A 133935-nucleotide genomic window follows, 5' to 3' on the forward strand; every position below is an offset into this window, starting at 1 on the left:
ACATGCAGTTCAGCTCTGGTTTGTTGATCTTTCCTTGTTATGAAACTTTTTTCCCGTGCACGCTCATTGCAGGCTGCAATGAGCGTGCACGTACCTTCCAAGAGTTCATGTGAGCTGTCCTTGCTCCTCCCCGCTGACCTCCTTCACTGGACTTGTCTCCTTGCTGACATTCTTGAAGGATGGTGAGCAAATGTTCTCCTCCCCATTATGTTTTTCACATTTATGTTTTCTTTCTCTTTTCAGGTCTATAAACCTCTTCGTGTCCACCCTAACCCTCGTCCACCCTCACCCTCGTCCACCCTCTTCTATCTCATGTCTCTCTCCACTAAGGCCATGTTCACACAGAGTTTTTTTGCAAGAGGAATATCTGCCTCAAAATTCCGTCTTGAAGTTTGCGGCAGATTTACCTCTCCCTGCACATTGATTTTTGCGTCGTTTTTCCCGGCGTTTTTTGTGCGCTGTTTGCGTATTTGTTTGCCGCTTTGTTCGGGGCGTTTTTCGCTTCGTTTATCTTGGCGTTTTTTGCTTGTTTGTTTGCGGCTTTTTTTGCGATGTTTTTTGCTGTGTTTTCCATTGCGTTTATCGTAGCCTTTTTCACGTCGTTTATCATTTCTTTTTTTGCGTCGTTGTTTGCGCCTATTTTTGCTGCGTTTTTCGTTGCGTCTTTCGTGGCGTTTTCCCAGTTTGTTTTCGCTGCGTTCTTTGCCTCTGTTTGCAATGTTTCTCGCGTCTTTTTCCACGATGTTTTTCGCAGCTTTTTCCGTGGCGTTTATCGTAGCCTTTTTTGCGTCGTTTTTCGCGTCTTTTTTTTGCGTTTTTTTTTTCTGCGTTTTTCATTGCGTCTTTCGTGTCGTTTTCCCTGTCGTTTTTCGTGGCGTTCTTTGCCTCTTTGTTTGGGGCTTTTTTCGCGGCTTTATTTGTGATGTTTTTCGCTGCATTTATCGTAGCCTTTTCGGCGTTTTTTTTTTGCGTCTGTTTTTTGCGGCGTTGTTTGTGGCTTTTTTTGCTGCGTTTTTTGCGTCGTTTTCCGTGGCGTTTTTTGCCCGCGGCAATTGAGCGCCGCAGGCATAAAACAACGCGAAATACGCTTTCTCTGCCTCCCATTGAAGTCAATGGGAGGTCAGAGGCGTAAACGCCCGAAGATGGAGCATGTTGCTTCTTTTTCCCGCAAGGCAGTTTTAATGCTCGATTTTAATGCTTGTTACAACAAATTGCAGCATAAATCACGCACCAAACACGCTTGTTTGGTGCATGGTTTTCACGCATGCATCTACTTGAGTGTAGGTGCATGATAACGCACCAATAGAGGACATGCAGTATGTTTCACGCAGCGGACTCTCGCTGCGTGAAAACGGCCCCATTTAAATAAATGGGTCGCGTGTGCTGTGCGTGGTTTCGACGTGGTGTGAATGGGGCCTTATGCGCGTGTGTCAAGTCTGTGTGCTGTGCTTTGAAAAAACGCACAACACACGCAACCCATTTATTTCAATGGGGCCGTTGACACATGCGTGACTTTTCACGCAGCGAGAGTCCGCTGCGTGAAACATACTGCATGTCCTCTATTGGTGCGTTATCATGCACCTACACTCACATTGAAGTCAATGCATGCGTGAAAACCACAAACAGCACACACGTGTTTGGTGCGTGATTTACACAGCAATTTGTTGTAAAAAAGAAGAAAAAAATGGGCTGGCTTTGTGAGTGCGTGAATAACACATGACAATAGAAAAGCACACTGATGCATAAGGGCGGATTTAAACGAGCGTGTGCGTTTTGCGCACACAAATACGGTGGCGTTTTGCATGCGCAAAATGCACTTGACAGCTCCGTGTCATGTTCATACGGATGCGCGGCTGCGGTTTTCGCGCAGCCGCCATTATTATGACACTCTGGATGTTTGTAGCACGTGGTGCTTTTCTGTTTACATTCATTATTTTACTGCTGTTGCGCGAATCACGCTCGTCCCACGGAAGTGCTTCCATGGGATGCGCCTGATTTTCACGCACCTATTGACTTCAATGGGTGCGTGATGCTCGAAAAACGCAGAAATATAGAACATGTCGCGAGTTTACGCAGCGGACTCACGCTGCGTAAAATTCACGGACTGTCTGCACTGCCCCATAGACTTGCATAGGTCTGTGCGACCCGCGTGAATACGACATGGGTTGCACGGACGTATAGCACGTTCGTGTTAATCCGCCCTAACGCAAACACACGGATGGGATTGACGCAAGTTTTTCACGCGCGGAAAATACACACGCTAGTGTGCATGAAGCCTTACTAATGGACGCTGTTAGACAGTGGCCATTAATAATGAACTAATAATAAATTTTTAAATAAATGAGAAGGACATAGAAAAAATATTGTAATAAAATAAGACACACAACACTGGTTAACGATTTTATTAAAAATAAAAAAGGTGTCATTGAAGTAGTCCTTGAACTTGATGTAGTACCAAGGACCCAAACTGTAGAGGGATGCTTAGATACACTGCTCATGTGTGATACTGTTAGACCATGTATCTAAGCCTACCACAAGGTAGCCTTAGTAACATTACCCAAGCAGACAGTGTCACACATGGGCCATGTATCTAAGAATACCACATGTTAGGCTTAGATACAGGGCCCCAAAACACTAATCTTAGGGTATGTTCACACGGCAGCGTCCGTAACGGCCAAAATTACGGGGCTGTTTTCAGGAGAAAACAGCCCTGTCGTTTCAGCCGTAACGGCATGTGCAGGCGCTTGAACGCCGCGTCCATTACGGACGTAACTGTAGCTGGTTTTCCATGTAGTCCATGGAAAACGGCTCCATTTACGTCTGAAGAAGTGACATGACACTTCTTTGGCGCGGGCGTCTTTTTACGCGCCGTCTTTTGACAGCGACGCGTAAATATACGCCTCGTGTGAACAGACAAACGTCTGCCCATTGCTTTCAATGGGCAGATGTTTGCCAACGATTTCAAGCCGTAATTTCGGACGTAATTCGGGGGTTAATACGCCCGAATTACGTCCGTAAATAGGCCGTGTGAACATACCCTTATACAGGAATAAAAAGAATGTCATCTGGGGTCCTGTATCTAAGCCTACATTGTGTTAGGCTTAGATACAGGCTCCATGTGTGACACTGTTTGTTAGACCCTGTATCTAAGCCTAACAATGTAGGCTTAGATACAGGACCCCAGAAGATCTTATCTAGTTCAGGACGGGGCACCGTTTAGCCATTTTTAGCACGTGTTAGTTAAATGGCTATAACGTTTTTATTTGTTGGGCTAACGACGTTATTTTTGCGACGTTTTTTCCGTAGACAATGCAGGTTTATTTTTTTATCGTTTTTATACACACCTTTTTTGCCATTTTAGAATTTTCATTCATAAAGTTTGAAAATAGTAAAAAAATAAGCTTTTTTAAGTTTCAGCTATTTTTTTTTTTGGTAATAACAGTTTTACCCTAAAATAGACCTCTTATTTGTGATCGTCATTGTCTACCGTAAATTTCTATATATTACATGTCTATATTAGGGTAATTGGGTCAGCGCTAGCGTTACAACAATGATTGACTGGGGGAACGGTATTTTTTTGGGGTGGGTATTTTATGTGTATTTATTATTTAATTTTTTTTTGTACTTTACTATTTTTTTATTATTATTGTCTGTCCCTCAAAGGTCAAAAAAGACCTTTGGGGAACATTATATTTTTTTTTACACCATCTTTTCCACTGTAACTGGAGCTGCACAGCAGCCCCAGTTACAGGGGAAATCAGCCCTCTCATATTGACGATTGTCACTAATAGGGCTGTGCTGGGTCTGGTTAGACCCAGCAGCAGTCTGCCACTAACGGTACCCGGCGATCATGTGACCAGTCACATGATCACCGGGAGGAATAGAGACAGTGCCGCTGCTGCTGTCTCTATTCATATACACAGCGTTCATTGAACGCTGTGTAAGAAGACATCGGAGAAGACAGAAGCAGCGAAAGCTGCTTCTATCTTCTCCTCCGGGTCCCCGGCAGTCACTGACAGCCGGAGACCCGACATTCCCGCAGGTGCCGTCCCTCTTCACTTTTTTCACTGTGAACACGCATAGGCGCGCTCACAGTGAAAAAAAGCTGCATAGGCTGGGCGGGCACCCGCAGAAACGACACGTCTCCAGTGACGTGTCGTGTCCCATCCGAGGTCTCGCTGGGGCGAGACCATGTGATCGGGACACGACACGACAGTGGAGGAGGAAGAAAACGTGACGTCAGAAGACAGGTGATCGGAAGAAAAGAGCTGCCAGAACGGAGAACAGAAGCAAGATTGCACAGGTAAGTATATTAGAGAATATTTAATGTGTGTATTGTGTGTTTAACTTTTAAATAAAAATTTATCTCGGACAACCCCTTTAAGACTCAGCTTGACTATAAAATATTACATTATTATTTCAGTTACTTATATAGCGCCAACATATTACACAGCGCTGCACAGAGGTCCTCTTTTACTGTCCCCATTGGGGCTCACAATCTAAATTCCCTATTGGTATGTTTTTTGGGGTGTGGGAGGAAACCGGAGTACCCGGAGGAAACTCACAGAGAACATACATACATACATACATACATACATACATACATACATAAATACATACATACAAACTCCATGCAGATGTTGTCCTTGGTTGGATTTGAACCCAAAAAAAAAAAGTGAAGACGGCGCTCCTCTAAGGTGATAACTTTCTGGAGTATATGCATGATATGAAAAGTAAATCTGAATGGACTCACCTGGTAGAGTTGTGCGGGATCATCGGCACAACCCAACTTCAGAACGTGTCGGGTTAACATAGACCTGATGTCAAAACAGCCAGCTGGCCTCCGGAGTTGGCCCTGGGCATGTGCTTCAAAAGTTGGAGATTCCCCCGTGGTCTGGTAATCCGTGGGTAGAAAACATAGAAAAGGAAACTCTGTTGTGGGGCGTTCTTCTGCAGGTGTTTTGATAAATCCTCGATCAGTTTTCAAAAATAAGGATTTATTCAAATACATGCATAAAATACAAGTGCAACGCATTTCAACCTCATACTGAGGTCGTCGTCAGTCACAAGAGTGCCCCACAAAGGAGTTTCCTTTTCTACATTTTCTACCCCCATATAAAATATTATATAAAGACCTAGATAAGCTGGCAGCATGGGCAAAAACATGGCAGATTAAATTTAAAGTTGGTAAATGTAAAGTAATGCACCAAGAACGCAATAATAGTATTAATGAATATAAATTAAATGGAATAAAACTGGAGATAACGGAACACCTGGGTATTCTGGTTACAAATAAACTAAGAAGCACTCAATGTCAGGCAGCAACTGCAAAAGCAAATAGGATTTTAGGGTGCATAAAAAGAGAGATAAAAACTCATGATTCAAATGTAATATTACCCCTCTATAAATCCCTTGTAAGGCCACATCTTGAATATGGAATTCAGTTTTGGTCTTCACATTGTAAAAAGGATATAGGAGAACTGGAAAAGGTTCAAAGACGGTGTCATGTCCATGGCCGCGGGCCATCAGGTTCACTCACCTCCTGACGGACGCAGCCATGGGTCTGGGAGCGCTGGCCCCAGTCTCCTCCTCAGGAGACGCCAGCACTCTCTTCCACTCACCTCGGCCGGGTCCCGTAGGGTCCGTGCGTGCGCGCTCGTGCCCGCTCTTATTTAATGTGAAATCAGCCCATGAGTTCCCTGGTCTGCAAGAAGGGCCCAGCCCCTTGCTTCCTTGCCTGAGCGTTGTTTGTCGTATCCTAGTTTGTCTAAGCAAATGGTCTCCTAGTGTCTTCCAGTTCCCAGTGTTCCCCGTACCTGTATCCTGTGCTATCCTGGGTCAAGTGCCATGCTGTGCTGTAGTCGTGCTGTGCTGTATTCCATGCCTGTCCTGCTGCCTAGTCCCAGTCGAGCATGTCTTGCTACTGTCCGAGCTGCCACAGGTACCCTATACAAACTATAGACTGTGACCTGCGCCCTGTAGGCCAGCTGCCATACCACCAAGGCCCACGAACCCTACGTGACAGACAGGCAACTAGATTATTAAATGGGATTGGATGTGTCGCTTACAATGAAAGGCTAGAGAAATTAGGCTTGTTCAGCATGGAAAAGAGAAACGCCTTAGAAGTGATCTTATTAAAATGTATAAATATATGTGTGGTCAATACAAAGAATGAGCACATAATCTGTTCTTTCCAAGGACTCTACAAAGTACCAGGGGACATTCATTGCGTGTGGAAGAAAGATGTTTCAGACATCAATTTACGAAAGGATTATTTTCAGTTAAAGTAGTGAAACTATGGCATGTCCTACCCCAAGAGGAAGTAATGGCAGATATTATGTAAGCATTTAAAAAAAGGCTAGATGATTATTTACTGACACATGGCATTGAGGGTTATAATCAATCAAGCAATGACTGACGTGTAACTTATTAAGAAATGTTGGACCTGATGGACCTGTGTCCATGTAACTATGTAAGTCTTTTAATATCACAATAAACCAGAGGGAAAAAGATAAGAAAATGCTGCTTTACCATTATGGAAAAACTTTATTCTAATTTACCAGTACCGGATATACATATCAGGAGCCTATAGGCACAAAAAAATCCCCTGCACCCTAGGGAAAATTACTGTTACGTTAAATAGACTGCTTTCACTGCAGACATTCTGTTACAGAGCAGAAGAAACTGAGCAGATTGATATATAGTTGTATGGGAACATTTTGGCACAAAAATGGATTTTATACATTTACATCCTTGCTCACTTAAGGCTTAGAAGTCCCGTGGGCGCTCTCACTCAATGATTGTCAGTCTTCCCAATATTCTTGTCACTCATTAGACCAATAATTCTCAACCCCTGAAAAAAACATGTCCTTTCCTTTTGTTGAAATCTACTACATCCTACTGTAATAGTGATAGCTTTTGCTGTTGCTGTTTTCGGGGAGCCGGGAACTCTTTATGGAACACTGCAATAGGCCATATCAGAAATAACATTGTTGGGGTCCCTGTTCACACACTTCTACTAATGGAAAAACAAAAGGACTGTGGCTATAGCTTTATCCAAAGTTCTTTGGTTCTGGACATTTGCATAACTCCAATACAGTACTTTACCAGAAAGACCATTGAATTAGAAGTCATTGGGTCATGTATGTTGGATAAGGGGACATTAAAATAAATGACTTTTCAAATCGAGTACTATGACAAACATTCTAAAATATGGACATTTTCCCGTTTTCAAAGATTGACCTTGCCAATGTTCTCTTCTGACATGTCCCAATATCTTTTTAGGAAGTAAGTGGGATTAAATGTCTGTGCTACAGTAATATCTGAAATTCTGGTACAAGATGTCAGCTACTCCTCAAGCAGAAGCCTCTAATCCCTTTACATGGGGAGTTCTAAAGGATTGTGTGTGTGAACTGTTATTTTTTTTTCTGTCTGGATATATGACATTGGTAATGATGATGTTTTTGTATATAAAATTTTGACCTACAAAAAAACTCAAATCCGCAAATACAACACAGACTACTGTATATAAAACGTATGCAGCAATTTACATAATTAAGAACTATTACATGCATAAAAATAAAATTCTGTCTTTAAATATCTATACATTATTAAAGAATTGTTAAAAGGATTGGCTGCTTTATATAAATAATGTTCAAATGTGTTATACATGCGAATATAGATTTACTAAAATATCTTTATTAGAACTTCTGCGCCATTTCAACACACTGCACCTGCGGTAGTTTCCTGTCCATGACCTGCTTGGTAGTAAGATGCTTGCGCCGGTTTTGGATGCTCAGGAAACGAGTGCAAGCTCAGTACGTTGCAAGGGAGAAGGCTGATGGGCATGTCTCTTCACATGCCTGTCCATCTGCAGTCATTTTAAGAATGGTAGCAACGTGCGGTCAAGACAGAAGACTAAGTTAACAAGAGGGCATGGCTTCAGAGAGTTTTAAATTGACCCAGAACTCTTACTAAAGAGATTAGTAAGTTGCCTATATTCAGGTTTATAACACATTTGAAGAAATTAGATGCAAAGCGCCAACCTCTTAAATAAAATATTCGACAACCCAACATTGCATCACTTAAAAATCCATGTAGACACAACCTCACAACCCCTCATTCTTCTCCTTTAAACTAAATATTCAGTATGGAGGTAAAAAAACAAATCTTGTAAAAGTGAAATCGTTTTTTTGTTTTTTTTAAAGGGGTTGTGATAGAAAACACTTGAATGATATGTTTCGTAGGTACATTGTTGTCATATGTACATGACATAAGTCTCAAATCACTTAGGGTCCAGCAACTGGGAGCAACATTAATCTTGAGTATGACCTGCTCTTTTAATGGAGAGGTGACATATCCAAGATCACTCTCCACTGAAAAAAAATGGTAGTTACTGAATCAATGAGTGAGAGGAGTTGTAGGTTTCTTCCATTCCATTCTTATCCATTAAATACATCGTAAGTCATACAGTAAAAGGGTTTCTTCCTTTAAAGAAAGAGCTTTCTTTTAAAAAGATACAGAAAAACATATAGTACAAATATAAAAAAAAATGCTGCCTAAAGTAGCTGGTGATCATTCCCACAGATGTATAAAAGTTTTTTTAAGAGGTTCTCAGAACTGGAACTATTGAAAGAAAAGTACTGACTGGACTTCCTGCCAGAAATAAACAAGGATCAACACGGGGAAACCTAGAATTTCTATTTTTCCTCGCCACGCCAACCTCCCCTTCCCTGGTTGACCTTGATGGACATATGTCTGTTTTTCAACCATGTGAACTATGTAATTCTGAATAGAACTATGTGATCCCAATGATGCACATAGAGTCAGCTTCCCTCCAGCTGAAATGGTTGCATAGACAATACAAAAATTGCATTCGGCTACATAGGAAATGTAGGTATGAGCCGGATTAGTCAACTAGCACTCTCATAGTTGATAGTAAAACACTAGTAATCATGTACCGAATATTGAATTGTGACAGAAGAAATATGTGAGACCACCCAAAGAATACACAACCGGTTTCCTTGTTGCTTCTATCCGAAAACCACCTTTATGTCATGGAAAGGGGACACGTGCTAACAGATTATCTGGACAACAGGATAGGGGGATACAAAACATTACAATTGAAAATACTAAAAGTAATAAAGTATGGTACAGGAAGAAACAGCCTGTCTTCTGTGAAAGTAAGGCTTCGTTCACATTTGCGTTTGGGTCCCGTTCTGACGTTTCGTCGGGGGCTTCCGTCAGAACGGCACCCTGAACAGACACAAACTGACACCGTTTGCATCACCATTAATTTCAATGGTGACGGACCCAGTGCCCATGGTTTCCGTTTGCGTCTGTTGTGCACCGGACACGTCGTTTTTCCGGAAGCAATACGTAGTTTTGCTGGAAGCAATAGCATAGTCGACTACGCTATTGCTTCCAGCAAAACGACCGGTCCGGTGCACAACAGACACAAATGGAAACCATGGGCACCGGATCCGTCACCATTGAAATCAATGGTAATGGAAACGGTGTCAGTCTGTGTCTGTTCAGGGTGCCGTTCTGTCGGAAACCTCAGACAAAATGTCAGAACGGGATCCCAACGCAGATGTGAACGAAGCCTTACTTATAGTGTACACTTTATTTTTGGCACAGATATATACATGGTAGCTGTCTGTCCTTAAATAATAAAAATGTGTTCCTATATTTAAAGACATCAGAAGGGCAGAATATAAATGATAGAAATTAACAAAATGTATGAGATGAGAAAGTATAAATACCGAGCTGCAAATGCTTACCGTTTAAAAGCAAGAGACAAAAAATTCAAATAAATATTTTATTTAAATAGTCTTATTTATACAGAAAAAAAAGTTCCTTGGTTATTCATATATACTTTTATTATCTACATATTTACATCCATTCTGATTGTCCCACTAATATAACTATAAATCCCCTATAATTAAATCAATCACGTGATCAGGTCAATGACTATACAATAAATGTTAGGTCGGGCCTTTCGTTGTTTCAAAAGCAGCAGTGAAGAGGTTAAGAGAAAGAGCTATTCCTGATGTGGGGTGCAGCTGTGATTTTTACACTAATTTACATAGCAATTTGGGACCACTGGGCTTATACCTTTACCGTACTCTATAATTTTGATCTCCAAAAATAGCATTGTTTGCTATGGGAAGAAAAGAAAATATGATTTGAAATTTTATATATTTTTTTCTCTCTTTTAACCACTTCTCTGCATTGAAAATCTATCTAGTGTCGATACTGCTGTAAACATATTTATTTTTCTGTATAAAATGACATTTTCTCTTGATGTTGGACTTGAGGGATGGCTTTTAAAGCACTTATGCCATTATCCCCTGGGCCAGCGATACTGAAACGTCTTCAGTCCCATAAGTTATTTGTCAACTACTTATTTATAATACGATTGGGACTATAACATATGGGCTTGTATAAAGTGTTATAGGAATACAAGTTATACAATATCGTAGTAAATTCTCAAGGTAGCGATTTTATTATTGTTGCTTTATAGTCAAATTCCCAGTATCCACATGAACGATCTTTCCCACAGTTACAGCTACAGACTCCATAAGTGTCAATTGTTGAGTATAAAGAATATATAAACAAAAATTTTTAACAAAATTGTATAAATATCTGCATGACTAAATTACTAATTGTAATTAATGAACCATCTTTCTGAATGTTATGTATAGGAAGAATGTATCCTAGTCTATGGCTCACAAATGTTTATCAGTCCCAGTCTGGCCAATTGAAAGCTATAGATCCACTACAATTAAATTTTAATCGGGATCCTATTGGTAATTTAAGGGTTTTACTGAAGGAGAAAACCAAGTAGTAGAGAGCAGAGAAGGTGTTAAATAAAAAAAAATACATGGACTCAATATAATGTAACCAGAGTACATGACACAAGTGACAAAAAATACATAAAAATAAAGAATACTATAAAAGACAACATAAATCATATTTACACATCAATGATGCATAACAACAGTTCTCCCGGTCATTATTGTTAATTATTATGATTAAACAATTAAAACCCCCGATTTGCTTTTCATACAGGGCATTCCTACAGAGCCCAGGGCAGGGCACACGGATACGTGGGGAGCTTTTTCCACTAGAGACATGCAGGAAGCAGCTGCCTATGATAGGTTATAACTGTAAGGGTATGTTCACATGTGGCAGTTCCACACACCTGAATTTAGTAAAAAAAAAAAAAAAAAACATGCACAAGCTGCAAAAACAACCCCATTCAGATGTATGGAACTGATGTTTAATTCCATAAATTTGTGCAACAAATCTGCTGCATGTGAACATAACCGAATACAAGCTCGACCCAAGGAAGTCTTGTCCTGGGTAGTAAGTTTAGTACATATTACAGCTGCACCGAATATGGCTGCCTGTCCAGGAAAAAGCAATAGGTTCCCTTTAATATCCATTAATATTTACTAGTATATATTAGTACACACAGGCATTTAATCACTTTACGTCCTATTTCAGAAAACTAGCCATTTTAAATCACAATTTTTTGGGGGCAGCACTCAAGGCTAGAAAAATTTACAATGAATATTTGATATTCAGCATTCTAGAATTATTATTTTTATTATGAAGATAAATAGTTTATACGGGTTATTTGCAGAGTACTGCATATGTGACTGTGAGCAATATTGCTCAATGGAGAATTAATAAAGATAGTATAGTCAAGTCACTGCACAGTACCAGGAGATATCATGGCATGGAAAATTCAAAGAAAATCTTACATAAAATATAAGTCCAAAATGAAAGTTTTAAAATCACAATAGACATGGCCACTATCTATAAAAAAAAAATATTTGAAGTGAGTGGCTAAGTACAGAAGTCCTATACTTCAGATAAAATGACCCTGAACCACCAAATGTACATTCTGTATTTCTATTCAATACTGGTGACAGTCCTAGGAATAGTAAATGGTAATTCTAGAGAAGATTTTTACTGAATCTAATAACTTTAAACACAAAAAAAGTAAAAAAATGATGCAAGATTAACTCTTAGCGTTTTACTAGCAGCCTACTTTGGTGATAATATTTATTATGCCATTGTTCCTACTGTTTTGTAAAGGAGTTAAATCAGCATCTTTTATGAATTTTTACTTACGTATCATAATAGAGCTCTGTGAAAATTATATGTATAGATTTTGTATCATTTATTTTGATACTACATAAAAAAGCTAAATATGTATACATAACTGATGCGATAAGGCAAACATTTCAGTAACAAATAAGTGATGTGCATTATTAGAACCCTATTATTCATCAATCTCACCACAAGATGGCAGCATTTGCAGGTTATCAGTGTTCTTGTAGCGTAAGATTTACTGTGCACACGTCTATATTATCCTGTTGTAGTTTATATAGTAAACTAGCTTTTATACCCGGCGTTGCTCAGGAGGTTGACTTACGGTATGGATAGAGTAAAAGCTCACTATTTAAATACCTCTCAGTATGAATTTAATTGCTACCTCTCGATATAAATGTAATTGCTAGAGAGTGTAAATAATGTTATTGGAAGCATAAAAGAAATGAAATGAAGCAATATATTCTTTACAGATTTAGGCCTCATGCACACGAACGTAAAAATGCCCGTAATCACTGGCCATAATTACAGCCCGTAATTACGGGCCCATAGACTTCTATTGGCCACGGGTACCTTCCCGTTTGCTTACGGGAAGGTGCCCAGGCCGTTGAAAAATATAGAACATGTCCTATTGCAGGCCAAAATTACGGCACAAGAAGGTCCATAAAAGGATTCATGCCCACTTCAGTCTTTTTCTTCAGGGTGCTAGCCGTTTTTCAGACGGCTAGCCCCCTGACCCATTCACTTCAATGGGGCCATGCACAATTCAGTTTTTTTGACGGTCCCGTTGCTCCGTTCCGACAAAAGTAGAGCATGTCCTACTTTGGTCCGAGATTCCGTGACCGTGAGGCCGATGCAAGTTAATGGGGCCGTCAAAAAAACTGAAGGCACACTGAAGGAATCCGTGTGCCGTCCGTGTGTGACGGAGCCGTTGCCTAGAAATGGCCGGGCGGGTAGAGGTACACATACAGACAGATACTGCACTGCACTAATCGGCAGCCCCTTCTCTCTGTCAGCACTGATAGAGAGAAGAGGCTGCTGATCAGTGCTGGAACGCAGCGATATTAAGAAAAATAAGTTCATACGTACCCCGACCGTTGTCTTGGTGACGCGTCCCTCTTCTGACATCCAGTCTGACCTCCCTGGATGACGCGGCAGTCCATGTGACAGCTGCAGCCTGTGATTGGCTGCAGAGGTCACATGGTCTGAAACGTCATCTCAGGACATACCTCCCAACTGTCCCGATTCCGGCGGGACAGTCCCGGTTTCTCACCGCGGTCCCGCTATCCCGGCCGGTCTTCAAAATGTCCCGCTGCATCAGCGATCAGAAGAAGGCAGGAGTCTTGCGGCGGTGTTCTCACTGGGATCCAGTGGCGTAACTACCGCTGTAGCTATGGCTGCTACAGCGCGACGCCACTGAAGGGCAACAAGAGAAACTGTCAGGTGATCGTGCATCACTGACAACTGAGAGCCCTCTCACACTACGAGAGGCTCAGGATCACGTCAGCGGCTTATATCACTCACACAGCCCGGGAACTTCATTCTCCTGCTGCCTGTCGCTCCTCCCGTCTTCGGCAGTGTGGAGGATTTGACATTTGACTCAGTGGCTGCAGCACGGCGACGGCACTGATAACTAAGTCAGTGCGTTCTTCGTGCTCACAGCTACTACAGCTCCTATACAAGGGAGCCGGCTGACATGACCTAAAACTCTATAACTCAATGTCACTTTGTGTCTATAATAACATAGACACAAATAAGGGTCTAAGCATGTTTCAACTAATATAAAAGGGAGACATTCAGACATTGATACTATCTTCCCTTGCAACCTGCACTGATACTCTTGGCAGAAATTTTTTGGGTTGTTTTACACTAATTCACTGCCAGATAGCAACATTGAATAACATACAATTTATGAGGAACATTTGTGTCCTTTAATAGTGTAGGATTGGGGGTCATCTGCACTACAATATAATTGGACCTGCATTGGATAATTTTAAATATTCATAATATTTGTCTATAAATATATTTATTTTTTTTTCAATTGTTCAATTGAACCACAAGTCTTTCCCTTCTTTCCCCTTCCACAATTAATACTTGTTCCTTCAAAAGACATGCATCCCCTATCCACAGGACCGTTTTTTTGGGGGGGGGGGGGGTTGGGGACTGCATGGCGTTACCTACAGGGGGGGATTTAGGGCTGTATGGCGTTATCTACAGGGGAGGGCTGTTTGGCGTTATCTACAGGGGGAGGGCTGTATGGCGTTATCTACAGGGGAGGGCTGTATGGCGTTATCTACAGGGGGAGCGCTGTATGGCGTTATCTACAGGGGAGGGCTGTATGGCGTTATCTACAGGGGGAGGGCTGTATGGCGTTATCTACAGGGGAGGGCTGTATGGCGTTATCTACAGGGGGGCTGTATGGCGTTATCTACAGGGGAGGGCTGTATGGCATTATCTACAGGGGGAAGGCTGTATGGCGTTATCTACAAGGGGGCTGTATGATGTTAACTACAAGGGGCTATATGGCGTTATCTACAAGGGGGCTGTATGATGTTATCTACAAGGGGCTGTATGGTGCTATTTATAGGGGGCGCTGTGTGGCGGAATCTATAGGGAGGCACGATCTACAAGGGGGGGTTGTGTGATACCCAGGGGAGGGGCGGGCCCCAGTCAAAAGTTTGCTATGGGGCCCAGTCTTTCCTAGTTACGCCCCTGCTGGGATCAATGCCGGTCCGGGAGTGGACCAGTCCAGTTACCTGACCTGTTGCCTGACCTCACCGGTCAGGTGACTGGACTGGTCCACTCCCGGGCTGGCATCGACACCAGTGAGAACGCCGCTGCAAGACTCCTGCCTTCTTCTGACGGTGAGTGAAAGCAGAGTGCATGTGAAGAGGAGGGTCTTTTTTTGCTTCCGGTAGGAGTCAGAATCCCCAATCCCCATCCGGGGATTGGGGATTCCGCTACAGGAGAAGTTAGTGACTACACTGTCCATATATGGACACAGCGACGTCACTCACTTCTGAAGTGGAATCCCCGACCCTATGGCCGGGGATTCTGCTACAGGAGAAGTGAGTGACTACACTGTCCATATATGGATACAGTGACGTCACTCACTTCTGAAGCGGAATCCCCGACCCTGTGGCCGGGGATTCCGCTACAGAAGAAGTGAGTGACTACACTGTCCATATATAGACATTGAAGTCAGTGACTTCTCCTGGAAGGGGGGGGGATGGGTGCAACCTACAGAGGGCTGTGTGGCATTACCTACAGGGGGCTGGGTGGCATTACCTGCAGGGGGCTGGGTGGCATTACATACAGGGGGCTTGATGGCATTACCTGCCAGGGGCTGGGTGGCATTACCTGCAGAGGGCTGGGTGGCATTACATACAGGGGGCTGGGTGGCATTACCTGCCGGGGGCTGGGTGGCATTAGCTGCAGAGGGCTGGGTGGCATTACATACAGGGGCTGGGTGGCATTACCTGCCGGGGGCTGGGTGGCATTACCTGCCGGGGGCTTGGTGGCATTACCTGCAGGGGGCTGGGTGGCATTACCTGCAGGGGGCTGGGTGGCATTACATGCAGGGGGCTGGGTGGAATTACATACAGGGGGCTGGGTGGCATTACATACAGGGGGCTGGGTGGCATTACCTGCAGGGGGCTGGGTGGCATTAACTACAGGGGGCTGGGTGGCATTACCTACAGGGGGCTGGGTGGCATTACCTACAGGGGGCTGGGTGGCATTACCTACCAGGGGGGCTGTGGCATTATCTACAGAGGGCTGTGTGTGGCAACAAATTTAAATGAAATTCATCCGATTTTAAAATGGACAGGGAGAAAAATAGATGCAAAACGGGGCAAAATCGGCTGTTAAAAACGGCAACACGGCCTGGAACGGAATCGGAACGGATGCAAAACGGCCGGGAAAAATGGCCCAAAACTGCCGTTTTTATCGGCCGACACTCGGACCCTGTCGTGTGAATAAGGCCTAAGGGGCTGTGTGTTGCGCTACCTACAGGGGGGCTGTGTCTGGAGCTATCTACAGGGGGGCTGTATCTGGCGCTATGTACAGGGGAGCTGTGTGTGGAGCTATCTACAGGGGGGCTGTGTGTTGCGCTACCTACAGGGGGGCTGTGTCTGGAGCTATCTACAGGGGGGCTGTATCTGGCGCTATGTACAGGGGAGCTGTGTGTGGAGCTATCTACAGGGGGGCTGTGTGTGGAGCTATCTACAGGGGGGCTGTATCTGGCGCTATGTACAGGGGGCTGTATCTGGAGCTATCTACAGGGGGCTGTGTGTGGAGCTATCTACAGGGGAGCTGTATCTGGCGCTATGTACAGGGGGGCTGTATCTGGAGCTATCTACAGGGGGCTGTATCTGGAGCTATCTACAGGGGGCTGTGTGTGGAGCAATCTACAGGGGGGCTGTATCTGGCGCTATGTACTGGGGGCTGTATCTGGAGCTATCTACAGGGGGCTGTGTGTGGCACTATCTACAGGGGGGCTATGTGTGGAGCGATCTACAGGGGGGCTGTGTGTGGAGCGATCTACATGGGAGCTGTGTGAGGCACTATGTACAGGGCGGCTGTATCTGGAGCTATCTACAGGAGGGCTGTATCTGGAGCTATCTACAGGGGGGCTGTATCTGGAACTATCTACAGGGGGCTGTGTCTGGCGCTATGTACAGGGGGGCTGTGTGTGGAGCAATCTACAGGGGGCTGTATCTGGCGCTATGTACAGGGGGGCTGTATCTGGAGCTATCTACAGGGGGCTGTGTGGAGCTATCTACAGGGGGGCTGTATTTGGTGCTATGTACAGGGGGGCTGTATCTGGAGCTATCTACAGGGGGGCTGTATCTGGAGCTATCTACAGGGGGCTGTATATGGAACTAACTACATGGGGGCTGTGTGTGGAGATATCTACAGGGGGGCTGTGTGTGGCACTATGTACAGGGGGCTGTATTTGGAGCTATCTACAGGGGGGCTGTATCTGGAGCTATCTACAGGGGGGCTGTATCTGGAACTATCTACAGGGGGGCTGTGTCTTGTGCTATTTACAGGGGGGCTGTGTGTGGAGCAATCTACAGGGGGCTGTATCTGGCGCTATGTACAGGGGGGCTGCATCTTGAGCGATCTACAGGGGGGCTGTATCTGGAGCTATCTACAGGGGGCTGTGTGTGGAGCTATCTACAGGGGGGCTGTGTGGCACTATGTACAGGGGGGCTGTATCTGGAGCTATCTACAGGGGGGCTGTATCTGGAGCTATCTACAGGGGGCTGTGTGGAGCTATCTACAGGGGGCTGTATTTGGCGCTATGTACAGGGGGCTGTATCTGGAGCTATCTACAGGGGGGCTGTATCTGGATCTATCTACAGGGGGCTGTATCTGGAACTATCTACAGGGGGGCTGTGTGTGGAGATATCTACAGGGGGGCTGTGTGTGGCACTATGTACAGGGGGCTGTATCTGGAGCTATCTAGAGGGGGGCTGTATCTGGAGCTATCTACAGGGGGGCTGTATCTGGAACTATCTACAGGGGGGCTGTGTCTTGTGCTATTTACAGGGGGGCTGTGTGTGGAGCAATCTACAGGGGGGCTGTATCTGGCGCTATGTACAGGGGGGCTGTATCTGGAGCTATCTACAGGGGGCTGTATCTGGAGCTATCTACAGGGGGCTGTATCTGGAACTATCTACAGGGGGCTGTGTCTGGCCCCTATGTACAGGGGGGCTGTGTGTGGAGCAATCTACAGGGGGGCTGTATCTGGCGCTATGTACTGGGGGCTGTATCTGGAACTATCTACAGGGGGCTGTGTGTAGCACTATCTACAGGGGGGCTATGTGTGGAGCGATCTACAGGGGGGCTGTGTGTGGAGCGATCTACGGGGGGCTCTGGTGGTTGATTTTTCCATAGACCGGTAGCTACACAACTGGAAAAAAAATCCCCATCATGTAACTCTGCTACCTGTCAATTGAAAAGTCAACCACCACAGGGTTTCCCTCTTGACTTTCATCGTTCTCAGCCTTTTGGTTTGTCCTGCAGCTGCTGCTGCCGTGATGAGCAAATGTTAAACCCAAGATAGGAAAAGTAACATAAAGATGACATAACTGGATCCATAATATCTGTGATATCCAGACAGCCTAGAGATCTGCAGTGAGAATGTGCACGCGTTATTTGCAGAAGGATCTGGCCATGATTTGATGTGTTTATGCCGGATATTGGGCGTAGTTAGGGTGTGGCTTAAAATGTCCCTCTTTTCCGAATTCAAAAGTTGGGAGGTATGTCTCAGGAGGCTGGACTTGAGGAAGAAGCACGCAATCAGGGAGTTCTGGGTAAGTAGTAACTTTTTTTTTGTTGCAGGTTTTTTATAATGAACCATTAATCTATATTGTGAGCGCCGCACATGGTATTCCCTGTCCAGCGGTAGTCTCTGTCCAGGGTGCTGAAAGAGTTAAGGGGCTGCCTGATCAACAGTAACTCTTTCAGCACCCTGGACAGTGAGTACCGCTGGACAGGGAATAGCACGTGCGGCGCTCACAATATCGTGTACAGAGTGTGAACGGGTTTCAGTTTCCTCTCGGAAACAAAAAAAACCGAAGTGTACATGTGTCACGGTCACAGGGTACGTGGACCCACTAGGCCGCTCCGCTGTAGCGGAGAGGCAGCTGACCAGGTCACAGTCTATATGAAAGTCAATAGCAGATAGTAACGCTTGGGTACCTGAACTAGTCCAGACGGTGGCTGTGGCTTCAGCACGGATGGAGGCCTGTTCAGCAGGTAGCGCCAGACATTGCAGGCAGTATCCGATGTGGCAAAAGACACTGGACGTGGCAGAAGACACTGGACGTGGCAGAAGACACTGGACGTGGCAAACCACAGCAGGTGCAGTAGGCACGACTCCAACACTGGTATGCACAGGAACAAGAACAGTATGGGACACAGGAACAGGAAACAGGGCACGGGTAACAACTGGAACGGGAAACACTAAGGGACCATTTGCAAGACAGACTGGGATAAACTAACAAGGCCATAGATGCTACAGTATCCCCCCTCTTACGCCCCCTCTTCTTGGTGCCAGAGCGAGAGAGGAACTTTTTAATAAGAGCAGGAGCACTGAGGTTCTCTTCTGGCTCCCAGGACCTCTCCTCAGGACCAAACCCTCTCCAGTCCACCAAATAGAAAGTCCTTCCTCCTACGCTTTTGAAGTCCAGGATCTCCTTTACCTCGAATACATCAGAAGGACCGCTGGGAGCAACTGTGGAACTAGAAGTCTTCAGGAGGGACACATGGAAGGTGTTGGGGATTCTGAGGGTAGGAGGCATCCGCAGCTTATAAGAGACAGGGTTGATTTGTTGCAAAATCTCGAAAGGACCAAGGAACCTGGGAGCAAACTTGTATGAGGGTACCTTCAAGCTAATGTTTCTAGAGGACAGCCAGACTTTAGTACCTGGAAGATACTGAGGCGGCTTTCTTCTCCTAGTATTTGCCTTTCGCTTCATGCGATCTACTGCGAGCAAAATAGAGGACAGGGTCTGTTGCCAGATTTGCAGGAAGTCCCCATATGCAGAGTCAGCAGCGGGTACTTGAGATGTGGTTGACACTGGAAGAGGGACTCTAGGATGTTAACTGTATACAATGTGAAATCGAGTGGAAATGGTGGACTCACTTGTGTGGTTGTTGTATGAGAACTCGGCCCATGGAAGAAGCTGTGAAGAGATGAAGTGGCGGAGATAATTCTCCATGATTTGGTTGATCCTCTCAACTTGCCCAATGAACTGGGGGTGATAGGCTGAGGAAAAGTCCAAACTCACATCCAGGAGTTTACAGAGGGCTCTCCAGAACTTAGAGGTAAACTGAACCCCCCGGTCGGGCACAATGTGAAGAGGCAAGCCATGCAAGCGAAAGATGTGTTGAATAAAGAGACTCACCAGTCGGGTAGCAGAAGGTAGGCCGGTCAGCGGGATAAAATGTGCCATCTTAGAGAACCGGTCCACCACCACCCAGACGGTGTTGCATCCTGCTGACGGGGGAAGGTCTGTGACAAAGTCCATCGCAATGTGCTGCCAGGGGGCATTGGGTAAAGGCAGAAGTTGAAGCAGGCCGGCTGGCTTGGAGTGAGTAACTTTGTTAGAAGCGCACACCGTGCAAGAAGAGACAAAGTCCAGAACATCTTCAGGTAGCGTGGGCCACCAGAAGTGACGAGCAATCAGGTCTTGGGTTTTACGGACACCAGTGTGCCCAGCTAGTTTAGTACTGTGTCCCCAGCAGAGAATTCTTCTCCTGTCTGCCAACCGAACAAAAGTCCTCCCCAGAGGGATGTCTCTAATCTGCAGAGGATTAGCAGTGACAATGCAGGACGGGTCTATGATAGTCTGAAGGGACTCCACCGTGTCTTCCGTCTCAAACGATCTGGACAGGGCATCGGCCTTCACATTCTTGCTAGCGGGACGGTAGTGGAGCAGAAATTGGAAACAGGTGAAAAACAGCGACCACCTGGCTTGACGAGGATTCAGTCTTTGAGTGGACTGAAGGTAGGTAAGGTTCTTGTAATGAGTGTAGATCAAGATGGAGTGTAGCGTCCATGGCCGCGGGCTGTCGGGTTTAGTCACCTCCTGACGCCCGCAGCCATGGATCTGTGAGCGCTGGTCCCCATCTCCTTCCTAGGAGACGACAGAGCTCACTTACGCTCCGGTCCGCTGTGTCCCGTAGGGTGCGCTCGCACGCTCGTGCCCGCTCTGAAAGGGCCAGCTCGCGCACATGAAGACAATCCTCATCATCAACTCACATAATTTCCTGGACTATAAGAAGGCCCCTGCCCTTCTGATCCTTGCCTGAGCATTGTTAGTTTATCCCAAATGGTCCCTTAGTATTTCCCGTTCCAGTTGTTACTCGTGCCGTTACCTGTTCCTGTATCCCGTGCTGTGTTCTTGTTCCTGTGCCTACTAGTGTTGGAGTCGTGTCTACTGCACCTGCTGTCGTTTGCCATGTCCTATGTCATCCACCACGTCCTGTGTCATCAGCCATGTCCAATGTCATCTTCCACGTCCAGTGTGATTCGCCACGTCCGGAGCAACTTGCGGCACCTGCTGTCATCCGTCATGTCTGGCGTTACCTGCTGCACCCACCACCATCCGTGCCAGAGCTGTCTGGACTACCCACGTACCCTAGTGCGGGACTTTGTATTACTGGGGTACTCTGTTGTTTGGCCAGCTGCTTCCCCGCTACGGCGGTGCGGCCTAGTGGGTCCACATACCCACAAACTGTGACACTTTGGCAGCAATCACCACCAAAGGTTTTCTGTAACTGCCACTACAATTTGCACAACGTTGAGGAGACATTTTGGATCATTACGTCCTGCAAATGTGTTTCATTTCACAAATGTTTCTGGGATGTCTTGTTTGCACAGCCGTCTTCAGGTCATGCATCAACATCTCGACAGGGTTAGGGTATGTTCACACGGCTTATCTTCGGACATTTTTCTGACCGTAAACGGCTGAAAAACAGCCGAAAAATTTGAAGCAAAACACCTCCAAACATCTGCCCATTGATTTCAATGGGAAAAATGGCATTCTGTTCTAACGGGGCGTTTTTTACGCGCCCGTTTTGAAAAAAACGCCCGCGAAAAGGAAGTGCATGTCACTTCTTGAGCCGTTTTTGGAGCAGTTTTTAATTGACTATAGAAAAACAGCTCCAAAAACGGCCATAAAAAACGCTGCAAAATATGTGAGTTGCTTAAAAAACAGCTGAAAATCGTGAGCTGTTTTCTCTTGAAAACTGCTCTGTATTTTCAGACTTTTTTGGTTAAGCGTGTGAACATACCCTTAAGGTTAGGACTCTGACTTGGCCATTCCAAAACACAGTTATTCTTTTTTAACCATTCTTTAGTTGATTTACTTGTGTACTTTGGGTCATCGTCTTGTTGCATCACCCGTTGTCTCTTCATCTTAGGCCTGATTTACACGAGCGTGTGCGTTTAGCGCGTGTAAAACACGCTGCGTATTGCGCGCGTTGCCATTGCGTTTAGCATGCGTATACGCAGCGTTGTTGCGTTTTTAACGCGCGCGCGACCTGCGTTTAAAACGCTCGTAAAAAACGCAGAGGTAGTTAATGCGAGGCCAGCCTGCAAATAGGCCTGCTGGCCCAACCCCTGCTTGCTGTAAAAACTGGTTTTGCGTCTTAATTGCAGCCTCAGCAGAAACCCCAGTGTGTGTTTCAACAGTTGACACGTGTTTTGACTTGCAAGCCACAGTTATGCCTTCTCAGTCGCTGGCACGTGTGCTTCTTGCGTGGATGATTTCGCGTAGTTTTGGCGAACAGCGACCCATGCTGCAGCACCAGGTGCGTGGAAGAAGTCGCATTTGGGTTCATCCACTTGTGGCCCAACGAACCTCCAAAGGGCATTTTCATACTCTCTATGAGGACTTACGTCGTCACCCCGAAAAATTTCGAGCATTCTGCCGCATGTCTGTGTCCACATTTGATCTTCTGCTTGCGCAGATTCGCCCTGGAATCACCTACCAGAATACCAACATGAGACGCTGCATTTCCCCAGAGGAACGCCTGCTTGTGACCTTGAGGTATGTGTGCACTTGCAATTACTTCTTCAAGGACGCTGTATGTTTTACAAGTCCGCCCTAACATGTGTTGTTTATTGGTTTGGTTTTCTCTTGCCTTTAGATTTCTGGCCACAGGCAATAGTTACCATTCGTTACATTTTGAGTTTCTTTTGGGAGTGACCACCATTTCCTTCATTGTCACATCCACCTGTGTTGTGCTGTGGCAGAGCTTAAAGACCACGGTCATGCCTCAGCCCACGACAGAACAGTGGCTACGAATTTCAGAGGGATTTCTTCGAGCAACTCAATTTCCTAATTGTATTGGTGCCCTAGACGGCAAACACATTCGGGTGAAGAAGCCCCCACGCAGTGGCTCGCGATACTATAACTACAAACAGTTTTTTTCTATGGTATTGTTGGCCTTGGCGTACACAAATTATTGTTTCACAATTGTTGACATAGGCTCGTATGGAAGCTCTGCAGATGCCCGCATATTCCGTTCATCAAGAATGGGTACACGACTTTTGAATAATCGACTGGCGGTGCCGGAACCTTCCATCCTCCCTGGCTCCAGCGGCCCACCAATCTCATATGTCATCGTTGCGGATGAGGGGTTTGCCCTGACAAGGCAAGTAATGCGGCCTTTTGCAAGAAGGGGCTTGGATGAGCGTCGCCGCATGTTCAATCTCCACCTATGCCGAGCTCGAAGATGTGTGGAATGTGCCTTTGGCATTATGTCGAACAGGTGGCGGGTCTTTCTGTCTACAATGCAATTGTCCCCGCAGAATGTGACACGTGTCATACAAGCTGCATTCATGATGCTACCTTTGATGCAGACTATATACTAACACATGCAGCCACCAGCGACACTGTCCCGTCTATTCATCTAGGGAGATCTCTCACATCCGGACTTCGAGTGCGGGATAGTTTGGCGGCATATTTTGAGAGCCCATCAGGAGCCGCACCATGGGGGCTTGATGTAATTTAAAGGGTTGCATATTTTTTTGATTTTTCAGTCCACAGGTCCCAAGTGGCCAGTGTTTGTTGTTTTAGGTTAGGGGCGTGTAGTGTTAGGGACTCGCAATACATTAGGGCCCTTGACGTGGGTTGCGAGCTTACATCTGTTGGGGTTTGATCAGGCCATTTGCCATTCCTGAAACTGTTTTCATGAGAATGAATGATGGTTGGCCAAAAGTTAGGCGACTCAAATCGCGACTGTCCTTAGTGTGGCTATTGTCACATGACAGCACGCCAACTTTCACATCTCTTGCAAACAATGGCAAACCCCTAAACATGAACTAATACCTCATAGAACGTGTGCACGAATTTTGGGCCAAGCCCAGCAGTGTGTGAGTGTACAGTAAAATACATTTGCGGAAAACATTGTGTGGAGGGGTGCGAAAAAAAAACACCACGCAATTGCAACTGTCAACAACCTGGTTTTACTGTTTAGAATGCACAGCAAACAAGGGGTGCAAAGGAACACAACAAAAGAAAATAAACTACACACCAACATGGTGTAAAACATAGGTGGGCAGACTATAGAGCCCTTCACTAATGTGCGTTGCCCTGCACAGCACACAGGCACTTTTACAAGTGCTGGTAGTGGTGGCCCGGGGAGGAGTATGCGAGCATTTCAGCACCACTATGCTGGCCATGGAGCTGCTGAGGATGTTCCTCTCCAGCATAGTGGTGCTGATGATGGCCCTGGTAACTTGGGCCAGGGAAAGGGGGAGCCGTGAGTGGGAAATAAGGGTGAGGCCGTGCGCTGGGGGTGGGTGGGTGGTATGGGGCTGGTAAATTGGAAGTGGTGCTAGCCACGGCGAATCCGCGCCACTGCTCGATAGCTGTGAAGCAGTGGTGCGGATTGTGGGGGGGTGTTGCGCAATCTATAAGGGTAATGATGGCCGAGTGTAGGCGTGCCACCCTATCCTCTGGGACCCGCAGCAGCAGGGGAACAATTCCCCGGGCAAAGAAGTCCTGCCCGTCCTCGTCGGCCGCTCGCCGAAGGGAGTCCAGTACCCGAGTATCCACCTGGGCCCCGGCGGATGGCTGCTGACTGCGTCGGCGTATTGGTGGTTGTCGCGGGGGGGCGGTTCTCAGGCGGAGAGAGTACAGCAGGGGCCGACTCTACTGGGGCCGGGTCCTGGGGTGTTGGATCCGGGGTAAGGGGCACCACTCGACTGCCGGGAGGTTGCGGCCCAGACTCGGGCAGGTCAATCTCCTCCTCTGTATCGTTCAAATTGTCTGTGGTTCTGTAATTGGAAAACATAATGAGAACCCAATAGTGATCATTGCCCAAAACAACAGGATGGCAAACATGACCTGTACAAACAAACATTTTACAAATGCAATAGCACATTTACTTACGAACGCATCTCCATGATGTCCTTGAGGAACATCAGGATCTTGGTGTGTATATATAGGGCCGCTTTTGGGAAGCCCCATCCCCACTTCTGCCTCTGTCGCCCATGTCACAGCGGAACTGGTCCCTACAGCTCCGCCAGCGGGTTTTTGTATCCAGGACTGTAGGAGGAAAAACAAATACATGGTCACACATTGCGGTAACGCACAAAGAAATCGGCCCTAAAATACCTGAGGGGCCCTACACAGCAAATTACATGCTACACGGTGATGCGACAGCAACACAAAACTTAAGTTGGGCATTTAGCTAAAGACACAGACAGGGACACACTACTTCAATAGGGATGACATTGCATCATTTATAAACACATGTACTCACCCATCCTAGTGCGGTCGCGGGTCCTGCTGCTCTCCCATTCGGAGCTAAACAGCGCCTGGGCTATCTGCTCCCAGGCGTCCTCCTTGGCCGTGCGGTCGTGATAGGACAACGCGCGGGTGTCCCAGATTTCTCCCTTCTCCTGCACCAGGCTGATAAGCCTCTCCACATCCTGCAGTTGTCTGGGTGGAGTTTTCAGTCTGGCCCACTCGCATAGGAAACGCAAGCACTTCCTGGTTTGTGCTTGTTTGGCCCAGCTTTATAAACTCTTTTTCATGGACATAACAAGTGATGCGTGAAAAACATGCATGCAACGCAGGAGCTTCCGTGTGTCATGTGTGTTTTTCACGCACCCATTGACGCACTCGCGCTGCGCAAAATTCACGCACTGTCTGCACTGCCCCATAGACTAATATAGGTGCATACGACACGCGTGAAAAGCACGCGCGTATATTACGCTCGTGTAAATGATGCCTTAAGGTCATGGACTGCTGTCCTTACATTCTCCTGTAAAATATTTTGATACATCTTTGAAGTCATTGTTCCTTCAATGATCGCAAGGCATCCAGACCCGGAGGTAGCAAAGCAGCCCCAAACCATGATGCTCCCTCTACCGTGCTGCACAGTTGAGATGAGGTTTTGGTGTCGGTGTGCATTTTTGTTTCCTTCAAACATAGCTTTGCATTTGTGCTAAAAAGTTCTACTTTTGTCTCATCTGCCCATTTTTGCCCCCCCTGACCATTCCTTACTTAACCCCTTCCTGACCCGTGATGTGCCGGCACATCATGGAGCAGGGAGGGGATGATGTATGGAGCGGGCTCACGCACTGAGCCCGCTCCATACACCGCAGGTGTCAGCTTCTGACACGCTGCACTAACGGCTAGGAACAGTGATGGCGCTGTTCCTGGCCGTTTAACTAGTTAAATGCCGCGGACAATCGCGACCGTGGCATTTATAGTGGTCTTCCCATGAAGGACATTTATGACATATCCACAGGATATGTCAGAAATGTCAGATAGATGTGGGTCCCACCTCTGGGACCCGCATCTATAGAACAAGGTCCCCTAAGCCCCGTTGTATCGTACACGGCTCCGCTGTCTTCCGGCCACTTCCTTCTTATATGGCCGAGTGACGGAAACAGCGTAACTCGCTGAGCTACGCAGTTTCCGTAACTCCCATAGAGCTGAATTGTAGTTACGGAAACAGCGTAGCATGCTACGCTGCTTCTGTAACTGCCATTCACTACTATGGGAGTTACGGAAACAGAGCAGAGCATGGGAGTTCCGTAACTCATCCATGTATCGCAGTGTATTGTACCAGTGATCTAATGATCACTGGTTCAAGTCCCCTAGGGGAACTAATAAAATGTGTAAAAAAAAAAAACTTGGATACATTTTCAGTAGTGTAAAAAAAAAATTAAAAGTTAAAAAAAAAAACCTTTTCCCAATTTTCCCCAAGCACAATGTAAAAATAAAAAAAATTGGTATCGCTGCATCCGTAAAAGTCCGAAACTATTACAATATAGCATTATTTGACTCACCCAGTGAACGGTGTAAAAAAAAAAAATGTAAAACCCCAGAATTGTTGTATTTGGGTCACCATAGCGCTAAAAAGAATGAAATAAAAAGTGATAAAAAAAAAATCGTATGTACCAAAAAACTACAGCTCATCCCGCAAAAAATAAGTCCTCACACCGCTCAAATGATGGAAAAATATAAGTTATGGCTTTCAGAATGTGGTGAAACTGAACAAATTTTATTTTTTTTAACCAATAGTTTTTTCTAGGACGGAGAAAGCGTCCGCAAAAGATAGGATGTGTCCTATCTTTTGCTTTTTATGGACCGTGCTAATAATTAATGTACACCCAGGTCTTTAGCAATTCTTTTGTAGCTTTTCAGGCATGGTGCAGACTAAGGCCCCATGCACACGTCCGTGCAGTACTTACGGTCAGTAAATACTGCACGGATGGTCCGCGGAGTGTCACGCGGACGGTATATTTACGGATGAGTATCAGGGTCGTAGATATGATCCACAAAATATAGAACATGTCCTATTCTTGTCCGCAGTTGCAGCACGGACTCGCCCATAGAAGTCTTCGGGCTCTTCGACAATTTTGGACGGCTATGGATGTGTATCCATAGCCGTCAGATCCACATTAGTAAAAACCCTAAGGGTATGTGCACACGGTGAGAGGCTTTTACATCTGAAATGACAGACTGTTTTCAGTAGAAAACAGCTGCCTCATTTCAGCCGTAAAAGCTCCTCCTCGTATTATGCGAGGCGTCTGTGACGCTCGTAAATCTTGAGCTGCTCTTCATTTAATTCAATGAAGTACTGCTCAAATTACGTTGCAAAGAAGTGTCCTGCACTTCTTTGCCGAGGCAGTCAATTTACGCGTCGTCGTCTGACAGCTGTCAAACGACGACGCGTAAATTACAGGTCGTCTGCACAATACGTCGGCAAACCCATTCAGATGAATGGGCAGATGTTTTCCGACGTATTGTAGCCCTATTTTCAGACGTAAAACGAGGCATAATACGCCCCGTTTACGTCTGAAAATAGGTCGTGTGAACCCAGCCTTACGGTTGTGTGCATGACGCCTAACCAATCTTTCTTGAGAAGAACAGTAACCAGGCTTTGTATGCCTTTCTTTTAAGAGCAAAGCACCTGTGAAACCCACACTGCCAATCCTTTTAATACCTGTAACGGCCATGGTCCGCCGCCATCACTCACCTTCCAACGGCCGCAACCGCAGACCTCAGGCTTCTTGCCAGCGTCTCCCTCCTTGGAGACGCCAGAGCAAGCGGCCGTCCTGCTCTGTAGTGTCCTCTAGGGTTCCCTTACTTAAAGGGTCAGTGCTTGCACATGCAAAGATTTACCCAATTATCCCCAGATCACCCTGGACTATAAAAAGTCCCCTGCCCTTCCACTCATTGCCTGAGCATTGTTGTCTACCCATGTTCATATTGCAAATGGTCCGTTAGTTGTATCCTGCTCCCAGTGTTCCCGTATCCTGCTTTCCGTATCCTGTATCCTATTGCTGTATTTGTTCCTGAGCCTAAGCCTATTGTTGGAGTCGTGGGTGTGTCATTTGCCACATTTGGTGCCATCTGCCAAGTCTGGTGTCATCTGCCACACCCAGAACCATCTGTGCCGAAGTCACTGCTACACCTCATATCTGTCTGGGCTTTTACAGCTACCCTTGTGCTAAAGACTTTTAGCATAGACTGATGTTTGGTCAGCTGCCTCTGCGGAGCGGCTTAGTGAGTCCACATACCCCAGGATCGTGACAATAGCTTTTGCAAATTATCTCTTGGAGAATTCAGTAACACAGAGATTCAGTTACTTTTTCTTTCTGCGCTATGGATGTTTACTCAATGTGCTTAATAAAAGACATGAACAGTACATCTGTTTGTGTGTTATAGGCAAACACAATCAAACTAAACTAATAATTGTTTAGTTAACAATCAGACCACATTTTATTATTAATTAATGCAGAAACCCAGGTTTTTCCAAAGTGTTCACTTACTTTTTCTTGCAACTGTAAGGCCAGTTCACTAGAACCACGGGAGTTCCAGGTATTGTGGCTGTAATATGGATGCTAAAATATGGCCATACTTACTAATACAAGGGCAGGTTAAAAATAACAGTTCTCAGCAGGATGCAGACAAGACACAATGCTATATGGACAGAGGTTGCACAGGTGGAAAATACTAATTAACAGCCACTCACAAATCTCACATTCATGAGGGGCTCTGCTTAGCAAGGCCGGCCTTAGGCTAGAGGGCGCCCTGTGCAGCAGAATGGTTTTGGCGACCCCTCCCATTTTACATGCTTTCCACAAAAATAATACCACTATATACTGTTCACATAAATATCACCGGTATATCCTGTACGTATAAATAATGCTGCCATTTACTTTATACATAAATAATACGTCAGTAAAATGTATACATATATGATACCGCCATATACAGTACACATTAATGCTGTACATATAAATTATACCCCCATGTACTTTGTGTGTGTGTGTGTATATATATATATATATATATATATATATATATAGCTGCCATATATTGTACATATAAAGTCCAACATATGCTGTAAGTATAATTAATATAATCACTTTATACTCTACACACATATAACACCGCTATGTGTGTGTAACACCGCTAACATTCAATTTGCTACTACTGTAAATGCTGCAGAATTTCCGCACTTACGCTACGTGGGAACCCGGCCTAAAGGTTTTTTTTTGTTTTTTTTCATAATCAGATTTTTATTTACAGATTTTCAAGTACAAAAGAACAGAACAGATACATACAAATCAATATATACTAAGTAATTTCAGTATTGAACTACTACAATTATTCAAAAGAAGAGTATAAACAATGCAGCACACAAATCAGCACATAAGAGTAAATTTTTATCTTGGCAGCATTAGAAAATTCAATATAAATTATCAGAAGTAAGTAGAAAATAATGAGGTAAGAATACCCAAATAATAAAAATAACATAAGTTAGAAAGAAATTAAGAATGAAAGAGAGAAAGAAGGGGTAAAAAAAAAATGGAGAAGGGAACCAAAATGTGGAAGCCATCCTAATATAAGATGTAAGTCCCATCTATAATATCACCGTAAGTGTCGGAGGACCAATAAGTTTAATTTCGATTTAACCAAGTAGCTAAATGTGGGCCCGATTTAATAATATGTGTGTGTAACACCGCTAACATTCACTTTGCTGCTACTGTAAATGCTGCAGAATTTCCGCGCAGAATTCCGTTGCGGAAATTCCACAGCACTTACGCTACGTGGGAACCCGGCCTAAAGGTTAACTTAATAGGATATTATAGGTTTATAACAAATAACGGTTATGCTTCGTATAGTTAAAGTTATATAATTTTCCTATACACTTTCTGTTTAATTCCCTTACGGTTTTCAGGATCCCTACTTTTACTTGTTATTGTATGTTCATTTGATCTTTTGCCACAGCCTGTTAGACCGACGCAGCCTCCCTATCCACGCCCCCATTACTCTAACAACCAAGGATGGTTATCAGCTTTCTTTCCTGCCTCTTTTTTTCCCCCCTCTGTATGAGCTGTCTGTATAATCAGCTTTATGATAACACCATACCTACATTATGAGCTCAGTATACTAACTTTTAGCAATCAAGATACAATGACGCTCCATTTAATATTTTCCATATGGTATCTGATGCACCCAGTGGCGGATTAAGTAGACCATGGGCCCTGGGCTGTTACCCAAACTTGGGCCCCCCTTCCGCACCGCCGCCCTGCCGCGTCGTAACTATTTTTAACACTACCTTTTTGGGCAAGCATTAACAAATGGGTGTTACGATTCCCCTTGTCACAGGGCTGTGTCCCTACATACTGAGAGTATCACACTGTGAATGGACATGTCCTCCTGACAAGGGGAATTGTCTATCAGTGCTGGACTGCAGAAAGACTTTTTGTGAAATACAAGGATTTTCTATAATAAACATGTGAGGAGAGGTGACAGATTCTCTATAAATCTAGTGACGAAGTCTCAGATTCTAGTAGTTTTTTCCCTCTTTTCTGCTCCATCCGGTCCAGAGCTCATAACAACTTCTCCCGGCCATGACTCATTTCTGCAGAATTTGCCACTCAGATGTCTTCGGCTCCTCACTTTTCCAACATTTCCATACCTATAAACGAAAATAAAGTTATCATGGTGCCACATACTGTGCCCCTAAATATAATAGCACCAAACACTGCGCGCCTGAATATAATAATACCACACACTGTAAAACACCACATACACACAGCCCCCTGTACATAGTGCCACACACAGCCCCCTGTACATAGTGCCACACAGAGCCCCTGTAGATATTACACACCCACATAGATAGCGCCACACACAGCCCCCTGTAGATATCACATCTCCCCATAGAGAGCGCTACACACAGCCCCCTATAGATAGTGCCATACAGCCCCCTTGTAGAGAGCGCCACACAGCCCCCCCCCCCTCTTGTAAATAGCGCCAAAAAGTGCCCCTATAAAGAGCGCCACACACATACCGCCACATAGCCCCCCCTTGTATATAATGCAACACAGCCCTCCCTCTTTGTACAGTGTCACACAGTGCCCCCCCTTGTATATAGTGTCACACAGCGCTCCCCCCTTTGTATATAGTGTCACATAGCGCTCTCCCTTTGTACATAGGGCCACACAGTGCTCCCCCTTGCATATAGGGCCACATAGCACCCCCCTTGTATATAGTGACACAGAGCACTCCCCCCCTTTGTATACAGGCCCACACAGCGCTACTCTCCCCCTTGTATATAGGGCCACCCAGCACTCCCTCTTGTATATAGTGTAACGGAGCAATCCCCCCCACTCCTTGAATATATACACAGCGATAGTCCCCACCTAAAAAAATATATACAGTTTACTTACCTTACCCCGTGGCGGCTGCTCCAGCTGGACGCATGAATCCTCCGGACTAGACGCATGCGCAGACCGGCGTGATGCAGTACCTCATCAAGCCGGCCTAAGCTGGAAGTCTTCCCAGCGCCTTATAGGCTGCAAGCCGAACGTGACCGGCTGCAGCCTCTAGTATTCATTTGTATCTAAGTCCTGAGGACTCCGATACAAATGAATGTGGCTGCCACTAGAACTGGGGCCCCGTCCGATGCTAGCGACGCCACCGGGCATGAGGGGATCATGTGCGGTTCGGCTGGCCATGGGCCCCCCGGGAACCTTGGGACCCGGGCGGCCGCCCGAACCGCCCTAATGATAATCCGCCTCTGGATGCACCTATTTATAGCATTCAATAACCCGATCATACAATGTAAAGATGAAAAAAAAATAGGTACAATGTAAGGCTTTGTTGTCGAACACTTATCGCCTACTTTATATATTATTGTAACTCTTAGGGCTTATTTTCACGCGCGTCACACGGACCTATATTAGTCTATGGGGCCATGCAGACAGTTCCGTGATTTTTACACAGCGTGAGTCCGCTGCGTAAAACTCATGACATGTCCGTTCTTTGTGCGTATTTCACGCATCACACACCCATTGAAGTCAATGGGTGCGTGAAAATGACGCGCACCACACAGAAGCACTTCCGTGAGACGCGCGTGATTCGCGCAACAGCAGTGAAAAGTATGAATGAAAACAGAAAAGCAGCACGTGCTTTTCTGTTTACAAACATCCAAACGGAGTGTCATAATGATGGCGGCTGCGTGAAAATCACGCAGCTGCGCATCATACGGGGCTGACACACGGAGCTGTCAAGTGTCTTTTGCGCGCGCAAAATGCAGCGTTTTTTGCGTGCGCAAAACGCACACGCTCGTGTGAATCCGGCCTTAGGAAAATTTAATGCTTTTTGGACACCATGTATTTTATACACATTTTTAAATACATACATGTATGTTTATCATCTTAGGTTGTCCCACTATACTAGTCCTTCTCAATGAATTAGAATATCATCTGTGAAGGATGGTTTATTTGCTTATATTCTCTGTATGAAATTACATTATGAATTATCAAGCAGGATGCCGAATTACTAAGATATGTATTATGTGAAAGTGATTATAATAATGTTTAAATTATTTCATTTCATGCAGCAGCCATCTTGTCTGGAGTTCCTTTTGTAGTGAATAAGAAAGTCATTGTTCCTTTAACGCAAGTAAGGGCGGTTTCACACGAACGTGAATTGTGTGCGTGCAGGCCGCGTGGTTTTCACGCGGCTCGCATGGACCAATAGAAGTCTATGGGGCAGTACAGACAGTCCGTGCTTTTTGCGCAGCGTTTGTCCGCTGTGTAAAAAGTGCGACATGTTCAATATCTCGGCTTATTTCGCGCATCACGCACCCATTGAAGTCAATGGGTGCGTGAAAACCACGCAGGTCGCACAGAAGCTCTTCCGTGCCAACTGCCTGTTTCGCGCAACAGCTGTCAAAAGGATGAATGTAAACAGAAAAGCACCACGTGCTTTTCTTTTTGCAAACATCCAAATGGCGTGTCATAATGATGGCGGCTGCACGAAAAGCACGCAGCCGCGCATCATATGATGCTGCCTCACGGAGCAGGTAAGTGGCTTTACGCATGCAAAACGCCACGTGTTTTGCGTGCGCAAAAACGCCACGTTCGTCTGAATCAGGCCTAATGTTGATTTCGTATGTTTTATCTTTGACCTTGTCTCCCATACGAAGCTTGCAGAGAAGGCACAGGGAGTGAGATGGGAGGGTGGCAAATATGCTAGTGGGAGTGCCTCTCCCATCTTACAGGAACATTCTTTCCAAGAGAGATAGGCCACCTGCAAACCTGATGCGTGAAGAATTATAATGATGTATCTGGAATGTATCGTATGTCTGTTATTGGCTGAATAAGAATTATTGTCACATTGCTTCTGATTGGTTAACCTCAAGTCTACACCCCATTTGAATGATATTATTATAGTGGAGTTTGGTAATAAACCTCCAGAGGAGTATTTTGAGCATATCAGCAGCGTCTGTGTGCTTTTTTCTCCTCTCTCGATATATATATGAAACATCCTGATTAGGATGCTGGATGAAGTGCCTGGCGTGAGTGTCTATTGGAACCATGGCCGGCCTTAGCTATGTGCGACACGTGCGGTCGCACAGGGCGCCGGCCGCCATGCTGCAAGGGGGGCGCCAGTGGGTACCAGCAGAAGAGAGGAGAAATGTTCCTCCCTCTGCACTGCTGCGTGAAGTGAGCGCTGATTGGAGGAGCAGCAGCAGGTGCTTCTGTCTGCTCCTCCAATCGGCACAGCCTGTACTGCAGTGTCACAGACACTCAGCACCTGCAGCTCCTTCCTGCTGTGCTGCTGCCCCAGTGAAGACTCCTCCACGGAGCTCCAGAGTCAGGTAAGTGCAGCAGCTTTAGATTAATCTATGTCTATTTATGTGCTGTGTGAGGGAGGGGGAGAGAGGGGGCTTTATGTGCTGTGTGAGGGAGGGGGAGAGAGGGGGCTTTATGTGCTGTGAGGGAGGGGGAGAGAGGGGGCTTTATGTGATGTGTAACAGGATGTTTTGTTTTTTTTTAAAAGATCGATTTTGTGGGGGAGGGGAGGCTAGGTTAGAGGTACTTTGTGTGTGTGTGTGTGTGTGTGTGTGTGTGTTTTTTTACAGATCGATTTTGTGGGGGAGGGGAGGCTAGGTTAGAGGTACTTTGTGTGTGTATTTTTTACAGATCGATTTTGTGGGGGAGGGGACATTGCCCTAAATGCTATAGGAGTGGGGGGATTCTTTATACATGTATTTTGTGGGGAGGGGGACTTCTGTATAGTTTATTTTGTGGTGTAGGAGCTTATTATGAATCATGGGGGAGGGGAACTTAGCGTTATGTATGGGGAGAAAGGATTCTTTAGGGTACGGCCACACGGAGCGGCCCTCACACTGTCGCAACGAGGCCAACAACCGCGCTTGGCACTATGTAGGAGCGGCTGTCCAATACCTCGTTAAGGGGTATTCCGGTTACACTCGCGTGCGCACTGCCGCTCCATTCATTCTCTATGGGAGCGCCGGAGATAGCCGAGTGCAGTGTTCGGCTTTTTCCGCCGCTCCCATAGAGAATGAATAGGAGGTAAGTTGTTGTAATTTGCAAAATCGTGCGGCCATAAAGGGTGTATTAATTCATGGCCGCACGTTAACGCGGGTAAACCGTCCCTTTATCTGCAAAATCGTGCGGCCATGAATTAATACACCCTTTATGGCCGCACGATTTTGCAAATTACAACAACTTACCTCCTATTCATTCTCTATGGGAGCGGCGGAAAAAGCCGAACACTGCACTCGGCTATCTCCGGCGCTCCCATAGAGAATGAATGGAGCGGCAGTGCGCGTGTAACCGGAATACGTGCGGCCACTAACAGGCTGTTTGACAGCCGCACTGAACATGGTGGCGGCGTGGTTGTTAGCTGCGTTGCGACCGTGTCAGGGCTGCTCCGTGTGGCCTTACCCTTAGGCTGGATTCACACGAGCGCGTGCCTTTTGCGCACGCAAAAAACACGGCGTTTTGCCTGCACAAAATGAATTTGACAGCTCCGTGCGGCAGCAGTATATGATGCGCGGCTGTGTGATTTTCGCGCAGCCGCCATCATTATGACACTCCATTTGGATGTTTGTAAACAAAAAAGCACGTGGTGCTTTTCTGTTTTCATTCATCCTTTTGACAGCTGTTGCGCGAATCACGCTTGTCCCACGGAAGTGCTTCCGTGTGACATGCATGGTTTTCACGCACCCATTGACTTCAATGGGTGCGTGATGCGCAAAAAACGCTCAAAGAACGGACATGTCATGACTTTTATGCAGCGGACTCACGCAGCGTAAAAATCACACACATGTCTGCACAGCCCCATAGACTAATATAGGTCCGTGCCACGCGTGTGAAAATCACGCGCGTTGCTTGGACGTAATTCCCGTTCGTCTGAATAAGCCCTTAGAGATAATATTTGTGGGGAGAGCAACTTGATTATAAGGGTAGGAACACACAGGGCGGATACGTAAAACCACACAGTGTATACGTCCTGAGAACCGCAGGGAATTTCACCTGAAAAACAGCACCAAATTTTGGTGCAGTTTTTTTGGCAGAAAGACTTCAGAAATAAATTTAAAAAAAACTTCTTTCACTTATTAATGTGAGGCCCGAGGTGTGATGCTGAATTTAACCTCCATGTGCCTCACATCAATAGTAATTAACCCCATCATGTACCTCACACATTAACCCATTATGACTGAGAAACATGATGGGGTTAATTACTATTAATTTGAGGCACATGGAGGTTAAATTCATCATCACACCTCGGCCTCACATCAGAAAATGGAAGAACTTTTTTTTATTACTGTTGGCAAAATATCGTTTTGGTATCGAAATTGCAATACTACACGAAGTCCAAATTCAGGTGTCGTGACATCCCTACTACCTACAAAGGGGCTATGTGGCATGACCTACAAGGGGGCTGTGTGGCATGACCTACAAGGGGGCTGTGTGGCACGAAACTACAAGGGGGCTGTGTGGCACGAAACTACAAGGGGGCTGTGTGGCACGAACCACAAGGGGGCTGTGTGGCACTACCTACAAGGGGGCTGTGTGGCACTACCTACAAGGGGGCTGTGTGGCACTACCTACAAGAGGGCTGTGTGGCACTACCTACAAGAGGGCTGTGTGGCACTACCTACAAGAGGGCTGTGTGGCACTACCTACAAGGGGGCTGTGTGGCACTACCTACAAGGGGGCTGTGTGGCACTACCTACAAGGGGGCTGTGTGGCACTACCTACAAGAGGGCTGTGTGGCACTACCTACAAGAGGGCTGTGTGGCACGAACTACAAGAGGGCTGTGTGGCACTACCTACAAGAGGGCTGTGTGGCACTACCTACAAGAGGGCTGTGTGGCACTACCTACAAGGGGGCTGTGTGGCACGACCTACAAGGGGCTGTGTGGTACTATCTACAGGGGGCATCTGTGAGTGGTGGGCTGATGGTCATTTTACTGTGAGTGGGGGGCTGATGGTAGTTTTACTGTGAGTGGGGGGCTGATGGTCGTTTTACTGTGAGTGGGGGGCTGATGGTAATTTTACTGTGAGTGGGGGCTGATGGTAGTTTTACTGTGAGTGGACGGGCTGATGGTAGTTTTACTGTGAGTGGGGGGCTGATGGTCGTTTTACTGTGAGTGGGGGGCTGATGGTCATTTTACTGTGAGTGGGGGGCTGATGGTCATTTTACTGTGAGTGGGGGCTGATGGTAGTTTTACTGTGAGTGGGGGGCTGATGGTCGTTTTACTGTGAGTGGGGGGCTGATGGTCATTTTACTGTGAGTGGGGGGCTGATGGTCATTTTACTGTGAGTGGGGGGCTGATGGTCATTTTACTGTGAGTGGGGGGCTGATGGTAGTTTTACTGTGAGTGGGGGGCTGATGGTCGTTTTACTGTGAGTGGGGGGCTGATGGTAGTTTTACTGTGAGTGGGGGGCTGATGGTCGTTTTACTGTGAGTGGGGGGCTGGTGGTCATTTTACTGTGAGTGGGGGCTGATGGTAGTTTTACTGTGAGTGGGGGGCTGATGGTCATTTTACTGTGAGTGGGGGGCTGATGGTCATTTTACTGTAAGTGGCGGGCTGATGGTAGTTTTACTGTGAGTGGGGGGCTGATGGTCGTTTTACTGTGAGTGGGGGGCTGATGGTCGTTTTACTGTGAGTGGGGGGCTGATGGTCGTTTTACTGTGAGTGGGGGGCTGATGGTCATTTTACTGTAAGTGGCGGGCTGATGGTAGTTTTACTGTGAGTGGGGGGCTGATGGTCATTTTACTGTGAATGGGGGGCTGATGGTCGTTTTACTGTGAGTGGACGGGCTGATGGTAGTTTTACTGTGAGTGGGGGGCTAATGGTCATTTTACTGTGAGTGGACGGGCTGATGGTCATTTTAGGGTATGTTCACACGGCAGCGTCCATTACGGCTGAAATTACGGAGCTGTTTTCAGGAGAAAACGGCTCCGGAATTTCAGACGTAATGGCATGTGCAGGCGCTATTCGCTGCGTCCATTACGGATGTAATTGGAGCTGTTTTTCTATGGAGTCAAGGGAAAATTACGTCTCAAGAAGTGACAGGCTTTTCTTTGACGCGGGCGTCTCTTTTACGCGCCGTCTTTTGACAGCGGCGCGTAAAAAAAATGACCGTCGGCACAGAATATCGTAAGACCCATTCAAATGAATGGGCAGATCTTTGCCGACGCTTTTGAGCCGCATTTTCGGACGTAATTTGGGGCTAAAACACCCGAATTACGTCCGTAAATAGTGTGGGTGAACCCAGCCTTACTGTGAGTGGGGGGCTGATGGTCATTTTACTGTGAGTGGGGGGCTGATGGTCATTTTACTGTGAGTGGGGGGCTGATGGTTATTTTACTGTGAGTGGGGGGCTGATGGTCATTTTACTGTGAGTGGGGGGGGGGGGGCTGATGGTCTTCAAGTGGTTTCCACCTCTGACCTCCAATTGAAATTAATAGTAGGAAGAAAATAGCTGTGGCGCTCTTTTGGAGCTTTTTTTGCTGCGTCTTTTGCATTCGCTTCAACGGCTTAAAAAAAAAACGCTAAAAAAACCCCATCAAATAACGCTGTCAATTCAAAAGCAGATTTTTTCTGCCTTACAAAAAAACGCTGTGTGAACATACCCTAAGAATGTAGTACTTATTTTTAGCTATTTTCTGTCTTTCTCTAAACAATTTTTGGTAGGGGGGCCCTGAGGATTTTTTTTTTTTCCAGGGGTGGCTCAAGTCCGAAAAGGTTGGGAAACTCTGTAACAGGCTACAGAGGCGCCTGCAGCCTATGAGGTGCCGGGACAGGATCCCTGCGCAGTCGGCGTGATGACATCTCTGGATCAAGCCGGCCTACGCAAGGATCCTGTCAGGTGGAGGTGGGGGGCAGTATGGCACTGTCTACAAGGGGGAGGTGGGGGCTGTATGTCACTTTCTACAATGGGGAGGTAGGTGCTGTATGACACTGTTTACAAGGGGGCGGTGGGGGGCACTGTGTACAAGAGGGAGGTGGGGCTGTATGACACTACAAGGGGCAGATGGGGGCTGTATGGCACTACAAGGGGCAGATGGGGGCTGTATGACACTACAAGGGGCAGATGGGGGCTGTATGGCACTGTCTACAAGGAGGAGGTGGGGGATTATGGCACTGTCTACAGGGAGGTTGTACGGCACAATCTACAGGGGGCACTTTCTACTAGGGGGGCTGTGGGGGCATTATACTCTGTGGAGGACATCATACTGTGTATGGGCACTACAGGGGACAATATAATGTGTGTGGCACTTAGGGGGCATAACACGGTGTGGGCACAATTAGAGGACAAAATACTGTGTCCTTGAAGGCGTTATAATATATTACATTATTAAATATTATACTGTGTGTGGGGCACTAAAGGGGCATTACACTGTGTGGGGGCACTATATAGGGCATTATACTGTGGGGAGGAATTATGCTTTTTTATGGGGCATTTTTTATAATGGCGTGGGGCGCCGAAAGATAATTTCGCACGGGGCGCCATCTACCCTAAGGCCGGCCCTGATTGGAACACTCATCTAAATTTCAGTCTAATATATTTTGAGTCATTAACTTCCACGACACATCAAAAAGTTACATTTATTTCAGGAATTCAATTCAAAAAGTGAAACTCATACACTATATAGATTCATTACACACAGAGTGATCTTTTTCCAGTATTTTTTTCTTTTAATGATTATGGCTAACAGTTAATGTTTAGTGTCTTAGAAAAGTAGTTTATACTGTATAAGCCCAATTTCAAAAATTATTTTTAATACCAAAATGTTGGCCTACTGAAAAGTATGTACAGTAAATGCACTCAATACTTGGTCGTGGCTCCCTTTGCATGAATTACTGAATAGACAAAAATCATCAATTCTGCCATTGCTTGGGTTTCGTTTTACATTTTTCCTGTTTGGGGAACATGTACTGTAACTTTTTCATTACTTTTTATTCTGTTTTTAGGAAGACGGGATGAGAGAAAAAAAACAGCAAAAAAACCCAGCAATTCTGGCATTGTTCTTTTATTTTACAGTGTTCACTGTGAGAAATAATGTTTGAGCTTTATAGTACAGATCATTACATTTGCAGTGATGATAATTATGTGCACTTTTTATTTTTTTATTTAGTTTATGAGATAGATAGATGATAGATAGATGATAGATAGATAGATCTTCCTCAGCGCTCTGTCAGTGTGCAGGCTCTGATTAGTAAAGCAGCAAACAGAGCCCTCTGCTTTGTATAGAGGCAAAACCATGTTCTTATCATGAGCATATACGCTTCTTTTGAAGCATCCCATGATTTAATGGGCCTTGGCCGCAGCTGCCTGACATTGGTTGCTAAAGTTAAATTTACTTTCAACCAATATCCCTAAATCTTTTTCAGTGGCCGTTTCACCCAGTGTTTTACCATTTAATGCATAATGGTAGAATTTATTTCCATGGCCAAAGGGCATAATCTTACATTTATCCACAATAAAAAGAAGCTGTGAGCATCGGCCTATTTAGGAGCTGCTGCTCCCACTAATAGTGATGAATAGTCATGAATACGCCAGACTCCTACCTCCAGGTGCTTGCATTGCGCTGCAACATTGAAAACATAAGTTATCCTAAATCACTAAACTATCAGACATCCGACATGAGTAACATACTGTTGAAATCAGTGTGCCGGTCACTAAAGTTGCAGTAGCAGCATTCTGGTTCTCAAACATTCTGTTTTTTTGGGGTGATTTTGCCAATTGCAAGAATTTTGTAGCTTTTTGTTGCATCACAAACGCTCAATGTGAAGACATCGGAGTAGCACCATGTTAAGAACTCCTTAATTGAAGACATTGGCATGCTGGCGCTACATTCTGTAAATATAAGACACTACAGGGCTTCTTAGCTAAATTAAAATAGAATATATAAGAAATAAGTGAAGCACTTTCTAGATGAATTAACAATCCATCACAGTTCTACAAATGTGTGTGCCCATTCACCCAGAAATAACTATTTCCCCAGGATAGGTATTCATTTAGCTGGCCGAGAAAAAATAAATTTAGTAATCCACTCGTATGGAGATATCAAGAACAGTTTTAAAAAAGGTTGATTATTCATACACTCCTCAACATTGAAATTGCAACACCAAGAAGGGCAAGGTTAGGCAAATCGAGGAAGTAGCAGGCGTCGCTAAGATCCGAAAATGATCGAATTTTCAAGCAGCTAGCTCCAATCTGTGACATGTGGGGGGGGGGGGCATAAAAGTCAGATTGAAAGCAAAGTTTTTCAGCCACATGAAACATCAAAAATCGGATCTAGTGGTGTGGAATGATTGTGCGATGCCTCCTGTTCGTCGACGTGCCATTTATTACCACTTTTTGCAAACTGAGAGGGACAGAATCCTTGAAGGGAGAGACCTTGATTTATCACTACGGCAGATCGCTACACGCCTAGAAAGAGATGTCAGCACTGTTCAACTTTGGGTGTCCCGGAGGTTGGGGGAACAACAACAAATGGGAACGACAGAAAGAGACGTGCAGAGGCGAACCTCTGCATGGACAGGTCGTCTGATTGGAAGAATGGCGCGTAGTGATCCATTCTGTACTGCAAGTGAAATTGGACATCACATCCCAAGTCTAGGGCGGCAACCAGTGTCAACATAAAACATCAGAAGGCGTTTGCACGACATTGGGCTAAAAGCCAGACGTCCAGTTACAGGTGTTCCATTGACCACATACTACCGCTCTCAAAGGCTAACATGGTGCACAGCAAGACGGCAATGAAGGCTGGAATGGAGGTTTATCCTCTACATGATGAGTCCACTTTTGTCTCAGACGCAATGATAGCTGGAGATTGGTCTGGAGACCATGTGGGCAACGCCATGAAAAGGCCTTCACAAGGGAACATCACACCGGTCCTACTCCCGGGATTATGGTGTCGGGTGGCATAATGTACGGTAGCCAGACCCATCCAGTATTAATTTCAGGTACACTAACAGCTTGGTGTTACATTGATTTGGTCGTGGAACGAGTAGTACAGCCATTTCTCCAAATTGTCTCAGAAGTTGTTTTTTCAACAGGACAACGCCAGGCCATTGCTCGTGCTACTGTGAGCAGCCTGCGTGGCCTAAACGTGCTACCATGGCCTGCAGCATCTCCGGACTTGTCTCTCATCGAGCACAACTGGGACACCATTGATTGGCAATTGCAAAGGGAACTGCCAGCAGCCAATCTTGGTGATTTGTGTGCCCAAGTGAATTTAGCGTGGCATAAGATTCCTCAGACAACCATTAATAACCTCATTGATAACATGCCAAGGCTTGCAAGTGCGTGTATTTCTGCGCGTGGCGTTCATATTCGATACTGAATAAATCAAGATGTTTGGAATATTTTGTTTCCATTTTTTTTCAAATCATTTGCATATAAGTAACAACTCCAAAGCTTTTCCTTCTTGGTGTGGAGTGTATTATACGGCAGCATAGTAATACGATGCATTAGTACTGCACTACAATGACGCAAATTATAGTGAAGGTTCATTGTCTTTGTATAACTAACTGTTTAATAAGAAAAATAAAAAGGAACAGCTTTTGCGCAGTCAAGGAATCACAGGAGCACAACTGAAAGATATAGTACAAATGTCCAGGGAAGAAAAATATGGAAATGCAGTGTCTTCTAAGAGGCACCATATATAATGCACATTTTATAGCAGCACCTCTCCCGCTATTTAGAGAATCTAAATGGTGCAATTGCTTAAAGAGGCTCTGTCACCAGATTCTCAAATCCCTATCTCCTATTGCATGTGATCGGCGCTGCAATGTAGAGAACAGTAACGTTTGTTTTTTGTTTTTTAAACTTTCATTTTTGGCCAAGTTATGAGCTATTTTATATTTATGCAAATGAGCTTTGAAATGGACAACTGGGCGTTTTTTTTTTTCATTATGTCCAACTGGGCGTGTATTGTGTTTTTAACTGGGCGTGTTTATGTGTATGACGCTGACCAATCCGTGACCAGTCAGCATCATACACTCCTCAACATCTGCATGCTCCTCTCCTGAAATATTCTGTGCTGCTGTGAACTCTGCTCTTACCATTACGTAGCTCTCAGTCTGTTACCTCTCCTCCACTCCTGTCCTCAATAACACCTTCACATGATTTGCAAGTCACCACCCCGCACAAGATCCTACTGCACGGCTGACAGCTGTATAGCTAACAGCACGGTTGTGTTGGAAGCGCGCCCTGCTGTGTCTCACTTAGCAGCTGGGTGTGTTCCCCTCATCTAGCTGCTACGTTCTATCCTGACCGCCGGTGAATTCTCAGTGCGGTCTTCGCAGTGCTGCTACCGCGTTTACCTACGGGAGCAGAACTCCTGAAATAGGCTCCTGAAATACACCGGCTCCTGAAATACTCTGTGCTGCCTTAAACTCTGTGGACAGGTCACATAAACACGCCCAGTTAAAAACACAAGACACGCCCAGTTGGACATAACGGAAAAAAAAACGCCCAGTTGTCCATTTCAAAGCTCATTTGCATAAATATAAAATAGCTCATAACTTGGCCAAAAATGAACGTTTTTTAAAAAAAACAAACGTTGCTGTTATCTACATTACAGCGCCGATCACATGCAATAGGAGATAGGGGTTTGAGAATCTGGTGACAGAGCCTCTTTAAAGGAGTTTGCCTTGGTGACTGATTATCTTTAACCTCCTTGCTGTTGCAGACAGTTTTGACCTTAGGCTGGGTTCACACGAGCTATTTTCAGGCGTAAACGAGGCGTATTATGCCTCGTTTTACGCCTGAAAATAGGGCTACAATACGTCGGCAAACATCTGCCCATTCATTTGAATGGGTTTGCCGACGTACTGTGCAGACAACCTGTCATTTACGCGTCGTCGTTTGACAGCTGTCAAACGACAACGCGTAAATTGACTGCCTCGGCAAAGAAGTGCAGGGCACTTCTTTGCAACGTAATTTGAGCCGTTCTTCATTGAACTCAATGAAGAGCAGCTCAAGTTTTACGAGCGTCTCAGACGCCTCGCATAATACGAGGAGGAGCTTTTACGGCTGAAACGAGGCAGCTGTTTTCTCATGAAAACAGTCTGTCATTTCAGCCGTAAAAGCCAGCTACCGTGTGAACATACCCTTACTGACAGAGCCTCATTTTCTAAAGAAGCGATTCTGAGATTGTCTTGTCGTTACACATTGTACTTTATGTTAGTGGTAAAATTTGGTCGATACATTCAGTCTTTGTGAAAAAAAATCAACATTTTGAGAAGATTTGCAAAAATTAGCATTATTAGAAACTTAAATGTATTTACTTGTAATATATAGTAATACCACACAAAATACTTACTAGTTAACATTTCCTATATGTCTACTTTGTTGGCATTTTTTTTTGAACATCCTTTTATTTTTCAAGGACGTTCCAAGGCTTATAAGCTTAGCAGCAATTTCCCACATTTTCAGGAACATTTCGAAAACTTACATTTTTAGGGTCCAATCCAGTTCTGAAGCGGCTTTGAGGGGTCTATATGTCAGAAACCCCCTATAAAAACCACCCCATTTTAAAGACTGGACCCCTCAAAGTATTCAGAACAGAATTTTTGGCATTTCTCAATCTTTAGGCATTCCTCTTTGTTCCACTCTGGCCTGCACATCAGGATGTTTTTTCATCTGTGCCTTACTAGAGCCATAACTATTTTATTTTTCCGTTGATGGGGCTTTGTGAGGGCTTGTTTTTTTTGTGGGACAAGCTGTAGTTTTTATTGGTACCATTTTGGGACACATGCAACTTTTTGATCACTTTTTATCAAATTTTTTGGAAGAGGAGGTAACCAAAAAACAGCAATTCTGGAATTGTAGTTTATAAACGTGAAAAGAAATAAAAAAAACAATTCCAGAATTGCTGTTTTTTGGTTAACTCCTCTTCCAAAAAATAGAATAAAAAGTCCTCAAAAAACTCGCATTTACCCCAAAATAGTACAAATAAAAACTACAGCCCGTCATGCAAGAAACAAATCCTTACACAGCTTTGTCAATGCAAAAATACAAAAAGGTATGGCTCTTTAGAATATGGCGACCCAGAAAATATTTTTTTTCTTTTAAAAAGTGATATTGTGCAAAACCTGTAATACATAAAAAAAAAGCTATATAGGTTTGTTATCACCATAATCGCATTGACCCACAGAGTTCACATGAACTGCTCTTCATGTGAAAAGAAATAAAAAACAGTTATCCAAAGAGATCAAATTGATGGCCTATCCTTCAATATCTGATGTGTGTATTCGACTCAGTCCCCCTGCAGATCAGCTGTTTTGAGAGGACTGTGTAGCTAAAATGAATGGGAGAAGGCTGTAATACTATGAACCGCTGCTACAAGTGTATCAGCGTTTGACACTAAGGAGCGTCATGAATGAAGAAGGGAAAGCAGTGCTTGCGCGAGAGTGCTACGGCCCCTTCAAAGCAGCCAATTGGTGGGGGTGCCAAGAGTTGGATTCCCACCGATCAGGAATTGGATAGAATAGAGAATAGGCCATGAACTTAATCTCTTCGGATAACCTCTTAAATAGGAGGACCAAGATGGCAGACCTTCATTAGGCCCCTGGGCTGCCATGACAACCATCGACACAGGCCAAAGGGTGGCTGGTGGCCCGACCCCTTTCTAACAGCCTATCTGCTGCGGTTGAAATTGACCTCAGCATCTAAGTGGTTAAACAACCAGGGTCTGAATTATTTCCAGCCCTGGATTACAGTTAGGTGTTGGCTGTAATCCAGCAGCCTCCTACAGTTGTTGGTGCCTTTGGACCGAGAGCGAGTGAACTGAATGAGGGGCTAGACATGGCTGCTGTTGATTTGTGCAGTAGCAGAGGGGGACCTGTTCGCCAATTAAAGCAGAATTATCACCCTGCATTGAGGTGGGAAAGGACTCGAGACACCTTGTAGGGATGGGCTAGTTAAGAAGATCATGTCCCCACTGAAGAAGCCATATAGAGGTTGAGAGCTCCCACACGACCTGTAGTAGAGTAAAGGAGGTGGCCGGGGAATAAACTGTATTGCCAAGCGGCGCTGATCATGTTTGCAGTCCAATTTGGAAAAAGAGGGCCAGAAGAGGGCGAAATGACTCTAGCAGGTATGTAGTGAGCATGGGGATAAAAGGTCCACAGGTGCCACAAAAATAAGGCATGGGGAGCCGCGGATGAGATCTCAGCAATGGAGGAGAAAGAATAGAGGATGGCGCCCAACATGCCAGAGAGAAGAGCAGGACAGAGAAGGGAGGGGAACTGCCAAGACAGAGAAAGTCAGTAGGATAGATCCAAGATGTAGGTGAGACAGATGAAGGCAGTACATACTTGACCTTCCTCATCTTCAAGTGTACAGAGGGTCACCACCTTGGTAAACCTCACACTGAAAATCGGGCTGTGAATGAACAGTGCACTTACCTACTTGGTTTGCTTGCAGGCGACTAGCGTGGTGGCCTAACGCTGATGACAGCCCTGTCTAAAGGTGAGGGGGAAACAAGAGTCTAACCCGTTTCCATCACCAACTATAGGGTAAGATAAGAAACATATACAAAGAATTCAGCAGACCTGCTAATATCGTGTCTACCTCTACCTAGGATAAAACCAACAAGTGCCTGTGGGAGGAATAGCCTGCATAGGAAGAGCCAACTTTTTTTTCCTACCTAGTGTCAGCCTCCTAGTGCCCATAGTGCTGTGTCCCCAATGATACCATCAAGAAATTCAGTGTGTGTCCATTAGTGTTCACCTGGGCATACCTTGTGCCACGTATATACAAGTTCTACATTAAAACATTAGACTGGTAACGCCGAGTGGTAAACCAGTCTTTATAACTTCTCCAATTGTGTCTATGGGATCAAAATGACCAGAAACACTCAGCTGAAACCATTTCAATCGTTATAAATAAAATTAGGCGGACCGTAGATGCAGCAGCCATGCTCCGTTAGTGCGCCGCACGGAACACAACCACACACGGTTTTACAGTGAATTGCTGCGGTTTTGCAATGTGGTTTTCGGAGGTGCGTCTTGTATAGGTGAAGGACATCGAAACCATTTGTGGTTAATCCGCGTTAGGTTTTATCGTACAGTCCCTGGTCACGTGGGACACAAACAGCACGGCCGCTGCAAGTACGGGCACCCTTACAAAAACGTATTGACCGTTTGTAACTGTATACTGGAATAGTGCGCAACAATAATAATTTATTTATAAAGCGCCAACGTTGTCTACTGTGTTGTACAATATCACACAGTGCAGGGACATACAATGCTACAATATACGAGAGAGGGTCCTGCTCACAAGATTACAATTTACAATCTGGTTTCTCTTCAGAACACAAATATTTTGCCTTGATATGCGATGGGAACGATTCACTGTCACACGTAGACGCTCAGAACAAAATCTTCCTCACACAGTTACAATTCATGACTTCGTTTATGAAATTCGAAATTATATTGCACTATTAAAATATATTGTAACATTTATTTCTAAAAGTGTCACATCTATGGCCTACGAAATAACTCCGGCCACAATGCCACATTATGCTATTGCTCACAAGGATGCAGCAGCCCAGGTGTCTTCAGGCTGCAACTGACACATGGGGATGTTTATCAGTGTCCGAGGTTACACGAGGAAAGGGAGGACATAGAGTAGATCAACTCCCTCTTCTACCACCCCCTGGAGCAGCCCTACTCCCACTGTTGACAGCTGGCCCGCCTCAACCATCCCTCCTAGAGAGGACAATCCAGACCTCAGTCCCGCCTGCCAAACCCCTGACACAGTCTGCAAGCATATAGAGGATGAGACCTGCGTCAGTCTGGGGAACTACAGCTCCCGGCATACAGTGCGAAGCCGCCGCCGTACCAGCCAATTCGCAGTTAGAATGACTGTGACGTCAGCATTCAGCAGAAGTCATTTCTGTCACTTGATGGTTAAACTCCACTATAGCCGGGGGTGGCACAGACTAATGACTGTAGTTCTACATAAAGAACATGGCTCCCTGAGCAGAAGTGTGGATCACGCAGGCAACATTGAACTGACTGCGTTTATATTGCTCATTCTTGCAGCCATATATTCACTGCTGAGAATTGTTCTTGGATGGAGAATTGATATAATTTTTCTAGATAAATGTAAGCGTGTATGAGGGCTCACATAACTAGAATACTGTGCATGCCCCTATCTTTTGTAGGATAATTCTTGGAACATGTATGGGGTCCATCCTATAGACATCCCACAGGGGTTTACCCACTGCAGCCATTGTTACCATATGCCATCAATGTATGACAGGTGAGTGTCCAAGCACTGGGACCCCTACAACAAATTGGACATAGTCCCTTTGTTTTTTTTTTCTCTGCACAGCTCTGCTCCTGTACCAGGACTAGGTAGAGAATTGCAATGCAGTCCCACTAAAGTCAATGCTACATCAGGGAAAAAGGGGACGCAGGGTTTTACCTACAGTAGAATCTGCGGCCCAGCTGTTCAATAGGCATCCCAGAAGTTGGACCCCCACATTAATGGCATACCTGAGCAATATGTCATCAATGTCTGTAGTATGTAGGAAGAGAGCTCTATTAATATCACTTCTTGGACGAACCACCCTCATTTACCAACACAAACAAGTATTATTTATTTTGGTAAGATTGTTTGTTCATGTCCCTAATACAAGAAAGGATGAAATCAAGCAACCAGTCTGAACACGGTTTCCATTTTTTACGACCCCTGGAAAAATTAAAGTGGGAATTAGTTACTTTGGCCAGCGCCTCTATTTTTTGTCTGCACCAGACCCTAAGGGTAAGGCCCCACGTATTGACGTGGCCGAAAACCACGCCTGCATACTATTTGGCGTTCAGTTGTCAAACTGCTTGTTGATGGCCGCACGACGTTGGGCTTAAAATGGCTGGTTACCTATAAAATCGTGCCACTATTAATAAATAGATCCTACTGGTCGCACGAATATGCAGGTTACCAGAAGTTTCCCCCGTAACACCGCAGGACCATTAACAAGCAATTTGACAGCACGACCTGTGGGGCCTTACCTTTAAGATGAGACCCATTATTGTTTTTTAATGTTATTGCAGTAAGTGAATAATGATAATCTCTGTACAGTGGTTTAGAATACGTTGGCGCTATATAAGAAACTGAAAATAAAATGTATGGACTTGATGTTTCCAGGTTATGACTGGTTTAACAAAACACTAAGGTCAAATATAACGCAGGCTGTATACAGAGAATACAGGCCTCATGTATAAATAGTAGTGCAGACCAAAAGTGAGGCAGTTGCCCATAGCAACCAATCAAATTCATTCTTTCATTTTGTAACCATCCCTGGATACATGAAATCTGGAATCGGATTGGTTGCTACGGGCAAATGCTCCACTTTTCTTTATTACTGATCTATCCAGAAGGCTGTCAGTGTGCAGCACATAGGAAGGAGATGGTTAAGGTTTTCCCGCCCCCGGCTGTCCTCGGCTCCCTCCCCTCCATGGCCCAGCAGTGGAGAGAGGGGGAGGGCACTGCCTGCGCCACTACCGCCCAGCTCCCTGTATCTGTGGGGAGGAGGAGGAGCGGGGGAGGGGACTCACACAGCAGCTGGTGGAAAATAATAAAATAAATATTATTCCTCTACGGCCGCTCGGAATAAACCCCTAAAACCCCACATTACCCTCCAGCGACAGAGAGGACAGGATAGCGTAGAAGCCCGGCTCTACCATCACTGACAAGAAGAAGAGGGGAGGACGTGTGGTAAGCAATGGCGAGGAGGGGAGAGAGGAGGGTCCCGGGGAGGAGGAGGCCTCACAAGACGAAAGAGGTTTAGGGGCTGGATGGAGGCGATGGATCCCGAAGCGGGATGGAAGGGGGAGGGTGAGAGGTAAAGGGGGTGTCCGCCCCGGCTCTCTGCCCGGCCCCTCTCCGGGGCTGTCAATCAGGGGCCCCGGCTGCGGGGAGAGACGGAGCTTGTACGCCACAACCCCCTTCTCCAGCCATCCACCGCCGCCGCCATTCGTACAGGGAGAGAGCCTGGCCCCCCATCCCTCCTCCTCCAGCATCCAGCCTCCCTTAGCCACAGCGACCGGCCTTTCTATCCACCCCCGTCCCATCCCCTATCCTCTTCCCTTCCTCCTGATTATCAGTGCCACGAATAAGTACTAGCGTTATAATACAGCATGAGCGGTACGTAACACCCCCCTCCACCCCTTGTCATCCAGGACCATGGCCCCCTCCTCCTCCTATTCTCAGACCCCAGCCCGGTGACAGCCTTCTGTGGGGTGTGACACCAGCCATGGGGTCGGGTTTACTACAGCATGTGTCTGCAGGCTACAAATCTTACACAGGGGGTGGGGTCTTGTCAGGCAGGTTGCCCCCCATGGTCATGACTGTAGTATATATCTTGTGTGACCTGTCAGACTATTATAATCGCACATAGTTCATTTTTATCGTTATTACTTTTGTTTTGTCAAGTGTGTGACATGTCAGTGTTCATTATATTACAGATCAGACGGAGGAAGACATGGCCAGCGAGGGAGGAAAAGGCAATGAAACGGAAAGCAAGAAAAAAGGCAAAGGGTCCGGGTCACAGGTAACTTTCCTATAAGATGTGATATTCATGTTAGGGAACCTGTGTCACCAGATAAGATGCTCCTCTAGATGTGGAGGATATAACCGAGCACAAGTTGGCCCTTGATCTTAAGACCCCAAGGCCCACAGTCGCAGGCTGCTATTTTTTTTACGCTGCCATATATTTGTATATGAATGCAGTAACTGGCATATACTTTAGTGTAACCCTTTAAAATACGAGAGTCCCCACTAAACACACTTCTGTACTGCTCATGTATAGATCCGTAATGCAGCATCCGTAGAAATCCGTAGGCTCATTCTGTACGTTTGTGCGCCGCCAATTTCATACGGCGGCACATGGAGGTTTTTTTTTTCCTCATGGGCTCATACAGAATCCATAAGAGCAAAATTTGGCATGATCTGCCGTATTATGGAGCCATTTTCAGGTAGGCACCATTGGTCCATAATATGAAACTATAGGTACTCGGTCTGTGGCTGCACAAGGTGGCTGCACATGGCTTTGCCGCGTATATGGACACTTACTGTAAACACTCACAAAACATTTGGTGCAGGGGTAGTGTAATGTAAAGGAATAGTAGCCTACATTCTTGTTCTGTGTGAATCTACATCTCTCCTTCACATGGATCCTCTCGATGCTAGGTAGCTGAAAATAAGAGGATTGGCTAGTATCCTAGGTGCAGCGTGCAAATAAGTCATAGCTCAAAAAAAGAGATCTGTTAAAAGGGATTGTCTGGTTTTAGCAAATTGTATAACTTTTAATTATAAAAAAAAACCAACAATGTTTCAATATACTTTCTGTATTAATTCCTCACGGTTTTCAAGATCTTTGCTTGTCGTTATTCAGCAGGAACATTCATTGTTTACTTCCAGTGGATACAATTCTGTCCACGGTCATGTGATGGACACACAGGTGCTGGGATCGTTACATTGTGTATCAGATCTGTGTCTAATGATTCCTACTAAACAGCAACAAGCAGAGATCTTGAAAACAATCTGGAATAAATACAGAATGTATAACTTAACTATCCCAAAAAAATTGTGCTGAAACCAGACAACCCCCTTTAATCTCGGAGCGATGTTAATAATCCTTCAGTTTTTTGTGCAGCATCTGCTCCGCAGTCCTGAGCATGGGCAGTAATTGTCGCCGAGACATCTGGCCATGTATGTAAGGCCATGTTCCGGATTCCCTAGTGACAAGTGCTCCTCACTACAGACAGACGTACTTCAGTGCATTCTGGTGACAGTTTGCATCTTAAATAGGTAAACAGGCTCATCCTATTAGTTTACTTTTTTTTAAGCAAATATTTGCATGCTGCTGGCTTCCTGCACTTACTAGTTTGCAGAAACAGTTATAAAGAAAGCAGATATTTCTGATAATGCGACCACTTCCTGTCAAATGTGATGTTAAAACTGTCAGATGGTAACACACCCGTTCTGACCCTAAATCCTCCCACTTTGTTTTGGATTAGGACTCGCAGCCCTCTCCCTTGGCTTTGCTAGCTGCAACCTGCAGTAAAATCGGAACTACAGGGGAAAACCAAGGTGTTGGACAGCAGCAGATCATCATAGATCCCAGCCAAGGTTTAGTTCAGCTTCAGAACCAACCACAGCAACTGGAATTGGTGACCACTCAACTGGCGGGCAGCGCTTGGCAGATCGTGGCTGCTGCACCCCCTGTTTCAAAAGAAAGCAGCATAGCACAACAAGGAATATCAATAGCCACTAGTACAGCAGTTTCAAATAACAGCGAGAATGCATCACCTACAAAATCCAAACCAAGCAGTTCTATGGTCTCCCCAGGACAGTTCCAGGTTATCCAAGTCCAGACTGCGGGGGGAAACATACAGTACCAGGTCATCCCACAGATTCAGACTTTAGACGGCCAGCACATTCAGATCAGCTCTGGAAACGCCACCACACTGCAAGATTTACAAGGTCAAATCCAGTTTATTCCTGCTGGCAATAACCAAGCCATTATCACAGCCGGCAACCGAACTGGAAATATTATTGCACAAAACTTAGGAAATCAAACTGTTCCAGTGCAGATTCGTCCTGGAATGTCAATACCGTTACAGCTGCAGACCATTCCTGGTTCTTCTCAAGTCATGACAACCCTACCCATAAACATAGGAGGAGTGACTCTAGCCTTGCCTGTGATAAATAGTGTAGCTGCTGGAGGAAGTTCAGCACAGATTGTTCATCCCACAGATGGCGGAGTCACCAATGGAAATCAGCTGGTATCCACACCCATCACAACTGTCAGTACCATGCCCGAATCTCCCTCCTCCTCCACATCCTCAACCTGTACAACCACTGTGTCCACTACTCTGACTGGCAGCGACACGCTGGTCAGCACTGCTGAAACAGGCCAGTTCACCAGCACGTCAGCAGGTAGTGAGCGTGCCACAGAAGAATCCCCCTCCTCTATTACAGAGGCTGAGAGCCAGAGCGGCAATCAGCTTCAGGCAAATGGACTCCAGAATTTGTCCGAACAATCAAATTCGTTGCAGCAGGTGCAAATTGTCGGACAGCCAGTTTTACAGCAAATCCAGATCCAGCAGCCTCAGCAACAGATCTTACAAGCCATACCACAGCAGTCCTTTCAGCTTCAGTCCGGACAGACCATACAAACTCTCCAGCATCAACAGCTACAAAACGTTCAGCTTCAAGCATTAAGCCCAACCCAGGTTCTCATAAGGGCCCCGACATTAACCCCTTCTGGTCAGATCAGCTGGCAAACCGTTCAGCTTCAAAACATTCAAAGTCTTCAGAACTTACAGGTCCAGAACACTGGCTTACCGCAACAGTTAACCCTCACCCCGGTGTCCACCAGCGGTGGTACAACCATTGCACAGCTTGCACCGGTTACAGTATCTGGCACTCCGATCACGCTCAATGCTGCCCACTTTACATCTGTGCCTAATCTGCAGACAGTAAGCGTTGCAAATCTTGGTGCAGCTGGAGTCCAGGTACAGGGAGTACCAGTCACAATTACAAGTGTTGGAGGTATGTGAAAGGGTTAAAAGCCCCCACATTGAAGTCTTATTAATAATTCTACAGCATTTTCAACTCCATGGGCATTATTTAATAAAAGTATATTCTGTAAGCCATGGCTGTCCTGCTTAGACCCTGGATGTGACTTTTTATTATTATTATTGTTGAAGATCATGCAGTATATTGCAGGATTGTTCACCTTCAGCCTGCAGAGCTGTGGGTAATCTGTGTGATCTCCCTAAAATACATCCAGATCACTGCGGGCACCTGCGTATGGCCAGGCAGAAGTAACACTCTTGTACCAGTTGCGCCTCCCTTGAGTGTTGGGAATTTCATGCAAATGTCACTCGCAGTATAGAGTTTACTTTATTGTACTGGGATTTTATACATTTTCAGAAGTACTACTACCACACATGTATATTAATATGTTATGACATTAAAGAAAGTGTTTTCTGTGTATCAAATTTACTTTTTAAAACAACAACCCCCGACTGAAACAATTGATTTGGGTTTTTTGAGGAACCAAACTGGGTTTACTGTTGAAAGTGCGGTTACAAATCATGATCTAGAACTGCTCCAATGTGCTGATGTAGCAGAGGTGAAAATGTCACGTGGTAGCAATGCGTAATCGCAGTGCTCACAAGAAGCCATGCAATGACAAACTCAGCTGTGCTATAGCACTTGATCATGTACTCCACAAGACATTTGGTTGTCCGTAAGTCGTGCTGAAATCGCACCATTGGCGCAAACTCAATGTTGCCCTATAAGGAAAAAAGTTGTAGGCGACTTTCAATGCTGAATAATTGACACGTGAATTTTTTTTTCCCTTATGGGGAGAAATTGGGGTTGTGGTAATGTCGCCTTAGAGCTCTAGCTCGGTACGTTTAGCAGTCTTTTTTTGGCGCAATTATGAAAACTTCTGCAAAAACCGACACACAAAATGACTTGTGAAAATATACCCTTAGGCCAGGATTACACACATAGTTTTGATGCAGTTTTTGGCTCCGTTTTTTTGAGCCAAATACAGAAGTTGACACACAAGAAAGGAGCGGAATCGGTCTTTTTTTTTTTTTTCTACCTTTCCTTCATTTTGGGTACACTTCTGGCTTTGACTCCAAAAACTGTGTCAAAAACTGCCACAAATACTGCATCAAAACTATGTGTGTGATCCTGGCCTAACGGTCCACTTAAACACTGCATTTGAGGTGCAGTAAATACTTTTTTACTGCAGCCACATCGAAAACCGCACCTGAACCGCAACATCTGAATAGACTCTTAAGGCATCTATCAAAAGGATTAAGGGGTGGAGCTTGCAGACTCGTTCAGTGATGGTTTGACCAGCCATATTCACATTTGCTCAGCAGTGAATGACAGGCCAATCAGAGCTGGACAGAGGTACAACCCCTAATGGATATTCATAAGCAGCCCACCAACTCTCACAGTGCAATACATTATTATGATTTGGGATAAAAATTGCATTTTGTTGAGCGATTTCTACTTTTTTTTCTGATTTGCGATTTTTATTTATTCTATAAATGTGTCTAAATGCTGGCCAAGCAGTAAGCCCTAATGCACATGACCGTGTGTGTGCCGCCGGAGTCCCGTCTGTGATCTGTGGAAAGATAGGACATGTTCTATCTTTCCACGGATCGGAGAGTCTGGTCCGTTTTCACGGAACAGATTTACCCACTAAAGTGATTAGATCCGTGAAAAACCGCCCGAGTGGCAATTGGTCGTGTGCAACTGGGCTTAGCCATGCCCACTTTTAGTTTCACTTTTACAAACTGATGTGCAGGGCATGCACTTGTTATAAATTCTGCTACAAATGGTTAATGAAAGTTACAAAGCAGATTAAATATTATTTTAGCGTAAAACGCTCCATGACTTCAATGTGTCCCTGAAAAAGTTGCACGTGATCTTCGCCAAAAAAATATGTAACCCTAGTCTAAATGCTACCCGTTTGCACCCGCTAGTGATACTGAGCAAGCATAAAATTCTCCAGAGCTAGATTTTTTTGGCTACTTCCACCTTCTTGCTTCCCACGCAAACATCTGCACAGCAGTTTGTTAGTCTCATTTTGCTATCCGCAAGTATAAGGCCACACGTAGCTGCTGTGTGGCCGGAAACCGCGCCAGCTTGTGGTTTTTCCACAAATTGGCATGGTTTTGAAATACTTGTTTATGAACTAACTAAAAATTATCATAAATAATCCAAGGTCATATTTATCAGAAAGAAGTAGGGAAACTTTCTGCAGTCTAAGGCTATGTTCACATGGAGTATTTTGCCGATTTTTTTGACGCGGAAACCGCGTCCCAAAACTCGGCAAAAACGGCCCGAAAATGCTTCCCATTGATTTCAATGGGAGGCGTCGGCGTCTTTTTCCCGCGGAAGCGACATGCCCTATCTTCGGGCGCTTCCGCCTCTGACCTCCCATTGACTTCAATGGGAGGCAGAGAAAGCGTATTTCGCGGTGTTTTATGCCCGCTGCGCTCAATGGCCGCGGGCGAAAAACGCTGCGAAAATCGGCGTGCAGGGAGAGGAATATCTGCCTCAAACTTTCAAACGGAATTTTGAGGCAGATATTCCTCCTGCAAAATACTCTGTGTGAACATAGCCTAAAGATGATAGATGGGCAGATAGATGGATACGTTTGTAAATGAAATGTTGAAAAGTGGGCAACGCTTGTGTATTGGACACCTAAATATACTCCTTGCCAGTCAGGCCTACATACATCCTAACATCTGGCATTACCTTGGATGCCTACAGTCCAGCCATCTTCGCCATATCATTCTCGTTATATAAGTTTGCAAGATAACATGCAAATAAACCTATGGAAACCTTTTTTTTTTTTTCTTGGAATATTGAAGAGAAATAGGAACTCAAATAAACTATTGGCCATGATGTCATGTTTTAAACTCGTACATTGACCCATTTCAGAATATTACATTGTGTTTTAACTTTGCTGCTTCAGGTCAACAGCAAGGAGCAGACGGAGTCAAAGTACAGCAAGCTACCATAGCCCCTGTGACCGTTGCAGTAGGTGGTCTTGCTAATGCAACCATTGGGGCTGTCAGTCCTGACCAGATAACACAAGTACAGCTTCAACAATCCCAGCCATCATCCGATCAAGAGGTGCAGACTGGAAAGAGGTTAAGAAGAGTTGCATGTTCATGTCCCAATTGCAGGGAAGGAGAGGGGAGGTATGTACCATTATTGTATTAAAGTACACCCTGCACTTTTACATCCATAAAAGATATTCCTTACCCCACATGGCTGTTGTACATGTACTCCAATATCTTGAGTTGTGTCCTTTTATGGCTCTAAAATAACACCTCTAACAGCAAACCTACATACAAGTGATCTGCTTTTTCTAGTAATGCTGCAGAAGTAGCAGAGGCAGAGGTTTTGTTACCAATGCAGATGTGAAATAGTCCCCGTCCCCTTTACAAACTGCTTGTATTAGGTGACGCGGCTCTAGTGACTTTGTGGTGGTATCAGAATGAGGCGGCAGTTTTTCTTGTTTTTCCCCTGGTACCTACAATGTCAATATACACAGATCTGTTTTCATGCTAGTATACACTATACTCTTAACACATTCAGATTTTATTCAAAATAAATATAAATATATATACACACACACATATAACATCTACACACCTCTGTTAAAATGCCAGATTTTTGTCATGTCACAAAATCAGTCCAAGATGAATCATTTCAGAACTTTTTCCACTTTTAATGTGACCTATAATCTACAATTGTATTGAGAAACAAACTGAAATCTTTTAGGGTGGAGAAATAAAAATAAAGAACAAAAATTATGTGGCTGCATAAATATGCACACTCTTAGGGTATGTTCACACGCCCTATTTACGGACGTAATTCAGGCGTTTTACGCCTCGAATTACGCTTGAAAAAACTGCTCCAAACCGTCTGCAAACATCTGCCCATTGAATTCAATGGGTCTTATGGTGTTCTGTGCAGACGAGGTGTATTTTTATGCGTCGCTGTCAAAAGACGGTGCGTAAAAAGACGCCCGCCTCAAAGAAGTGCATGTCACTTCTTGGGACGTAATTGGAGCCGTTTTTCATTGACTCCATTGAAAAACAGCTCCAATTATGTCTGTAATGGACGCCGCCAAAAACGCGTGCACTTGTCAAAACGTCGGAAATTCAGGAGCTGTTTTTGCCTGAAAACAGCTCCGTAATTTCAGACGTACTTGGCGTTGCCGTGTGAACATACCCTCAAACTAATACTTTGTTGAATTACCCTTTGACTTTTTGACAGCATTTAGTCTTTTTGGGTCTATCAGCATGGCACATCTTCACTTGGCAATTGTTGCCCACTCTTCCTTGCAAAAGCGCTCCAAACCTGTCAGATTGCGAGGGCATCACCTGTGTACATCCCTCTTCAGGTCACCCCACAGATTTTCAATGGGATTCAGGTCTGGGCCATTCCAAAACTTTGATCTACTATTGAAGCTATTTGGTGAAATTCATCTTCAGCATTTTAGCAGAGGGCTGCAGGTTTTGTGCCAATATTGCCTGATATGTGGAAATGTCCCTTCACCTTGACTAAAGCCCCAGTTACAGCTGCAGAAAAACAGCTCCAAAGCTTAATGCTGCCTCCACCACGCTTCACTGTGGGTATGGTGTTCTTTTGGTGATGGGCTTTGTGGCAAACATAAATTTTGGAATTATTGCAAAAAGTTCAACCTTGGTCTCATCAGACCATAACACGTTTCCCACATGCTTTTGGCATACTTGATGTAGGTTTTTGCAAAACATAGCCGGGCTTGAATGTTTTTCTTTGTTAGAAAAGGCTTCCGTCTTGCCACCCTATCCCACAGCCCAGGCATATTAAGGATACGGGAGATTGTTGTCATATGTACTACACAACCAGTACCTGCCAGAAAGTCCTGCAGCTCCTTTAATGTTGCTGTAGGCCTCTTGGTAGTTGTCGCGATGTGGGGTGTGGACCCACTAGACTGTACCGCGTAGCGGGATGGCAGCTGACCAAAAAGGTATAGTACAGAGTGTGTAGTCCAGAAAGGGTACCTGTGGCAACTCGAACAGTAGCAAGGCAGGCTAGGCTGGGACCAGGAGGCAGGTAAATGTCAGGCGTGGAGTAGCGGAACAGGCGTGGAATGCAGCACAACACGACAACAACTCTCACACGGTACTAGATCCGAATAGCACGGGATACAGGAACAGGGAACACTTGGAAACGGGAAGACACTAGGAGACCATTAGCAAGACAAACTTTGGGTAACAAACAACGCTCAGGCAAAGAACAAGAGGGCAGAGCCCCTTTTATAGTCCAGTAGCATTCTGGGCTTGATTGCAGACTTCCTGCAATTTTGCTTGCACTGGCCCTTTAAGACCGTGCGCGCGCCCTCCGGGAGACAGTCTCGATACCAGGAAGTGAGTGCCGGCGCCTCACTGGGGGACGATGCAGCAGTGAGAACGACGGGCCGTGGCCATAGACGTTACAGTATCTCCCCTGTTACGCACCCTCTTCTTGGGGCCAGAGCGGGAAAGAAACTTCCTCACGAGGGCAGGAACATCGATGTTCTCCTCTGGCTTCCAAGACCTCTCTTCTGGACTGAACCCCCTCCAATCCACTAAATAAAACGTCCTTCCTCCCACCTTCTTGGTGGCCAGAATCTCCCTTATTTCGAATGTCCCGGATGAGCCACCAGGGACCACTGCGGAACTAGGAGTCCTGGAGTAGCAGTTCAGGATCATGGGATTCAGCAAGGAGACATGGAAGGAGATAGGATCTTGAGGGTTGGAGGCAGCCGCAGCTTGTAAGACACCGGGTTAATCTGTAGCAGGATTTCGAAGGAACCTAGGGGCAAATTTGCAGGACGCCACCCTCAGCCGGATATTCTTTGAAGACAACCAGACCTTCGTACCTGGAAGAAACTGAGGAGGGGCCTGTCTTCTTGTATCTGCCTTTCTCTTCATGCGGTCCACCGCCAGCAGGATAGAAGATCGGGTCTGTTGCCATATTTGCACAAAGTCCCAGAAGGTAGAGTCAGCTGCAGGCACCTGTGAGATAGTAGAGACAGGAAGAGGTATACAAGGATGTTGGCCGTAGACTATGAAGAATGGACTGGAGATGGTGGACCTCACTAGTGTGGTTATTATAGGAGAACTCTGCCCACGGGAGCAGCTGCACCCAGTCATCATGCCGTCTGGAAACAAAGTGACGCAGATAGTTCTCCATAATCTGGTTAACCCTCTCGACTTGCCCATTGGACTGGGCATGATCGGCCGAAGAGAAGTCCAACTTTACACCGAGGAGACCGCAGAGTGCTCTCCAAAACTTTGAGGTGAACTGGACCCCTCGGTCCGAGACAATACGCAGGGGCAAGCCGTGCAGACGCAAGATGTGTTTAATGAAGAGGTCGGCCAATCGCGCAGCAGAAGACAGACCAGTCAAGGGAACAAAATGAGCCATCTTAGAAAATCGATCCACCAACACCCAGATTACACTGCAACCCGCAGAGGGAGGTAGATCCGTGATAAAGTCCATTGCAACATGCTGCCAGGGAGCAACGGGCACAGGCAGTGGTTGGAGCAGACCATCTGGTCTGGAGTGGGCAACTTTATTTGCTGCGCATACCGTACATGAGGAGACAGTCCATGACGTATTCGGGCAGCGTGAGCCACCGGAACTGGCGAGCGATTAGATCCTGGGTCTTACAAGCACCAGCGAGACCTGCCAGCTTGGAACGGTGACCCCAGCAAAGGATTCTTCCTCTGCCAGACGCGCAAAAGTCCTTCCCTTAGGGATGTCTCTAACCTGCAGAGGGTTCACAGAGCAGATGCAGGAAGGATCAATAATCTGTGGGGACTCCAGTGTCCTCTGTCTCAAATGACTTCGACAAGGCATCGGCCCTCACATTCTTGTTGGTAGTTCAGTTCAAGCCAGAACCGAGCAAAGAACAACGACCACCTGGCTTGAAGAGAATTCAACCGCAGGGCCGTCTGTAAGTAGGTCAGGTTCTTGTGATCCGTGAAGACCAGGATAGGATGGACTGCGCCTTCCAGTAGGTGTCTTCACTCCTGCAGAGCCAGCTTGATAGCCAGTAACTCCCGATCCCCAATCGAGTAGTTGCGCTCTGTGGAAGAAAACAGCTTGGAATAGTAGCCACATACCACAGTCTTGCCCTTCGAACCTCTCTGGAACAACAATGCACCAGCACCAACAGAGGAAGCGTCCACCTCTAAAGAAAACTGTAGGGATACATCAGGGTGGTGAAGAATAGAGGCTGACGGGAAGGCTTTTTTAAGGATTCAAATGCGGCTTCTGCCACCGGAGTCCATACTCTGGCATTCATTCCCTTTTTAGTGAGGGTAGAGATGGGAGCTGTCAAAGAGGAGAAGTTGGGAATGGACAGCCGGTAGAAGTTGGTGAATCCCAAGAAGCGTTGTATGGCCCTTAAGCCTTGGGGACGTGGCCACTCCAGGACAGCCTTTACCTTCTCAGCGTCCATCTTGAGACGCTGATCGGAGATGATATAGCTCAGGAAGGGAAGAGACTTTTTTTTACACACTTCTCTAGCTTGGCATAAAGATGATTCTCTCTTAAATGAAGCAACACCTGGCGGACATGACTCGGATAAGTTACTGGATCTGGGGAAAAAATCAAAATGTCATCGAGATACACCACAACACAAACATAAAGGAGATCACGAAAAATGTCATTGACAAATTCTTGAAACACCGCGGGGGCGTTACACAGGCCAAAGGACATAACTAGGTATTCATCATGCCCATCACGTGTATTAAAAGCAGTCTTCCACTCATCACCTTGACTAATCCGAATCAGATTGTAGGCCAACTGCAAGTCCAGTTTAAAAAACATTTTTGCCCCCCCATATGCGATCAAACAGTTCTGAAATCAAAGGCAGTGGGTACCTGTTCTTCACCGTGATCTGATTGAGGCCTCGGTAGTCAATGCAGGGTCGGAGGGATCCATCTTTCTTCTTGACAAAGAAATACCCATCTCCGGCCGGTGATGAGGATTTACGAATGAAGCCCCTCTCCAGATTCTCTTTAATGTAGGCAGACATAGATTGCGTCTCTGGTAAGAAGAGAGGGTATACTCTACCGCGAGGAGGGGATGATTAAGGAACCAAGTCGATCAGACAATCATATGCTCGATATGGCGGCAAAGTCTCAGCTTCCTTCTTATTGAAGACGACAGAGAACATAGAGAAACAAGAAGGCAATCCTGCCAATGACTGAAGCGGAGGAGGCTGCGGTGGCTGGATATGACCCAGACAATGGTCGAGACACTTGGGACCCCACTGGAGAACCTCTCCAGAGTTCCAATCCAGGACTAGGGCGTGCAAATGGAGCCAAGGCAAACCCAGCAGTACGGAGTTGACGGCCTTGGACAGGACAAACGGAGATGAGCTTAGAATGAAGAGCTCCTTAGTCACAGACAAAACTGGGTCAGGCAATGGCAGTCCATCTACCGAGGCAACGATCAATGGCATTTCCAGCAGCACAGTGTTCAACTGAAGAAGATCCACAAGGTCTTGGCAGATGTAATTGGCTGCAGAGCCAGAGTCCAGGTAGTAAGAGACCGGATGGGGCCTCTCGCCAGCAATGATGTTTACGGGAATTAACCGTTTGGAGGAGAGTTCTCGATTAAATGCAGTAGCGCCCAGGGTTGTCTCTCCAACCAAACCTAGGTGCTGGGGTTTTTTGGCTTCTGAGGACACAGACGCACGACATGGCCAGCGAGGCTGCAATATAAACAGAGTCCAGAGGTGTGCCTGCGCTATTTCTCCTGGACGGACAATTGTAGCCGATCCACTTGCATCGGAACCTCGGGCAAAGCAGTAGAAGGAGGCAAAAGGGGTTGCTTGAAGTTGGGCGCCACTCCAGGAAGCCGTCTCTCCTGAAGAACCTCATGAGATCTCTCCCTCAGCCTTATGTCCACCCGAGTGGCAAGCAGAATCAGGTCGTCCAAGGCAGGCTGCAGATCTCGAGCAGCAAGTTCGTCCTTGATTTCGGGCAATAGACCATGCCAAAAGGATGCCACCAAGACCTCATTGTTCCAGGATAGTTCTTCTGCCAGGGTCCGGAACTGGATGGTGTATTCGCCCACGGAGGTTAAAGATAGCAGTGGCTGCCGATGAGACTCGTCCTGGCTCCTCAAACAGTCCGGAATAACCGCACGAACCCCTGGAAGTCTTGGGTCTCGGGTCCCTGACACTCCCAGATAGGGTTTGCCCATGCCAGGGCCTTGCCGGTAAGTAGAGACACGATGCAGGCGATCTAGGTTCCGTCCGATGGAAATGCTCGGGCGTGCAGGGTAAAATGGATATAGCATTGGTTCAGAAACTCCCAGCACGTACTTGCGTCTCCATAGAACCAAGAAGGTAATGGCAGCGTGAAACGAGGATCCGAGTCGGAACTGCCAGGAGGTGTAGCAGGAAGGTCGATATGTGGAGCTTGTGTAAAGGCAGGAAGGGAAGCAGCTAGTGTCCCTAGCTGCTGTGCCATGGAGTCCACTGCCACAAGAAGTTGATCCTGTCTGGCTCGGAGATCCGGCAAGTCCACCTGCATGGCTTGGAAGGGTGACATGCCCTTGAATTGACCAGCGGGGGTCTATGGCCTGAGGGTACTGTCTCGATGCGGGGTGTGGACCCACTGGACCGTAGCGGGGACGGCAGCTGACCAAAAAGGTATAGTACAGAGTCTATAGTCCAGAAAGGCTACCTGTGGCAACTCGAACAGTAGCAAGGCAGGCTAGGCTAGGACCAGGCGGCAGGTAGACGTCAGGCGTGCAGTAGCGGAACAGGTGTGGAATGCAGCACAACACGACAACAACTCACACACGGTACTAGATTCGGATAGCACAAGATACAGGAACAGGGAACACTTGGAAACTGGAAGACACTAGGAGACCATTAGCAAGACAAACTTTGGGTAACAAACAACGCTCAGGCAAAGAACAAGTGGGCAGAGCCCCTTTTATAGTCCAGTAGCATTCTGGGCTTGATTGCAGACTTCCTGCAATTATGTGCACACTGGCCCTTTAAGACCATGCATGCGCGGGCCCGCGCACCCTCCGGGAGACCGTCTCGATACCAAGAAGTGAGTGCCGGTGCCTCACAAGGGGACGACGCAGCAGAGAACACACGTGTCCATGGCCACGGCCGTCGAGGGGTAAGTCAGAACGACCGGCCGTGGCCATAGACGTTACAGTAGTCTCCCGGACTAATTTTCGTCTTGTCTTTTCATCAAGTTTTGAGGGACGTCCACTTCTTGGTAATGTCACTGTTGTGCCAAACGTAATCCACTTCTTGATGACCGTCTTCACTGTGTTCCATGGTATATCAAATGCCTTGGAAATTCTTGGGTACCCTTCTCCTGACTGATGCCTTTCAACAAAAAGATCCCTTTGATGGGTTGTAAGCCCTTTATGGACCATGGCTTTTGCTCTCAAATGCAACTAAGAAAACATCAGGAAAATCCTAATAGAACAGCTGAACTTTATATGGGGTTACTCAGATCCCTTTAAATAATGGCAGCTGTGTACTGACTACTATTTAACATGAGCTTAAAGTGGCTCTGTCACCACATTATAAGTGGCCTATCTCCTACATAAGGAGATTGGCGCTATAATGTAGGTGACAGCAGTGCTTTTTATTGAGAAAAACGATTATTTTCACCACATTAGGAGAGATTTTAGCTTTATGCTAATTAGCTTCTTAATGCCCACGTGGGCGTGTCTTTACTTTAGACCAAGTGGGCCTAATCTCGCGAGATCTCGCTGTAAATGACCGGTTACAGCGAGATTACGCTTTGCTCTGCTGTAAGTACCAAACAAACGTTAACGAAGTGCAGGGATTGTGAATAGACATCCCGTCCTGGCTAGAAGGAATGTCTAGTCCCGGTCTAAACACTTCAGTAAGGTTAATATGTCAGTATAAGACAGCACATCGTGAACAACCCAGTGTCACTATGTGCTGTCTAAATGAATGGAGAGAAGTGCATGACCCTGACTGGTCAGCGTCATACACTCCTCTGTACAACGCCCACTTGGTCTAAAGTAAAAGCACGCCCACTTGGGCATTAAGAAGCTAATTAGCGTAAAGCTAAAATCGCTCTTAATGTGGTGAAAATAGATCGTTTTTCTAAATAAAAAGCACTAAACAGCACATTATAGCGCCCATCTCCTTATGTAGTCTCTTTAAATGTGGTTTAGTAATTCTGAACACAACCACATTGCCAATTATAAAGAGGGTGTTCACACTTGTGCAGCCACATTATTGTAGTTTTGTTTTTATTTTTCGCCTCTAAATGATTTCGGTTTGTTTTTCAATGGAATTGTACAGATTATGGGTCACATTAAGGGGGGATTCACACGAACATGTATTGGGTCCGTGCGGGCCGCGTGGTTTTCACGCGCCACGCACAGACCAATACAAGTCTATGGGGCAGTACAGACAGTCCGTGCTTTTTGCGCAGCGTTTGTCCGCTGCGCAAAAAGCGCGACATGTTCAATATCTCCGCGTATTTCGCGCATCACGCACCCATTGAAGTCAATGGGTGCGTGAAAACCATGCAGGTCGCACAGAAGCACTTCCGTGCGAACTGCCTGTTTCGCGCACCAGCTGTCAAAAGGATGAATGTAAACAGAAAAGCACCACGTGCTTTTCTGTTCACAAACATCCAAACGGAGTGTCTTTGAGATGAGCGAACCCGGACAACCGAACCGAACTTCACCGGGTTCGGCCGAACTCGTTTTGGCCGAACCCGGCAAAAAAATTTCCGGTATGCGACGTCAGGAGATAGTCACTGTCCAGGGTGCTGAAAGAGTTAAACTGTTTCAGCACCCTTTACAGTGACTTCCGATCCCAATATACATGAACGTGTAAAAAAAAAAAAGAAGTTCTGACTTACCGATAACTCCCGGCTTCTTCCTCCAGTCTGACCTCCCGGGTTGACAATTCAGTCCAAGTGACAGTTCCAGCCAATCACAGGCCAAGCACAGGCTGCAGCGGTCACATGGACTGCGGCGTCATCCAGGGAGGTGGGGCCCGATGTCAAGAGAGGCGCGTCACCAAGGACGCGTCACCAAGGCAACGGCCAGGAGGGAAGTTCTCGGTAAGTACGAACTTTTTCTTTTTTTTTAACAGGTTTCTCGATATTGTGATCGGCATTCACGGTCGAGGGTGCTGAAAGAGTTAACTGCCGATCAGTTAACTCTTTCAACACCCTGGACAGTGACTGACGTCGACTAGAAAATCACGCAGCCGTGCATCATACACGGATGACACACGGAGCTGTCAAGTGTTTTTTGCGCGCGCAAAAACGCAACGTTCGTCTGAATCAGCCCTAAAGGTGGAAAAAGTTCTGAAATTATTCATCTTGTACAGATTTTTTGACATGACAAAAATCTGGCATTTTAACAGGGATGTGTAGACTTTTTATATCCACTGTATATATGTAGATATATAATTTTAAAAGCAAAACGTATAACAGATGCACTTAACCCCTTCTTTTGTCGTATGGATAAGTCATGGAAAGCCAGTGCTTACTGCAATTTGCCGTATCCATACGACAAATGAAAAAGGGCAATTAAACATTACAAAGTAAAGATGGCTGCTGCTCAGAACAGCAGGCCATCTTTACACAACGCCCATCTGTGATTGGCCGGTCAATTCGAAACGGCCATTTGCGGTTTTCGCCAATCACTGTGCCACAGGGCACCGTGATCTGGTGCTGATTGGTACTGTCTAGAACAGCATCAATCCCTGCCATGTAGTGATGAGGAGGTGGCGGTGGTGCCACACCCCCGGTCGCTATGATTGTTCGGTCTGTACCGACCGACCAATCGCCGCCAACATGGCCAGAGCTGGTGTTAGTCTGTGAGCTGATCCTTACCAGTTCTGAGGCCTTCTGGTCTTGCGATCCTCCGGAGCGTTCTGCTACCGACTGCTGTGTGATTACCTCTGCTGTGGTCATAATCATCATTATCTGTGCTACCGCTGATGTTTTTTTTGTTTTTAGCAGCACTTGTTTTGCCCCTAAATTTCCCATCCCTGCACTCCTCCTCCCCCCCCCCTCTTCCCCTTTTTACATCCTGCGGCAACTGAGTGCGGATCATTGACCGCCATCACTAACCGCCAATTTTTTGCACAGTACATTTTTTGGGGGGGGAAAGGGGTTTCTGCACAGTCTCTCTGTGTGCGCCCTGCGGCCACTGAGTGCTGATCAGTGACTGCCATCACTGATCAGCATCCGTGGTAATTTTTTTTGACGCAGGTTTTTATTTTATTTTTTCCCCTCTTTACTTGCACAAAGTATTTTTTCTTTGCCCTTTTTTTTTTTTACTGCACCATCTTTTTGTGTGCGCCCTGCGGCCACTGAGTGCGGAGTCTATAATCGGCCTCAGTGGTAATTTGTTGACGCAGAGTTAGAGTAGCGTATGTTTAGTGACGTCCGTTTTGTAAAAAAAAATGTGTAGCAGAAGTTTTAGAGAGAGATATATATATATATTTATTTATTTTTTAAATTTTTAGTGTAAATTTACAGCGTTATAGTTGGCGTCAGTTAGCGACGGACACTTTTTTTTTTTTTTTTTTTAACTGAAGTTCGGTCACTAAGTTTTTTATAGCATAGCGACACAGTTGTAGCTCAGTTTTTTTACAGTTCTATATTGGTCGTTCAGTAAATTTCTCTCCTAAATTTTTATCTTATTCTTTTCTTCTTTTTCTTCTCTTCCCTTTTTATTATTATTTTTTTTTTTTTTCATTTTATATACACGTGTAAAAGCACAACACACACAACCACCTCTACAAAAATAAATTGAGTATTACACGTGTTGAAGCACTACATACCCCCTAATAAAAATGTCCCAATCACCCCAAAGGGTCTATTCATCTGAGAAGGCATTTGACACTGATTCGGCCAGTGAGAGAGAAGAGGAAATTGCCCTATTCCTTTTGACCTCCTCCTCATCCAGTGATGAGGAACCCCCGCAAAGACGCCCCAGGACATCAGCTGAGGCAACCCCCCCCCAAATAGGTAATACCATGTGGAACCCACCCCCTGATAATTATGAGCCTCTCTGAGGATTTTGTTAATTTAATGGTGGCCCAGACAAATTTATACGCCCAGCAATTTTTAGCCCAAAACCCCATGTCATTTGCTAGTTGGACCCCCATAGAGGCATCGGAGATGATGGAATTTTTGGTGCCATGTGCTACATATTGGCCTAGTAAAAAAGCCAGAGGTTAGACAATATTGGAGTACGGACATTTTATACAGCACCCCATTTTACCGCATGGCGATGCCCCGGACACGTTTTGAAATAGTTCAGAAATATTTTCATTATTATGATAATGCACAGTGCCCGCCCTGTGATGACCCCACATATGACCGTCTATTCAAAATCAGGCCAGTCATTGATAATTTCTGCAACAAATTTCAAGAAGCTTACACCCCCAAAAACAACATTGCAATAGACAAGTTCCTTGTACATTTTACTTTTACATTGTACAAAATTCCGCCAGTACCTGCCAAGAGAGCGAGGTATGGAATTAAAATGTACAAGCTGTGCGAGAGCAGCTCAGGGTACACCTACAAGTTTAGCGTTTATGAAGGGAAGGACACCAGGATAGAACCCCCAGAATGCCCCCCTGTCCTGGGAGATAGTGGGAAAATAGTGTGGGATTTGATACACCCACTGCTGGACCAGGGTTACCATCTTTACGTGGATAACTTCTTCACCAGCATCCCATTATTTAAATGCCTCTCCACTATAAGTACTTCAGCATGTGGCACCATGTTCAAAAACCAGAGAGACCAGTCTTAAACTCTAATTGAGGCAACCCCTAAGAAAGGGAGAAAGCCGGGCAGTACACCGCAAGGGCATGTTGCTAGTCAAGTATAAGGACAAGAGGGATGTTCTTATGTTGACCACAATGCACGGTACTGGCAGCACCCCTGTCCCTGTCCGAGGTAGCACTACAATGACCCCCATGCCAGATTGCATCCTAGGCTACAATAACTACATGGGAGGGATTGATCTCTCTGATCCAGTACTGAAGCCGTACAGTGCCATGCGGAAAACAAAGGTGTGGTACAAAAAGCTGGCCGTGTACATGGTACAGATATCATTGTATAACTCTTACGTGCTATACCAATGTGCAGGCCGGACAGGGACATGCCTTCAGATTCAAGAGGCAGTTATCAAGGCCCTTGTATTGGGAACCAGGAAGAATAGGGCCCCAGTACTTCTAGAGGCAAAATACCCTCCACTGATAAAAAGGGAAAGACCCAGAAAAGGTGAAAAGTGTGTTACAAAAGGGGGAGAGGACGAGACACTACTTATCATTGCGAAACCTGCCCCGAAAAACCTGGCCTGTGTATAAAGGAGTGCTTTCAATTTTATCACACATCCATGGATTTTTAATTAAATCATTTTTTTAAATGCTCACTATACCCCTAGATAAATTCCTTGAGTGGTGTTGTTTCCCAAATAGGGTCACTTTTCGGGGGTTTCCACTGTTTTGGCACCTCAAGACCTCTTCAAACCTAACATGGTGCCTAAAATATATTCTAATAAAAAGGAGGCCCAAAATCCACTAGGTGCTCCTTTGCTTCTGAGGCCTGTGTTTCAGTCCATAAGCATACTAGGGCCACATGCGGGATATTTCCTAAAACTGCAGACTCTGGGCAAAAAATATTAAGTTGCGTTTCTCTAGTAAAACCTTCTGTGTTACAAAGAAATGTATAAAAATGTTGTAAATTTCCCCTCTACCTTGCTATAATTCCTGTGTTAAAACGTCTAAAGGATTAAGAAACTTTCTAAATGCTGTTTTGAATACTTTGAGGGGTGCAGTTATTAAAATGGGGTGACTTATTGGGGGTTTCTAATATATAAGGCCCTCAAAGCTACTTCACAACTGAACTGGCCCCTGTAAAAATAGCCTTTTAAAATTTTCTTGAAAATGTGAGAAATTGCTGCTAAAGCTCTAAGCCTTGTAACGTCCTAGAAAAATAAAAGGACGTTCAAAAAACGATGCCAATCTAAAGTGGACATGTGGGGGATGTTAATTATCAACTATTTTGTGTGGTATAACTGCCTGTCTTACAAGTAGATGCATTTAAATTTAGAAAAATGCTAATTTGTAAAAATGTTTGGTGTTTTTCACAATTAAATACTGAATGTATCGAACAAATTGTCCAATGTGTCACGAGAAAACAATCTCAGAATCGCTTGGATAGGTAAAAGCATTCCAAAGTTATCAAAGTGAAACATGTCAGATTTGAAAAATGAGGCTTTGTCAGGAAAGTCAAAAGTGGCTGCAGCGGGAAGGGGTTAACGCCTAACGTCACAGCATTACTATAGTTTAATTAGGATTACTGTATTTTTCCGGACTATAAAAAGCTCATTGGAATATAGGACCTACCAAGGTTTAGACAGCAGAAAATAATACTTTTATGCGACTTAAAACTTCCCTGGTGGTCAAATGTATTGAAGGGGTTAAGGCCTCATGCACACGAACATAGTTTTCATCAGTAATTACGGATGACATTGCGGACCCATTCATTTTTATAAGCCGCAGACCCCATTCTGTATATTTATGGATGTGTTTCAAGGCAGTAGAAATGATTCTCAAGATATAGAACATGTCCTATTCTTGTCCGCAATTGCGGCACAGACTCGCCCATATAAGTCTATGTTTATGCGCTTCCGCAACTGTGGATGGCTTCGGATGTGGATCCGTATTTGCGGACAGTAAAAATCTTTACGGTCGTGTGCATGAGGCCTAAGTCCCCATGCACACGTCTGTTTTTTGTTTTTTTACTGTCCGCAAACACTGATCCGTAGTCATCCGCAAATACGCGACAGTATCCGTAATTACGGTCTATAGTGCACCCGGATTTACGGATCCGCAAAAAAAACACACAGGAATCTTGGAGAATCCCCTTGCGTCGCATAACAATCCTTCCACAATTATGGACGGTTCGCGGATCCACTTCCTTAGCCGTCCACAATTGCGGATGCGCCCATAGAGTTCTATGGAGAGACCGTGCCGCAATTGCGGACAAGAATAGGACATTTTCTATATTTTGCAGATCATTTTTACGGCACGGACACACATCCGTAAATATACTGAAAGGTGTCTGTGACCAATAGAAATGAATGGATCTGCAATTTCATCCATAATTACGGATGAAATCTGCGGTCGTATACATGGGGCCTAATATCTTTGGTGGTCTACGATACTGTCTCCTTTCTTGGTTGTCTAGAGTAAAAGAGGGGGTTAATGCCTGGTGATCTAGGGTATATTAGGGGGGTTAAGATATTGTTGTGACGCTGCTGCCAGCGGGGGGCACCGCTCCAGTGGAGGCAGCACAGCAGCTGTTTTTTTAGCTTTGCCGTGACTCTCCAGGTTAAGAAAAAGGGTATGTTCACACGCTTAACACCTTCCTGACATGCGCCGTATATACACGGCACAATCGGGAAGGTCTTCCCGCAAAGCGCAGTACCATTACGTCGCGGTGATAGTGCGGGCTCAGGAGCTGAGCCCGCACCATCACCGCCGGGTGACAGCTGTATGTTAAAGCTGGCACCCTGAAGTATCGGCCAGGACCGGAGCCAGCCTCCGATCCGGCCGATTAACCTCTCACATGCTGCGTTCAATAGAGATCGCATCATGTGAGGAGTTTTTCGACACCGGCACCCCAGCAACGTGATCGCTGGGTTTCCGGGGGCTGCAAAAGCGATCGGAGGCCTAATACTTGCCTCCCGGTCTGCCAGCAATGAAAGCCTCATGCCCTGCTCGGCGGCGGGGCCTAAAAGGCTTCCGGTACCATCGGCAAGATGGCGCCGGCTCCGCTTCCGACTCAGAAGCTAAGCCGGCATCATCAGCTGTGGGTGTCCGCTGTATGTTAAGCGGATACCCCGCTGTAACGACAGGAACCGGAGCTATCTCCGATTCCTGCCATTAACCCCTTCGATGCAGCGATCCAATGCGATAGCTGCATCAAAGTGGTTTGTAGCAAATCGGCAGGCTGCTATGCGATGGCAAGGCTGGTGACTGCTACTATGGCAACAGGAGGCCTAACAATGGCCACCTGTCTGCCATTACGGAAGCCGATTAGGCCCCGACCGGAGCCTGATCGGCTTGCTGTCAGTGAATAACTGACAGTTCTAATACATTGCACTACATAGGTAGTACGATGTATTAGAACATCAATCAAACAGTTGGACCTTCAAGTCCCCTAGTGGGACAAAAAGTAAAAATAAAAGTTGTAAAAAATAAAAGTTTCAAGTAATAACATAAAACACGATTGCCCTATTTCCCTTATCGAGTCATTTATTATTGTAAAAAAATAAATAAAACCATACATATTTGGTATGGCCGCGTCCGTAACGACCTGAACTATAAAAATATTATGTTATTTGTCCCTCGCAGTGAACGCCGTGAAAAACAACCTAAAAAAATAATGTCAGCATTGCTTTTCTTTTTTTGCCACTTTGTCTTACAAAAATTTAAATAAAAAGTGATCAAAAAGTCGCATGTATCCAAAAATGGTACCTATAAAAACTATTACTCGTTTTGCAAAAAACAAGCCCTGAGATAGCTCCGTCGACGAAAAAACTCAAACGTTATGGCTCTTACAACTTGGCGACAGAAAAAATACATTATTTTTACAAAAGTAATTTTATTGTGCAAAAAGTAGTAAAACATAAAAAAGTTATATAAATTAGGTATTGCCGGAATTGTACTCACCCGAAGAATGAAGGTAACATGTAATTTATAACGCATGGTAAAAGGCTGTATAAAAAAAACTATGGCAGAATTGCTGTTTTTTCATTACCTTGCCTCCCAAAAAAATGGATCACAAGTGATCAAAAAGTTGCATGTACCCCAAAATGGTACCAATAATAACTACAGCTTGTCCTGCAAAAAAAAACAGCCCTCCTACCACTTCGTCTATGAAAAAAATAAATAAGCTAAGTCTCCAATATGTCAGGAAAGAAAAATATGCAGTTGTGCCGGCCCGAGGCGAATTATCAAGGCACTAAAATTAGGGAACCAGGAAGGGGAGGGCCCAAACATATCTGCTGGAAGCGAGGGCGCCCGTATTATACCAGGACAGCACTTCCCAGCAAAATTCCTCAAACTGCAAAGGTGCGGAGTGTGGACCAAATGGCAGATAAGTAAGGACACCATTTATCAGTTCGACACCGGCCTGTGCAGAAAAGATTGTGTCACATCTATGGATCATTTTATTTGTTACCCCATTATTACACCACCTGACTATGCCCCTGATGTACTCTGCCCGGCTTACATTATAAACTGAAACACCAGTAAAACTCCCAACAAAACTACTACCAAGCAAAATTCACGCTCCAAAAGCTAAATGGTGCTCCTTCCCTTCTGAGCCCTACAGCATGCCCAAACAGCTGTTTACTTCCAAATATATGGCATCGCCATACCTGGGAGAATCCTTTTAACAATTTTTGGGGTGTGTGTCTCCAGTGGCATAAGCTGGGCACGACATATTTCCCAATGAAATGTCACATCTAGGGAAAAATGTTAATTTTTACTTTGCACCATTCGCAGCGCAATCATTTATGGAAAAGAGCAGTGGGGTTAAAATGCTCACTACACCCCTTAATAATTGTCTTGAGGGGTGTAGTTTCCAAAATGGGGTCACTTCTCAGCGGTTTCTTTTATTATTTCACATCAGCGCCTCTGCAATTGTGAACCAATACTGTGTAAGTTGCCAAATTAGGCCTCAATTTCGCATTGTACTCTCTCACTCCTGAGCCCTGTCGATAGTCCAGGCAAAAGATTAGGGCCACATGTAGGGTGTTTCTAAAACCGGGAACCACAGCATAATAATTAGAGAGCTGTCTTGTTATGGTGGCACAAGCTGGGCACCACATATTGGCATATCTATGGAAAAAATAACATTTTCACTCTGCAACGTCTAGTGCACACTAATTTCTGCAAAACATCTGCGAGGTTAAAATGCTCGCTACACCCCTAGGTAAATACCGTGAGGGGTGTAGTTTACAAAATGGGGTCACTTGTTGGGGGTTTCCACTGTTTTGGTCCCACAGGGGCTTTGCAAATGCGACATAGTGCCCAGAAACCAATCCAGCAAAATCTGCACTCCAAAAGCCAAATGGCACTCCTTCCCTTCAGAGCCCTACCGTGTGCCCAAACAGCAGTTTGACCACATATCGGGTATTGCCGTACTCAGGAGAAATTGCTTTACAAACTTTGTGGTTCTTTTTTTCTTTTATTTATTGAGAAAATGAAAAATTTTGAGCTAAAGATACGTCTTATTGAAGAAAAATTATTTGTTTTATTTTCACTTCCCAATCCTAATAAAATTTATAAAACCCCTCTGGGGTCAAAATGCTCACTGCACCTGTAGATTCCTCAAGGGGTGTAGTTTCCAAAATGAGGTCACTTGTGGGAGGTTTCCACTGTTTTGTCCCTTCGGGGGATCTACAAATGTGACATGGCCTCCGCAAACCATTCCTGCTAAATTTGAGCTCCAAAAGCCAAATGGCGCTCTTTCCTTTCTAAGCCCTGCCGTGTGTCCAAACAGCCGTTTATGATCACATGTAGGGTGTTGTTTCAGTCTGGAGAAATTGCTTTACAAATGTGGCAGTGCTTTTTCTCCTTTAGTCCTTGTGGAAATGAGAAAAATTAGCTAAACCTACATTTTCTTTGAAAGAATGTAGATTTTAATTTTCACGGCCTAGTTACAATAATTTATGCAATACACCTGTGGGGTCAAAATGCTCACTATACCCCTAGATTTCCTTGAGGGGTCTAGTTTCCCAATTGGGGTCACTTTTGGGGGGGTTTCCACTGTTTTGGCACCGCAAGAGCCCTTCAAACCTGACATCGTGCCTAAAATATTTTTTAATAAAAAGGAGGCCCCAAGACTCACTAGGTACTCCTTTGATTCTGAGGCTGGTGCTTCAGTCCATTACCACCCTAGGGTCACATGTGGGATATTTCTAAAAACTGCAGACTCTGGGCAATAAATATTTTGCCAGTAACCTAAAGTCCAATGTGTCATGAGAAAACAATCTCAGAATCGCTTGGATAGGTGAAAGCATTCCGAAGTTTTTACCACAAAAAGTGAAACATGTCGGATTTGAAAAATGAGGCTCTGTCAGGAAGGTCAAAAGTGGCCAAAGTGGGAAGGGGTTAATAAAAAAACGTCTGAAAATACAGAGCTGTTTTCAAGGGAAAACAGCTCCTGATTTTCAGTCGTTTTTTAATCATACTCTCGTTTTTTCGCTGCGTTTTTTACGGCTGTTTTTCTATAAAGTCTATAAAATGAAAAACTGCTCCAAAAACGGCTGAAGAAGTGACGCACTTCTTTTAAGCGGCCCGTCTGAACAGAACACCGTTTTTCCCATTGAAATCAATGATCAATGGGAAGATGTTTGGAGGCGTTCTGCTTTCGATTTTTCAGCCGTTTTTCGGGACGTTTACACCCCGAAAAACAGCTGAAAACACTACGTGTTCACATACACTAAGAGGGATTTCCAATGTTTAAAGAAGCTCCCTCCAGCATCCGTTGACCAGTTTTTTCATAGCGCATTACATGAGGAATCTACATCAGGTCTTATTTCTGTTCGCCACTTCTACACTGTATAGATATTTTCCGTATCATATCAACCAGGGCCTATTTAATTTCTTTTTTTTTTTTTAAGTGCAGTTTTGAAAATGAAATCCATGCGCTATATAAATAAAGGCTCTTATTCTTATTAGAGGGGTTTTCTGAGAGAAATCTTTTCCCTCTCTCACTGTTGTTACAACACTGTCACCAAAGTGCCTCTGTTTCTTGATGCTGTCCGTGGGTCCCGAGACTGCTGACGTCACGCTCTGTGTCTGCTCAGCTGACACGCTGTATACCTATCACATGTTCAAGCTATGTAAAGTCTTTCCAAATTATAATTCGCATCAGCAATGATGTGCCATCGGTGGGCGGTTCTGTAGCACATCTTGGATTGTGCACATGCCGTCTTCGTTGTTCTCTCCCTTCTCTACGCATGCGGAGGGAGACGGTGGATGTGTGAGGACCTTGGGCAATGCGCAGGGCAGCTTTCCAGCAGACAGAGAGACATAGGCATTGTGAGAACCTCGGACAGTGGAGGGCTGTGTTGGGGAGCTTGTCAGCAGACAGAGGGAGGCACGTGCGGTGAAGGGCTGAGGTGGGCATCTTGCCAGCAAGCAGAGGTACACAATGTGTTTATAAGACATGGTGCTGGGCAGCACACATAATGCTTGTGGATGGGAAGATGCATAGCAGAAGACACAAGGAGGAGTTACACCACGGTTTCACAGCCGGCAAAGACTCATGAGAAATGTAGTTTGAGAAGGTTTTAAAATGCACCACATTAGCAGCCTGAGGATGTAAACAAAGGGCGCACGAAGGGGTAAGTGCAATTCATAATAAAAAATCTCACAAATGGTCACATCTTGTATGTCGCAATGTGGAAATTAGGGTTTTTTTGCTGTTTTTTTTTTACCGTATCTTGGAAAAGCGATTTAAAGTGTTTCCCGGTCCTTAGAAATTGTGTGCAGATAGTTTAACTGCGGTAAGATTAGTCACTTACTAATGTGCTGTCTGTAGCTAAAATGCCTCTGTAAGCCATTCTTACATGCAGTCACATAACTATGTTCCTGGTGCTTATCACCTGCTTGTGTTGTCCCGTACACTGGAGGGGGTGTAAAAAAAAAAAATTATATATATATATATATATATATATATATATATATATAATCTGGTTGCCGACGCTGGACGAACATACTCGTCCTGCTAATTGCAGGGGCACAGCAAGTGTGCCAGTGTGAGCGGAAGCAGGGCAATGGCTGTATTACACAGATGCAGCCACGCTCTAAAAGAGATCAGAGAAACTTCTGATCTCCAACGTTAACCCCTTGAATGCAGCAAACACTGATCGCAGCAATCAAAGTAAAAGAGTAAGGGGTAAAACTCCACCCCCTTTGATCGCGTCACAGGGATTGAGGCCCATACCTTATATGGACTGGGTCCAGTGAAGGACCCCAGAGCTATTTGACCATATTTCCTGTTTATATGGTATACTTGGGTATGCCCTAACAACTGCCTGTGTACTATTCGTTTACAGGCGAATGTATTGGCATATTGATATATGCTAGTACTTTACAGTTAAAAATATAGATGCAAATGTACATATTTTACAATAAATAAACTTTATTAAATAGAAAATAATATACACATATTTGGTATCGTCACGACTGTAACATCCAGCACAATAAATTTTATAGTATCATTTATGATCGGTGTATTTGGAAAAATAATATAAAAACTGTAGCGGAACTGCTTTTATTTCTGCACGTTTGCCAAAATATACAATAGTTTTAAATTTTTATGTACCAAAAACCAACACCTACATAAACAACTCATCCCGCCTATTTCTGAAAGCAGACCTGGAGACTTTCACTAGGCCTCCGGCTGCCATTGCAACCGATCAGCCTATTGCGACTTTGACGTGAGTTGACGATCGGAGGACAGAGGTAGCCCCCTCCCTGTATTACTGCTCAGATGCCGTGGTCGCTATTGAGTGCGGCATCTGAGGTGTTAAACAAACTGGATTGGTGTGATCTCTGATTTTTAAGGAAGTATCAGCTCTATAGAACAGCCGGCACCCACCTACGTATTATGATGCACAGACGTCGCACATGTACATTGGATGGCAATGGGGATTGAGGAGCGAAGGAAACCATTTTATTTTTATTTTTTTTATTAAACATGAGGCCCAATGTGTCATCTTTTGTAGTTTTTTGGTGGAAATAATTGGCTGTTATTTTTCATGAGGTTATTAGACACATACAGAATCCTCCTTATTGCCCTCGACACGGAAGTCCAAAGGGCCATTCAGTTAGTGCAATAGATTACTGTTTTGCCAATTGACGTGATTGTTGCAGGTGAGTCCACCAAAGGGTGGTAAATGTCATAAGTTATACCAGTGAAATCAAAGATACTAAAGAAAATCTGTGCACGTTGTTGCTGATATAAAATATGGCCTAGTTTGCGTAGAATTGTTTGTTTAATTTATTTCAAGTCTCCATTTGTTTCCCTTCCTTATTAATAGTTTAGCTCCCGTGGTCCTTTTTGAAAAAGGGCATAGGAAACAAAAGTGGCTCATAACCTGTTGAAATGGAAACATTAATACAGTGAAGGTTTTATATTTAACCAAAGATAATTGTTATGCTTCACTTATGCTGCTGCGGGACATGAAAGTGGAAATTTCTTTCTGTAACTTAACTAGTAGACCATAACAGGTTGGCAGATCTGCTTTAAGAATATGTGCTGTATGGGCAGATTGACTCAAACACATGATAGGAACGGTTATGTTATAGATATTGCAAAGGCTGATTTGACTTTTAACCTATGTGGTCAAATTGTAAAGTGTGTGTGTGTATAATATATGTGTTCTGTTTTCAGTGTCGGCAATCATTAGCGCAGCGCTGGTCGCATCACATAATGCTGACTGCGTGCGCACTTCTCAGGAGCAAGGCAACTGCTGTATTACACAGCCGCAGCCCCGCTCTCATACATTAATGTATTACTATACGAAGGTGTGTGGCCGCACAGCTTAGTATCGAAATACATGAAATAACGGTATCGAACCGTTTGAGGGTGCACGGTATCGAAACAGTTTCGATGCATCGTGCATCCCTAATCCATACAATGTTGAAAGTAGAGGTCCATAGTGTATAATGTATACATGGAATGTTAGAGGGGCCAACTGGACATGAGCCACGTCCATGGCAGCAAACAGATCAAGGGCTCGGGGGCGAATCTGAGATTCTGTGTTGGGGGGAGCAGACAGTAGCAGGAGATTGCAGCCATCCCAAATTTTGGTGAATTTGAGAGGACGGTTTCTATGTTGGAATAACCATTTTTTGTGGGGTAACATACTACCAACTAGAGACAGCCATTCTACAAACATAGGTGCACGACAGGACAACCAAGTTGTTAATATAATGTCTCCACAATAAATTTATGGATATGACAGAGTCCTATTCCGCAGGGTCAGGAGTGAATAGACAGGTCTTAGGGCACAGCGGGACAGGAAACCCCCATCTCATCGCTCAGAAATTTGAGAACTTGATCCCAGAACCCGGCTATCTTAGGGCAGGACCACACCAAGTGATAAAAGGAGCCCGAGGTAAGTCCACATTTAGGGCATTCGTCAGGGTAGTGAGGACGAAAGCGATGTAATCTAGAGGTGGTATAATACGCCCTAAGCAGTATGTAAAATTGTGTGAGTCGCTCATTATAGTTATATGATACAAATTTAGGGGAGGAGAGGGCTCTGTCCCGTCATCATCAGTCAGTGGACCCACATCTCCTTTCCATTTTGCCTTCAGAGGAATGAGCAGAGATTCTCTAAACTCGCCGGATAATAGGCTATAAAGTTGGGAAATCAAGTGTTTAACTGGGGGAGAGAGCAGAAAACTAGGAAGTGGGAAGCTTTGGTACGTTATTTCCCCGGGGCCCAGCTGAGTCTCAAGTGCATGTTTGACCCTCAAATAAGAGAACAATTGGGAGGAGGGGAGCATGAATTCCTCCTGCACCTCTGGGAAGGTCTAAATACCACAGTCAGAATACCTGTGTGAAAGATACCAAATACCATTCCTATGCCAGGGGGTATCAAAGGAAAGCTGCAGTAATTCTGGCAGAGCTTTACAGTGCCATAGAGGTGTGTGCCTAGTGATGTCAGTGGAGTAGAACATATGCTGGGAAACGTCCTACACCAGTAAGGCCTGGTTCGGATCGGGTGGTCACGTAAGTTTCCACTGGTATGCAGTCGGTCACAAAACAAAATACGCAAAGGGTGAGCATAATGTGTACTAAATGGGGAAATAATTAGGGTCTGAATTCTCACACGCTCGGCTGCTCCCCATCTCGCCAGGTGAGATAACTGACTAGCTATATAGTACCATTTAACTCTGGGGAAAGATAAACGACCCTCATCCCATGGGGCGTATAGATGCCGGCTAGCCATCCTCTATCTACTATTATTCCATACAAAGGAGGTGAGTATACTCTCAATATGCTGTAGTAAACGGGCTGGAAGGTATACAGGAGATTGCTGGAGAATATACAGGATTTTAGGCATTAAGATAATTTTAACTAAACTCACTCTCGCAGCTGTAGATAGGAGCACTTGGTTCCATCTGGCTATCTTGGCACGCAGAAAGGAAACCAAAGGGGTAATATTTAATGCTTCGAAATCAAACACTGATCTGGAAATCGGTATACCAAGATACGCAATAGAGGTGGACCAAGGCAGTGGGGTAGAGATCACTGATGCAACAGGGACTGATATATCTAATGGTAAAATATGAGCCTTAGACCAAACAATGGTTAACCAGACATTGAGCCAAAACGTGTCATTATGAAAAGTAGTATATGGAGGGACACCCCAGGGTCAGCAAGATATAACAGGGTGCCATCAGCATACATGCTGACCTTTTCTTGTACACGGCGAGGTTAAAACCTATAATATGGGGTTCTTGTCTGAGTATTTCAGCGAGAGGTTCCACTGCCAGGGCAAATAGAGGGGAGAGAGGGCAACCTCGTTGGGTACCACTATACAAGGGGAAGGGGTCCGAAGTCCAGCCATTTACTGCCACTCGTGACAATGGGGGAGAGTATAATAATTTAACCCATTTTATAAATTGTGGTCCGAATCCAAATTTCGCAAGTGTTAAAAAAGGAAATCCAATTCTATTGAGTCAAAGGCCTTAGCGGTATCCAGGGAGACTACGACATGAGCGCCAAAATCCTCATGAGTGGACTGCAAATTAGTTAACAGCCGGCGAAGGTTAATGGTCGTGGCTTTTCCAGGCATAAAGCCTGTTTGGTCCGGATGTATCAAAGACAGTATTACCGTATTAAGTCGTCTAGTCAGAAGTTTCGCTATGATTTTAATGTCAGTCTGGTGGAGCGAGATGGGGCGGTAGGAATCACATAATATAGGGTTTTTACCCGGTTTAGGCAATACTATTATTGTAATGACGGGGTAGGGAGACAGACAGGTGAGCCCTAATCTACCCGCCACTCAGTCCCTGCCTACTTGCAATGGCCCGTCCTAGGCGACGGCGTACAACTGGGCGACGGTCCCTACACTCAATAAGTGCACGACAGACAAACAGACAAGGGTAAACAGAAGCTAAGGGAAATAGGGCAGTTGCCCACGGCAACACAGTGAGCAACCAGAGTAGTGAACGAGCCGAGCCAAACCAGGAGCACGAGGTACAAATCGCAGAGCAGGAGCGTAGTCCGTAAAGCCAGGGTCAAAAATGAAGCAAGGTCAATAATCATAGCAGGAGCAACAGAGCCAGGAAACAAAAGAATCACAGGCAAAGGAGGAGCAGGAAATGCAGGTATAAATAGACAGAGGGCAGGAGCTAGCTCCGTCTGGCCAGGCTGTGATAGGCTCTCCCACTCCTCAGCCTCCCAGCCTGACTGGTAGAAGATTGTGTCACTGTCTCAGACTTAGGAGCAGGTGCAGACTGATTACCCACGGGCGTCGACACAGGATCTGTGTCTGAAAGAGCCTTTACAATTATAGTCGCATCCCTCATTGAACTGGGTAGTTCTCCTGAGTTCAAAGCCTCCTGGTAAACATCCAAGAGACGTGTAGCCAAAAATTTAGCATGGGCCCTGTAAAATTCAATAGGCAGGCCGTCACTACTGGGTGATTTAGATTTCTGGAAGGGGGCCATGGACTGCAGAATCTCCTGTACATTAATGGGGTTATCTAAATATTCCCTGTGGGCAGGCGATATCGAGGGAAGGGTTATCTGCTCTAGATAATCGGCGATTTATGTGGAGGATGCAGAGATGTGTGAGGAATATAATGTTTCATAATATGAGCTAAAGGTATACAAAATTACCTGTGGGTCAGAGGACTGGGTACCATCTGGAACCTCGAGTAGTGATATCACAGGGGTTTCTCTATCACCCTTGGCTATACAGGCTAAAAGTTTACCACATTTTTCACCGTGTTCGCAATGGGATTGCTTGGAAAATAAGGTTTTTTCTGAGCCTTATTATTCAAAGAGGTGTGATACAAACGGACCTTGTAAAGCCATTCCGATTTATGATCCTCGGTCGGATCATTGATAAACTGGAGTTCGGCCGCCAAAGCATCATTGGCCATTTGGAGTTCATTCTGTGCCAAATCTCTTTTCAAGTCATTAATTGCCACAGAAAGTGCCCCAGGTGCATATGCCGTGAAGGAGTCCCACACAACTAAAGGAGAAGCACTGCCGTCATTGTCAAGAAAAAACTGATACCACTTAGCTTGGACATAGTCGAATGGGGGAGAATTTTCAGCCAGAAGGGGTTCAATCGCCAGCGATATTTTTTGGGGTATATTTTGGAGTCTAATATGTAAACAGCCAGGGGAGTGGTCTGAAAAATACCTGGAAAGATACTCCCGCAGAGTCCACAGCCATCCGGAGGGAAGTATGTACTAGCATTAAGTCAATACGGGATAAAGCCTCAAATTGAGGAGTAAAGCAAGAATATGGTCGGGTAAACGAGTTTATGGTTCTCCAGGCATCTGTAATATTGAATTCTAAAAGGAGAGAACGGAGGGAGGGAACCGGAGATACAGGATCTTAACCAGGGCAGGGGAACGTGTCTAAGTTCTTATCCCAAGTGGAGTAAAAATCACCCAGCCAGATACTAGGCACAGATGGGTGGCTGGTTATAAACGACAAGGTGGCATTAATAGTGGCAAGGGAAAAGGGAGGAGGGACATAAACCCCTATCAGGAGAAATGGCTTATGATAAAGGAGACAGTGTATCAGAACAAATTTACCACTCGCGTCCGAGGACATATCTACCAGGTGAAACATTTGGGTCTCATGAAAGGCATATAATATCACAGTCATGCTTTTATAAATACCGAAAAACAAAGGCTCTTTTAATATGATCGTTAAGTCTTCTCACATTCCACATTAAAAAGGACCCTATGTCAGAAGACATGGTAAAGGGTAAAAGTGCAAACCTGGGCCCAGCCGTTCAGGATGGACCAGTATATGAGCAGCATAATATACCTGAGACCTGAAAAAATTTGAAGTGTAATATGCATTGTGGAAACAAACATGTAAAAAAACACAGGTGGAAACAAATCCCCTCCCCCCCACCCTACTATCATGCACGCAGCAGTCATGAAGTCTTGGATCCCTGAAACCAAAAGTAGTCCTAACAACAATGGCACATCTACAAACAGTAACTTTCAAGTAGCATATGAAAGAAAGGTGCAAGGGCGCAACCCCCCCCCCCCCTCCCCCCCCAGTAGAAAAAGGATACTGAAGTATGAAGGTGTCCATTCGGGAACGAGCGATCCACAGTTCCTTCAGAGAATGGCAGAGACTAGAAATGTGCTAGAGGTTTGGAACCCCGGGACAGTAGAGATACACAACTGCAAACATCAGTAATTAGACATCTGGATGACGATGAGAGCCAGCTTGACCATGAGGACGAGTTTCCAGCCATTCGAGAACTTCCTAAGGATAGGTGAAGAACTGTAATCTGCCATCCACCAGAACTTTCAGCCGAGCAGGGTACATCATTGCGTACTTGAGATCAAGTTCTTTGAGGTTTTTTCTTGGCAGTGAGGAACAAAGCTATCTTCTTCTGGACCTCAATGGAGAAATCCGGGTAAACTGAGATCTGTGAGTTGGCATACGGAATTGATCCTTTTTCTCTGGTGAGTTTAAGGATAGTGTCCCTGTCCCGCTAGTTAAGGAGTTTAGCAAAGAACGTGTGTGGCGGAGATCCCGGAGGCGGAGGTTTGGACAGAATACGGTGCGCCCTCTCCACTGCAAACATAACGGAGAATTTCTCCCTGCTGAAGATGGTAGTGAGCAGATTTTTCAAGAAGGATTCAGGAGAGGAGCCTTCCGAACCACCTGGCAGGCCAATAAAGTCTGTTCCGCTGATCATCCAGATGCTAATTTAGTCTGGTGAGGCCCTGTTCAATGTCTCCAAGACGTCTGGCGAGTGGCGGGGCTTGGTCCTCCAGAGTACTGACTCTATTTTCCACCTCCGTCACCCTTTCTCTGGTGTGCTGTGCATCCTGGCGTAGAAGAGAAATATCAACCTTAATCTCCTCAATACGCGTGGTGAGGGTGGTTTTACATGTATGAATGTCCGCCAGTACCTTTAAGGTGTCAGAGTTAGAGTCCGACAGAGAAGGGACTGGCTGGTCCGAATCGTCCGGGTTTTGATCAGCGATCTGTGAGGAAGAAGACGTAGACGCCAAGGAGTCCGCTCTGCGAAATTGGTCCGATTTAGTTTGTGATTTCGGAAGCGCCATATTTGAGTTAAGTAGCTGTGAAAATGAGCATTTGGAGCACCAATGCTGCACCCAAATGATATTAGAGCCTTACATTACAGGAGAATGTAGATGGTATTGGGACCCAAGGAGGTCATTATCGGGCAGGGGGACCCGTCAGACAAGTCAGCAAAAAACAGTGAGTTTGCAGGTGGCCCACAAACAGGGTTAGCGTGGTATCTTGGCAACAGAACAACGGTCTGGTCGGCAGCACAGGAGAAATACATAGATAAGGCCATCAAATCACACTATGGCAGTTCGAGCAAGAGCGTGGTCCAGGTGAATAGGGGGTCTACATGTACCGCACAGGTAGCAGAAAGGAGGTGCGTTATAACGGGTTCAGCGGCACCGTTCCAGTGAGCTCCTGAGTACAACAAGGCAGGGAGCTTCTGTATCCCCTGTTGTAGGCGGGGCCTGCAGGGTTGGAGAGTACCTGGGCCAGTGAGCCCAAATGGCAACAGGACTTGTATGCAGAGGGGAGGGTGCCTCTGAGGAGGGGACTCACCAGGTTGTTCTATGCAGTCCCAGGGTGTATGGCCGGAGATGGTGAATGGAAGGACCCCTGGGTGGATCCAAAATGGTGGCCGCAACCAGCGTGAGCCGCCTTGTAATGGCCGACCGTGCCCTCCCTGAGGCTGGCAAGCCAGGTTCACCAAGCTCACCGACCCTATAGTCCTGGGCCAGTGATTTGAGGTAACGTTGGTGCTCCGAAGGAGCTGCAGAAGATGCGGTGGTGCAGCAGCCGCCTGGAATCTAGGCCGCTGCTGCAGGTGAGGCGGTAGGCCGCAACCAGAAATTCATCTAAAACGACCAATTCACTGGTCCAACTGCTCAGGGGGCAACAGTTACCTCAGATGTCGCCACCAGAGCGGAGTGCACGGTAAAGGGCAGTATGGATGGCCTCAAATATACCGCACTGTGCAGAGCCCTCACTATGCGCCAGCATTTTTTCTTTTAATGTTGATGATTATGGCTAACCGTTAATGAAAACCCAAAATTTAGTTTCTCAGAAAATTTTAATATTGGGTAAAAGTTGAAGATTGTAGACTCATGGTGTCACACTCTAATCAGCTAATCGGCACAAAATACTACACAATCATGGGGAAGACTGCTGACTTGACAGTCGTCCAGAAGACTGTCATTGACACCCTCCACAAGGGTGCTAAAGAAGCTTACTGTTCACAGAGTGCTGTATCCAAGCATATTAATGGAAAGTTGAGAGAAAGGAAAAAGTGTTGTAGAAAAAGGTGCACAAGCAACAGAGATAAACGCAGCCTTGAAAGGATTGTCAAGAAAAGGCCATTGAAAAATCTGGGGGAGATTCCCAAGGAGTGGACTGCGGCTTGAGTCAGTGCTTCAAGAGCCACCACACAGAGACGTATACAGGACATGGGCTGATATTATCGCATTCCTTGTGTCAAGCCACTCATGACCCAGAGACGACTTCAGAAGTGTCTTACCTGGGCTAAGGAGAAAAAGAACTTGTCTGTTGCTCACTGGTCCAAAGGCCTGTTTTCAGATGAAAGTAAATTTTGCATTTCATTTGGAAATCAAGGTCCCAGAGTCTGGAGGAAGAGTGGAGAGGCACTCAATCCAAGCTGCTTGCCGTCCAGTGTGAAGTTTCCAGTCAGTGATGGTTTGGGGAGCCATGTCATCTGTTGGTGTTGGTCCACTATGTTATATCAAGTCCAGAGTCAACGCAGCCATCTACCAGGAAATTTTAGATTACTTCATTCTTCCCTCTGCTGACAAGTTTTATGGAGATGCTGATTTCATTTTCCAGCTGGACTTGGCACCTGCCCACATTGCCAAAAGTACCAATATCTGGTTTAATAAGTATCACTGTGCTTGATTGGCCAGCAAACTCGCCTGACCTAAACCCCATAGAGAACCTTATGGGGTATTGTCAAGAGGAGGATGAGACACCAGACCCAACAATGCAGACTAGTTGAAGGCCGCTATCAAAGCAACTTGGGCTTCCATAACATCTCACAGTGCTACAGGCTGATCACCTCCATGCCACGCCGCATTGATGCAGTAATTCATGCAAAAGGAGCCCCGACCAAGTATTGAATGCATGTACTGTACATACTTCAGTAGGCCAACATTTCAGTATTAAAAATCATTTTTGAAATTGGGTTTATTTAACCCCTTCCCAACATTTGACGTATCCATACACCTAAGTCGGGTAGGGGAAGTATGGAACGGGCTCACGGATACGTACGATGCGGGTGTCGGCTGTATGTTACAGCCGACACTTCAGAGTAACGAGCGGGATCGCGCTCGTCTAACTTGCTCATTTAACGTGCAATACAATCGCGGGGTGGCGATGGTTGCTATGGCTGCCTGGGGGCCTAATGAAGACCCCCAGGTCCGCCATCTTTGTGCTCCTATTAAGCGCCGCCTCCGGCAGTGCTTAATGGAGGCCTGTTGGAATCATGATATTGCAATACATTAGTATTGCAGTATATAGTGCAAGCGATTTGAACGATCGCTGGTTGAAAAAATAAATATTAAAAGTTTAAAAAAAAATACCTTTTCCCATTTTCCCCCTAGAGCAGGGGTCTTAAACTCGGCCGGGTTAGTGGGCCACATATAAAAAAAATGGGAAATTGACGGGCCGCATTACTTTCAAATTTGATACAATACAAAATTATTGTTAATCACTTAGTTATTTGAACTACTATAACAATACTACATTACTATAATAATACTACATTACTATAATAATACCACTAGGTTTAAAATTTGAGAGAATTCTCCACGTGCTTATTTCAACAATCCAGTTTTCCAGTTTAAGTGTCGCTAAATGCAGTCCAGCGGCTCAGTTGGCAGCGTTTGGCAGACACACGTCAAGATTGGGCAGCCCCTTTTTAGATAGTGCCACAGAGTCCGCTGTAGATAATGCCGCAGTGCCCTCTGTAGATACTGTCACACACCCACTTGTAGATAATGCCACAGTGCCCTCCGTAGATGCTGCCACAGTGCCCTCCGTAGATGCTGCCACAGTGCCCTCCGCAGATGCTGCCACAGTGCCCTCCGCAGATGCTGCCACAGTGCCCTCTGCACATGCTGCCACAGTGCCCTCTGCACATGCTGCCACAGTGCCCTCTGCAGATGCTGCCACAGTGCCCTCTGCAGATGCTGCCACAGTGCCCTCTGCAGATGCTGCCTCAGTGCCCTCTGCAGATAATGCCACACACACCCCAAGTAGATAGCTGCATTGGAGCTCCCTCTAGGAGTGGAATCCCCAGCCAGAGCGTTGCCGACGCTTTGGCTGGGGATTCCTCTGCTGTTGGAGCCCCTGACGTCACTGTCCATACACAGTGATGTCAGGGGATCCTCCTGGTCCGGAATGTGATATCAGGGGCAACCCCAGAGCCAGTGTCTCCGTAGCAGAGCACTAGTATAGGCTCTGCGCCAGAACTCTGGGGAAGCCACTGACATCAGTGTCCATATATGCTAGTGCTCTGCCCGGGACTCCGCTGTGGGGAAGACTAAGACAACACTGTCCATATATGGACAGCGATGTCAGGGAATTCCACAGAGTCCCGGAGCAGAGCCGATACTAGCGCTCTGCACAGGACTCCGCTCTGGGGAAGACCCTGACAACACTGTCCATATATGGACAGCGATGTCAGGGAATTCCACAGAGTCCCGGAGCAGAGCCGATACTAGCGCTCTGCACAGGACTCCGCTCTGGGGAAGACCCTGACAACACTGTCCATATATGAACAGCAATGTCAGGGAATTCCACAGAGTCCCGGAGCAGAGCCTATACTAGCGCTCTGCACGGGACTCTGGCTCTGGAGAAGACCCTGACAACACTGTCCATATATGGACAGCGATGTCAGGGAATTCCACAGAGTCCCGGAGCAGAGCCTGTACAAGCGGCTCTGTGTCCCATGGGCCGCAGATGACAGCCCCAGGGGCCGCATGTGGCCGCGGGCTTAAGACCCCTGCCCTAGAGCATAGTTTAAAAATAAACATAATTGGTATGCCGCATCCGTAAAAGTCTGAACTATTACAATATATCATTATTTAACCCGCACGGTTAATGCCAGAATAGCTAATTTTTTGGTCACCTCATCTCCCACCAAAAATTAAATAAAAACTTATCAAAACGTCACATGTACCCCAAAATCACTAAAAACTACAGCTTATCCCGCAAAAAAGAAGCCCTCATACCACTTAATCGGCGGAAAAATAAAAAAGTTATGACTCTCAGAATTTGGTGACACAAAATAAATTTTATTTTTTACACTTAGCTTTTTACTTGTAAAAGTAGTAAAATATAGAAAAAACTATATATATTTAATATCGCCGTAATCGTATTGACCCATAGAATAAAGTTAACATGTTGTTTTAATTGCACAGTGAATTCCGTAAAAACGAAGCGCAGAAAACAATGGAGGAATCGCTGTTTTTTTCATTTTCTACCCCACAAATAATTTCCCGTTTCCTAGTACATTATATGGCACAACAAATGGTGCTACGAAAAACTACAACTAGTCCCGCAAAAATCAAGAGCCCTCATAGGACTATATCGATGGAAAAATAAAGTTATGGCTTTTGGAAGGTGGGGAGGAAAAATCTAAAATGAAAATCTGAAAAATGGCTGCGGCGGGAAGGGGTTAATATTCTAATTTTCTAAGAGACTAAATTTTGGGTTTTCATTAAGTTTAGCCATAATCATCAACATTAAAATGAAAAAAATGCTGGAAATAGATCGCTCTGTGTGTAATGAATCTATATAATATTTGAGTTTCAATTTTTGAATTGAATTACTGAAATAAATTAACATTTTGATATTCTAATTAATTGAGAATGACTAGTATATATATTTATCTAGCCTCGTTCACATCTGCTTTAGTGGCCTCTGTTGGAGCGTCCGGCCTATAATACTGGAAACAATAGGGCAGCATGCTGTCATTGTTTCTGGTAAAGCCACGGACACCACATCGGAACTCATTTAAGGTGTAGGTTCCGTCGGCCGCCGGTGGTGCAATGGAATCTGCGCTTCCAGTTTTTCCCCCTTGTCCTGCTCCTCTGACAGAGTAGAATGGAATGGCGAAAGCTTGTGTGAACCCAGCCTTACAAATTTTGTACGCAATACATGTGCTCAATTAGATTAGCAATTTGTATTAAAAGTATTTGAGAGGTTCTATACTTTTAAGTGTCTGAATTGTTAAGTGATGCAATATACTGCAATGTGTCCAAGAATGGTGAAACTGAGGTTCTGAAGGAATGGCATTTTATATTTATCCATTCCACAAATGTGTCTTCTTTTATTAGAGGCAGCAGTGAGCCTGGGAAAAAGAAACAGCACATCTGTCATATTGAAGGTTGTGGAAAAGTTTATGGGAAGACCTCCCATCTGCGAGCACATCTTCGTTGGCATACTGGAGAAAGACCTTTTGTATGCAACTGGATATTTTGCGGAAAAAGATTTACCAGGAGCGATGAGCTACAAAGGCATAGAAGAACTCACACAGGTATAATGTTGTTTTGTCGCTCTTAGGTCTACCCTATAAAAGCGCTGACATTTTCATTGACTATAAGGACAGTTTGTGTAAACTTCCCATATGGCAACTCTCTCCTTTTATACACCTTTTAAAGCAGACCGTACACATGAGATTGTCGAGAGTATCCCGCTAACATTTGTCAGACCATTCCCTCATGCCCACCATTCCAGGAAAAAGAGATCTGAGCTGATTGTTTCCTTACAATGTTTATGGTCACATAATAAGCTTGTGTTATATTTAAGTTAGAGAAACAGCCATGCAAATCTCCATATTCTGACAGTCAAACTAAGGACTGCTAAAATGTTTATGCAGAAACAAAATATCCTTCAAAATAGAGGAGACCATATGCCACAACTTATATTTTAAAGACACGTGTAGGTTTTTAAAATAGAGTGGCAGATTAAAAAGCTGCCAATAAGAGATCAGTCCTGAGGACCCAATAATCGCTATCATGGGGTCTGTCGCAAATATTGGGCATTTTGTGTCCTCTAAAAGTCTTGCTATTCTTGTTGTGATCATAAACCAGGCTTAAGATGAGAAATGTAAATAAATGTTTATCTTTTTTTTTTTTCTCGGTCTTGTGGTTCACAGTCAGGACCTCTATAGACTCATTCAGCAAAAGAAAGTCTCAAAGTTTATAAAGCAATTTGGCGGTAGGAAGAAGGGCTAAATGGATAGTTCACACACTGTACATATAATCCATGATAAGGACAACTCTAGAATCTATTTCCTTATACCATAAAATTCCTGGATTGTTCTCAATACTGATTTGGCTGAGAGCAGCTGACTGACAGACCGCAACTCACAAAGTTCATCCCAAATGTTCTTTTCAGCTGGATGGCAGGCATATTATACGGTTCCTGAGTCCTGGCACCCACTATTGGGTATCTTTTATAGATAAATTTAGATGTGATCGATAATAGCTGGATCCTGTGTGTCAGAGACACACAGGACCAGCGCTCACCGAAGCCGCTAGTCCTCGATGCCCAAAGACTCAGTGTGTCCAAATTAGCTTGTAATTTACGAACATCTTCCATAGACTGAACATTACTACATATCTTGGTGTCATCTACAAAAATAGAAACCGTGCTATTTATCCCATACTCTATATCATTAATAAAGAAGTTAAATAATAGTGGTCCCAGCACTGAACCCTGGGGTACACCACTTATAACCGGTGACCATTCAGAGTAGGAATCCTTGACCACAACTCTCTGGATACGGTCCTTGAGCCAATTTTCAATCAAATTACAAGCTATACTTTCTAAACCTATAGTCCTTAATTTACCCATTAGGTGTCTATGAGGGACAGTGTCAAATGCCTTTGCAAAGTCCAAAAACACTACATCCACAGCGGCCCCTCTATCTAGGCTTCTGCTCACCTCTTCATAAAAACAAATCAGGTTGGTTTGACAACGTCTGTCCTTAGTAAAACCGTGCTGGCTGTCACTTATAATACTATTTTTCGTCACAGAGTCCTGTTTATAACCCCTCAAACATTTTTCCTACAATTTCCTACTGGTCTATAATTACCCAGGGAAGACCTAGATCCCTTTTTGAAAATAGGCACCACATTTACCCTGCACCAGTCCCGTGGCACTATCTTAGTCACTAGAGAATCTCTGAATATTATGAACAGGGAGACATAAATAACTGAACGAAGTTCTTTAAGAATTCTAGGGTGTAACCCATCTGGTCCCAGGGCCTTGTGTACATTTATTTTATTTAACTTAGCTTGTACCATATCTACATTCAGCCAATTGAGGATATTAATTGATGTATTAACAGCACTGTCACCCGCTACATCAGCTGCTCTTTCTTCTGTTGTATATACAGAGCTAAAGAACCCATTTAGTAACTCTGCCTTCTCTTGATCCCCTTATTTACAGATTTTATTAAGCTCTTTAGAATTTACAATGGCTAGAGCTGTACCCTCAGATTTGTATTTTTCAAATGCTCTTTTTTGTCTTTTTTGCCCTTTTTACAGAAGGTGTAAGCCATGTGGGGTTTAATTTTAGTCGTTGAGACTTGTTACCTATAGGAATAAATTTTGCACTATAATTATACAAAGTGGATTTTAAGATCTCCCATTTATCATTTGTACCATTATTTGCCATTTGTTCTTCCCAGTCTATATCCTGAATTGCAGCCCTCATCCTGGGTAAAATTGGCCTTCTTAAAATTTAAGTGTTTTTGCCCTTCCAGCCTGTTTTTGTTTTTTACAGTATAAGTAAAATGCAACTATATTATGATCACTGTTACCGATGTTTTCACAAACAGTGCAATGCCCAACATGCTCTGCATTATTAGAAATGACCAGATCCAACAGAGCGCCCCCTCTAGTTGGGTCTTCCACAAACTGAGCCATAAAACTTTCCTGCAGCAGGTCGAGGAAATCTCCACTTCGCAGTTGTAGCCGAGCCATGACACCAATTATCTGGGTAATTAAAATCTCCCATTATCACTACAATACCTGCCTGTGCAGCCCGCTCCATCTGTATATATAGCTGACCTTCCAGTTATATTGGGGGGTCTATAGATTACACCAAAAATAATATTTTTTCAGTGTTTACCTCCCTTTTGTAATTCCACCCACAACGTTTCAACCTCCCTCACAATCTTCATCCACTATTGCCTCTTTCACTCACCTTCATATCACTTCTCCCATACAGACATACACCACCGCCTTCCCTATTTGCCCTGTCTTTTCAAAACTGTGTAAAACCTTGCAGATTTACAGTCCAGTCGTGTGAGGAGTCTAGCCATGTTTCAGCAACACCTACTATATCTATATGTTCCTCCAGTACCAAGGCCTCAAGCTCCCCCATTTTGCTTGCTAGACTTCTGGCATTTGGGAACATACACTTTAACTTTCCTTTCAATTTTTCACATTCAGTATCAGAAATGTACTTTATTTGACATTATTTGGGCATTTTTATCTTCCATGTTGTTTTGTAAAAAGAGGGTCTTCTTATCCTGTTGCCTAATCCTCACCCCACTTTCTATTTCTCCCCCACCAATAAAGTCTGACCCCTCTCTAACCTAACTACCCCTTTGTTTTCTACATTGACCTCCCTTCTCAGCCCTAGTTTAAATGTTAGTAGTTACTTTTTTGAGTTAAAAAAAATAAAGTTTCACTAAAATTCAGGCTGCAATCTTCATTCATTTTCAGACCCCCTGATATTCAGTTTGCGACCTGATCCCAGATTCACACTTTTCTCTTGTTGGCATGTCCCTCCCAGTAATATATGCTGGATGTGATGTCTGTGTTTCCAGAATGCTGCTGCCTTCACTAGCTCTCATGCACAGATTTCTCTACACGGATAGTCTGTGTGTTTCCCCCGTTCTCCTATCTCTAGCTTCACTCTGATACTGACAGCCTGTGTGATCTTCCCCACCTAAACACTAAAGGCTGGTTTACACAAGTAAATATTTGCCCATACCGAGTGCTGATCACCAATAATTACAGGTTGCTCATCTCTCATTTAAAGGCCCTTAACACGGGCCAATATAAACTGTATGGGGACGAATGATGGTTAATAAGATCGTTTGGTCCCCATATAGTTTGCATAATGTCGGCAGCACATCCCCTGTTTACACGGGGAGATGTATTGCCCACAAGGATGATTTTTTTTCTTTGTTTGGTCGCATAAAAGATGAAATCAGCTGATGAACGTCTGCTTGTTCGTTAGCTGATCTTTGCCCTATTTACACAAAGCAATGATCGTGAATGTTCGTTTGTGTGAATACTCGTTCATCCGATCATTGGCCGGTGTAAATGGGCCTTTTAATGCTTTCATCCCCCTCTTTCCTGATACTACCTCTAACATTGAGAGAAAGGGAGGGGGGGAGTAGGTTACATCAGCCTGTCAGGAGAAGTGGACTGACAGATTTCAGAAGTAAGTAGCAGCACAGCCAGTTATCTACAGGAGCTGAACAGACTCTACAGCAGCAAAATGGTAGAACATTTTTAATGAAGACTGTTTAGAAAGTTGTTTTACAATTTAAAAAAAAAATCATTGCAAAGCTGTCCATAGCCTTTAGGGGTAAAATATATATATATTTGGATGTATGGCAGCCTTCTTCAAAAATGTTTTTATCTTTAGGTGAGAAACGCTTTGAGTGTCCGGAATGTTCAAAGAGATTCATGAGGAGTGACCATCTCTCAAAGCATGTGAAAACCCACCAAAACAAAAAGGGAGGCGGAACAGCCCTGGCTATTGTAACCTCAGGGGACCTGGATGCATCTGTCACCGGTGTCCTTGGTTCTCCGAGAATTGTCACAGTTGCAGCAATTTCTCAAGATTCAAATCCAGCCACCCCAAATATTTCTACAAACATAGATGAATTTTGAACTATGTCATGAGGCCTTTTATTTTTTTCTGCACTTAAATATATGGATTTACAGAATTATGAATATTTCTGTAGAATGCCTGTCAGAGGTAATCATGTTTTTGTTCCTTTAAATATTCTGAGGCTAGGGCGGTGAAGTTAATCAGATGAAGCTGTGAATAATATCCATTTTCTATTATTAGGCAATAGAAAACTACGATATTTTATCTGTATCGTGTATTCTACATTTTGTAAAAAGCCTTCAAGTTTTAATGCTTTTTCATTAATTTTCCTCAAGAAACTGAGGTTTCATGATGAACCATATAATTAAACGAAGAACAATCGACTCAGGGCCACTGATATATTACAAACTCTGTTTGTAAATGGCCATACAATCAGTTTGTATTTATGGTAGCAAAAATTAGTCTGCCGTTTCCTTTACAAAGAAGTAATTTTGTATGGAGATCTGATATTTAAACAAAATTTTCAAAAAAATCTTATTTATATAGTTGTAATGTTAAAATTATGCAAGCTGCATATAGATGCTACCTGACCTTGAATATGCATGATTCTTATGTGACATTTGTGTATATCCATTCATCTTCAGGAACTAACTGCTAGTCAGTTCTTTCCACATTCCATGGTTTTTAGTTTTTATTTTCTTTTATTTTTTCTTGTGGTTTCGTAGAATTAGTTTACACCACATACGTGATTTATATGAGAAGCAAAGGCTTCAGGCTTGATTGGAAGTGTTTGACTATTCCATGTGTTTATCACATATAGTAATGTAAGGATTACTTGATAGTTCAGCATTGTCAAATTTTGTTTAACAACTCCCAAAACATTTCTTGCAAATAATTGCAATTTTTAGAAGCACAACTAATGTAAATTAAATAATTTCCTCCATAGCCTACAGTATTTATTCTGTATATGTACATTCGGTTTCATTGCCATTTTAACAGGTCATTATTATTATTTTTTATTTACAGGGTGATAGAGGTATCGGAGAGCCATCTCTAACAATTGCAAAAACAAAACCCGTTATTCACACACACACACTTCTTTTTGTTAAATGGGCAATTGTGCCTAGAATGATGGCTTCTGTGGAAAATTGGCCTACAGGACTGCATTCTTGGCTTTTATATGTGTTGGGTTTTTCTTTTCGGGGGGTGGGGGGGGGATGTTTTAAAACACTCCATAAAAAACACAAAAAGTTACGTATAGGGCATGCTTAAAAAATATGCAGCATGCCAAAAACATGCAGTTTTTAACCACATAATATGTTTGGGACATTTAGGAATGCCATTCACTACTTCTAAAAACCTGAATATACGTTTTGCAGGATGCAAGTTACAAGGTGTAGATTTACATGTTTGTTTCGATATGTTTTTCGTAAATAAGTATATTTATATAATGGTGTCAGAATTCTTGGGACTAAAAATGGTGGCAATTCTGAAATAGAGCAAGTGTGTGTGTGACTGAGTGTGTGCGTGCGCATGTGCGTGTGTGTTTCTGTATATACAATATATATTTACACATGCATATAGTTTATTTTAATTATTACAATGTTCCGCAAATAAATATCATTTGTGAAATAGACAACGTTATTAGACATATCTCCACACAAATACAATATTTATTTTCGTAGACCTGAAATCAAATTTCAGTAACTCGGTAAGGCTGGTTTCACATCTGCATCAGGGCTCCGTTCCGTCTGAGCTTTCCGTCGGAACGGAGCGCTGACTGACACAAACTGAAATCGTAGGTTTCCGTTTCCATCACGATTGATTTCAATGGTGACGGATCCAGTGCCAGTGGTTTCAGTTTGTCTCCAATGTGAATGAGTTCTGTCGTTTTGACCGAATTAATACCGTAGTCTACTACGGTATTTATCCTGTCAAACCGACAGAACTCTTGCACAATGGACACAAACTGAAACCGTTGGCACCGAATCCGTCACCATTGAAAACAATCGTGATGGAAACGGAAACCTACAGTTTTAGTTTGTGTCAGTCAGGGCTCCGTTCCGACGGAACGGAGCCCTGACGCAGAAGTGAACATAGCCTCAAGATAAAACAACTCAACTTTTGTATATATTATGGTTCATTGTATAATAAAGCTATTATTTTAGGTTTGTATTACCAGGAGTCTTAGGTATGGATTTAAACAAAGTGCGTATGTTTAGATTGCATGTTGAGTATTTTTTTGTCCTTTTTTGAGCACTTAAAGTGTACCTTGGTTTATTACATGTGTTATGGCAGCTCATGGAGCCCCACTTATTACTAGAATAATGAGACCTCAGCACCCTGAGATTCCTGCAGATCTCAAGAACTCAGAATTGAATGTTCTCATCACTTTATGGATTTAAATGGGGCAGTAATGTGCTTTAAAATTACAGCCCCATTTACTTTAATGGGAAGGCCATCAAAATTTTACTTGAGATTAGTCTGGGGGTTGATGAACTGGGACCAGGAGGTACGTACATTTCAATGTTGATTGTATTATTACATTCAGGATTAGCTGTTCTGTTTAATATGTTAGTTTAGCTTGTATTCATGGTCACAGATCTTCCCTAATATTCATTGCCATCTTTTATAAATTACCCACATTATGGAACCCCTGCTTTAAATTATAAAATCTGTATATTCTGCTTAAAAGCTGAAGTGAACCTACGATAAGAATGAAGTCAGTCAATTTACTAGGAACCAGTGACATAAATTTCTTCTAATGAATAATATAGAGAGCACATTGTCCCTCTGCTCCAGCAACATCGAAAATGGCACCTGTATTAGAGGAACTATACCGGCAGCATTCATGTTGTCAAAGTAGCCCACAGATGATATCATCAATTCACTCTATAAGTTTCCTTCCCGTATATATTGAATCATAAAATAGATGGAAGCTCGAAGTGCAGATGAAAAAAAAATGCTTAAATTTAGTTCTAAAGTACATGAAAGCCTGAAGTGTTAAGATCTTATGTAAACCTCTTGTATATTAGCTGTATAATTTTAATAAGATATCGGAGTCATTGGGTTAATTTACAATAATTGAAGAATTACTTTTCTAACCATAATTAAATAGAATCCGTGCATTGTAATTTAAAAAGAAAAATCTTAAGTTGATAATGAATACTGATATTTTATCCGGTTTGAGCTGCGGTAGTTTTAATTGCTGTTCTAAGTCCCAAGGCGCGTGTCTGCGTTTAAAGTATTGTTTAATGTCATTTCACCTTTGTGTTTGTTCATGTATATTTATCATGTTTAGAATGTTATTTTTTATTTATTTTTTTAGCGTCATTGAGTAGTAGTCATGTGGAAGTGCTGCAAAAATTGGCTTTAGAATATATTATTTATCACTTTTTCTGCTGTAGGATGAACGTTTTTAAAGGGGTTGTCCAGGATTAGAAAAACATGGCTGCTTTTTCTTAAGACAGCGACACACCTGTCCAGGGGTTTTCTATGATATTGCTGCTCAGCTGCAATAAAGTAAATGGGGCTAAGCTGCAATACCACACATAACCTGTGGAGAGGGGTGGCACTGTTTTTGGAAGAAAGCATCCATGTTTATCTAATCCCGGACAACCACTTTAATTTGGTCACGTGAGGAAGCATGCTTGATCCAATTCTTTAATTTTAGGAAATTTTTATTGCAACAATATTTGTATTTAATTTCAATGCCTTCTGTGCATGTCAAGGGATTAGCACTTACATTGGTATATTGTCTGCTTTCTCTCTCTCTCTCTCTCTCGCTCTATATATATATATGTGTGTTAATATATTGATATGCAGCAGATATTCGATTGGACACCCTTTTTGAAAATTAGAATAAAAGTTTTGCAAGAGATGTTTTTTTTCAGAGCCTATTGTACATTTTTTGAGGGGGAAATAATTAAGAGGAATAGGAAACCATGGTTTCCCTATACATTTTGCCAGCATAGCCTCTAACTTTTGTCATTTTTACAGTGCTGATTTGTATAAACTTTTGTTCTTTATTGTGGATTTGGAAATAAAATTATGTGGAAATTTGTTGTCCAAAATGCTTTGTGAGCGTGTTTCAGTGTAAAGCAAGTTACATCTCATGTGGAAACTAAATAGAAACAGAGCAACTTTAAATTGCTGCTTGCTCTTGATTGGGAGCAGCTAGCCATAAGTGAACGATGGAAGGTTCAAGCAACATTCACAGCGAAGCCCAGATCTATTATCATAGGTTTTTTTTGCATGACCTTTTGAACTTTCTTATTGCTATGTCTTGTAACATTTCCATTATATTAACCCCTTTGCGGCCTCTGCCATACATGTATGGCAGATGTGTATTACCCCAATATGGTGTGTACTCAGGACCTCCGCCCGTTCCATACGCGGCGAGTGCTGGCTATTTCATACGATGGAATCGGAGATAACTCTGATCCGAGCCATTTTAACCTATAAAAAAGTTGTTTTCTCGACTTGTAAGCGGACTTTTTACCTTACCTTTTCATAGACTCCGTCAGTGTTTCCTCTAAGGTGTTGTGTCAGTCACTCTATTTACTTCAATATGGTATCATTAGTGTTCTTTGGGCCTTACACCCTTGCATCCTTTTCTCCGTGTTCAACCGTATCCTCTGCCTGGACGCAATGAAGGCCGGTAAGTGGCCCGATTTTACTTCTTCACCTCTCTATCCGTCCTTCCAGCCAATTTTGCGTATAATGGACATCTTCGTGCATCTTTCGTAATACATCTGTATAAAGTGTGGGGAAACAAACACTGCGCAGGACACTTAGGAATCGTTTCCACGCTCTCAATGGTCATACTTGCAATATATCAAGCCTAGTCATTTTGGGCATAGAACAGATTTATTTAAAATCCAACAAGGAAATATACACAGCCACAAAGTTGCCCCAACCGGTTTCACCTTTCAAGCTTTTTCAAGGGATTCAGCCCTTTTTACCTGTTGTCTGCTGTGGTCAATAACTACCACTGCATTTAAATAGTCAGACAGAGAGAAGGGGCTTCCAATGTCCTCCGATCACCCCCCCCCCCACACACACACACACAACTGTATCGTGGGCTGCTGATGGTTTGCCACGACAGCGGAGGCCGATTTGAAGGCAACCAGGTCTGCCATCAGCATTCTATTATAAAGCCTTGAGTAGAAATCTGTCAGTAGGTTTGGAGCCACTACACACGATTATGCCATTATGCATCTGGGGTTTTGTTGTTCCAAACTTGCCTACTTAAAAAACAGACATTTAGGAGAAATTTTGTAAAATAAATGACACCTTATAGAAAGGAGTCTGACAGCATCAGGCGCAGTGTGCCAATGAAGCAGAGGACAGTACACCTTCCTTCCTTCCTTGCGCATGCCAAGTATACTGTACTCCGCTTCATTTGCGCAATGCCGGCAGTGGTATATCATCTCACCCATAAGAGTCCAAACTATTAAAATATCACTTTTATTTAACCTGCCGAGTGAACGGCATACGGGAAAAAAAATGTACAATGCCAGAATTGTCTTTTGTTCACCTCGCTTTTCCCAAAAAATGGTAAAGAAAGTGGTAAAAAAGTCATATGTACCTGAAAATGGTACCAATAAAAACTACACCTCGCCCTGCAAAAATTAAGCCCTCCCATTGCTCTATCTACAGAAAAATTATAAAAGTTATAGCTCTCAGAATATGGTGACACAAAACAATTTTAACATTGTTTTCTTTGTAAAATTAGCATATCATTACAAAAAAACAATATACATTTGGTGCCACTGTAATCGTATTGACCCACAGACGAAAGATAACATGTCGTTTTTATGGCACGGTGAACGCCGTAAAGACAATCCAAAAACCAATGGAGGAATCGGGGTTTTTTTTCATTCCACCAAACAGATTTTTTTTTTCCAGTTTCCCAGTACGTTATACGATACATTAAATGGTGCCATATAAAAACTGCAACACTTCCAACAAAAGTCGACGGAAAAATAAAAAATTTATGGAATGTGACGATGGAAAAAACAAAGGGGTTAACGGGAACACATAACATAGTATCCAAACAAAGAAAAAACAACATACACAACCTCACATAATCTGTCTGTTTCTTGTTCCTATTTTTCTCTATATTACAATTTAAAAACTTGCTGCAATGTACTTGCTGCTGAGTGCCCTGCTTTTGCCCTTTCAGAGTGTTTGCCAAAGAAGGTATGCTGGTATAGAAGTTATAAGGTAATAACCCTGGTCCAGTAGTGGGTGTACCAATTCCCACACTTTTTTTCCCCTGTAACTCCCAGGAAGGGGAGTGAGAGGGCATTCTGGGACTTTAATCCTGGAGTTTTTCCCTTCATAAACCCCTAACCTGTGGTTGTACCCTGAGGTACCTCTCGCACCACTTATACGTTTTAATTCCATACCTTTTACTTGGTAGGTATTGATGGAATTTAAGCCTCCCTTTAAAATTGATCAGGGATGCGGAAATTTAAATTTCGGAGGTATATGCTTAGGCAAACTTGTTGCTAAAATAATTATGGACTGTCCTGATTTTAAATAGACAGTCAAATGTGTGTTCATCACTGAGTGGGCACTGTGCATTATCATTATAATGCGAAGACTTTAAGATCTGTGTCTGGGACATGGCCATGTGATAAACTAGGGTGTTGTATAAAATATAAAATAGTATTGCCTAATCTTTGGCTTCTCTACAAGTTTCACATGTAGCACAAGGCCCCTAAATGTCATCATCTCCGCTGCATCTACAGGGGCCCAATTAGCATATAATGATGTGGAGTTTTTGGAGAATAACTGCTGGGCATACAAATTAATCGGAGACACCATTCAATTTATAAAATCCTCAGGGAAAAAGACCTTTAGGGTATGTGCACACAGTGTTTTCAGACGTTTTTCGGGCCGTATACGGACCGAAAAATGGCTGAAAGCTCGGAAGCAGAACGCCTACAAGCATCTGCCCATTGATTTCAATGGGAAAAAACAGCGTTCTGTTCCGACGGGGTGTTTTTTACGTGGCCGTTTTGAAAATGTCACTTCTTCAGCTGTTTTTGGAGCCGTTTTTCATAGACGCTAGAAAGAGGGTGGGGTCCACATGGTATTACTCATCTAGGGGGTTTGCCTCAGCTGAACACATGTATAGCGTATACAAAAAATGGAATTGAAGAATAGAAGAAAAACGGAAAGAATAGAAAAAAAGAGAAGAAAAATAAATTAAGAATATAAAAATTTGAAATAAAAATTTTGACGCATGAGAGCGTGTGACGCTAAGCTCCTCCCCCTCCGCCTTTCCATCGGGTTGAGTGTTGTGTCTAGCATGGTCTGCGGCTGCAGGATAGAGCTAGGCTATGACGCCAGCGGCTAATAACGCCAGTGAGACCAGTCGACGCTGACTGAAGTTGAGCCGGAGACAAGCTTCGGGTAAGTCAGAGATAATAATATTCAGCGTGACTGGTGGTCGTGTAAAGGAGCAAGGCTCCAAAAGTGAAGAGCTTAAAAGCCAAAGGAAATTTGGGGACAGACCGAGACGGAGCGTTTGGAGAGGAGAGGGGACAGAACTGGATGTGGAGAACAGTCTTCATAACCCATTCAGTTAAAGACGCACCTCATGCATTCAAAGGTGCAACCATGAGGCTGAATAAATAAGAGCAAGTGAAGGGAGGTACTGGGGCTCTTGGGCTGGCGGCGTGAATATAGAGTGGTGGATGTGATATGGTTAAAACGCTCAGTACAAAGTGGAAGCAAGTTGAATGTATGAATTTGGTCTCGGCTGAGCGGGTCGGTTCTTTTCCCTCTTACTTCACTAGGACACGATTGATCCAGTGTCAAGTGTAAAACCAACAGCTGGGTGCCCCCATCCCCTCTCCACACCTCAGTATTACTTGGGACTTCTTAACAGTATCTTGTCTCAGCGTGGAATAGGGGACTGGCATGTATATTTTAGAAAGAACAATCCTTTTCCTCTCTCTCTTGGGGCTGATCAAGTCTGGTGCTAAGAGTAAGGGGTATTTACCACGTGGTTGTCATTGGCTATCATAATTGGTAAAAGTCTGTTTAAAATGCCACAAAAAAAAAATGAGTCCGGTAATAGAAGGCCTAGAAACAAGACAAAACTAACATGGTAAATCTATAAATATATGATGCATAACACTCCCCCACAAATCCCTAAATCTAAAAAAGCAGGAGAAGGACCTGAAATTAGAACAGACCCTGAAGAGAATATCGTAAGGGAGGCAAAAAGTAATAAAGGGTAACAAATGGAGGATGGCAAGAAATTGATCACCTTGCTGGAAAATTTAATTTTAGATACTGCAAAAAGACTGGAAGGTACGATGGGGAAATTGGTATCTCAAGTCGGTGGAGTAAAATCGCATGTGAGAATAATAAGAGATGATCTGATGAAAATTAGAGAACGATATACACAGTTTGAAAAATGATGTATTAGCCCTTAAACAAGCTGAAGTGGCCATGGAAAAGAAGTTGGTTGATTTAGAAGACCGGGCGCGCAGAGCTAATTTTAAGATCTGTGGGAATACCCGAAGGCACAAAAGGGTCCAATTGTACTGCCTTTATGCTGAGATCTGTAGTTCTGGGATACTGTCCAATATGTACAATGTGGAGAGAGCCCACAGAGTACCCACATGTATCAGGCCACCTGGAGGGTTTCTAAGAGCAGTGTTCGTCAAACTAAATAACACTAATAAATAACACTAACTTTATTCAACGGGTTGTCATGATTGCAACGATACCAAATTTGTATAGATTTTGTATGTTTTACTACTTTTACACAGTAAAAACACTTTTTTTTCAAAATTATTTGTTTTTGTATCTCCATATTTGAAGAGCCATAACTTTTTTGTTGTTCCACCGATGCAGTTGTGGGAGTGCTTTTTTTTTTTTTTTTTTTTGCAGGACGACTTGTAGTTTTTATTGGTACCATCTTGGAGTAGATGCGACTTTTTGATCACTTTTATCACATTTTTTTTTAAGTCAGGATTCATAGAAAACATTATTTATTATATTTTTACGGCTTTCACCGTGCAGGTTAAATAATGTAATAGCTTTATAGTTGTATAGTCGGGGACGTTACGGACGTGCCGATATCAAATATTTGTAACTTTTTTGCTTGATTTTGTTTTTTTTTTAATAGTAAAGCAGTTTGTAAGGGGAAAAAGTGGGTTTTTCAATTTTTTCACATTTTTTTTTATTAACTTTATTAAAATATTTTTTTTACTAGTCCTACTAGGGGATTTTGATATGCGATCATCCGATTGCTTTTATAATACACTGCAATACTTCTGTATTGCAGCGTATTACTGCCTGTCCGTTTAAAACGGACAGGCATCTGTTTGGCCATGCCTCTGGCATGACCTAGCAGGCATTCACTACAGGCAGACCTGGGGGCCATCGGAGACACAGACACTCGGCGATCTTATCGCCGGGTGTCAGTGGGATGAGATGGAGCTCCCTCCCTCTTTCCAAAACCACTCAGATGCTGTGCTCGCTATTGAGCGTCGCATCTGAGGGATTAAACGGGTGAGATCAATACTAATAATTTCACCCGTTCGAGCAAGGATGCTCCCAGCATCTGATAGCTGAGAGCAGGGACATTGAACGGCTCCCTGCTCTGTTTATTCTGATGCAGCTCCGTGAAAAGGCTATTGCATTAGAATAAAGCCCATTAAAGACCGCCGTGAAGAGGCGTATCGGCGGTCATTAAGGGGTTAATAAGCTTTAAAAAGTTTTGCAAACTTGGATTGTTCCTCTGTATCATAGGCAAAGAGACCTCAATTAATAAATAGACTACAGGAAGAGCATTTACATGATGCATGGTGGTATTTGCACCCTGGAGAAAGGGATTAGATTTATTTTTGCAAATGGTCCCTTAGTGTTTCCTAGTTCCCGTTCCTGCTACCTGTATCCTGTGTCCTGTGCTATCCAGATCCAAGTGCCGTATAGTCGAGCTGTGCTAAGTTCTACGCCTGTCCTGTTACAACACGCCTGGTGTCTGCCTAAGGCCTCTTTTACACGAGCGCGATTTTCGTGCGTGCGACACGCGTGCTTTTCACGCGTGTCGTACGCACCTATGTAAGTGTATGGGGCAGTGCAGATAGTCCGTGATTTTTGCGCAGCGTGAGGGCGTTGCGTAAAACTCACGACCTGTTCTATATTTGTGCACTGTTCGCGCATCACGCACCCATTGAAGTCAATGGGTGCGTGAAAATCACGCATGTCACACGGAAGCACTTCCGTGTGAACAGCGTGATTCGCGCAACATCTGTCAAACTCTGAATGTAAACAGAAAAGCACCACGTGCTTTTCTGTTTACAAACATCCAAACGGAGTGTCATAATGATGGCGGCTGTGCGAAAATCTCGCAGCCGCGCATCATACGCTGATGACACACGGAGCTGTTAAGTGCCTTTTGCGCACGCAAAACGCACACGCTCGTGTAAACCAGGTCCAAGTCTCATCCGAGCCTGTCTTGCTGCTGTCCGAAGTTGCCACAGGTACACCTATTTGAACAATAGACTTTGACCTGTTGGCCAGCTGCCATACCGTTAAGGCGGTACGGCCCAGTGGGTCCACGCACCCAACGTGACACTATGTATACGTTTCCGTCCGCGCAGGTATTGGTATCTGGAGTATTATCACAACCTTTTAGTTTAACAAATGGTACGAGACAGGGATGCCCGCTATCATCCTTGATATTTGTTCTTGTCATGGAACCGCTGGTATCCCTGATTCGGCAGGATACTTCTATACATGCTATCCAAGTTGAGCCACTGATGTCTCCCTCCCAAGGGTGAAGGATGTCTTAGACATCCTTAATGGAATTTCTTATAATAAGGTTAATCCTTCCAAGTGTGTCAATCATCTGGAGGCGGTTAGAAATATACAATTTAGATGGTATATTACCACTGTGAGACTGCAACATATACCTCCCCAGTACTTGCCCTTATGTTGGAGAACGTGTGGCCAACTTGGCACGTTATTTCATTTATGGTGGTCCTGTGATGCAATGTACCATCTACAACAAAGCGCCTATTCGATTAGGTATGAGATAGGGAAGTTATAAACTGGTGACAGAGCTTCTTTAACGGGAACATAATATAATTAGTATTGGCGGTAATAGCAGGGCGGAGCAGAATGCAGGAGTTCTCTAGCCTTTGGTGGGGGATCTATTCAGTGGGGGAGGGGAATGGGACGAGGGAAGGGAAAAGGAAGGAGGTATAAAATTATGTGTGTTTTTTTTTAGGTTTTTTAAATTATTTTAAAGGGGATAAACAGAGATGGTAACGGTTGTATCATTTAATGTAAGAGGTATCCACGATAAAATTAAAAGATATGCTGTATTTGACTGGGTTAAAGGATATCTGCTGGCAATAATCTGACTGCAAGAGACTCATCTATTTGGATAAGGTTTCAGTAGGGTGGATTAGGAAAAAATGGGCTATAGTGGGGTATCATTCAGTTCACTCATCATTCAAGGGGGGTATCTGTAATGGTTCATCAAAAAAATTACTTTTATGTCACATAAGGCGGATTATCAAGGCAGATCTTTTTTTTAAATTTTTTGTAAAGTGGAAAATGTACAATTGGTAATAGCAAATATTTATATTCCTCCGCCATATAAACCTGAAGTGTTTGTTTTAATTACAGAAGTATAAGGCGGATAAACCACAATGTTTAATGTTGACAGTGGGAGATTATAACACGGTCTCAGACCCGGTCATAGATAGACTATCATTAAAAGTAAACTATCATGGTGATAATACAGTTTTCTTGCATTTAATAGCAGAATTTGAATGGACAGATGTATGGCATGTGTCTAACCCAGAAGATCAAGTATATTCATGCTACTCCAGATCACATCAATCTTGGTCTCGTATTGACATGGTACTGGGTAACAAGTTAATTTTTTTAAGAAATTTGAAAGTAAAATATACCCCCATGTCAATATCAGACCACTCTCCTATGATAGTAGAAATAGATTTTGGAGCCAGATGTACCTTTTAGAATATATCCTCATTGGTTGGATCTAATGAAAGATAAGGCAGAAATAAGGAAGGAATTGGAGTTTTTCTTTCATAGAAAATAACCTGATAGTTTGGGATGCGGCCAAGGCTTTTTTTTTTAAGAGGATTAATGTGCAGTAAAATAAACTAGTGGAAAAAAACACAAACAAAAAAAATGAAGAGGCAAAACAAGTCTCATATGAAACCAAACAACAATGTGCCTGGGATCCTTCTGAGGCTAATACAGTTAAGTGGGAAAGAGCTCAATTAGACCTTAAATATTTATATTTAGAAAAATCCCAATCCTCCTATATTTTTTAATGGAGTAAAGAACTTAACAAAAAATATCATACAGTACTTCAGAAGGAACTCCAGAGAGTGCTCAAATAGTACCAAAAAGCAATACTAAATAGAAACAAAACACTACCATTCACCAATGTCAGCTATCATTGGCATGGGTTACATGTGAAACAAACAGTGGCCTCCTCCACCCCTTAATAGCCAAACCTCACCTAAATTTCCCATCGTTCATACAGCGTTTCATAGACATGAGGAAATCGAGTTACCGGTAAGTATTACATTTGCATTGTTTTTGGTTTTGTTTTTTGCCACCACAGCGCCACAAGCTGCGGCTATCATGGGACTAGGGAAGCATTGAACCGGTAAGAAAAATTGTGATTTGTTTTCTTTTCCAAACATGTTATACATATGCCTACAATGGTAACTGGGCAAATAAGCTGTGTAAGGGCTTGTTTTTTACAGGACGGGTTGTACTTTGTATTGGTACATGTGACTTTTTGATCACTTTTTAGTCTATGTTTTGGGAGGAGTGGTGACCAAAGAAAATAGCGATTCTGGCATTGTTGTCATGCTCATAGAAATGGCAATTTATAAACTCCAATATACATTTTACAGTAACTTTGTATAGTATTGTTATTACAAAAAAAATGGTTCCTCACAGAAATATGGCAATTATCTGCTTGTAATAGCCGCCCTGGTATTCCAATCGAAAGGTCTCTGCACGTCATTCTAGTAAAGCTCTGTTAGACATGCCGCTTCTACTCTTATCAGTGAAAGAAACAGAGAGAATTAAAGCCCGGCATGGGCAGTAAGAGGTTTGACTGCAAGCAGTGAGGAAAAATGCCATTAGATAAGCACTTCACTTCTTGTGATGAACGATAGTTCTTATCTCTGTCCCTGTTAAGGAGGAGAGCAGCACAGACTGGTGAGGAGGTTATCTAATGGCTTTAACCCTTAGTGCTTGAAGTCTGGGTACTCTGAGATGTAGGAGTAAGACAAATGTCTAGTCTTAAAGATATGCCTGTTTCTTTAACTGTAATGGACTGTGCATGCACATCTGATATACTGACATTCTCTAGAATGACGTGCAGAGACCTATACATTTGAACACCAGGGGGTGCTATTACACGCAGATAATTACCATATTTCTGTGAGGATACATTTTTTTTCAATAACAATACTCTACAAAGTTACTCTAAAATCTATATTGAGTTTATATATTGTCATTTCTTTTGATGGCACAACCCCTTTAAAGGGTTTTTTTTCCCCACAAAACACATGTATCCTCTATCCACAGGACTTCTACATGGGACTTCCGAACCACTTTCTCCTGCAGCTCCATAGAAATGAATGGAGCGCTGGTCGAGCATGTGTGAGCGCTGGTTGAGCACTTTAAGTCCCCTGTTCTCATCGCTGGGGGTCCCAGCGGTCGGACCCCCAGCGATCACACGTACTTGTGGGAAAACCCCTTTAATGTTATACCTTGCAGGTTTTTTTGTTAAGAAAAGAACACTTGAATAAAACGGTGACCATTCACCTTTCCAAAAAAGAAAACATTATGGAGTGTCTTAATTTATTAGTTATGTAAGTGCCGGTAAGGTAGTTTGCGCCCGTAGCTCGGCTCTTGTCATGTGCCTGTCTGCTGCTGCCACCCTTCTACAACCCCCATTTCCCTGTCCCTCTCACTCGAATTCTGTTTCCTCGGCCATACTCCTCCTCTTCCTCTTGTCATGTGGGGTCTGAGTAGGAAAGATGCAGATGCACAGCAGCCCACGTCAGCACGCTGACGGCGTCAAAACCCTGTGTGTGGTGGTGCCTAGAGGACAAGAGGACCCATGAGTGAGGAGCGGTAAGTAAATTCAGGGGTCTGGTCTGAGGTCTGAAAGTTGTTTTAAAGAAATATCTTCAGGGCACCTGGAGGGGAGTCTACAGCGGTCAAAACAATCCCACACACCTCGTCAGTGCACCACTGTCTGCTTGAATTCGAAAGAATGCTGTACATTTTTAAATCTTCTGCATTTTATTAATATAGTAAAATCCTCATCAAAATGCGCATGATTATCTTGCAGTTTTTCAACCCCTTCACTACAGCCATGGCCGGCCTTAGGTACGTGCGTCCAGTGCGGTCGCACAGGGCAACGCCCGCCGCACTGTAAGGGGGGGCGCCACCGGGAGTACATGCCCGCGCCATGGCTACTACTCGGGATGCCAGCGGGTCAGGTGGCACAAACTGCACCGACCTCATACTGGCTGCCCCGTGCCCTGGCCACCGCTCGTCCACTCACCCTGTCCTGCATCCTGAATGACGAGACAGGCGTGATGACATCATTCAGGACGTAGGACAGGGAGGAGACACCGCGCTTCCTGTGCGTTTCCAGTGCTGGTGGGCACACCGAGGGAATGTTTTCTCCAGGGTGGCTCCAGCAGGCAGTGTTTACCAGGAGCCCAGCAGGTAAGTCACTGACTGGACTTTGTTTGAATGTGGGAACTGATGGGGTTCTAAAATGGGCAATAATGGCAAATGGACAGAGGATTCAGTGCCACCTTGGTGCCCATTTGCCACTTATTGCCCTTTTAGTGTCCTATTCAGTGCCCCCTTGATGCCCATTTGCCATTTTGTTGCCCCGTTATTGTTCTTCTGTGACTTTAAAGTGGTTGTCCGGAAAACAAATTAAAACTTTTGTTGAAACAGCACGAGGAGTTAAAATAAAACAAAATAACATATACTTACCTCTCTCCTCCCAGACGTTCCTGCGCTAGGGGCTCCTGTCAGATCTGTTCTCTGTTTGTATATAGTGGTGACATCATATTGACTGTACACCACCACTGCAGCCTATTAATAGCCTCAGCGGCGTTCAGCTGAGACCAGTAATTAGCTGCGGCGGTGATGTACCGTCGACGTGATTTCACCGCTGCAGTCACTCTGTGTACACACAGAACAGAGATGACAGAAGCCCCCAGTGCAGGAACGTCTGGGAGGAGAGCGGTAAGTATCAGGGCCGGCTCCAGGTTTATGTGGGCCCTTGGGCGACACAAGACTTAGTAGGCCCCTTTGTGGGGGAACTCACGGCGGCAGTAAAAATGACAGAAAATGTCACTTTGTGCCCCCATATAGACGTTAGGCCCTGTTTATGCCCCCATATAGAAGTTAGGCCCCCAGTTTGTACCCCCATAAGTTTAGCACCCTCCGTAGATAGTGCCACACAGCCCCCCTCCCAGGTAGTGCCACACAGCCCCCTCCCAGGTAGTCCCACACAGCCCCCTCTCCCTGGTATTGCCACACAGCCCCCCTTCCTGGTAGTGCTACACAGCACCCCCTCTAAGGTAGTGCCACACAGCCCCCACCTCCCAGGTAGTGCCACACAGCCCCCTCCTCCCTGGTAGTGTCACACAGCCCCCCTCCCAGGTAGTCCCACACAGCCCCCTATCCCAGGTAGTCCCACACAGCCCCCTCTCCCTGGTATTGCCACACAGCCCCTCTTCCTGGTAGTGCTACACAGCACCCCCTCCAAGGTAGTACCACACAGCCCCCACCTCCCAGGTAGTGCCACACAGCCCCCACCTCCCAGGTAGTGCCACACAGCCCCCTCCTCCCTGGTAGTGTCACACAGTCCCCCTCCCTGGTAGTTCCACACAGCCCCCCTCCATGGTAGTTCAACACTGCCACCCTCCCTGCAGGTTACGCCTTTGAGGTTCACTCTAGGAGTGGAATCCCCAGCCAAAGCATTGCCGACACTCTGGGTAGGGATTCTGCTTCAGGAGCAGCCCCTCACGTCACTGTCCATATAGGGACAGTGTTTTCCTGGGCAGCCCCAGAGCCATAGTCACGGGCAGAGCACTACTAGCTCTCTGCCCCGGTTCTCCTGCTCTGCTCCTGACATCACTGTCCATATATGGACAGTGATGCCGTGACGACGGCAGAGTCAGCACCTGGCAGCCGAGTGGGACCCCCAAGGGTAGTGGGCCGGGTGCTGACGCCGGCCCTGGTAAGTATCGGCTGCTTTTTTATTTGAATCCCTCCTCTCCTGCTGCCACATAAAAAGTTTAAACCCGGACAATCCCTTTAACCTCTAAACACTATCCGTCTATGTATGGCAGATGTGCATTCCAACAATATTGCATGTTCCACTGTGTGTTATCTGTGGTGTTACATAGGACTGCAGGTAACACTAATACATTATCTGTAATCCGGGAGTTATCACTGTGTGTTATCTGTCATGTTACACAGGACTGCAGGTAACATCTACTACCTTATCTGTACTCAGAGAGTTATCACTGTGTGTTATCTGTGATGTTACATAGGATTGCAGGTAACACTACTACATTATCTGTACTCAGAGAGTTATCACTGTGTTATCTGTGGTGTTACATAGGACTGCGGGTGTGTGTGTGTGTGTGTGTGTGTGTGTGTGTGTGTGTGTGTGTGTGTGTGTGTGTGTATTTGTGGGTCTAAGTGCCTAGATATGTATCTGTGTGTATATATTTTTGTGTGTGCATATACTACATTATCTGTACTCAGTTATCACTGTGTGTTATCTGTGATGTTACATAGGACTGCAGATAACACTACATTATCTGTACTTCAAGAGTTATCACTGTGTTATCTGTGGTGTTACGTAGGTAACTATCTGCTCTGTGTATATATGTGCCTGTGTGGGTATATTTGGGCCTGTATGTCCATATATTTACCTATATGTATCTGTATACGACCCATTATGTGTGTGTGTGGTTAATTTTTTCGTATTGTGGGGGGGCAGCAATAGAGAATCCCGCACAGGGCGCCATCCAACCTAAGGCCGGCCCTGACTACAGCCATGCGGCTATATACATTCCAACTGCCAATGCCCCGTTGTCACGGCGCGGGGTGTGGACCCACTGGGTCATACCTCGTAGTGGGGTAGCAACTGGCCAACATGGTACAAAACAATGTCTATAGTTCGGAACGGGTACCTAAGGCAATGTAGACAGTAGCGGAAGCAGGACTTGACTTTCACAGCAGGTGGCACCGTGGGTGCAGCGGAAGGCACGACTTTACTTTCACTGTAGATACGATAGCACGGGATACAGGGTACAGGCAGTAGGAATGGGTAACACTGGGAACTGGAAAACACTGGGAGACCATTTGCAAGACAAACTTAGGAATACTACAACGCTCAGGCAAGGAACCAGTATGCAGAGACCCTTTTTATAGTCCAGCAGCCATTGGGGCTAATAATTGATGGGTGACAGCTGGACGCGTACTGGCCCTTTAAGGCCGTGCATGTGCAGGCGCACGCGTCCTGCGGGAATCAGTCCGAGGACCCGGAAGTGAGTGCCATCGTCTCCCTGGAGGGAGCTGACGCCGTGAAGAGAGATGGCCGGGGCCGTCAAGCTGTAGGTCTGAACGACGACCCCCGGCCATAAACGTTACACCCGTGCAGTTGTCATGTATATAAACAGGCTTTAATGTGTGCAGCACTGCTCTAATTGACCGCCCGTTTAACACCTTTAATGTTGCAGTCAATCGCGACCGCGTCATTTAAATTGTTAGAATCAGGGGGGCGTCCCCTCAAACACGCCATCGTGCCCCCCCCCCAGCGACACGATTGGCTGTTTGCAGTGGTTGCTATGGCAGCCTTGGGGCCTAATAAAGGCCCCCAAGTCTGCCAGGGCTTTAAAGGAGAATGTCAGAATCATGATATACTGCAATACAATAGTATTGCAGTATATCATGCAAGCAATCCAACGATCGCTGCTTCAAGTCCCCTAGGGGGACAAATAAAAGAAAAAGTCAAAAACCGTTAAATAAAGATTTTTACAATGTTCCAAGTCCGAACTATCACAATATAGCATTGTTTATCCGGCTCGGTGAACGACGTAAAAAAAGAAATATATAAAACATGCAAATTGCTGTTTTTTGGTCACCTTAGCTCTCCAATTAAAAGGAATAAAAAAGTGATCAAAAAGTTGCATGTACCCCAAAATGGTATCGGTGAAAACTACAGCTCGCCTTGCAAAATGTAATCCCTCATACCTCTAAATTGATGGAAAAATAAAAAGTTATGGCTCTCAGAATATGGCAACACAAAACATTTATTTTTTTTAGCAAATAGTTTTATTTTTTTAAAGTTGTAAAACATAAAACAAAACATATAAATTTAGTATGGCCGTAATCGTATCAACCTGTAGAATAAGGTGAATATGTCGTTTTTACCGCCTGATGGACACCGTAAAAACAAAAACCCCCAAAAAATGCTGTAATCACGGTTATTTGCCCATTTCATCCCACAAATAATTTTTTTTCAGATTCCCAGTACATTATGCGGTACAGTAGATAGTGCCATGATAAACTACAACTTGTCCCACAAAAACAAGACCTCATATGGCTATGTCGACGAAGAAATAGGAAAGTTATGGCTTTTGGAAGGCGGGAAGAAAAAAACGAAAATGAAAAACTCAAATTGGCCTGGTCTTTAAGGGGTTAATAATAATTTTTGAAATTGGGTTTATATAATATTAGAATTTTCTGAGACACTAAATTTTGGGTTTTCATTAATTGTTACCATAATCAACATTAAAAGAATAAAATGCTGGAAATAGATCACTCTGTGTGTAATGAATCTACCGTATATGTCGGCGTATAAGACGACTGGGCGTATAAGACGACCCCCAACTTTTACCCTTAAAATATAGAATTTAAGATATACTCACCATTTTGTGCAGGAGCGCTTCACTATGGCCATCGGCGGCAGGACCCAGGACTCTGTCTCTTTGAACTCGCGCATGCGCAGATAGGCTGCTTCATCGCGCGAGATCTGAGAGGCAGGGAATGAGAGGAAAGGGCGGGCCAGAGGATCTTACAGAGATGTTCCCTGGCGGCTAATACCGGCTTCCCTCAGATCCGTGGCGGATTCCGTGCATCCCGGGAGCCTGTGTACCGGACTGCAGGCTCACAAGGTAACACACAACCTGTTTGTAGACAATATGTAGACTAGGGATGTCACGATACCAGAATTTGGACTTCGATACCGATACTTCGTTTAGTATTGCGATTTCGATACCAATTTCGATACTTTTGCCAACAGTAATAAAAAAAAAAATCTTCCGTTTTCTGATGTGAGGCGCGACGTGTGATGAATTTTGAACGCGCCTCACATTAATAGTAATTAATCCCATCATGTTTCTCAGTCATATTGGGTTAATGTGCGAGGTACATGATGGGGTTAATTACTATTAATGTGAGGAACATGGAGGGTAAATTCATCGCACCTCGCGCCTCACATTAATAAGTGAATGAAAGCCGTGTTTATTTCATTTTTTTACAGCGTACACATCATAAATGATGCAAAAACATTGTTGTCCGCGCCATTACTGAATGTGTGTATTTTATGTATTGAGACTTATTTTAATGTTTATTGTAAAAAAGGTGAAGGTGTATTTTTTTAAAAATTTAACAATACTTTGTTTTTACTTTATTTTTAAACTTTAATGTACTGACATATATCAGATATATGCCAGTACATTAGCCTGTGGACAGATAGCACACAGGCAGTTGTTAGGACATACTTGGGTATGTCCTAACAACATGAAATATGGTAAGACAGCCCTGGGGTCCGTCAATAGACCCTGGGCTGTCTGCCCATATATGGTATGGCCCTCGATCCAGGGGCATCCCCCCTTCTCACTTTCCCCTGAATGCTGCAGTCAGCTGTGATCGCAGCATTCAGGGGAATAACGGCGGAGATGAGCGGTTTCTCTGATCTCCGCCGTTATAGAGCGGGGCTGCGGCTGTGTAATACAGCCATTGCCCCGCTCCTGACAGGAAGTGCACGCGCGGTCAGCATGAGGTGATGCGGCCGGCGCTGCACTAATGAGCGGCAGTTCAGGCACTGAAGACAGAACATGGGGGTGTTTTGTAGCGCGCCCGCCATGTTCTGTCTCCAGTGCCGCCGCTCAATAGTGCAGCGCTGGCCGCATTGCATCATCCTGACCCCGCGAACTTATCATGACTCAGGAGCGGGGCTGTGGCTGAATTACACAGCCGCAGCCCCGCTCTCATAGTCATGTGTACTATACTGAGCTGTGCGGCTGCAACGTGCATCCCTAATGTAGACAATATCCGGCATATAAGACGACCCCACACTTTTGACATTTTTTTAAGGGTGTAAAAAGTCGTCTTGTACGCCGATATATACGGTATATAATATATGAGCTTCACTTTTTTAATTGAATTACTGAAATAAATTAACTTTTTCATGATATTCTAATTAATTGAGGACGAGTGTGTATGTGTGTGTATATATATATATATATATATAAATTACAACTTCACATTTTTTGTGATTTTATCTGCTCATAATAAAAATAAAAAACATGGAATTAATTAAACTAATCGAAAAAATGAAAGCCTCATAAGTCTTGTAAAAAAACAAAATAATAATATTTATACAATTCAAAGTGGTTGCAAAGATATTATCGTTTAAACCCTTAGGCCTCATGCACACGACCGTGTTTTTGCGTCCGCAATTCCCCCGCAAATCCACGGGAGAATTGCGGACCCATTCATTTCTATGGGCCCATACACACTATCCGTGTTTTCACGGGTCTCCGCATGTCCGCACATCCGTGCCGCATAAACTCCGGACATGTCCTATTATGGGCCGCAAATGCGGTGCGGACATGCCAATAGAAGTCAATGGGCCCGTGGAAATTGCGGATACACCGCCGTGTGTCATCCGCAGTTTGCGGATTTGCGTAAGTGTTGCTAGGCGCCGACCGGAAATGACTTCTGTCGTCGTGAAGTCTGGAGTGCATGAGAGCAGCAGAGAGCAGCAGAGAGCAGCATGGCTTCAATAAACGTAGAGAAACTAATCATCCTGGTCCAGCACAAGCCCTGTCTGTGGAATAAGCGGGTGGAAGAATATGCAGACAGGAATATGAAAGATCTTGCCTGGCAGGAGGTCTGCAGTGAGGTGCATCCTGAGTGGGAGAAGGCAACTAAAGTGCAAAAGAAGCGCATGGGTAAGTTTCACAACTTGATGCGGTTTCTGAGTACTCCTGTCATGTCATAATGACATGCCTGACGTTTTGATTGTTGGCAGTTGGATCACTGAAACACCCACCAATCGCTGAAATGAAGCTGCAGAAGTGCACGTGAGATTGTGGGGGTCTCATGGCTCTGAACAGCACCGATCAAAACGTGACATGTCACTATGAGGGTATGTTCCCACACACTAATTACCGACGTAATTAGTGGGTGTTTGACCTCTATTACGCACGCTAAATACGCTGCAATAGCGTTGACAAACATCTGCCCAGTGAAAGCAATGGGCTGACGTTTGTGTGTTCAAGCGGCGTGTATATTTACGCGTCAATAGACGCCCGCGTCAAAGAAGTGACCTGTCACTTCTTGTGCCATAATTGGAGCCGTTATTCATGGGCTCCTATGAAAATCATTTACGTCCGTAAAGGACGCTGCGTTAAAGCGCCAGCACATGCCTTTACGTCTGAAATTACGGGTGATGTTTTCTCCTGAAACCAGCAACGTCATTTCAGCCGTTACGGACGCTGTCGTGTGGGCACATGGAAAACGTGGCAAGTCTGCTGTAGTTTCTGCAACGTCGGAATTACCTGTCAAATATGCAAATGTAGGTGCAGATTTGTTTGCGGCATCATTTTCATATAATAAACCACATTTCCTAATATCTAGTAATGTACTCTTCTAAAATGTTGATCTGTGATTGGTTTATTTTATATCATAGTCGAAAACGTCAAAACACGCTGGAACACGTGCAGAGACCAATTCAAGCGTGAGATAAATGACAAGGGGAAGAGCGGAGACGGACGTCTGAAAAAAAAGCCATACATGTACACCAAACAACTTTCGTTTCTTCTTGATGTAATGCAGGTTGGCCCGTAAGTATTGCTTATATACTTTGACCATTGTAGTCTGCCCATGTAGCCAGTTGTGTAAGTACCGCTGTAGCAGCCGTAGCGACTGCTACGGGGACCGCGGCATGAGGGGACTCCACCATGTCCGGAGGCTCCGCTAGCAGCCGCTATGACGGCTACAGCGGGACGCAACTGAACACTACGGCTGAGCAGGGAGGTATCTCCCCGCTCTGACATTAAACAACAGACATGTATCCCCTAACCACTGAATCGGGGATACATGTGTGATCGCTGGCATTGACAGGGAGAACGGGGGCCAGAAAGTACCCTGAACTTCTCCATCCCAAACCTCGTACTTTCGCCAGCTCCGTCAAAATGAATGGAGCCAAAGTCGCGCTTGTGCGCATACATAACCAGCGCTCCTTTCAATTTTTGGGAGATGTGCAGACGACAGAACTTAAGGGGACTTTCAGTCCCCCCTTCACCCTATCGCTGCCAGCGATAAGGCATGTATTTATAGGACACACTATAGGTGGCATTTGTCCGGGGGGCGGGGAGGGGGGCCTGTATGGCGTTAGCGGCATACATCCCCCTCACTAGATAACGCCGTACAGTCCCCCTATAGATAACGCCATATAGTACCCCGGTAGATAATGCCATACAGTGTACAGTGTGGGGCTGTATGGCGTTATCTACAGGGGTGGGGGCAGCAAAAAAGGCACTATCTACAAGGGGGGGGTTACACCCAGTGGAGGGATGGCCCCAGTCAAAAGTTTGCTATGCGGCCCTGTCTTTCCTAGTTAGGGCTCTGCATGTAGTGATGCATACATAGTGTATTTGCCCAGCTGTAGACATGACGTTAAATTACTACAAAAATTCCCTAACATTATGTTTTCATTTTCAAACAGAACCAAGGATAATCTGGAGGAAGAAGAAGACTCTGATGAGACTCAAATTGAAGAGCCTGACGTAGCTTTGGGGACTGCTAGGTCCACTTCCACTCCTGTGACAGCGGAACCAACAACAGTGGATAATCCAGTCTGTGCCGCGGAGGAAGAAATTATCCCCCGAGGTAAACGTCGACGTTCTGCCAAAGGTCCAACACGTACAGAGCCAAGGCAGGAAGTCGACTTGCGTGTATTAGAGCACTTAGAGAAAAGAGCTACTGAAACTGAAGAGGGCACCTTCTGTCGCGCTCTCTCTAATATTCTTAAAAGAGTGCCAATTGCCAGACAGATAAGGTGCCAAACAGCACTAATGGAAGTCGTGGAAATATTTGCGACACATCCTGACCCACGTGCAATGCATCAGGCCATCGAGTTTCATAGACGGGGGTGTGATGCAAGCACCTTCAACTGTGTCCCTCCAGCACCTGCAGCAACCGCGCAAGGCATCCAGCATCCGTCATATGTAGACTCAATGCCGCTATTCAGTGTCGATCGTTCAGTTTATGGCATGCCAGGACCTTCGCAGCAACAGTATGGGCACATGCAGCAGGGGGAGTCAGTTCCACGACCACATCATGAACCTGCACCTTCGCAATCCTTCTACAATTTATAATTTACTTATATAACATAGTTTTGTTTATGTTTGTTGACACTATTTTATGCAAGAAATAAAATACGTTTATAGTTAATTATGTGTTTGTCTTTATTATTATTGCAAAACATAATGAGGTATTGGTCTGCATTTCTGCCAAATGAAAATAATCGCTTTTTTTTTTTTTTTTAATTAATAAAGAATTAAAAAAAAAAAAACAGAAATACATTAGCTCGCAACCCGCGTCAAGGGTCCTCATTCTCTTGCGAGTCCCTACTCTACTACTGCAACTTTAACTACTAACATTTGTAACATAAACCGGAAATACAACAGTCCCTCTCAAATTTTAATTTGGCAGACAAAGCACATCCCTTTGCCAAGGAACTGCTCCCTCAGGTGATACAAAATAGTCTGTATACAAATTACGGACTGCCAGTCCAGACACTCCAGGTCTTCCATGTGGTGTGTAGTCCAAAGGGATGTAATTAGGAGAGAAATGGTTCAGCTCTGCGTCCACTGCCGACTCATGAATCCTCAGAAAATTGTGGAGGACAACACAGGCTTGGATAACCTTTGTCACATTTTCAGGATTCATCTGAATGGAGCTCTGGAACACACGCCACTTGCAGCTTAGAATTCCGAAGGCGCACTCCACATACCGTCTTGCACGTGTAAGGCGGTAGTTAAAAATGCGCCTCTGTTCATCTAAGCCACGCCTAGGGAATGGACGCATCAGGTGAGGGGACAGTCCGAAACCTTCATCACCCACAATGACAAAGGGTGCTGGTGGTCCTGTAGATCCTGGAAGCTGTCTAGGTTCCGGAAGGTCGAGCTGGTTAGATGCTAGCCGTTCACCCATTCTGGAAGCCCTGAAGATGCCAGCATCCGCAGAGCTTCCATAGGCCCCAATATCGACAATTATAAACCGATAGTCACTGTCAGCCAAGGCCAACAGCACCACCGAGAAAAACTGCTTATAATTAAAATACTGAGACCCTGAGTGAGCAGGCTTTTTTACGCGGATGTGCTTACCATCCAGCGCACCAACACAGTTGGGAAACTGTGCTGATTGGAAGAAGCCATCGGCAATCCGAATCCAGTCCTCTGGCTTGGGCTTTGGCATAACTGCTGCTCGAAGTCGCTGCCAGATGACTTCGCAGGTAAGCCTGACAATCTTTGAAATAGTGGAGCACCCCAGCAGAAACTGGAAATGTAGCGAGGCAAAGGAGTTGCCGGTAGCAAGAAATCTGTTAAAAAAAAAAAACATATATATCAAAATATGCACAGACAGGAAAAATATCTGCAACACGGTGGCAAGGCGGCAATATGAACAGGGGACAAGTATACTAATATTGTTTGCAGGGTAGAGACATGTCGTAGAAGGGGATTTAGGTTTTCTTACCTCAGAGTGACGATCAGGCGTTCCTCTGGAGAAATGCAACGTCTCATGGTGGTGTCCTGGAAGATCAGTCCAGGACGAAGGTCCGCCAGCAGACAGTCAAAAGTTTGCACGGACATACGGCAGTAGCTGAGGAACTTGTCCGGGTGCTGCCGCAGGTCTGAGTACAGCATGTTAAAATGCCCCTTCCTAAGCCGTTGTGAGATAATGGGGTGAACCCAATATCTCCTCCTCCTCCTCGGTTCTTCGTCCAGCATTGGTGGTTGCTGTCCAAATCGCCTGGAGAGGAGCCAGTACAGGAGTACATCATCCACATCATCCGAAGACATGTTCGCAGTGAGTAAACTGACAAAAACCACAGCTATATCAGCAGCGCAATCTCACTGAACTCGCACAAAGCAAAGATCAGGAAAAATGCAGCAGGAAATGGCTCCAGAGCGATCATGTGACCTTCTTAGGGGGTTTGACCAAGCTTTTGGCATCCTGTTTAAAAGTCCTTTTTTTTTTTTTTTTTTTTTTCATCCGCATTTTTGCGGATTACATACGGATGAACTGCGGACTACATACGGATGAACTGCGGATGACATTCCACGGAACACGGTCCTGGAAATTGCGGACCAGAATAACACCACGGTCGTGTGCATGAGGCCTTAATGACAGGCAATTTTAGTTTTTCCCTCCCCGCCTTCCAAAATAAATAACTTTTTTTTTATTTTTCTTTGTCAGCATAAACATATGAGGGCTTGTTGTTTTGTGGGACAAGTTGTAGTTTTTCATGGCACCAGTTAATGTACCATATGGTGTACTGGGAAACTGAAAAATAATTATTTGTGGGGTGAAATGGGCAAATAACAGCGATTGCGCCATTTTTTGGGGGGCTTTGTTTTTACGGCATTCATTGCGATAAAAACGACATGTTCACTTTATTCTATGGGTTTATATGATTACGGTGATACCAAATATTTTTTTTTATGTTTTACCACTTTTATAAATAAAAACCTATTGGTTAAAAAATAAATCGTTTTGTGTCGCCACATTCTGAGACCCATAACTTTTCTGTTGATTGAGGGGTCTGAGGGCTTATTTTTTTTGGGAGCGAGCTGTAGCTTTTATTGTTACTATTTTGGGGGACATTTTGACCACTTTTTATTGTATTTATTGAAGAGCTTATATGACAGCAACTTGGGCGTTTATAATTTTTTATTTTTTTTCACGGCGATCACTGAGCAGGTTAATTAACATTATAGAATAGAATAGAAAAACTTTATTCATCCCCAGCGGGAAATTATTGTGTTACACTTAAAAACATAAATATATAAGCATACAGAGTCAATAAATTACCAGGTAAAAAAATCTACCTCCTCATCAATAAATAACCCACGTCTGATCACTAATTATGCTACAAAGTCTACCTACTCATCATTAACAGAATCCACGTCCATCTCTCCTTGCCTGTAATTATTTGCACAAGCCTATTGCAGGTGGCAGAAAAGAACGGCAATAGCGCTCCTTCATGCATCGCAAGTGAACAAATCTGTGGCTGAAGGTATTACACTGTACCTTTACCACTTCACTTAAAGGGGTTTTCCCATCAGAGACATTTATCACATATCCACAGAAAATGTCATAAATGTCAGTTAGATGCGAGCGAGTCCCATCTCTGGGACCTGCACCTATCTCTAGCCCCTTAAACCCCGTTCTTCTGCTCTGTGTTGTGGCTGAAGTGCGCAAGGACCAGATTTACGCATATTTTTTACGCGCATAAGTCTGTCACGCTCCTTTGAATGTAGCCTTAGGAAATGCGTTTTTATCACATTTTTGTGGAAATCGTATTTGTCATTTTTATTAAAAAAACAGTTCTAGGAAATATTCCTAGAAATGCTCCTGTGGAAAATCTCAATTTCTGTAATCCGATCACAGGTTTTACATTGAAGTGAATGGGTAAAAAATGCAGAAAAACACAAAAATCAACGGCAAATGAACATGCTGCATTTAAAAAAAAAAAAAGCAAAATGTGAATGATATAACAAACTCAATGGCATTTAAAAATAAAACTAAATACTGTGGTTCTCAAGCTGCACAAAAACGCTGCTTGAAACCCGCAGCAAATCGCAACGTTTGAACGTCGCCTAACGCTTGATTCATCTGTTTCGCGTGACGGCTGCTGATGTATATAAGCATTGATCAGGCTGTTCTCTCCCCTTATAAGTCCTGAGTTGTTACCATAGCAACAATGACTACTCTAGCAATACAGAGGCAAGCAGTGTTTTCAACTGGTATTTAAAGGGTTTACCACTGGCACAGAACTTGTATGGTGGCAAGTCTCTAAGCACTCGGTGAGGCACCGCACTCTCTTCTAGAAGCAATGTCCTGTAATACAGAATCCATGACAAAAAGAAAACTAGGAGCTACATGGATACTACGGCCATGTACATGAGCTCTAATAGAAGATAATGGTTGCGATGGCTAGAATCGATAATTGCCAATAAAAACAGGCAGCATGTTTATTACAAATGAGGGATGAAAATAAGACAAAAACCTCAACGACACATGACTGTAGTACAGCACATCTGGTTTCCTTCTGCCTGCCTATAGAGGCAAAGACTACTGCAGGAACAAGTTAAAATACCAGAGCTCACATATAAAAATATACTATCAAGAGCTAAAAGCTAATAAGAGCTGTCATTTCCACCAGTGGCCACTAGATGGAGACTATGGCTGATACTGTCATCCTTTACATAGGCTGTGCTAGTACACTCCCGATCTTGTAGCTCGGCTTCCTTCAGTGATTGGCTGCCACCTCTCCACTCCTCTAAGTTGTTCTGCTGCTCCTGCTGTGGCTGTATCTGTCGGTTACCATGGCAAAAATTATAACAATGACTATTACATCACTTGGTCACATGCATCAGTGATAGGTAGCCAATGCTTTCTAGCAAAAAATTTAAGGGGTTTTCCAATCTTAAGACATTTATGGCATATCAACAGGATATGCCATAAATGTCTAATAGATGCGGGTCCCGGCTCTGAGACCCGCACCCAGGTCCGGCCTTAGGATAGATGGCGCCCCGTGCGAAATGATCTTTTGGCACCCCACCCCATCATAAAAAAAATGCCCCATAAAAAAAGTATAATGCCCCTTTAGTGCCCCCATACAGTATAATAATAATATTTAATAATATAATATGTTACAACCCCTTTAAGGACACAGTATTTTGTTCTCTAATTGTGCCCAGTACCCCTACACAGTATAATGTCCGCTTAGTGGCCTCCACACAGTATAGTGCCCCCTTGTAGATTTTGCAATACAGCCTCCCTGTAGACCGTGCCATAATCCCCCACCTCCCCCTTGTAGATCGTGCCATACAGCCCCACCTCCCCCTTGTAGACAGTGCCCCCAAACAAAAACAAAAATTGTACTCGCCCAGGTCCCGTTCCCACGATGAATTGGGCTGCTCCACGACGGGATACTTGCGTAGGCCGGCGTGATCCTGTAGCCTAGTACAGAGTTTCCCAACCTTTTCGGACTCGAGGCATCACTGGAAAAATAAAATTTCCTCAGGGCACCCCTACCGAAAATTGTTTTGAGAAAGATAGGAAACGGATAAAAACAAGCACTACACTCATAGGGTATGTTCACACAGCGTTTTTTGTAAGGAAAAAAAAATATGCCTCAAAATTCCTTCAGGAATTTTGAAGCAGATTTTGTTTTGACAGCATTGTTTGACCTTTTTTTTTTTTGCGTTTTTTTCTTAAGCCGTTGAAGCTAATGCAAAAGGCGCAGGCAAAAAAGCTCCAAACTAGCGCCTCAGGTATGTTCTGCCTCCTATTAATTTCAATTGGAGGTCACAACCACTTGAAGACCATCAGCCCCCCACTCTCAGTAAAATGACCATCAGCCCCCCACTCTCAGTAAAATAACCATCAGCCCCCACTCACAGGAAAATAACCATCAGCCCCCCACTCACTGTAAAATAACCATCCGCCCCCCACTCATAGGAAAATAACCATCAGCCCCCCCACTCACAGTAAAATGACCATCAGCCCCCCACTCACAGTAAAATGACCATCAGCCCCCCACTCACAGATTCCCCCTGTAGATAGTGCAACACAGCCCCTTGTAGGTAGTGCCATACAGCCCCTTGTAAGTAGTGCCCCACATCCCCCCCTTCCTGTAGATAGTGCTACTGTAGCTCCCTGAAGGAGCGGAATCCCTGTGTGGCCGGGGATTCTGATCCTGGAGCGCTCCGCTTGATGTCTCTGTCCATATATAGACAGTGACATCAGGGGCAACTCCTGAAGTGGAATCCCCGGCCACTGCGTTGCCAACGCTGTGACAGGGATTCCACTCCAGGAGAAGCCTTCCGTTATTTCCTTGTTGTGCTCCTCTGAAGGAGCAGAACAATGGAACACACCGACACAGGTGTGAACGAAGCCTTAGTCAGATCTTTCTATGGTATACAGAAGTACAATTATAAGCATTTCATACGTTTTTACATTTTTATTGACCAATACATAGTTTATGCAAAGACTTACACAGTGTTGACCCTTCTTTTTCAAGACTTCTGCAATTCACCCTGGCATGCTTGATACCAGCTTCTGGGCCAAATCCTGACTGATGGCAACCCATTCTTGTCTAATCAGTGCTTGGAGTTTATCACAATTTCTGTGTTTTTGTTTGTCCACCTGCTTTTTGAGGGTTGACCACAGGTTCTCAATGTGATTGAGATCTGGGGAGTTTCCTGGTCATGGACCAAAATTTCAATGTTTTGTTCACTGAGCCACTTTTGCCTTGTGACATGGTGCTCCATCATGCTGGAAAAAGCATTGTTCATCACCAAATTTCTCTTAGGGTATGTGCACACACACTAATTACGTCCGTAAGTGACGGACGTATTTCGGCCGCAAGTACCGGACCGAACACAGTGCAGGGAGCCGGGCTCCTAGCATCATACTTATGTACGATGCTAGGAGTCCCTGCCTCGCTGCAGGACAACTGTCCCGTACTGAAAACATGATTACAGTACGGTACAGTTGTCCTGCAGCGAGGCAGGGACTCCTAGCATCGTACATAAGTATGATGCTAGGAGCCCGGCTCCCTGCAGTGTGTTCGGTCCGGTACTTGCGGCCGAAATACGTCCGTCAATTACGGACGTAATTAGTGTGTGTGCACATACCCTAAGGCAAAATTGTGAGGGAGCCTACTCCCTTTGATGAAAAACAGCCCCACACGTGAATGGTCTCAGGTTGCTTTACTGTTGGCATGACACAAGACTCATGGTAGTGCTCACTTTTTCTTCTCAGGACAATCATTCTTCCAGATATCCCAAACAGTCTGAAGGGGGCTTCATCAGAGAAAATAAGTTTACCATAGTCCCCTGCAATCCAATCCCTGCAGAATGTCAGTCTGTCCTTGATGTTTTTCTTGGAGAGAAGTGGCTTCTTTGCTGCCCTTCTTGACACCAGGACAGCCTCTAAAAGCCTTTGCCTCACTGTGTGTGCAGATGCACTGACACCTGCCTGCTGCTGTTCCTGAGCAAGCTCTGCACTGATGTTGAACCGATCTCGCAGCTGAATTCTCTTTAGGAGACGGTCTTAGCACTTGCTGGACTTTCTTGGGCGCCCTTAAGCCTTCTTCACAGCAATTTAACCTCTCTCCTTGAAGTTATTGATGATCCGATAAATGATTGATTTAGGGGCAATCTTACAAGCAGCAATGTCCTTGCCTGTATAAAGCCCTTTTGATGCAAAGCAATGATGACTTCACTTTTTTTATTTGGAGGTAACCATTGTTAACAGAAGAAGATTTCAAGTACCATCGCCCTTTTAAAGTAACCAGTCTGCTCTTATAATTCAATCAGCTTGACAGAGTGATATCAGCTGCCTTGTCCTCATTAACACTTTCTCCTGAGCGAACGAGAAGATCACTGAAATGATGTTAGCAGGTCATTTTATGGCAGGGCTGAAATGCAGTGGAAATTGGGTTTTTGTGATTGAGTTAATTTTCAGGGCAAAGAATGACTTTGAAAATAATTGCAATTCATCTGGTCACTCTTCATAACAATCTAGAGTCAATGCAAATTGCCACTATAAGGCTGGGTTCACACGACCTATTTTCAGACGTAAACGAGGCGTATTATGCTTCGTTTTACGTCTGAAAATAGGGCTACAATACGTCGGCAAACATCTGCCCATTCATTTGAATGGGTTTGCCGACGTACTGTGCAGACAACCTGTCATTTACGCGTCGTCGTTTGACAGCTGTCAAACGACGACGCGTAAAAATACAGCCTCGTCAAAAGAAGTGCAGGGCACTTCTTTCAGACGTAATTTGAGCCGTTCTTCATTGAACTCAATGAAGCACAGCTCAAAATTTACGGCTGTCAGAGAAGCCTCGCAAAATGCGAGGAGGAGCATTTACGTCTGAAACGAGGCAGCTGTTTTCTCCTGAAAACAGTCTGTCTTTTCAGACGTAAAAGCATGCTAACGTGTGCACATACCCTAAAAACGGAAGCAGCAAACTTTGTGAAAACCAAAATTTGTGTCAGTCTCAAAACCTTTGGCCCGGACTGTACATAAGCTCTAATAGAAGCAGAAACTAATGATTGCTGGTTTGCATTGCTTAACAGTCAAATCCAGTAGCAGAGGTAATACAGAGGTAGTACTCCAAGTAAAAAAATAAATTGGTGGGATCTGATTGGTTAACAGTCTGCTCATGTCACTGCAACTGACCAATAAAAAGAAAGCGTGGAGTTTCTATTTAGTCACTGTGTGGAAAGCCTGGTTACATCATTTTAACAGTGTCTCTTACCAGGCCGGGCCCAAAAGTTTTACTTAGCCATTAATTTTATTCCATGATGGAGGATGAAATAGGCTATATACCACTAACTGTCCCCTCCCCATCCGTCCTGATGGTACTGATAAATAACAACAGCATCATCAGAACAGACACCCCCATCTCTAAACACACAAAGAGAGATTTATTAAGACCAGGGTTTCATATAAAGATCGCTGTAGTAAGATCCGCCTTATTTATTAACCCCTTCCCTCTTTAGCCACTTTTGACCTTCCTGACAGAGCCTCATTTTTCAAATCTGACATGTGTCACTTTATGTGGTAATAACTCCGGAATGCTTTCACCTATCCAAGCGATTCTGAGATTGTTTTCTCGTGACACATTGGACTTTATGTTACTGGCAAAATTTGCTCGATATGTTCAGTATTTAATTGTGAAAAACACCAAAATTTAGCGAAAAATTGCAAAAATTAGCATTTTTCTCAATTTAAATGTATCTGCTTGTAAGACAGGCAGTTATAATACACAAAATTGTTGCTAATTAACATCCCCCATATGTCTACTTTAGATTGGCATCGTTTTTTGAACATCCTTTTATTTTTCTATGACCTCACAAGGCTTAGAACTTTAGCAGCAATTTCTCACATTTTCAAGAAAATTTCAAAAGGCTATTTTTACAGGGGCCAGTTCAGTTGTGAAGTGGTTTTGAGGGCCTTATATATTAGAAACCCCAAAAAAGTCACCCCATTTTAAAAACTTCACCCCTCAAAGTATTCAAAACAGCATTTAGAAAATGTCTTAACCCTTTAAACATTTCACAGGAATTAAAGCAAAGTAGAGGTGAAATTTACAAATTTCATATTTTTCTGCAGAAATACATTTTTAATACAATTTTTTTTATAACACAGAAGGTTTTACCAGAGAAATGCAACTCAATATTTGTTGCCCAGTTTTTGCAGTTTTAGGAAATATCCCACATGTGGCCGTAGCGTGCTACTGGACTGAAACACCGGCCTCAGAAGCAAAGGAGCACCTAGTGGATTTTGGGGCCTTATTTTTGTTAGAATATATTTTAGGCACCATGTCAGGTTTGAAGGGCTCTTGCGGTGCCAAAACAGTCAAAATCCCCCAAAAGTGACCCCATCTGGGAAACTAGACACCTCAAGGAAATTATCTAGGGGTGTAGTGAGCATTTTCACCGCACAGGTTTTTTACAGAAATTATTGGAAGTAGGCCGTGAAAATTAAAATCAACATTTCTTCAAAGAAAATGTAGGTTTAGCGATTTTTTTTCTCATTTCCACAAGGACTAAAGGAGAAAAAGCACCGCAAAATTTGTAAAGCAATTTCTCCCGAGTAAAACAATACCTCACATGTGGTAATAAACGGTTGTTTGGAGACACGGCGTGGCTGAGAAGGGAAAGAGCGCCATTTGGCTTTTGGAGTTCACATTTAGCAGGAATGGTTTGCGGAGGCCATGTCACATTTACAAACCCCCTGAGGGGACAAAACAGTGAAAACCCCAAACAAGTGACCCCATTTTGGAAACTATACCCCTTGAGGAAATTATCTAGGGGTATAGTGAGCATTTTGACCCCACAGGTTTTTTGCAGAAATTTTTGCAAGTAGGCTGTGAAAATGAAAATCTACATTTTTTCAAATAAAATGTAGGTTTAGCTAATTTTTTTTCATTTCCACAAGGACTAAAGGAGAAAAATCACCATAAAATTTGTAAAGAAATTTCTCCCGAGTAAAACAGTACCCCACATGTGGTAATAAACGGCTGTTTGGACACACGGCGAGGCTGAGAAGGGAAAGAGCGCCATTTGGCTTTTGGAACTCAAATTTAGCAGGAATGGTTTGCGGAGGCCATGTTACATTTACAAAGCCCCTGAGGGGACAAAACAGTGGAAACCCCCCACAAGTGACCCCATTTTGGAAACAACACCCATTGAGGAAATTATCTAGGGGTATAGTGAGCGATTTGACAACACAGTTTTTTTGCAGAAATTATTGGAAGTAGGCCCTGAAAATAATAATCTACATTTTTTCAAAGAAAATGTAGGTTTAGCTAATTTTTTCTCATTTCCAGAAGGACTAAAGGAGAAAAAGCACCACAAAATTTGTAAAGCAATTTCTCCCGAGTAAAACAATACCCCACATGTGGTAATAAACGGCTGTTTGGACACACGGCAGGGCTTAGAAGGGAAAGAGCACTATTTGACTTTTTGAGATCACATTTAGCAGGAATGATTTGCGGAGGCCAGGTCACATTTGCAAAGCCCCTGAGGGGACAAAACAATGAAAACGCCCAAAAAGGGACTCCATTTAGGAAACTACACCTCTTGAAGAATGCATCTAGGGGTGTAGTGAGCATTTTGACCCCACAGATGTTTCATAGAATTTATTAGAATTAGGCAGTGAAAATAAAAACAGTCCTTTTTCTTCAATAAGACGTAGCTTTAGCGCAAATTTTTTCATTTTCTCAACAAATAAAGGAAAAAAAGAACCCAACATTTGTAAAGCTATTTCTCCCGAGTACGGCAATACCCCATATGTGGTCATAAACTGCTGTTTGGGCAAACGGCAGGGCTCAGAAGGGAAGGACCGCCATTTGGAGTGCAGATGTTGCTGGATTGGTTTCTGGGCACCTGTGGGCCCAAAACAGTGGAAACCCCCCAGAAGTGACCCCATTTTGTAAACTACACCCCTCAATGCATTTACCAAGGGGTGTAGTAAGCATTTTAACCCTGCAGGTGTTTTGTAGAAATTAGTGTGCGCTCAATGTTGCAGAGTGAAAATGGGATTTTTTTCCATAGATATGCCAATATGTGGTGCCCGGCTTGTGCCACCATAACAAGACAGCTCTCTAATTATTATGCGGTGTTTCCCGGTTTTAGAAACACCCTACATGTGGCCCTAATCTTTTGTCTGGACATATGACAGGGCTCAGAAGTGAAGAGTACCATGCGGAGTGGAGGCCTAATTTGGCGATTTACAAAGTATTGGTTCACAACTGCAGAGGCTCAGATGTGAAATAATAAAAAGAAACCCCTGATAAGTGACCCCATTATGGAACTGCACCCCTCAAGGCATTTATTAAGGGGTGTAGTGAGCATTTTCACCCCACAGGTCTTTTCCATAAATGAATGCGCTGCGGATGGTGCAAATTAAAAATTTATATTTTTCCCTAGATATGCCATTCAGTGGCAAATATGTCATGCCCAGCTTATGCCACTGGAGACACACACCCCAAAAATTGTTAAAAGGGTTCTCCCGGGTATGACGGTGCCATATATGTTGAAGGAAACTGCTGTTTGGGCACGCTGTAGGGTTCAGGGCCGAGGGAGCACCATTTGGCTTTTGGAGAGCGGATTTTGCTTGGTACTATATTTGTTTGAGTATTGCTGGTGTTTTATAATGTGGGGGTACATGTAAGCGGGGCGGAGTATATAAGGGGCATAGTCAGGTGGTATAAAAAAATAAAAATAATCCATAGATGTGTGTTACGCTGTGAAGCAATCCTTTCTGCACAGGCCGGTGTCGCACTGATAAATGGTGTCATTTCTTATCCCCCTTTTGGTCCACACTCCGCGCCTTTGTAGTTTGGGGAATTTTGCTGGGAAAGTATTATCCTGGTATAATACGGGCACCGTCGCTTCCATCGGATATGATTGGGCCCTCCCTTCCTGGTTCCCTAATTTTAGGTCCTTGATAAATCGCCTCTTGAAACAGAAGAAATGTTCTCCTCGGGCACAACTGCATATTTTTTTATTTCCTGACTTATTGGAGCCATAACTAATTTTATTTTTCATAGACGTAGCGGTATGAGGGCTGGTTTGTTGCGGGACGAGCTGTAGTTATTATTGGTACCATTTTGGGGTACATGTGACTTTTTGATCACCTTTTATCCTATTTTTTGGGATGCCAGGTAAACCAAAAAACGCAATTCTGGCACAGCTTTTTTTGTTTTTTTTTTATACAGAGTTCACCACGCATTATAAACTACATGTTACCTTTATTCTGCGGGTCAGTACGATTCCGGCGATACCTCATTTATAGAACTTTTTTATGTTTTACAACTTTTTGCACAATAAAATTACTTTTGTAAAAAGAATGTATTTTTTCTGTCGCCAAGTTGTGAGAACCATAACGTTTTAATTTTTTTGTCGACGGAGTTGTATGAGGGCTTGTTTTTTGCGGGACGAGCTATAGTTTTTATAGGTACCATTTTTGGATACGTGCGACTTTTTGATCACTTTTTATTGTAATATTTGTAGGGCAAAGTGACTAAAAAACAGAAACTCTGGTAACGTTTTTTACGGGTTTTTTTTACGCTGTTCACCGCGTGCAATAAATAATATAATATTTTGATACCTCCGGTCGTTACGGTCGTGGCGATACCAAATACATATGGTTTATTATTATTTTTCAATAATAAAGGACTTGATAAGAGTAAAAGGGGGATTGTGTTTTATTTGATTACTTGAAACTTTTACTGTTTTCAAACTTTTATTTTTTGCACTTTTTTTTACACTTTTTTATACTTTTTTTACACTTTTTCTCAAGTCCCACTAGGGGACTTGAAGGTCCAACGGTCAGATTTTTTTTTTTCTAATACATTGCACTACCTATGTAGTGCAATGTATTAGATCTGTCAGTCATTCACTGACAGCAAGCCGTTTAGGCTTCGCCTCCCGGCGGGGCCTAAATCGGCTTCCGTAATGGCAGAGCAGGAGACCATTGTGTCTCCTGTTGCCATAACAGCAGTCGCCAGTCCCGATTGCCTGTCAGGGCTGGCGATCTGCTTGTAACCGCTACGATGCAGCAATCGCTTTCGATTGCTGCATCGAAGGGGTTAATGGCAGGGATCGGAGCTAGCTCCGGTTCCTGCCGTTACAGGTGGATGTCAGCTGTACAGTACAGCTGACTTCCACCGCTGATGACGCCGGATCAGCTCCTGACCCGGCGCCATCTTGCCGACAGCTACGGAAGCCGATCAGGCTCCGCCGCCGGGCGGATCTTGACCGGCTTCGGTGCTAGGCAGACCGGGAGGCCAGTATTAGGCCTCCGGTTGCCATTGCAGCCACCGGAACCCCGGCAATTTCATTACTGGGGTTCCGATGAGCTGCAAACACCTTAAGTGCAGCGATCGCGTTTGAGCGCTGCACTTAAGGGGTTAATGGCGGGGATCGAAGCTAATTTCGGTCCCCGCCGTTACAGTCGGATGTCAGCTGTAAGATACAGCTGAGATCCGGTGATGATGGGACCGGCTCAGCTTCTGAGCCGGTGCCAAACGTTTGACGTACATGTACGGCAAGATGCGGGAAGTCAGTACTTTCCATGACGTACATGTACGTCAAATGTCGGGAAGGGGTTTTAAGAGGCACAAGCATCTCTGGTGTCCGTGCATCTGAAAGGGAAATCGACGCCAGAAAAAAGCTGGAGCAGATGTATGCTACATTTACGCCACCTTCTGGCATAAATTATAGTAACTTTATTGAGCTGCATCAGGCCATGCCCCTTTTGTGTAGATCCACCCACTTTTTGAAAAAGCACTGCGTGCGTGCCGAAAAGGACAATGAGCACTCAGGAGATCAAACAGACCGGATAAAGAGCAAGCTGTCAGTGCACTATACCGACGGTTTTGACTGGGAAAGAAACAGAATGTGAATACATGAAGGCTGCACAAGCAAAATGCAGCAACATTTTTAATAAAGACCTATTCGAGAAATTATTTTTACCCCAAAATTATTTGAATGCAATGAAAATAAATAAAAAATGAAGAAAAACATTCAAATATGTCCATGGCATTTAAAAATACGCCAAAATCACAGGAATGCACCAACCAATTTTTGCCTGCAAATTAAATTAGTAATTCTATAGTTAGTAACTTGATGGAAATGCATATGTCCATTAAAGTGTAGCTAAATGTTCGACAAACTTCTGACATGTCATAGTGACAAGGTAGGCTTAGATACAGGGTCCAGCAGACAGTAATCTTATACAGAATAAGATTACTGTGTGCTGGGACCCTGTATCTAAACCTACAGTGTGGTAGGCTTATATACAGGGCCCATCAGACAGGATCACACATGGGCCATGTATCTAAGCCTACCATGTGATTGGCTTAGATACAGGGCCCAGCAGACAGCATCACACAATCTGTGATCCTGTCTCATGGGCCCTCTAAGCCTGCTACATCGTAGGCTTAAAGGGGTTGTCCAGTCCCTAAACATTGATGGCCTATCCTCAGGCTAGGCCATCAATAGCTGATGTGTCGGAGTTCGTCTCCCGGGAGCCGGCGAATCAGCTGTTTTGAAAGGGCGCAGCACTCGTACGAGAGCTGCTTCCCCTTCATTTCCTTTACTCGATCACACTGTGAATCGCTGACACCGATTCACAATGTGAGCAAGTGATCGGAATGAAGTGACCGGAATGAAGGGGAAGCAGCTCTTGTACGAGTGCTGCGCCTCCTTCAAAACAGCTGATTGGCCGGCTCCCGGGAGTCGAACCCCGACACATCAGCTATTGATGGCCTAGCCTGAGGACGACAGGGATATTAATCTTACCCTCCTCTTCAGCCGCGGCGGAAGTTCTGTCCTGACTCTATCCGGGATCACGATGTTGTGCGGGGCGCATAGCGTTAGTGACGTCATGCGCTGTTCACAGCGCTGTGACGTCAGGACCTCCGCTGCGATCCAGAACCAGGAAGGTATGTACTGTCAGTTACTATAGTAACAGGGGCCCGCGGCCCGAGTTACTATAGTAACTTTCTATTGATGTGGTGCGGGGGGGCCGCAGGTCCCCCTGGCTTCGAGGCCCTGTCGCAATTGCGACCGCTGCGACCCCTATAGCTACGCCACTGCCTTTAATACACCCATATACTTCAATGGGCGACTAGGTGCGCAAAAACGCACCAATATAAGACATGCAGTGAGTTTCACACAAGTCTGAATAGCCCCATTGAAATTAATGGGTTCGTGTGCTGTGAGTTATTTCAGCACACGGACGAGTATGAGGGTATGTATGTAAAATTACGGATTTTCAGACGTTTTTTAACAACTCGCGTTTTTCGCTGCGTATTTTACAGACAGTGCAGGACACTTCTTGGGACGTTTTTGGAGCTGTTTTTCATTGACTCGATTGAAAAACAGCTCCAAAAACGTCCCAAGAAGTGTCCTGCACTTCTTTGACGCGGGCATCTTTTTACGCACCGTCTTTTGACAGCGACGCGTAAAATTGCACCTCGTGGGAACAGAACATTGTAAAACCCATTGAAAGCAATGGGCAGATGTTTGTAGGCGTAATGGAGCCGTTTTTTCAGGCGTAAAACGCCCGAATTACGTCTGCAGACAGTGTGTCTGAACATAGCCTAAGGCTGGGTTCACACTACCTATTTTCAGGCGTAAACGAGGCGTATTATGCCTCGATTTACGTCTGAAAATACGGCACCAATACGTCGGCAAACATCTGCCCATTCATTTGAATAGGTTTGCCGACGTACTGTGCCGACGACCTGTCATTTACGCGTCGTCGTTTGACAGCTGTCAAACGACGACGCGTAAAACTACTGCCTCGGCAAAGAAGTGCAGGACACTTCTTTGGACGTAATTTGAGCCGTTCTTCATTGAATTCAATGAAGAACAGCTCAAATGATCGGCCGTCAAAGACGCCTCGCAAAATGCGAGGAGGAGCCTTTACGTCTGAAACGACGCAGCTGTTTTCTCCTGAAAACAGTCTGGCTTTTCAGACGTAAATGGAAGCTAACGTGTGCACATGAAAACACACATAGCTGCATCAGCATGAGGCTGAATGGCATGCCCATGTGCGGTAGGCATGGATTACAAATTGTTAGTTAATGCGCGCATGATTTTGCAGGTAATATAGCAGTTTAACCCATAAAACAGCGTGACCATTAACGTTGATTTTTAATCTCAGTAAAACTGCAGTGGTTTTTACAAACTGCTTTGGTTTTGCTGTGATCACAAAAACCTAGAAGAAAATAACTCATACTAACTTAAAAAACGGCGCTCAAAAAAATACCCCGTAAAAAGAAGTGCATGTCAGATGTTTTTCATTGGATGAATAGAAAACCAGCTCTAAAAACGGCATGTTTGATGCTTAAAAACGTCTGAAAATCAGAGGCTGTTTTGCCTTGAAAACAGCTCCGTGTTTTACAGCCGTTTTTAGTTTAGCGTGTGAACATACCCTAACAAAACAACCCCATTCAATTGAGTAC

General features: G+C 44.4%; 1 protein-coding gene across 3 annotated transcripts; it reads left to right on the plus strand.

Annotated features, from left to right (window-relative positions):
* The first annotated feature begins 47880 nt into the window (after window positions 1-47880).
* SP4 (Sp4 transcription factor) lies at window positions 47881-97829 on the plus strand. Of its 3 annotated transcripts, none has more exons than XM_075827320.1 (6): window positions 47881-48075; window positions 50437-50522; window positions 51991-53527; window positions 56487-56715; window positions 89246-89445; window positions 93582-97829. In XM_075827320.1, the coding sequence occupies exons 1-6, from the start codon at window positions 47913-47915 to the stop codon at window positions 93827-93829; spliced, it is 2463 nt and encodes an 820-aa protein (XP_075683435.1). In that variant the 5' UTR covers window positions 47881-47912; the 3' UTR covers window positions 93830-97829. The 3 variants fall into 3 exon arrangements, with proteins under 3 accessions (XP_075683435.1, XP_075683437.1, XP_075683436.1); XM_075827322.1 differs by lacking the exon at window positions 47881-48075 and adding an exon at window positions 49387-49687; XM_075827321.1 differs by lacking the exon at window positions 47881-48075 and adding an exon at window positions 49753-50116.
* The last annotated feature ends 36106 nt before the right edge of the window (window positions 97830-133935 follow it).

The sequence above is a fragment of the Rhinoderma darwinii genome, chromosome 5 (genome assembly GCF_050947455.1).
Source record: "Rhinoderma darwinii isolate aRhiDar2 chromosome 5, aRhiDar2.hap1, whole genome shotgun sequence".
In the NCBI taxonomy this organism is placed as follows: domain Eukaryota; kingdom Metazoa; phylum Chordata; class Amphibia; order Anura; family Rhinodermatidae; genus Rhinoderma; species Rhinoderma darwinii.

Bases quoted from the DNA above. Each gene is read 5' to 3' on its own strand.
- SP4 (XM_075827320.1), top strand. From the start codon at position 47,913: ATGACTGTAGTTCTACATAAAGAACATGGCTCCCTGAGCAGAAGTGTG. The intron at 48,076-50,436 runs GTAAGCGTGTAT...ATTATATTACAG, and splicing joins TATAATTTTTCTAGATAAAT to ATCAGACGGAGGAAGACATG. The intron at 89,446-93,581 runs GTATAATGTTGT...TTTTATCTTTAG, and splicing joins GCATAGAAGAACTCACACAG to GTGAGAAACGCTTTGAGTGT.